Raw genomic sequence first — 116,159 nt, 5'->3', positions numbered from 1 at the left:
GGGAGGACATGCTGGGAGTAGTCGTTCCCAGTCATCTCGGCAGATCAGTCCATTACTTATCAGTGACAGCTCTGGTGGCATTCGGCCTCTATTCTTTCCCAGGCCTCCACTGGCTTCTGCTTGTCTCCTTTCTCTGGCAGCCCATCTTCTCCCTCTATAGTGTCAGATACCCCCAAAGATCTTGTCGGGATCCCTCAGATTACTCTTTCATCTGAAGGACCGATGTTCTTGGGTGTGAAGCATCATATGTCTCTAATTAAATCAGCTCCGTGGAGAAGAACTACACAGACACCAGCTGTATGGTACAACTCAGGATGCCTCCAAGACGCCTCTGGCTTATCAGTTAGGCTTCCGTCTTTTATAGTAAAGAATTTAAACATTTTACAGACATGCGCAGTACAAATGATTTTACAACTTGTTTTAGACAAAGAAAGTCATTTAGGCGAAAAAGCAGAGGTATTTGACCTTGGTTCACAAGGGAGATGTCTGAGACATCTCCTCGAAGAAAAGATAAGGTTTTAAACAAGAGAATGCAACATAGACAGAACTCAATTTAACTCCTTCAGTTCCTATCATTCCCCCCTTTGACATCTTCATTTTTCATCAATCTGGAACACTGGGTCCTGCAACGACAGCTGATAGTGCCCTATTCACCAGGTACTATGCCAGGCCGACGGGTTGCCCGAGGGAGGCAGGCATCTTCTTTTACCTTCTCCATCCCCTGGTTACTAAGGCCACGTCTGTCATCACAAGAGTACGCTCCTTCATGCCAGAAATGAGATGTCAACCTGAAACCTAAAGAAAACAGTTATCAATTTTGGCATATGTTCTGTCATTAATTTATCTATTTCATCTATACCTGTACTTTTTCTTACATACAGAAAAACACCAAAAAACAAGTTTAAAAAATACATATATTACGAAGATACAAACAACAATACGTAATAGACTTAGTATAATCCCAGCTATCCAGCCTCCAATACCCTTAAACCAATTAGCTGGATTAAGAAAAGAGAATGTATCTGACCACCAACTATCCTTAGTACGATCATTGTCTTTATCGTACTGATCTCTAAGTCTTTGAACATCCTCTATTTTTGATCTTAACTTTAAACTACTGTTGGGATCTATATAATGACAGCAAGCGGGTCCGATGACTTGACACATACCTCCTTGCGCTGCAGTTAAATAATCTAATACTATGGTATGCTGATTAGTGACTATGATGAGCTGATTTTGGACAGCAACGGTGGTGTTCAATATATCCATTATATCCCATATTTGGTCGTCTAAGTAATCTGTAGCCCTGACTAATTTATCCCACATTTGAGTGATCATAGGATAAATAAAAATAGAGCTGACAATTTTATTAGCCACACTCATCTGCACTATATGTGGTCTCCCAGAGAGGCGAGGTGTATTGTCAGCAGCTCTTTTGTATAATGTATGTTTGGGTATTGCCTTCATATCTAATTGTTGGTTTGGAACGATAAAGGTAGCCGGAGTCAAACGTCCCAGAGTACAAGTACCTCTTACCCCTACTGGCAACCATTTATATGCATTGTCTCCACATATCCAGTACATGTCACTAGGTAGGTCCCATAGGGCTGAATGTTGTAGTACCAGTTTATGGACTAAATCTATGAACGCAGATACATTCTGAAGCATACACCAATTTGGAAGTTGTCCTAAAGGGCTACAATACCCTACATCGGGATTTCCACAGGTGGGAGTTCCTTTCTCATATCCAGATAACTCGTTACAAGGTATATTACCTGAAATATTAATACAAGTTTCGTTAGTGCCCTGGGGAAATAAATTGGAATACTCCCAGGACGTATTATGCAACCTTCTTTCTAGCAGTATTGGCTTAAAGGCGTCAGTAGAGTGAGAAGTTACACTAAAACTAACTTGTAGGCTATACATTGGAATTTGCCCCAGGTAGGTTAATCGAGTTCTATACCCAAGCTCCCCCTTTATATGCCAGATATTGAAGGTGTGTATTACTTCCTGAAAGGTTACCCTGCCACCAAGGGTATCCTACCCATCCCACAATAGGTATACCGACAGTTGTGTTCCATAACTTCACATTATTTGTGGCATTATTAGCAAGTGTATCAGAACAACTGGTCCAGGCAAATAATTCCTCGGGTGGCACAGGAATAACAAGGAACGGAATACTAGTGGCTGATACTGGTGAATGTGTGCAGATCCAGCAATCTGCTGGAGACTGAGTGTCTTTTGACCAATCATTTAGTATTTTTTCATGATGTTGTATAAACTTATTATTCAAGGACATTGGAGAATTTAAACTATCCCACGCAGCTACCATTATTACAGAAAATGCAACAAAACCAAACCAAAACATTATGCACTCTTATGCTTTGTTAATTCCTGTGGCTAGTTTGCAATGTGATGCGTGGATCCAGTTTGGTCGTCCCTCCAACTTAACAGAAGTAGGCGTTGTTAGGAGTACTTGGTAAGGTCCTTGATATCGGGGTTCAAGGGTCTTTCTGGAGTGTTTCTTGACATATACGTAATCACCAGGTTGTAGACAATGAGTTCCTTCCACACTATCTGGATCTGGAATGGAAGAGAAAACTAGAGAATGCATTTGAGTTAAATGCTTTTGCAACTGGATTACATAACTTGTCAAATTATCCACATTAAGTGTTAAGACCTGTGGGTAGTACAACCCTGTGTTTGGTGGTCTTCCAAACAGTATCTCGAAGGGTGACAGTTTAGTTTTCCCCATGGGTGTGTACCTTACTGAGAATAATGCTAATGGGAGACACTCTGGCCATGGTCTATGGGTCTGTTCCATGGTTTTCTGTATTTTCAATTTCAGTGTCCCGTGGGTGGTAGGGTGTATGAAATGCTTGTTCTACACCTATCATTTGCATTACATTTTGCATTACCTCAGCAGTGAAATGTGTACCTCTGTCTGATTCAATTGTCTCAGGGACACCGAATCGTGGTACTAGTTCCATCACCAGTTTCTTTGCAGTAGCTCGAGCTGTAGCCGTTTTCACCGGGTAGGCCTCTGGCCATCCAGAGAACATGTCAACACACACCAGAACATATTCATATGGTCCACTTCTGGGGAGTTGAATGTAGTCTCTGGAAGGGATATAACGGCCTAGGACTGTGTTTCAGTGGAGTTTTCACCACCTGTCCGGGATTGTGTGCTAGGCATATGGGACAGGAGGTACAGTGTAGCTGCGCCACCTTCCCAAACCCAGGAGCAATCCAAACCTTCGTGACTAGGCGCGTCATTCCATTGGCGGACATGTGAGTTGGAAGGTGAACTGCTTCTGCCATCCTTGGGTACAAAACCCTAGGCAAACAGTACTTCTGATCTTTCTTCCACATTCCGCTCGTCTTCTTAGCTCCCATCTTTTCCCAAGTTTCCTTGTCCGTCTGAGCGGAGTCTTCTTGGAACTTTTGTAAGTCTGTAAACAATTCTGATGCATCCTTGTGCACTATGTTTACTTTTTCTGGAGTCCCCAAGGCAGCTTGCTTCGCCGCCTGGTCTGCTTTCTCGTTGCCTTTTGCTTCCATGTTGTCTTTTCTGGTGTGTGCTGGCACCCTCATAACGGCCACCCCCTGTGTCTGGGCCACATTCTCGAGGATTTCTCTGATCAGTGTGGCATGTTTTATGGGTGTTCCTGCTGCTGTCATGAAACCCCTTGTGCGCCACAAAACCCCAAAATCATGTACTATCCCAAAGGCATATCTTGAGTCAGTGTAGATATTTGCTGTTTTTCCTTTGGAAAGTTTTAATGCCTCATTCAGAGCTGTCAGCTCAGCCTCTTGTGCGGACATGTGGGGTGGAAGTGCCTTTGCTACAATAGTCTCATGTGGTGACACTACCGCATATCCTGTGTGGAATTTTCCACTTTCATCGGCATATCTGCTGCCATCCACAAAAAATATAAAGTCTGGATTTGACAATGGTGTGTCTGTGACATTGGGCAAGCCAACAACTTCTTGCTGCATCAGTTCTATGCAATCATGTTCAACCTCGTGTGGGGGCTCAAAAGAAAGCGATAATGTGTTCTCATCTATATCCCCCCCTTCAGAATCTGCAATTGGCAACAATGTAGCCAGATTCAGATTCTGAGTTTTGGTAAACGTAACATTAGGAGGCATAAGCAAGGCACATTGCAATCTGAGTTGTCTTGCCATAGAAATATGTTTAGCAGAAACCTGATTCAGGATACCGTATATATCATGTGTGGTACAGACAGTTAGTGGGTTATCCAGTACAATATCAGAAACTTTGTCAAGCAGCAATGCGATTGCAGAGACTGCTCTAACACAGGATGGTGTTCCCTGTGCCACAGAGTCTAATTTGGCAGAATAGTATGCAAGGGGTCTATTCTTTTTGTCATGTTTCTGTGTCAAAATGCCAGTAGCATGCCCTCTAATTTCAGCGGCCATCAGTTGAAAGGGTATATCATAGTTAGGTATACCTAATGCTGGGGCTGACACTATGGCCTTCTTCAGATACTGAAATGAGTCTCGTGCAATGTCAGTCAGTTGGAAAGGTATTGTGTTGATGCAATCATACAGTGGCTGCATGTGTTCACTAGCATGTATGACCCATTGGCGGCAAGACGAAACTAAACCCAAAAATGCTCTCAACTGCTTATGGGTTGTCGGTTCCTTCATTTGTTGTACAATTGTGATTCTGTCATTGGTTAAGTGTCGGGTACCATGTGATAGACAATGTCCTAAGAATATGACTTTTGGTTGGCAAAACTGTAATTTTTCTCTGTTGACCTTACATCCATTGTCTGATAAAAACATCAGTAGTGAAAGTGTATGGATTCTACAGTTAGCCTCATCAGGTGCACAAAGCAACAGGTCATCCACATATTGTAAGAGCACAATATCAGGTGGGTGTGGCCAGCCGGCCAACACAGACTGTAATGCTTGCGTGTACAGTGTGGGTGAATGCTGCATGCCCTGTGGCAGTCTGGTCCAGGCATATTGTTTGCCCTTAAATGTAAAAGCGAACAGATGCCAACAGCTTTTGTGGAGGGGCACTGAGAAAAATGCGTTTGACAAATCAATCACTGAAAAACATTTCGATTGACTAGGGATTTTCGCCAATAGCGTGTGTGGGTTAGGTACTACTGGTGTCAAAGGAACAAGAACCTTATTTATCTCTCTCAGATCATGTACCATGCGATATTTCGGGGCATCACCTGGTCCTCCTTTCTTTTTGACAGGAAACAATGGCGTATTAGCTTGTGATTTAATTGACACCAATGCTCCATTGTTTACAAGATCAGTGACTTGTGCCTCAATAGCAGCCTCTTGTTGGGCACTGATAGGGTACTGCCGCAGCTGTGGCAATCTTGTGTCTGCGGGCACCTCCACCACAACTGGGGACACGGGAAGTAAACCAATATCCGCATTCCCTTTTGCCCATAAGGTATCAGGTAATTTGTCTAGGGCTGGGTCCCATGGTTGTGATGTGGTGTCATCAGGATTTTGTGACTCGAGAGCTTGAATTATCATGCAAGCCTCAAGAGCGTCCTCATCCTCATCTGGGATAGTAAGATGTACTGTACCATCTTCAGCAAATTTGATATCTGCCTGTAATTTCTTTAGTACATCCACTCCCAATAGGCAAATTGGTGCTCTTTTGACAAACAAAAATTTATTCAGGAACATTTTAGGTCCTATCTTAACTGGTAAAGGTTTGCTAAAAGGAATTAGGCTAGATTGTCCACTGAATCCTGAGACAAAAGTCGAATACTCTGAAAGGAGGTCTGGAGTTATTACTTTGTCATTGACCACCGAAGAGGTTGCTCCGGTATCTAATAGAAAGGGTACCTTTTTACCATTTACCTGAATTTTAACTACTGGTTCCCTAGAGTCGAGTTTCATTCTAATTGCATTTAGTCAGTCAGTAGGTTCTTCCCTTCTAGGCTGAGCTTCTCTATCCGCTTTCCTCTTACGGCAATCTCTTTGGAAATGACCTGGCTTCTTACAATAGTGACATGTAAAAGTTCTCCTCCTAGCCCCACTTATTGGATTTCCCTGATTATCAAACTGAGTCACCGCTACTCTTATTTTTGCTGGCGGTGCATTCTTCCTTTCCTGTACATCTAGCTCAATTCCCATAGCTTTTTGTCTTAATCCATGGGCATCAGGTACTGATCTCCAATCGGGGGTGCTTATTTTCAGGGGATCTCGTATTTCTTTGAGTAACCCTTCCATGAAGGCTTTTGCCAATAGTCTCGATACTCCCTCATTATTGGTGTCAAGACCCTCATCTTGGAAAGCTGTTTCCAATATCCAGAAGAAATCGGTGACAGATTGTCCCGGTTTCTGTGGTATGGCTGTCATGTTACCTCTCTGTCTCTGTTTTGTCTGCATAAAATTATCAAGGGCGGTTAAGAAAGGCTCTCTTGAAGCCTGAGTTCGAAGGTTACCCTCTTGGTCATCGTCAGGCGGTCTGTTTGGTCCGATAATGTGTGAGAACTCCCCTTGGGTAGTTAATGGTAATTTCAGTCTACATAGGTCTTCCCCATCCAACCAAGTCCCTCTGTGTACAGTCAGTACCTGTCTTATATATCGGGCAAACGCCATAGGAAAGGTAGTTGGATCTGGAGCATTGGACAATAATGCCATACATTCTGGGGCAGACCATGGAGTGTAATGAAGGGTCTGAATATGTCTGGTGCGGGTAACACCTTGGTCATCCACTTCTCTAAAAGGGGTATTTTGAGTCCTAACAGGGGCTAACCTGCTAGGGTGGTGGTAACGGGGTGCTCCACAGGCTAGGCAAGTATTTCTCCAGTCTAGATTTTGTTGACCACAATTACTACAAATCCATCCTGGATTGCCATTATCAGGTGATGGTGATTGTACATTAGGGTACAGTCCAGTGGACGGTGGTGGGGGTGAACTGGGAATTGCGGCAGGAGCCATAGGTACTGGTGGTGGCACTGACAAAGGGGTTGGATAGGGTGGAGGCTCACGCATTTCCTCCACTGGGTCATCTGTCTTTCTGACCTTCTTTGAACGTATCCATTTCCCTGTCTTCTCATTATATGCCCACTTTTCCCTCTGAGCAACTTGTGAACATTTTAAACATGCTTCAACCTGTTCCCCCCATCCCGCATCTGCAATTTTTCCTGACTTTGTGTCTTTTATTTCTTTCCATTTATCCTCATTTAAAGCCTCTTTCCCTTTTACCTTGAATTTTTTTAATACCTTCTCTAGGTCTCTTGCTGCACGTCTTCCATATCTATCCTCAATTATATCACATAACCAATCTCCTTCTTCAGGTATCTTTCCCTGACTGTTCCCCATCTTATCTTTTATTCTTATCCTGTCTCTCTTGTTGTCTTCCTGTTAGTCCCCTGCCTTAGGTGGTGTATTGGGTAAGCTCAAGACTAGGCTCTACTATACCTCGTTACCTTCTTCCTAAGGTGCTAACAGGCTAAATGGAGTGTCTGTTCCTCGGTGTACTACGTGTTTCGTGTACTTATATGCTATGTAGCATCCGAACAGAAATACTCCCACAACACACAGGATTGTAAACAAAGTATCCATCTATCGGGGTTCTTCAGTCATATCTTGTCACAGGCTCATTTCACAGTCCTGTGCTCATTCAATCACACTCTTATCTGTCACAAGGTTTATCCGTAAAGGGTGTTGATTTAAGCTTAGGCGGTGACCTCCCCGGAAGGACGCAGTCACATGACCCAGTTAGGCAATATCACCACTCTTTGAACGAATACCTACTGTGCAGCTTATTTGTCTACTTTCCACAGTCCTTCAAATCAAGGCAGTCACTTAACAACCTCCTCTATTCCTAGTGCGGAATCGTCTATTGTGAAAAACTTGTCCGTCCGGGCTGCGCAGTATGAACTGTTCACCCAGCCTTATCTTCCGTAATGTCAGACCTCTCAGCGTGTCACTCAATGGGACATGTGTATTCAATGCTAACAATACCCACCACTGTTCTCCCTTCTTGAAGTGGTGAAACTTTTTTATGTTTGTGTCTGGGGTTGTCCCTGCAAATGTCCAATCACCATACCCGTTATGATTTGCATCAGTTCTTCTTCTAAAAATAGCTGTGCACAGGCAGAATCTGCAACAGCCTCTCATTCGGACAGGGATACAGGAATTACATATGTGTGTCACACCCGATTTCCTCAGAGTTCTTATATGGACCTGATTTTACGGCCCCCTCCTCTACTAGATTCCCCTTTATACGGACCTTAGTTATAATGATAGATTATGAAGAGCAGAGAAGAGAAAAATTGATCTCTTACCTGGCCAGGTGTTTAGGTCTGCTGTTCACAATTTCATCAGTAACAGGAGTGGTCCGTAAGCCGGGTGGTCTTGGAGAGGTGCCTATATCAGGTCCCTGTTCCGGGCGCCAGGAAACTGTCGGGATCCCTCAGATTACTCTTTCATCTGAAGGACCGATGTTCTTGGGTGTGAAGCATCATATGTCTCTAATTAAATCAGCTCCGTGGAGAAGAACTACACAGACACCAGCTGTATGGTACAACTCAGGATGCCTCCAAGACGCCTCTGGCTTATCAGTTAGGCTTCCGTCTTTTATAGTAAAGAATTTAAACATTTTACAGACATGCGCAGTACAAATGATTTTACAACTTGTTTTAGACAAAGAAAGTCATTTAGGCGAAAAAGCAGAGGTATTTGACCTTGGTTCACAAGGGAGATGTCTGAGACATCTCCTCGAAGAAAAGATAAGGTTTTAAACAAGAGAATGCAACATAGACAGAACTCAATTTAACTCCTTCAGTTCCTATCAATCTCATTGTCCCCCATTATAGTGCTACAGGTGCATTTCACAAAATGAGAATATCATCAAAAAGTGAATTTATTTCAGTTCATTACAAAAAGTGAAACTCATATAGCGTCATTACAGAGTGATCTATTTCTAGTGTTTATTTTAGTGATGGGAAGTTAGGCTCTTTTTGGTGATCCGGCTCATTCGGCTCCGCTCACCATAAAGAGTCGGCTCTTTAAACGGCTCTTTTTTTAAATAGAAATCTGTTTTGCACAGTCATCCTTCTAGATCTTTGCCTGTAAAGTGAGGGCCTTGTTCTCCACCTGTGTGACGCAGTGTAGACTGTTGTTCAGCATTGCTGTGTCCTCAGATTGTCAGCTCTTGTGATCAGGCCCCGGCTCCTCCTCGGTTGTAGTCTTAACATGTATTGTGGCATTTTTTGTTAATGTCCTTTGTGAATTAGTAAGTGCTGTGATATGTGTTGGTGCACCTGATGCATCCTGATCCTGATGCAGACGCAGCTCCGTGCATCCCTATGTTAAGTATAGGGATCTAATCTGGATCAGGATGCATCAGGATTGCTACACATCACAACGCACCGTACCAAAACACTAGTGGGCTGTATCATACCATGCTGGGGGGCTATATACCATTCTGGGCTGTATTATACCATGCTGGGGGGCTATATACCATGCTGGGCTGTATCATACCATGCTTGGCTGTATCATACCATGCTGGGGGGCTATATACCATGCTGGGCTGTATTATACCATGCTGGGGGGGCTATATACCATGCTGGCCTGTATTATACCATGCTGGGGGGGGCTATATACCATCCAGGGGGGCTATATACCATGCTGGGCTGTATTATACCATGCTGGGGGGGCTGTATACCATGCTGGCCTGTATTATACCATGCTGGCCTGTATTATACCATGCTGGGGGGGCTATATACCATGCTGGGCTGTATCATACCATGCTTGGCTGTATCATACCATGCTGGGGGGGTTATATACCATGCTGGGCTGTATTATACCATGCTGGGGGGGCTATATACCATGCTGACCTGTATTATACCATGCTGGGGGGGCTATATACCATGCTGGGCTGTATCATACCATGCTGGGCTGTATCATACCATGCTGGGCTGTATTATACCATGCTGGGGGGGCTATATACCATGCTGGGCTGTATTATACCATGCTGGGGGGGCTGTATACCATCCAGGGGGGCTATATACCATGCTGGGCTGTATTATACCATGCAGGGGGGGGGCTATATACCATGCTGGGCCGTAATATACCATGCTGGGGGGGCTATATACCATGCTGGACTGTATTATACCATGCTCGGCTGTATCATACCATGCTGGGGGGGGGGGCTATATACCATGCTGGGCTGTATTATACCATGCTGGGGGGCTATATACCATGCTGGGCTGTATTATACCATGCTGGGGGGGCTATATACCATGCTGGCCTGTATTATACCATGCTGGGGGGGCTATATACCATGCTGGACTGTATTATGCCATGCTGGGCTGTATCATACCATGCTGGGCTGTATTATACCATGCTGGGGGGGCTATATACCATGCTTGGCTGTATCATACCATGCTGGGGGGCTATATACCATGCTGGGCTGTATTATACCATGCTGGGGGGCTATATACCATGCTGGGCTGTATCATACCATGCTGGGCTGTATCATACCATGCTGGACTGTATCATGCCATGCTGGGCTGTATCATACCATGCTGGGCTGTATTATACCATGCTGGGGGGCTATATACCATGCTGGGCTGTATTATACCATGCTGGGGGGCTATATACCATGCTGGGCTGTATTATACCATGCTGGGGGGGCTATATACCATGCTGGGGGGGCTATATACCATGCTGGCCTGTATTATACCATGCTGGGGGGGCTATATACCATGCTGGGCTGTATCATACCATGCTTGGCTGTATCATACCATGCTGGGGGGGCTATATACCATGCTGGGCTGTATTATACCATGCTGGGGGGGCTATATACCATGCTGACCTGTATTATACCATGCTGGGGGGGCTATATACCATGCTGGGCTGTATCATACCATGCTGGGCTGTATCATACCATGCTGGGCTGTATTATACCATGCTGGGGGGCTATATACCATGCTGGGCTGTATTATACCATGCTGGGGGGGGCTGTATACCATCCAGGGGGGCTATATACCATGCTGGGCTGTATTATACCATGCAGGGGGGGGGCTATATACCATGCTGGGCCGTAATATACCATGCTGGTGGGGCTATATACCATGCTGGGGGGGCTATATACCATGCTGGACTGTATTATACCATGCTCGGCTGTATCATACCATGCTGGGGGGGGGCTATATACCATGCTGGGCTGTATTATACCATGCTGGGGGGCTATATACCATGCTGGGCTGTATTATACCATGCTGGGGGGCTATATACCATGCTAGGCTGTATTATACCATGCTGGGGGGCTATATACCATGCTGGGGGGGCTATATACCATGCTGGCCTGTATTATACCATGCTGGGGGGGGGCTATATACCATGCTGGGCTGTATCATACCATGCTGGGCTGTATCATACCATGCTTGGCTGTATCATACCATGCTGGGGGGGCTATATACCATGCTGGGCTGTATTATACCATGCTGGGGGGGCTATATACCATGCTGACCTGTATTATACCATGCTGGGGGGGCTATATACCATGCTGGGCTGTATCATACCATGCTGGGCTGTATCATACCATGCTGGGCTGTATTATACCATGCTGGGGGGGCTATATACCATGCTGGGCTGTATTATACCATGCTGGGGGGGCTGTATACCATCCAGGGGGGCTATATACCATGCTGGGCTGTATTATACCATGCAGGGGGGGGCTATATACCATGCTGGGCCGTATTATACCATGCTGGTGGGGCTATATACCATGCTGGGGGGCTATATACCATGCTGGACTGTATTATACCATGCTGGGGGGGCTATATACCATGCGTGGCTGTATCATACCATGCTGGGGGGGGGCTATATACCATGCTGGGCTGTATTATACCATGCTGGGGGGGGCTATATACCATGCTGGGCTGTATTATACAATGCTGGGGGGTTATATACCAAGCTGTGCTGTATTATACCATGCTGGGGGGGCTATATACCATGCTGGGCTGTATTATACCATGCTGGGGGGCTATATCATGCCATGCTGGGGGGGGCTATATACCATGCTGGGCTGTATTATACCATGCTGGGGGGCTATATACCATGCTGGGCTGTATTATACCATGCTGGGGGGGATATATACCATGCTGGGCTGTATTATACCATGCTGGGGGGGGCTATATACCATGCTGGGGGGGGCTATATACCATGCTGGGTTGTATTATACCATGCTGGGGGGCTATATACCGTGCTGGGCTGTATTATACCATGCTGGGGGGCTATATACCATGCTGGGCTGTATTGTACCATGCTGGGGGGGGCTATATACTATGCTGGGGGGGCTATATACCATGGTGGGCTGTATTATACCTTGCTGAGGGGGATATATACCATGCTGGGCTGTATTATACCATGCTGGGCTGTATTATACCATGCTGGGGGGCTATATACCATGCTGGGCTGTATTATACCATGCTGGGGGGCTATATACCATGCTGGGGGGCTATATACCATGCTGGCCTGTATTATACCATGCTGGGGGGGCTATATACCATGCTGGACTGTATTATGCCATGCTGGGCTGTATCATACCATGCTGGGCTGTATTATACCATGCTGGGGGGCTATATACCATGCTGGGCTGTATTATACCATGCTGGGGGGCTATATACCATGCTGGGCTGTATTATACCATGCTGGGGGGGCTATATACCATGCTGGGGGGGCTATATACCATGCTGGCCTGTATTATACCATGCTGGGGGGGCTATATACCATGCTGGGCTGTATCATACCATGCTTGGCTGTATCATACCATGTTGGGGGGGCTATATACCATGCTGGGCTGTATTATACCATGCTGGGGGGGCTATATACCATGCTGACCTGTATTATACCATGCTGTGGGGGCTATATACCATGCTGGGCTGTATCATACCATGCTGGGCTGTATCATACCATGCTGGGGGGGCTATATACCATGCTGGGCTGTATTATACCATGCTGGCGGGGGCTGTATACCATCCAGGGGGGCTATATACCATGCTGGGCTGTATTATACCATGCAGGGGGGGGCTATATACCATGCTGGGCCATATTATACCATGCTGGTGGGGCTATATACCATGCTGGGGGGGCTATATACCATGCTGGGGGGCTATATACCAAGCTGTGCTGTATTATACCATGCTGGGGGGGCTATATACCATGCTGGGCTGTATTATACCATGCTGGGGGGCTATATCATGCCATGCTGGGGGGGGCTATATACCATGCTGGGCTGTATTATACCATGCTGGGGGGCTATATACCATGCTGGGCTGTATTATACCATGCTGGGGGGGATATATACCATGCTGGGCTGTATTATACCATGCTGGGCTGTATTATACCATGCTGGGGGGCTATATACCATGCTGGGCTGTATTATACCATGCTGGGGGGGGGGCTATATACCATGCTGGGTTGTATTATACCATGCTGGGGGGCTATATACCGTGCTGGGCTGTATTATACCATGCTGGGGGGCTATATACCATGCTGGGCTGTATTGTACCATGCTGGGGGGGGCTATATACTATGCTGGGGGGGCTATATACCATGGTGGGCTGTATTATACCTTGCTGAGGGGGATATATACCATGCTGGGCTGTATTATACCATGCTGGGGGGGCTATATACCATGCTGGGGGGCTATATACCATGCTGGGCTGTATTATACCATGCTGGGGGGCTATATACCATGCTGGGCTGTATTGTACCATGCTGGGGGGGCTATATACCATGCTGGGCTGTATTATACCATGCTGGGGGGGCTATATACCATGCTGGGCTGTATTATACCATGCTGGGGGGGCTATATACCATGCTGGGCTGTATTATACCATGCTGGGGGGCTATATACCATGCTGGGCTGTATTATACCATGCTGGGGGGCTATATACCATGCTGGGCTGTATTGTACCATGCTGGGGGGGCTATATACCATGCTGGGCTGTATTGTACCATGCTGGGGGGGCTATATACCATGCTGGGCTGTATTGTACCATGCTGGGGGGGCTATATACCATGCTGGGCTGTATTGTACCATGCTGGGGGGGCTATATACCATGCTGGGCTGTATTATACCATGCTGGGGGGGCTATATACCATGCTGGGCTGTATTATACCATGCTGGGGGGCTATATCATGCCATGCTGGGGGGGCTATATACCATGCTGGGCTGTATTATACCATGCTGGGGGGCTATATACCATGCTGGGCTGTATTATACCATGCTGGGGGGATATATACCATGCTGGGCTGTATTATACCATGCTGGGCTGTATTATACCATGCTGGGGGGGGCTATATACCATGCTGGGTTGTATTATACCATGCTGGGGGGCTATATACCGTGCTGGGCTGTATTATACCATGCTTGGGGGCTATATACCATGCTGGGCTGTATTGTACCATGCTGGGGGGGGGCTATATACTATGCTGGGGGGGCTATATACCATGGTGGGCTGTATTATACCTTGCTGAGGGGGATATATACCATGCTGGGCTGTATTATACCATGCTGGGCTGTATTATACCATGCTGGGGGGGCTATATACCATGCTGGGCTGTATTATACCATGCTGGGGGGCTATATACCATGCTGGGCTGTATTATACCATGCTGGGCTGTATTGTACCATGCTGGGGGGGCTATATACCATGCTGGGCTGTATTATACCATGCTGGGGGGGGCTATATACCATGCTGGGCTGTATTATACCATGCTGGGGGGCTATATACCATGCTGGGCTGTATTATACCATGCTGGGAGGCTATATACCATGCTGGGCTGTATTGTACCATGCTGGGGGGGCTATATACCATGCTGGGCTGTATTATACCATGCTGGGGGGGCTATATACCATGCTGGGCTGTATTGTACCATGCTGGGGGGGCTATATACCATGCTGGGCTGTATTATACCATGCTGGGGGGGCTATATACCATGCTGGGCTGTATTATACCATGCTGGGTTGTATTATACCATTCTGGGGGGGCCATATACCATGTTGGGCTGTATTATACCATGGTGGGCTATATACTATGCTGGGCTGTATTATACTATGCTGGGCTGTATTATACCATGCTGAGGGGCTATATACAAAGCTGTGCTGTATTATACCATGTTGGGGGGGATATATACCATGCTGGGCTGTATTATACCATGCTGGGGGGCTATATACCATGCTGGGCTGTATCATACCATGCTGGGGAGGCTATATAACATGCTGGGCTGTATTATACCATGCTGGGGGGGCTATATACTATGCTGGGGGGGCTATATACCATGGTGGGCTGTATTATACCTTGCTGAGGGGGATATATACCATGCTGGGCTGTATTATACCATGCTGGGGGGGCTATATACCATGCTGGGCTGTATTATACCATGCTGGGGGGCTATATACCATGCTGGGGGGGCTATATACCATGCTGGCCTGTATTATACCATGCTGGGGGGGCTATATACCATGCTGGGCTGTATCATACCATGCTTGGCTGTATCATACCATGCTGGGGGGGCTATATACCATGCTGGGCTGTATTATACCATGCTGGGGGGGCTATATACCATGCTGACCTGTATTATACCATGCTGGGGGGGCTATATACCATGCTGGGCTGTATCATACCATGCTGGGCTGTATCATACCATGCTGGGCTGTATCATACCATGCTGGGGGGGCTATATACCATGCTGGGCTGTATTATACCATGCTGGCGGGGGCTGTATACCATCCAGGGGGGCTATATACCATGCTGGGCTGTATTATACCATGCAGGGGGGGCTATATACCATGCTGGGCCGTATTATACCATGCTGGTGGGGCTATATACCATGCTGGGGGGGCTATATACCATGCTGGGCTGTATTGTACCATGCTGGGGGGGCTATATACCATGCTGGGCTGTATTATACCATGCTGGGGGGGCTATATACCATGCTGGGCTGTATTATACCATGCTGGGGGGGCTATATACCATGCTGGGCTGTATTATACCATGCTGGGGGGCTATATACCATGCTGGGGGGGCTATATACCATGCTGGGGGGCTATATACCAAGCTGTGCTGTATTATACCATGCTGGGGGGGCTATATACCATGCTGGGCTGTATTATACCATGCTGGGGGGCTATATCATGCCATGCTGGGGGGGGCTATATACCATGCTGGGCTGTATTATACCATGCTGGGGGGCTATATACCATGCTGGGCTGTATTATACCATGCTGGGGGGGATATATACCATGCTGGGCTGTATTATACCATGCTGGGCTGTATTATACCATGCTGGGGGGGGCTATATACCATGCTGGGTTGTATTATACCATGCTGGGGGGCTATATACCGTGCTGGGCTGTATTATACCATGCTGGGGGGCTATATACCATGCTGGGCTGTATTGTACCATGCTGGGGGGGGCTATATACTATGCTGGGGGGGCTATATACCATGGTGGGCTGTATTATACCTTGCTGAGGGGGATATATACCATGCTGGGCTGTATTATACCATGCTGGGGGGGCTATATACCATGCTGGGCTGTATTATACCATGCTGGGGGGCTATATACCATGCTGGGCTGTATTGTACCATGCTGGGGGGGCTATATACCATGCTGGGCTGTATTATACCATGCTGGGGGGGCTATATACCATGCTGGGCTGTATTATACCATGCTGGGGGGCTATATACCATGCTGGGCTGTATTATACCATGCTGGGGGGCTATATATCATGCTGGGCTGTATTGTACCATGCTGGGGGGGGGCTATATACCATGCTGGGCTGTATTATACCATGCTGGGGGGGCTATATAGCATGCTGGGCTGTATTATACCATGCTGGGGGGGGCTATATACCATGCTGGGCTGTATTATACCATGCTGGGGGGCTATATACCATGCTGGGCTGTATTATACCATGCTGGGGGGGATATATACCATGCTGGGCTGTATTATACCATGCTGGGCTGTATTATACCATGCTGGGGGGGGCTATATACCATGCTGGGTTGTATTATACCATGCTGGGGGGCTATATACCGTGCTGGGCTGTATTATACCATGCTTGGGGGCTATATACCATGCTGGGCTGTATTGTACCATGCTGGGGGGGGCTATATACTATGCTGGGGGGTCTATATACCATGGTGGGCTGTATTATACCTTGCTGAGGGGGATATATACCATGCTGGGCTGTATTATACCATGCTGGGCTGTATTATACCATGCTGGGGGGGCTATATACCATGCTGGGCTGTATTATACCATGCTGGGGGGCTATATACCATGCTGGGCTGTATTATACCATGCTGGGCTGTATTGTACCATGCTGGGGGGGCTATATACCATGCTGGGCTGTATTATACCATGCTGGGGGGGCTATATACCATGCTGGGCTGTATTATACCATGCTGGGGGGCTATATACCATGCTGGGCTGTATTATACCATGCTGGGGGGCTATATACCATGCTGGGCTGTATTGTACCATGCTGGGGGGGCTATATACCATGCTGGGCTGTATTATACCATGCTGGGGGGGCTATATACCATGCTGGGCTGTATTGTATCATGCTGGGGGGGCTATATACCATGCTGGGCTGTATTATACCATGCTGGGGGGGCTATATACCATGCTGGGCTGTATTATACCATGCTGGGTTGTATTATACCATTCTGGGGGGGCCATATACCATGTTGGGCTGTATTATACCATGGTGGGCTATATACTATGCTGGGCTGTATTATACTATGCTGGGCTGTATTATACCATGCTGGGGGGCTATATACAAAGCTGTGCTGTATTATACCATGTTGGGGGGGATATATACCATGCTGGACTGTATTATACCATGCTGGGGGGCTATATACCATGCTGGGCTGTATCATACCATGCTGGGGAGGCTATATAACATGCTGGGCTGTATTATACCATGCTGGGGGGGCTATATACTATGCTGGGGGGGCTATATACCATGGTGGGCTGTATTATACCTTGCTGAGGGGGATATATACCATGCTGGGCTGTATTATACCATGCTGGGGGGCTATATACCATGCTGGGCTGTATTATACCATGCTGGGGGGCTATATACCATGCTGGGCTGTATTATACCATGCTGGGGGGCTATATACCATGCTGGGCTGTATTGTACCATGCTGGGGGGGCTATATACCATGCTGGGCTGTATTATACCATGCTGGGGGGCTATATACCATGCTGGGCTGTATTGTACCATGCTGGGGGGGCTATATACCATGCTGGGCTGTATTATACCATGCTGGGGGGCTATATACCATGCTGGGCTGTATTATACCATGCTGGGTTGTATTATACCATTCTGGGGGGCCATATACCATGTTGGGCTGTATTATACCATGGTGGGCTATATACCATGGTGGGTTGTATACCATGTGTTGCTGGGCTATACACTATGCGGCTGTGTTATATACCATGGGGGTACATTTTACATTATATTCTATAAGGGGAGGCTGTGTTATATAATATGGGGGGCTACATTATATTCTATGGGGAGGTGGGCTGTGCTATATTCTATTTGGGGCTACATTATATTCTATAGGGGGCTGTATTATATTTATTATATTCTATGGAGGGGCTACATTATACTATATAAGGGGCTGCATTATATCCTATGAGGGGGTTGCCATATATTCTATGGAGGGGCTGCATTATACTATATGGGGGGGACTGCATTGTATTCTATGGGGGGGTTACATTATATTCTATACAGATATTATATCCAGCCCTGCATAGTCTCAATATTAGATATCAAATAACTTTGTTGCCCTATGAAGGGGGGCCGAAAACATTTTTGCACAGGGGCCCACTACAGTCTATGTCCGCCCGTGCACTAGTGTGAATGCAGCCCCTAACCAGGAGCCCCCATACAGGCTCCCAATACAGTTTATTATCATTACCACAGCATAGCACAGGGCACAAGCCCTTCTAGTGAGGCGTGAAAGATCACTGTATGACAGAGCAGCATGCGGGCATAGTCTATATTATGTCTGCAGACTGGTCCCATACAGCACATCCCTCGCTTCCGAGCATGCTCAGTGCCACAAAACGGATCCCTGCACACGGAAGCACATGGATCCGTGTTGTCCTGTATCCGTGCTCCATAGAGCTCCATGTTAATTACAGACGTGTAGCTGCGGATCTGTGCGTCTCCCTGTGCCTGCGTGTTTTTCAGATGACACAATACTGCAACAAGTTGCTTTTTTGTGCATCTGATAAAATATGCAGACATGCGGATCTGTGGGAAAACGGTGACAACTGGATGCACACGCAAGTCCCATCCGTCACCACTGAAAGTCAATGGAGACGAAAACGGATCCGTGTGCAGCCAAAATGTGCAAGTGTGAAACCAGCTTAACCCTATATAATGATTGGGGCTGGACCGAGATCTTTCCACAGGTTTTACCTAAAATCACTTTATATTACTTCCCCTACCCTTAGGGCTCATATTCGCTAACGAGAGACTCGGACGATTCTTGTGCGAGTCTCATGCATGAAAACCTGGCACTGCCGCTGGCACTGGGACTGGAGCATGTGGCTGCATAGAAGTACATGTAGCCACACGCTCCGGTCCGAGTGCTGGTGGCAGTGCCAGGTTTTCATGCATGAGACTTGCATGAGAATCACGTGCGTCTCTCACAAGTGAGTGTAAGCCGTTAGCAGCAACAACTGACGTCGTCTACCCTCCTCCCTGTAGTGTTGTCCTGAATCCTCCTGGCCCTGCGTTCAACGGGATCGTTACATAGCGGCACTAACGCTGTAACGGATGAGTTAACGCACCCTTTGGCCGCAATGCTACTAACGCATCCAAAATCGGCCTGATGCGTTACTTCATGACGCACCCACAAATGCTGCAGACCGCGTTACAGGGTGCGTCATGAAGTAACACATCATGCTGATTTTGGATGCGTTAGTATCATTGCGGCCAATGGGTGCGTTAACTCATCCGTTACAGCGTTAGTGCCGCTATGTAACAGATCCCGTTGAACGCAGGGCCATAAACGCAATGTGAACCTGGCCTAATACTATGAGAAGATGATATACCAAACAATGTGCGGAGCCTCTCCTCCTACACATACTATATACTGTATGTATACGCCAGGGAGGAGGGGCCAGGAAAGTGTAGCTTTATTTGGGACTAAAGGTAACGCACAGGTCATTGCAGATGATGATGATGACAAACAATGTGCTGCGTCCCTCCTCTTACACATGGTCACACACTATATATGCCATGGAGGAACTGGCAGAATATATTTGGGACTGAAGGGTTAACTCACCTGCATTGATTCACATCTCCTCCCCCCAGATGAGTCACAGTCAGGATTCACTGCTTCCAGGCGCCAGAAAAAAAAACAAAAACGGCTCATTCACCCTGCAGAGCCGGCTCATTTCGTTCACAGCAGGGAGCCGGCTCTTTGTGTCGGATCGTTCACGAACGACACATCACTAGTTTATTTCTGTTGGGCCGGGGTCACACTAACCGACAAAAAATACGGTCCGTAGTTTACAGGCGTAATACGGATGAATGACCCCTAAATAGTGCTCCGTATGTCATCCGTAAGCAAGGTGTGGTTGCGTATTTTGCGCATGTCTGCATCCGTATGTAATCCGTATGCAATCTGTATGGCGAGATTTTCTCGCCGCCTTGCAAAATGGACATATAATGGAGCCCTATGACAGGGTTTATAACAGAAATGAAATAATAGATATAGACACATAGAATGCCTATATATATATATATATATATATATATATATACACACACAAGTCATTGAGACAAACATATATATATATATTTATATTTCACAGAGTTCTTCATAGCAGAATAGCCGCTAATTAAATTGCCGGCTTCTATTTCTATCAAATCATTCCCCAACCCGACATGAAATGACACATGGTTTACATTCAGTAAAGCATTTCATTTCATGTTTTTTAATATGTCCCTGACTAATAATTAGATGAGCGTTTGTGTGCAAAATTTGGGAGTTGTAGTTGTTATTTTAAGGGGTTAATTAGGTGTTAAAAAAATGTGTGGGCTTCCCATTGTCCTGTAGTGGTAGCGAATGGGTTAATCTAACAAAGGGTTAATGTCACCTTACAATCGAATGGTGACATTAACCCTTTGTTAGATTAACCCACTCGCCACCAATATAGGGCAATGGGAAGCCCACGCATTGTTTAACAACGAATTAACCCCTTAAAATAACAACTACAACTCCAAAATTTTGCACACAAACCCTCATCTAATTATTAGTCAAGGACATATCAAAAAGCTTGAAATTAAAAGGTTTACTGAATGTAAACCATGTGTTATTTTATGTCGGGTTGGGGAATGATTTGAGAGAAGCCGGCAATTTAATTAGCGACTATTCTGCTATGAAGAACTCTGTGAAATATATATATGTTTGTCACAATGACGTTTGTGTGTGTGTGTGTATATATATATATATGTGTATATGTATTCTATGTGTCTATATCTATTCTTTCTTTCTTTATTAAACCTGTCAGTGTGAGTTTACTGTATAGCGCACTGAATTGCCGGCTTTTCTAAAAGACACCGGGTGCGTATTTCTCGCAAGTCACATCTGTGGTCCGTGTGAAATGCGTATTTTTAGCGCACCCATAGACTTGCATTGGCGTATTACGGGCGTAGTACGCTGACAATCGCAGCATGCTGCGATTGGCACGGACCGTAGAATACGCCCGAGAAATATACGGCTGTTGGGAGCAAACCCATAGAGAATAATTTGTCCGTGTGTAATGCGCGCTTTTAACGCCTCTCACTCGTCCGTATTCCTCGCCAGTGTGACCCCGGCCTTATGGGAAAAATGGGGTGACAGATTCCCTTTATCAGCTGCCGGCACCGCCATCAAGGGCTTAGGAATGCTGTAGATAAGCCCCCAATGAAACCTGAAAGATAAGAAAAAAGAGATTATGCTCACCCCAGCTTTCGGTCCGGTCCAGCGCCTCCCATCTTCATACAATGATGCCCTCCTACTTGCTTCGCCCTCGACTCCTGCGCAGGCGTACTTTATCTGCCCCCCAACAGCTACACTCAGAAACCCCTCTAATCTTATTAATATTCCCTGCATGCCATCTGTCTCTCTTAATTGTGCCCTTTGGAATTCTCGCTCAGTGTGTAACAAACTCTCCTTCATTCATCACTTTTTTCTTTTCTAATTCTCTTAACTTCCTGGCTCTTACTGAAACCTGGATCCAGCAGTCAGACACTACCGCTGCTGCTGCTCTTTCATATGGTGGACTACACTTCTCTCATACCCCAAGATTAGACAATAGAGCAGGTGGAGGCGTTGGTCTGCTGCTATCACCGAAATGTACCTTTCAGGTTATCCCTCAAGTACCCTCACTTGTCTTCCCTTCTTTTGAGGTCCATGCCGTCAGACTCTACACCCCCTTCTCCATGCGAGTGGTGGTGGTGTATCGTCCTCCCAGCCCCTCCCATCAGTTTCTGGATCATTTTGCCACTTGGCTTACACATTTTTTCTCCTGTGACATCCCTACCCTCATCATGGGCGATTTCAACATCCCCATTGCTCTTCCCATCTCCCCATCTGCTACTCACCATTTATCTCTAACCTCCTCGTTTGGCCTTTTGCAGCTTACTAATTCTCCAACGCATGAAGACGGAAACTCCCTCGACTCGGTCTTCTCTCGGCTTTGTGCAGTGGATGATTTTGCAAACTCCCCTCTCCCGCTCTCTGACCACAACCTTCTTTCATTCTCTATCAAGAACTGCCAGGCTGCTCAGGTCACCCCCACTGTCCATATTTATTGAAACATACAGGCCATTAACACCCAGAAACTTATGAAGAACTTGCAGTCTTCATTGGCCCCTATCTCCTCCCTCTCATGTCCAGATTCTGCATTGAAGCATTACAATGAAACACTTCAAAGCGCCCTGGATGAATTTGCACCTCCTATACATAGAACACCACAACACAGACGGCGACAACCCTGCAAACACGTTTCCTGCAGCGGTGCTCCAGGTGCGCCGAACGTCTGTGGAGAAAATCCAACCTACCCGAAGATTTCATCCATTATAAGTTTATGCTTCGAACATACAACACTGCCCTTCACCTCTCAAAACAAACCTATCTCAGCACCCTCATCACCTCACTGTCCAATAACCGTAAACATCTCTTTGACACTTTTCATTATGTACTCAACCCAAGAGTACAGGCCCCAACCACGGAGCTTCGAGCTGACGATCTGGCCAATTGACCAGATCTGACAGGAAATTATCTCCTAATCACCTCATATCATGCACTGTCCTCCCTCCCCCCACTGCATCTAGCTCACTCTCTGATTTTGAACCAGTCACAGAAGAAGTAAGCAGGCTCCTTGCATCTTCTCGCCCAACCACTTGCACCAGTGACCCATTTCCGTCACATCTACTCCAGGCCCTTTCCCCTGCTGTCACCCCTCACCTAACTAAAATATTTAACCTCTCTCTCTCTTCTGGTATCTTTCCCTACTCATTTAAGCATGCCGTCATACATCCACTACTTAAAAAACCATCCCTCGACCAAAACTGTGCCGCTAACTATAGACCTGTCTCTAATCTTCCCTTCATCTCTAAACTCCTGGAACGCCTGGTCCACTCCCGTCTTATCCGCTATTTCTTTGATAACTCTCTTCTCGACCCTCTCCAATCTGGTTTCTGCTCTTTACACTCTACTGAAACTGCCCTCACTAAAGTCTCTAATGATCTACTAACAGCTAAATCAAATGGTCATTACTCCATGCTAATTCTCTTGGATCTCTCTGCAGCATTCGAGACTGTGGATCATCAGCTCTTCCTCACAATGCTCCATTCCATTGGCCTCAAGGACACCGTTCTCTCCTCGTTCTCCTCCTATCTCTCTGACTGCTCCTTTACTGTATCTTTTGCTGGCTCCTTCTCCTCTCATCTTCCCCTTACTGTTGGGGTTCCTCAAGGATCAGTCCTAGGACCCCTCCTCTTCTCTTTGTATACTGCCCCTATTGCTCAAACAATCAGATTTGGTTTCCAGTACCATCTCTATGCTGACGACACCCAATTATACGCTTCTCCTGGCATCATGCCAGCCTTTCTAGAAAACACCGGCGATTGTCTAAATGCTGTGTCTAACATCATGTCCTCATTATATCTGAAACTGAACCTGTCAAAGACTGAACTCCTTGTGTTTCCTCCCGCTACTAATGTACCTATACCCGACATTGCCATTTCCGTGTGTGGTTCCACTATTACTCCCCAGCAACATGCCCGCTGTCTTGGGGTCATACTTGACTCCCAGCTTTCCTTTGTCCCCCACATACGATCACTGGCTCGCTCTTGTTATCTGCACCTCAAAAACATTTCTAGAATTCGACCTTTTCTTACTTTTGACTCCGCAAAAACTCATACTGTTTCTCTTATTCATTCTCGACTCGACTATTGTAACTCTCTTCTAATCGGTCTCCCTCTTACCAAACTCTCCCCCCCTCCAATCTGTCTTGAATGCTGCTGCCAGGATCATATTCCTCGCCAATCGTTACACCGATGCCTCTACCTTGTGCCAGTCATTACACTGGCTACCCATCCACTCCAGAATCCAGTACAAACTTATTACCCTCACCCACAAAGCTCTTCATGGCTCAGCACCACCCTACATCTCCTCCCTTGTTTCAGTAATATACCATCCTACCCGCACCCTCCGTTCTGCTGATGACCTGAGGTTAGCGTCCTAAATAATCAGAACCTCCCACTCCCGTCTCCAAGACTATACACGTGCTGCGCCAGTTCTTTGGAATGCACTTTCCAGGTCAATACGATTAGTCCCCAATCTACAGCATTACAGAATGCTGAATAGCAAAAAAGGCGACAGAATAAGCTATGCCTTAATATCATCATTATGATACGGTGTGGGACACACTGAAAACATATAAATATAGCGGAAGACCAGTGTACAAATGTCCAAGTATATATTAAAATATAAATTTTTATTCAAGACCAAAGGTAAAATTGGCAATAAATGCATGCAACAGTGACACCAAAAGAAAAATGGCAGCGTGTAGGAGCACAGTGCACCAATACAAGATGGTATATAACAATCAGGATGTGCAGAGTAATGAATAGAGAGTATGCAAAAAGAAGACCCAGAAGAACAGGGATTAAATATATTGAATCAGTGAATAGCCAGCAGAAAAAGTAAGGGAAAAATCCCAGCTGGCTAACACAAAGACTATATCTGAGTAAATATATAACAGTCCATAGAGCCTCGTAGGTAATAGTAACCCAAGCACATACCAGAACAGGTTAACACAGGGCTATCACACGCTGCCAGACCCCAACGCGCGTTTCGGATATAGTTCCCTGATGAAGAGTAGTGAGGAGAAGTCGTGAGCCCCACTCCCTTTTTGGCCTCTTACATCGCAATACACAGCAACTTCCCGTAGGAGCATGAATTGAGACTACATTCACAGATCATTGTGAAATGTCTGTATGCTGTCCCATAGAGTTTCATGGATCTGAACACATAGCCATGTAAAAAATGAATCCATGTGTGAGATTTGTGAAACTCAGAGCCAGTCCTATTCTGATTGGTGTCAGTCATACAAGAAAATGGGGGTCCAGGCAACACGGATACAAATTCCAATTTGCTTCCATGTCTTCATGGATCCATTGTTTCGTAGTCAATTTGAATAAAAAAATTTAAAAAAAAAAACTTTTAGGGTCTTTTTATTTGGCTTCAGAGCAAACATCTTGAGTGAAAAAAACATAGTAGTAAAAATAACCATTTGTATTTAGCTTTTCTCACATTGGACTCAAAGCACTTTAACAGATGCCACACAGATCCAACTAGGGTGATTCCTTTTACAAAAAAAAAGAAAAAGGCTTGGCACTGCTTGTGTGCTCGAACCCTGTCGCTGTATGGTGTTTAATAAAAGTGCACCGGGGGGGAGTGGCTATGTTGCAGCGTGAGAGGACGCATCTGAAGGGAGCTCCTGCCATCGTTGATCATATCTGGCCAGCGGACCCTTACCTCAGCGGCGCAGTCGCTGCTTTTTTGGACCCCCTGGACTCTGTGGCGCTCCTGGCCCCCCGCGGGAGAGCAGGGGCTGGAATCCGGAGTGCGGTGAGGCTGTGGAGAGCGGGGCGGCTGGAGGGGCCTGCACGGGACGGCACCCATCTTGGAGGCGCACGCTCTGCCTGTGAGAGCTGCGGCACCGGGTTTCCATCCCTGTTGCGCTGGAGGACGGTGAGCAGACATCCTGAATATTTGTGAGGGGCAAGCAGTGAATGCCCTGAAAGATTGGGCCCCGCTCCCCCTCTTTGTTTCGTCACCTGGCCTGCCAGCGTCATTACTGTAGGGACTTGGATCCCTCCCTTTCAGGCTGCTGTCCCTGTGGGGTGCTGGGGATCTTTCCCTGGGCTATAAGGGCCCTTGTCTGCCGCTTGGTGCTGGACATTGCCTCCCTGTGTGACATTGTGGGTCTGTGCTGCTCCTGAAACCCTGCAGCCACCATCTGATAATCTTATTCCATTTATAACCTCGACCCATGGGACTCCGGAGTGTGTTGTCCCTGATATCCGGCTGTGCCCCACTGCTATTAAAATGAGTCGTTCCAAGGGGTCTGGAACAGTGGCTGAAAGGCTGACGGAATATGCCGGAGTGGACCATGCTGAAGGTTCAAAATCTCTTAAAAATAATCCTTCACAGTCTCAGCGTAAGAACCGCCCCCCTGAGGGTGGGGAGGACAGCGAGCAAGAAGAATTAACCCTTAAGCAGGCATCTGAACAGCTCATGCAGGCCATCTCCTTAACCAGGACGTCTCTGGGAAGATAGAGGACGTACACATCGAGGTGGGACGCCTCCGACAAGACATGCAAGCCATGAAGGGCCGCATTACGGAGGTGGAAGCGCGGGTGTCCCAGGTAGAAGACACCATTACACCCATGGAAGCCAAACGAAGGTGGCAGGCTCTATGAACGCGTGGAGGCAAAAAGCAGATGACCTGGAGAATAGGATGCGCCAGAATAACATTCAAATTGTTGGTCTACCGGAGCGCGCGGAAGGACAACATCCGGAGCAATTTCTAGAAGATTGGCTTAAAACCACTTTGGGAGATGAATTCTCCCCAATCTTTTTGGTGGAAAGGGCTCACAGGGTCCCTACTAGTCCTCTACCTCCTGGATCCCCACCTAGACCTTTTCTGGCGCGTCTCCTCAACTGCAGGGATAGAGATGTGGCTCTGCATCTGGCGAGACAAAAGAGTCCTATCAAGTTCAACAATGCCACGATTTCGATTTTCCCACACTTCTCTATGGAACTCAAGAGACAACGGGCACAGTTTACGGAGGTCAAAAGACATCTACGGGAGAGGAATGTTATGTACTTGATGATTTACCCGGCCCAGCTCCGGGTGGTCCACGAGGGTTCTACTTTATTTTTTACGGAGGTGGCGGAGTGGCTGCGGTCTCACAAAGGGTCTGCTGCAAAGGAATCCTAACGTATCTATGGCCAGTTGGTATTTTTACTATTAATCGGCTGATTGGAGCTCTATTTGAAAGCGTCCAAGATACCAACAATACCGGACACTGAGTTCAGTGATGGCATCCCCTAGTTTGCTTTGTGATGGGAGTACAGGACTCTGCTCCCGAGTTGTTAGTTGTTTTTTTACTTTGTTTTTTTTCCGCTGAGTTTTTTTGTATTTTTTAGGTAGTCATCGCAGTCGACAACAATTTCAGTTTCTAGGTGATGTCTCTAAATTTTGCCCGGGTAATATTATGCATTATATTCAGCAGAGTAAAACAATGGGTCGGAGTTGATATGTATGACATGGAATGTGAGGGGTATAAAAACCCCTAAAAAAAATCAAGGTTTTCTCACAGACCAGACATTATCGCCCTCACATTGTGGCCTTGGTGGAGACACACCTGACTAGGGATACAGCGCGGTGCGTACAGAAGCCTTGGGTATAATGGTCTGTCTATACATTCCACACCAGCTACTCAAGAGGGGTCTCACTGTTGGTACATAAAGATGTTAGATGGGAAGCTAGGGAGATTCGGAGGGACCCTGAGGGTCATTTTATTTTTGTCCATGCAATGATAAATACCAGGAAATATGTGGTCTTATGTATTTATAATCCCCCGGCCCGCATATCCATTCTGCAGAAGGCAATGAGTTTTGCCCTTAATTACCCAGACGCTGATGTTATTTGTATGGGAGACTTTAACATAGTTATGAACAATTGTCTCGATAAATTAAGGTTGGATGATGGAGCGACTGGGGGGTCCTCTCCACCGACTACAACTCCGTTGTCATTATTCATGAGGGGTTGGATTTGTGGAGGGTGCGTCACCCTGAGTTAAGGGAATATACCTGCCACTCATCCACTAAACGCTCTCTATCACGCATAGACTACATATTTTGTTCTAGCGGTCTGGCAATGTGGGTGACTGATATAGAACATGGAAGCAGGGGGATCTCAGACCATAGTCCGGTTACCCTTAAACTCAAATATGGGCATGTAAACCAAGGGATAGCTTGGAAGTTGAATCCTTTCTGGTTAAAATTGATGGGACCCGCCTTCGCAGATGACCTTTTATTACTTTTATCTAACCTGATAACTGCAGTTCCTAGGGTCCTAGAACTCTTCTCCCTATTCGGAGAACGCTCAAATTTTAAAATAAATTTAGATAAATCTGAGGCTCTGAATATCATGGCAACGGAGAGGGATGTTCAGATTCTGAAAAGCTTGGCCCCTTTTACATGGCAACGCAATACACTCAAGTACCTTGGGATCTATATCTCGAACGACCCCTGCGCTATTCCAGAATAACTCCCCCCCCCCCCCCCGTTAGAACACGTTGAAACTCTTTTAAAGACATACGACGTTCCCCTCTTGTCCTGGTTGGGTAGGGTAAATGTGATGAAGTCATACTTGTTCCCTAAAATATTCTATGTGATGAGTATGATCCCAATCGAACTCCCTGAGTCATTCTTACGCGCTTTAGATCGCCTGATTGCGAAATTTGTTTGGAGACACAAAAGGGCTAGGTTGCCCTTGCGACTCCTATCGCGCCCAAAGCGAAGAGGAGGAGTTGGCCTACCTAATCTCACGGCTTATCATCAGGCGATCATAATGGCAAACTGGTTGAAATTAATAAAATTGGCAGAAAAGGGACAGGATGTACATGTAGAGATGCAGCTCATGGGTAGGAATGCGCTAAAATTCTTGTGGACAGATTGCCCACTACCTAAAACTGGTCTGGGAGATATCCTTCTGGCCACCCTACACACCAGATGCACATTGATACCGATAAGAGCACCCCACTGCAACTTTCTAGATAAAATTCCAATTGGGCTCATACCTTACATATTAATACCAGATTTCACAGACCCGTATGGACTCTGGTCCTCATTACCAAACAAACCTATTTCTCACCTATTACCAGGGAAAATTCCATGTGCAAACGTCTGGCCAGTGACTGCGGGGAGACGTCCCCTAAACCATTTACAACTCTCACACGTAACTATGAGTCAAATCAAAACACTTCCTCAGCTGCCCACTAAATGGCTCTGGTTGTAAATATTGACGAAGGTTAACCATTATGTCCCGAAAGTGGTATCAAAATTTTATTCCAATCTCATAGATGAGGAAAACTCCTCCCAGCCACCTTTCCTACATTCGTGGGAAGTGGAACTAAATATTTCTTTATCCCCACTGGACAAACAAAAGATCTGTGCTGCTTCTCATGGCTTCTCCCGTTGCGTTCTATTTCAAGAGTCGGCTTATTAGTTACTATCGCGTTGGTACTACACACCAGAAAAACTGTATCATTTGGGACTGATCAGTTCCCCTCTGTGTTGGAGGTGTAGGGAGTCGAGGGGTAACGTGTCTCACATTTTCTGGTTCTGTCCTACTCTCGCCCAATTCTGGTCAGATGTCATGGGGTTTATGAGGAACCTTAACATACTTAAGGCAGACCTGACTGCGGCGGAGGCACTCTTGTCCTTACCCTCAGAGAATTTCCAACCTAAGAAGCATGAGCTAGCGCCATTAATGCTGGGAGCGGCAAAACAATTGATCGCCCTTAGGTGGAAACAGCAAACCCCCCCGACTCTGACAGAGTGGAAACGCAAAATAAGAGATTTGTTTAGACTCGAGGAACTCACGAGTTGGGACTCGTCATAGAATCATAGAATCATAGAATCGTAGAGTTGGAAGGGACCTCCTGGGCCATCTGGTCCAACCCCCTGCTCAAAGCAGGATTCGCTAAATCATCCCAGTCAGATGTCTGTCCAGCCTCTGTTTGAAGACTTCCATTGAAGGAGAACTCACCACTTCTCGTGGCAGCCTGTTCCACTCATTGATCACTCTAACTGTCAAAAAGTTTTTTCTAATATCTAATCTGTGTCTCTTCCCATTCAGTTTCATCCCATTGCTTCTAGTCTTTCCTTGTGCAAATGAGAATAAAGTTGATCCTTCTACAATGTGACAGCCCTTTAGATATTTGTAGACAGCTATTAAGTCTCCTCTCAGTCTTCTCTTTTGCAAACTAAACATTCCCAAATCCTGCAACCTTTCCTCATAAGACAGGGTTTGCAGACCGGTCACCATTCTGGTCGCTCTTTTCTGAACTTGCTCCAGTTTGTTGATGTCTTTTTTAAAATGTGGTGCCCAAAACTGGACACAATATTCCAGATGAGGTCTGACCAAAGAGGAGTAGAGGGAAATAATGACTTCACGTGATCTAGACTGTATGCTTCTGTTAATACATCCTAGAATTGCATTTGCCTTTTTTGCTGCTGCATCACACTGTTGACTCATATTCAGTCTGTGATCTATTAGTATACCCAAGTCTTTTTCACATGTGCTGTCACTTAGCCCTATTCCTCCCATTCTATATATGCTTTTTTCATTTTTATTGCCCAGATGTAGTACTTTGCATTTCTCCCTGTTAAAAACCATTCTGTTAGTTGCTGCCCACTTATCCAGTTTATTTAAATCTTTTTGAATCCTCTCTCTCTCTTCTCTAGTATTAGCTATCCCTCCTAGCTTTGTGTCATCAGCAAATTTAATCAGTTTACCCTCAATTCCTTCATCTAAATCGTTGATAAAGATGTTGAACAATACAGGGCCCAGGACAGAGCCCTGTGGTACCCCACTTGAGACATTCTTCCAACTGGATGTGCTGCCATTTACGACCACTCTTTGGGTCCGATCACTAAGCCAGTTATGAATCCACCTAACAGTTGCCTTGTCCATTCCATACTTAGTCATTTTTTCAATAAGGATTGTATGAGAGACTTTGTCAAATGCTTTGCTGAAGTCAAGATATACTATATCTACAGCATTTCCTTGATCCACCCAATCAGAGATACCGTCATAGAAGGAAATTAAGTTAGTCTGACATGACTTATTAGTTAGAAACCCATGCTGACTCTGTTTAATCACTTCATTCTTATCCAGGTATTGACATACATGTTGTTTAATAATTTGTTCAAAGATCTTTCCAGGTATAGAAGTCAGACTCACCGGCCTATAGTTGCCTGGGTCCACCTTCTTCCCCTTTTTGAAGATAGGAACAACATTTGCTCTTCTCCAGTCTTCTGGCACTTCTCCTGTTCTCCAAGAATTTTCAAAGATTATGGAGAGGGGTTCAAAAATTTCTTCTGCTATCTCCTTCAGTACTCTGGGGTGTAATTCATCTGGACCTGGAGACTTGAATTCATTTAGGTTAGCTAAGTGTTTCCTCACTATCTTTCTGTTTATAGATATCCTGGATTCTTCTATTCCCTTAATAGGACAGTGAATAACAGTTGATGTTGCATTTCCTTTCTGAGAGAAAACAGATGCAAAATAGGAATTTAAAAGTTCAGCCTTCTCAACATCCTGTCTTACCATTTCATCATTTTCATCCTGTAAAAATCCTATAGCATCTTTGACTTTTCTTTTACTTTTGACATATCCCCAAAATCCTTTATTATTGCTTTTGACATCTCTTGCAAGCCTCAGTTCATTTTCAGCTTTAGCTAATCTGATTTGTGCCCTGCAGGTTCTGCAGACAGCACTGGGAATATGCAAATGATCTCCTCAAGACTCTTCCCCTGGTTTTCCAATTTCCTCTTTTCAGCTGCAACGGCCAAAACCCAGTGATCGTTGAGCTCGCGGAGACTCTTCACTTATCCCAGAAGGCACTGGGAATATGCAAATGATCTCCTCAAGACTCTTCCCCTGGTTTTCCAATTTCCTCTTTTCAGCTGCAACGGCCAAAACCCAGTGATCGTTGAGCTCGCGGAGACTCTTCACTTATCCCAGAAGGCACTGGGAATATGCAAATGATCTCCTCAAGACTCTTCCCCTGGTTTTCCAATTTCCTCTTTTCAGCTGCAACGGCCAAAACCCAGTGATCGTTGAGCTCGCGGAGACTCTTCACTTATCCCAGAAGGCACTGGGAATATGCAAATGATCTCCTCAAGACTCTTCCCCTGGTTTTCCAATTTCCTCTTTTCAGCTGCAACGGCCAAAACCCAGTGATCGTTGAGCTCGCGGAGACTCTTCACTTATCCCAGAAGGCACTGGGAATATGCAAATGATCTCCTCAAGACTCTTCCCCTCGTCATCTCATGAGAAATTTAAGAAAACCTGGGCACCTTGGATACATTTCCAGGGCACTACGGGGACTCTGGGCCCGGAGCCGGCTGGAGGGTGCCACGGCGGCCGAGTAAGTGGCGAGGAGTGTTTGAGCCCTGGGGGCCGCTGAGCCAATTTCTTCAAACTAAGGTCATAATTACAACAGACGTTCATGAGAGAGCGTTGAATCGGCTAAAGCGACATTCTGGTGGGGGTGGTTCACCAGGCCTCTTCGCTAATATTTTTATCGGAGAACCTCAAGAGCTTGTTTTTCTTTGTAAGTATGCCCTAAAGCATCAAGGAATCAAGGATACCTGCCTGTGTAATGGGTTAGTTTTAGTTAGGTTATTTACCTTGCTAAGTGTTATATTGATTAAAAAGAGTAAAACTTTATAATTAATGCTCTGTAATTCTACATACAGACTTGTACCTCAAAAATTTGAACAAGTTTTGCTTCTGTATTGCTGTAATCTCTCTTTATTAATAAAATAAAGAATTACAAAAAAAAAAAAAAAATTGATGGGACCCCCAGACAGAACGATTGGTCAGTTGCATTGTTTCATCGCGTCCCACCTGGAACCTCAAGATATTAATTTATTTTGGGATGCCCTTAAGGCATATCTGAGGTGCTGTTTGTCCTCCACGATCTCTTATATTAAGCGGGTAACTTCGGAGAGGGATGATGAGATGGAGCAACGACTGAAAGATTCAGAGGCTACATATATATCTAACCAAACCAGTGGGTGGTTGGCTGCCCAGAGGTTATAGACTCAGCATGTGGACACTAAATCTAAACGTAAACTATTCTTTACCCGTCAATCCTATTTTGAATTGGGGAACCAGACTGGCAAATTTTTGGCTTATCTGGTGCGCCAACATAACACTTCCAACATGATATTACAGATTCGTAGGGCGGATGGTATATTGGTGTCTTTGACCGAGGAGATTCTTGGCTGTTTTCAGGAATACTACAGGTCATTATATGAATCTAAAAGTGACTCTGACACTTTGGGATGCCTAGACAATTTAATCAGATGTATCATTACCCACATTAGATCCTGAGCAGCGGGCCCTTAAGGACGCTGTGTTCACTGCAGAGGAGATAGAAAAGGCCATGACAGACATGGCTTCTGGGATGGCCCCTGGACCGGAAGGGTTCCCTATTGAATTATATCGGAAGTACCGGGATATATTGACGCCACTTTTGGTGAAGGTATTTTAGGGGAATTTTGGAAGGGAATTCTATGCCTGAGTCCTTTTATGAGGCTAAGGCCGGGGTCACACTAACCGACGCAAAATACGGTCCGTAGTTTACATGCGTAATACGGATGAACGACCCCTAAATAGTGCTCCGTATGTCATCCGTAAGCAAGGTGTGGTCGCGTATTTTGTGCATGTCAGCATCCGTATGTAATCTGTATGGCATCCGTATGCAGTCCGTATGGGGAGATTTTCTCGCAGCCTTGCAAAATGGACATTTAACGGTTTTGAGGCCTGCTAACTATTTCAATCATTAGCCTGCACCCTTTTTATTGCCTCAGGAACAGGTGGCTGCCTCTATTCTGTCCATTTGTGACCTTGCCTTTACTAGGTGTGTTGGTGTTGTATGTGCAACATGGCAAACAGTCTGCGTTTCAACACAACTGAGCATGTTCTCTTCAACTGGCTTTTGTCACGCCGCTTTGGCCAACCATACCCAGTGATAGTGGATCTGCGGAGGAGGAGACTCATGTGGGTCCCTCCACTTTTGAGGCAATGACTCACAAGAGGTTATTTTCACCGCCTCTATTCTATGCGGGAGCATCCTGTAAAATTCTACCAATACTTCGCATGAGCCTTGCAACATTTGATCGACTCTTGGAGACAGTGCGCCCTGGGATAACCTTTCAGGACACAAGGATGTGCAAAGCTATATCTGCAGAGGAGCGACTTATAGTCACAATACGGTATGTACTACACAGCCACATTCTCGATGTTCATAATGTGTTGGCCAAAGTATGTATTTTTGGCTTATTGGACTAAGTTTAATGTCCTCATCTTAGTCCACATATGTTTCAACTTACAGACCAGAATGTTATGTGTAATATGTACTGAATATCACTTAGTAATTGTGCAGCCAAATATGTGTGTGTTAGTCGCTCTGAATTCCTAACAAGTTTGGTATGTATGTACCTGTTTTTTTTTTGTAATTTGTGCATTCTATTATCTTCCTTTTCTGTTGTTCTTCAGCTTCCTGTCCACTGGCCTGTCTTATGCCGCCCTCCACCATGAGTTTCTCATTGGAAGATCTACCATTTCTGGCATAGTCAGGTCGACATGTATTGAAATCTGGACAAGACTACATCAAGTCGTCATGCCCGAGCCCAGGATGGAAGACTGGTTGAGGATATCAAGGGAATTTGAGGAGGAATGCCAGTTTCCTAATTGTATTGGGGCCCTTGATGGCAAACATATCCGGGTGCGTAAGCCGCCGAACTCTAGCTCGCAATTCTTCAATTATAAACAATACTTTTCTGTTGTATTGTTGGCTCTGGCCGACCCTCAATACAAGTTTATAATTGTTGAAATTGAGGCCTATGGAAGGATGGGAGACTCTCGAGTCTTCAATACTTCTATTATGGCTCGGCGGCTACGCACCAACCAGTTGGATCTACCACCACCAAGCCAGCTACCAGGCTCCACTCAAGTATCTGTCCCTTATGTCCTTGTGGCAGATGAGGCGTTTCAGTTAACACGCAATGTCATGAGGCCATATCCCCGACGCAACCTTGACCACAGGCGCAGAATTTTTAACTTGCGCCTATCACGTGCTCGGCGACTGGTGGAGTGTTCCTTTGGCATTCTTTGTGCCAAATGGTGGGTACTCCAGTCTGCCATTCAGCTGAGTGAACAAAATGTTAATGAAGTAGTTAAAGCCTGTGTGGTTCTTCATAACTTCACCAGGATACATGATTGTTCCTCCTCTGCTGGTGTTGTGTGTAGGCCGGACAATGTGCGTAGGGTGAGACCACCTATCAACCCTCAACGTAGACCGCTCTCTGGGCTCAAAGTGCGTGATATTTTCACTAATTACTTTATGTCACCTGATGGGGAAACTTCTTGGCAAGAGCATGCCAAGTATCTATGTTATAATTTTTGGTTTTATGTGTGTCTAAATATATATATTTCTACCCCTTCTGATTCTATGACTGTTTAGTTGCATTGGTAATTGTATGTTAGTATGCTGACACGGTTTTTGAGAATTGAGACAGAGACGTAAACTTTAGTAGACAAATTTTTACTTTTGCCTTTTTTTTGTTTTTTTTTAAAGGAAAACATATTATTGCCATATGATAACTGGGGCAATGGGCAAATTGGCCTTTTTGCAGATGTGAACATTTTAGAAAAATACAATTTTCATACATATCCAAAAAAAACAGAATGCAAGAACAAAATTGCTACATTAGACATTTTGAATCCAAAGGAAAAAAAAGGTGGTCTCCATCAGCAAAATTATATAAAAAAGATAAAACTCACATTTATTAGGAAGGTTTTCAAATCATATTAATAAGCCACCATGACAGGCAAGGCTACCTTACGCGTTTCTGACACATATTACATGTCTGTAAAAAAGACTATATTTCACCAAGCTATACTGGGAAAGTCAAAGGATCAAAATAGACTACTCACTTGATAATGCATAGAAAAGGCGTGCTGTCCTTATTCAATTAGTCACTTTTTGGCAGCTAACTATATTCCCAAATCAAGGCGAACAGCCTCAAGAACATCACGCTCTCTCTATGTATTATCAAGTGAGTAGTCTATTTTGATCCGTTGACTTTCCCAGTATAGTGCGGTGAAATATTGTCTTTTTTACAGACATGTAATATGTGTCAGAAACGCGTAAGGTAGCCTTGCCTGTCATGGTGGCTTATTAATATGATTTGAAAACCTTCCTAATAAATGTGAGTTTTATCTTTTTTATATAATTTTGCTGATGGAGACCACCTCTTTTTTTCCTTTGGACTGGGATTTAGAGCACCAGTTGAACCACACTGGACATCTCCTGGCATCATACCGCTTATGGACACTGATGTACGGTATGCGTAAAGAATTTGCATGTTTTTATGCTCTTATAAATTGTGGTAAGTTGGGGAAGGAGAAGGCAGAAGAGCAGCCTGTGGTTGCTGCTGGCTACTTTGCCCAACATCGCCCTGTGTGGGGCCATACTGTTGCCCATGATGTGGGTAGTGTCCTTCCTCCTGGGATTGTTGGGGGTACTGGCCAGAGTAATAATGAAGAGGGGCATCTTGTTGGCTCGGGTAGGCCCGTGTCTCATACCCACCAATATAGCCATGTCGTCCCCAACCAGGTTGGGACCAGCCTCCAACACTGGGTGGGAAAAAGTGGCCCTATTGGTGGGGTTGGCTAGAGGCAGACATATGTTGCTGGTGTTGTAAAGGTTGGGTAGGGGGAGGAAGGGGGTGAGGTGTAGGCCCACATATTTGAGGATCCTCAGAGCCTGCTTGAGCAAGCATCTGTGTGGGTGGTCTCATGCACATTATATTTCTGGGGGAAAGCTGCCACCTCTCCAGATATTCAAACAGCTCATATGGGGTATTGGGGGGTGTGCTTGCGTCAAGTAGGATCTGAAAACATCCTCGAATACGGAGCCTCACCTCAAGGGTAAGGGAGCGTAGATAATGGGCCAGGCTACGTGAGTATGCCTCCTCTCCATCATCTGTATTCACTCTAGCCAGATAGTTGAGGACCCCTGTGTCCACATTAATCCGGGTATCTTGGGCAGGGATCTGGCGCCTTCTTCGTCCTCGCCGGGATGTTCCAGCAGGCTGTGGGGAGCCCCGGATCTGGGCAGTTGGGCTGCTGCTCATGTTGCCCTGCTTCTCCAGTATGGCTGATGGTGCAGCAGCAGACGGTCCTGGTGGTGGGGTTTGTGGCGCAGGCAATGGGTTCTCCTGAGAGGATTCTTCACCCATGCTTCTTGTAGGGGGAAAAGATGGGCCAGCCACCTCATCCCCTACAGGATCAATGATGGGCTCTGTATCTGAGCCCGTTCCTCTATCCAAAAGGTTGGACTGAGTTCTGTTATGAAATAGAACAGAGCCAAAAATACATCAATATTTTTGGCCCTGTAAAGTATCGGTGTAATGTGGTGTGAGGTATCTACTTACGGTCTCAGATCCAGAATAGAGGCGAGGAAGGAGAGGCGGTCATAATAGGTGTATTTTCGCTTTACGTGGCCCGCATCACCGCTGCTGACGTTCCCGCCTGTACTGATCGTGGATGCTGCGCCAGAGTCTCATCACATCTTCCACTACAATGTGACAGGAAATATTCTCAAATTAACATAATCGATCGGTCAAATTTGCTACCAGTAGTCTAGGCATGTGGCCTTCTGGGGTGTGCTTTCTACCCAGGGTGGCATATCTAATTGGGGCATCCAGGCCAGATACACAGGGTCACAATAGTTCATGTATCAAGTAACTACACTTAATAACTTGGTTGGCTAAGAGGATGAGGAGATTGTGGCCTGGGCCAAATTATGGCAGTGTCAAACCATGTGTCACATCAAAATCTACCCGCCTCATAAGGTAAAAAGTACAAGCACAGGCAGGGGGGGGGGGCTGATTCTATATGCATTTTTTGATGTGAGGTAATTTTAATCATGGTTTGGGTTGTACTTACTCAGTTTCTGCTGCTCCTCACGTGGCCGATCACCAAAATCATGGAACATCTGGCGACATATGCGCCTTCATGACGCCTCCTTTCTTGCCCGGTTGGCATAATGGGTATCACGTTGGTCCCAGAGTTCTGGCCGCTCCTGCACCAGTACAATGAGCATCTCCACATTGAGGAAATATGGCGCCATGACGCTGCTGTACTCCGTGGAGGCGTACTTCCTGGATGTCTGTAGCGCTTTTTGAGCTCATTTGCATGTCTAGGCTTCCTGATGATGGATTGGCTCATTTCCTGTCACCAGCCAAAAGATCTGCGTATTTCTCGCAAGTCACACGTGTGGTCCGTGTGTAATCCGTATTTTTTGCGCACCCATAGACTTGCATTGGCGTACTACGGGCGTAGTATGCTGACAATCGCAGCATGCTGCGATTGGCACGGACCGTAGAATACGGATGAGAAATATACGGCTGTTGGGACTGGGAGCAAACCCATAGAGAATCATTGGTCCGTGTGTAATGCGTGCTTTTAACGCCTCTCACTCGTCCGTATTCCTCTCTAGTGTGACCCCGGCCTTACATCATAGTGCTGAGGAAGGAGGGGAGGGACCCTTTGGAATGTGGATCCTATCGTCCCATTTCGCTAGTGAATGTGGACTATAAAATTTTCACCAAGATTCTAGCTACTAGACTGAATTCAATTATATTGAATCTTATACATCCTGATCAAACGGGCTTTATGCCTGGTAAAAGTACTTCCATTAACATCAGAAGAGTCCAGTCAATAGTTCAATATAGCTCCCTAATGCCAGATAACAAATGGGCATTGGCATCGTTGGATGCTGCCAAGGCTTTTGACACTCTTGAATGGCCTTTCCTCGCCGCATGTTTGCAAAGGTATGGCTTTGGCAATAAATTTATAACATGGATCAAAGTACTATATATGAAACTCAAGGCCCGTATTATAATAAATAATTCTATATCTGAGTCGCATTGCATGGGGGGACCCGTCAGGGTTGCCCTCTTTCCCCGGCCCTCTTCGCCCTCGCGATAGAGGCACTAGCAATACGTATTAGGTCCTCCCCTAACATCCGAGGTATAGATATAGCAGGTCGGGTGGATACCATAGGCCTTTATGCCGATGATATGGTGATATTCTTGAATGATGTGGAAGAAACTTTGCCACAGGTGATATCCCTTATAGATAGATTCAGTAAATATTCAGGTCTACATATAAATTGGGAGAAGTCTGCCCTGTTACCCCTTTCCCATTCCCCGATGCTCCAGTTGGTTGCTCTCTCCTCGCTACCTACTGTATCTAGTTTTAAATATTTGGGCATCCATATATCTAACAATAGTACGCTTGATCTACAACTTATGTCCACCCGTTGCTGGAACTAGTTAAAGTTGCATCCTGGAGTAGGCTCCCATTATCTGTGGCTGGACGCATTAACCTGATTAAAATATTACTCCCTAAATTTAGCTACTTGCTTCAACACAGCGCAGTAGCAGTGCCCAAGTCCTTTTTTGTTAAGGCCCCGTCTCACTAAGCGATCTCGGTAGCGAGATCGCTGCTGAGTCACAACTTTTGTGACGTAACAGCGATCTCACCAGCGAGATCGCTGTGTGTGACAGCGATCAGCCCCCCTGCCGGTATTGCTGAAAGAAACCTCTAGACATTTTTTTGGTCGCTGGTCTCCCGCTGGCCAGCACGCATCGCGTGTGACAGGCGGGAGACCAGCGATCAGCTGTAAAAAAAAAAAAAATATTGTTATTCTCACCTTCCGACGTCCCGTTCAGCCATCCTGCCTCTCTCCACGCTCCGGTCCCAGTAAGCCTTTGCACGAATGGCCGCGAGACTTTGCTATCCCTCGAGACCGTGACATCTCGCGGTCATTCGTGCAAAGGATCACTGGGACCGGAGCGTGGAGAGAGGCAGGATGGCTGAACGGGATGTCGAAAGGTGAGAATAACTATATTTTTTATTTTGATTCTATTTTTTACAGCGATAGCAAGCGATGCCGGGCGCTCGGCATCGCTGTGCTGATCGCTGGTGAAGCTGTCTGTGTGACAGCTCACCAGCGATCACATAGCGACTTACTAGCGATCCTGACACCTTGATAGCGGTGTCGGGATCGCTGGTAAGTCGCTTAGTGTGACGGGGCCTTTAATCTCAATTCCCTGGTTACGTCCTTTATATGGGGGAAAACTAGGCCCAAACTTAAACTGTCCACTTTACAAAGACCAAAGAAGGGAGGTGGGGTGGCATTGCCAGATTTTTTCCTAGATTACTTAGCTGGGCAGGCTAAAGCTTTAAGTAAATGGATGCCGGGTAATTGTCTCCCCAATTCTGAAAGTCACTTGCTCCACGCTGCACAAGCGGATTGCCCATTAGGTTTCCTGGAGTTGGAGAAAACTAATGTCCCACGTCTGCTGCCCCTGCTGGCACAATTAATATGGAGATAAATCAAGAACGTAATTGAGTTTAAAGATTTTATAGCTGAAATGCCCCTGTGGAATAATTATTTTCTGGGGTTGTTGGATCATCCGTCCACCATTTTTTGGACTCAGTATGGCGTCTCTTCAATGGGAGACCTGTATGACCAAGGGATCTTAAAATCTTTTGAACAATTACAGGCCACACATGATATTCTGAGATCTCAATTTTTTCGTTATTTGCAGTTGAGATCGGCTCTTCAATCACATATCAGGGATAGGGGTGTGGACCGTACTATTTCATCTTTACCTCTGATAGGAATCCTTAATTCGCAGGGTCTCATATCCTCTCTGTATACGTACATGCTATCAGTAGGGGCAGAATCGGCCATAGGCTCTGTTGAGAGAAAGTGGGAACGACTCATCCCTAATACGCAAAGAAAGGAGTGGGAGGAGATTCTAGAGTCTCCGACTGGAGTATCACCATCTATTAATAACAGAATGATACAATTATGTATAATAAATCAATCATATTTGACTCCGTTGCGACTTTTTAGGATGGGTCGGCTTCAATCATCAGAATGTATGCGATGTCACTCGCCAGATGCTGATTTTATTCATATGATGTGGCAGTGTCCCATTATCCTACATTAATGGAAAGAGGTGACTACACTACTGACATCCCTGGTACAAACCCCTGTCCCTCTAGAGCCATTGGGATCGCTATACTGGGGTCTTCCTGCGTGAGACGCTGTTTATGGCACGGAAGGCGCTGGCATTGCGGTGGATGGGCGGCTCATGTCCTTCCCTTAGATTCTGGATCAAGTTGGTAAATTCAATTGTTCCATATGAGCGCACGTTATACCAAAACAGGGGATGCCCGGGTAAATTTGAAAAGATTTGGGAGAGGTGGCATTCCTCTCACCTCACTTTACAAGGCTGAGACATCACACGTGACATAATATGATATAGGAGACCAGGCTGCGAAAATAGTAGATACCAGTTGATGCAGTGGTATTTGTAGTTTATGAATTTTAGTTAGATTTTATTTGAGTGATATGACGCGGTTTGTGAAATTGGATTGATATACATGCTGGAAAATGTATAAGCAATTATCCTTCATGTGTGCTTGGAAAGATGCACATATCACCTTGTTTATAAGAGTGTGCAATTTCTCTGTATTATATTTTACATTGGACGGGAACATGTGTGCTATGTATAATGCTTGTTATCATAAGCCATTGTGTATGTTGTACATTCTTTGTGTCCTGAGGTTCAATAAACGAATTAAAAAAAAAAAAAAAAAAAGTGCACCAGTAATAAGTCATCCAATAGGCATTCTGTCCATTTAGAAATGTGTATTGTGTAAAAATTAAAAAAAAGTACACCATATAAGACTGTAGTTGTCAGTTTTCCTTTTGATGCAATCTTACCAGCATGCTGGCATTATTTCAGACTCGTTTGACCCCAACTAATCAATGACTGAAGAGAAGCTGTACAGTTTCTTGAAATTAAAAGTTGATGTCAGAAGACATTCTGAACCCACGCCCCCAGGGGAGACTGCGACCTGAATGCAGTGCCTTCGTGTCTGTGCACACGTTGCGGACCGCAGCTGATTTGGCCCTGCGGATCCACAGCAGATTCTGCTGCGTTGTACAGTACCATTAAAGTCTATGAGAAATGAAGAACGCTGTGCACATGCTGCGGATTTAAATCCGCAGCATGTCAATTCTTTTGTGCGGATCCGCAGCGTTTTGACACCTGCTCCATTATAGGAATCCGCAGGTGTCAAAACGCAGGAGAAATCCGCAGGTAAAACGCAGGTCATTTTACCTGCGGATTTAGCCAAATCCACAACTTGTGCACATACTCTAAGACCGCTCAGCCATCCTGACTTCTGGTTATTTCAGACCCCAGAGTAGCCATAATATATTTATGCCCAGCTTTATAAAGAGAGCTGCAGTCATTCCTAGCCTTCCCTCTTTCTTGGCCAGTTAATAATTTTACTTGGGATAAAGCGAGTTACAGACACAGATCATAGGGTCTCAACATCCATATAGGTAGGGGTAATAATTATCAGAAATGTATGACATCTCCTACAGTTGCACCATAACGGTCATTGGTTGGAATATAAGCATATCCTTGGAGACAGACTGTATAAAGGTGTTACAGATGTAAAGTAGATCTTTTACTTTTCTGTTCAGGTTGCTCCTTTACGTTTGTTCATGCTTTTCACTTTTTAAGAGTAGCTGGTGTATAAGAGTACAAGCTTATTACAGATTTACCAGAAAGTCATTACATTCTAGAAAAGGATAAATTCCAAGATATTTAATATACTGTGGAAGACCTGACATCCCTGCACCAATAGATAGACCTGCTATTAACAGCAGCATATAGTTTGACAGGTGCAACGAAAATGGCTTCTCTGACGCACAAGATAGGTGGGCACAGTCATTAAGCGATTTCACCTTAGATAAATCACTTTACATTTACTAGCAAAGTGTAATTGAATACGATCAAGGAGAATATACCAAAGTTTCATACATGTTTATTGTCATTAAACCAATAGATTACTACAAGCAAGAATTCTGCGGTGCACGGGCTGCAACAGCTGGCCCAAGACCTTCACAGTTTACAAGCACAAAAAGCAGCAAAACAAGCAGGTCACCTAGAAGGATAGGTCACTCCGACAACATACTGTGCCCAATATGAACACCTCCACTGCCATGTACATGTAGGATTTTAAAGTTGCAGTACAGCTGAGAAAGGGAACGCACATTTGTCATATACAATTATAAAGAATAAAACTCTCATAAAACAGGGAAAGACAATATGATCCATAGTCTTGAATGGGCAAAGGCTATGTCATCAACATTTGAGGTGCTGGTGAAATAAATCTATTCTTGTCCATTTTCCACCGCATGTTGCAGTTAGTCCAGCATAACATCTGCACAATGATCCCATATACCCCAGGAACCTGGGACAGGAGTTATATGATGGAGATCTCACATACTGATAGAGGAAATATTGTCATCACCATCCTTTCCAAACTAATAAAATAGAAACTCTCCAAGGTAACGAGGTAAACCTCTACTTTTAGAGTATGCTCTAAATTATCTATTAACTCGAAATAGCTCTTCATATCCCAGGATACTGGACCCGTCTGTCTGTGACTTGCAGTCATACCGGAGTCTTTGTGTTTAGACTTCATGGACATTCTGATATTCTATAAATATTTTTATATTGAAAACCTAATAAAAGATTGGGAAAGCAATCAAGTCTTCAATAGAAGTTCTCTCTTAGGTCAGAAATCAATGTTTTGGGGTTTTTTTTTGCATTTCAGGATACCATGTCTGGTATTACAGGTAAGAGTGCACTAATAAACCATGGAAAAGAGTTATACTGTACTGACTAAAAACTGAAAGTCATACAATCTCTTGAACAATGGTTTACACGCTTGCTAAACAAACATTTTGCCTTTTTATTCATGTCTTAATAATGGTCATCTCATTTTACGAAAATTAAAAATGTATATACTTGAGAAAGAAACACAATTCACATATACCTGAGGGAACCTGCCAGAAACTCCCCAATATCACCCTGATATATAGGACTGTCTAGCCCTCTGAAACTGCATTGAGGCATGATGAATCTTCCAGCTCTTCAGCCTCATGCACGCAGAGTGATTTCTACTACTGAAACAGCACTTTGGTGCCATAAAAAAATTGATCGGCTTATCTTTTAAAGGGCTAAATAGTCACATAAATGGTTTTTGGAGGGGAATGGGAAGAGATTACTGGTTCTTTTTAATAAAAGAAACAGATCTTGTATCATTTCACCGACATACAATTTCAAGGCAACACAATTCCCTTCTTAATTACAAACTAAAAGTAATGATTAGTGAAATTTGATGGGCATCTCTTAGGCTTTCTACATTTACTACTAGATATTCCCAATTGCCCATGATCCAATCAGAGCAGTGTGAGAGACACTAAATATTGTTTGACATGAAGGAATGTCTTGACATTTTTTTCCATATAATCACCTAAAACAGATTTAAGATTTAACCCATCTTTTTTATTACAATTAATCGTTACAATTTTAGTTAAGGGTTCTGTTGCCTTGACAAGTATCTACTTGCTAGGAGTCTTTGTGCAAGGGCTCCCAACAATCAGATGTTCTTGCCAAGGGAAAGAGCCACTGCCCAAGCATGTTTAACTCATTGGGCACCCTTGCAAATCATGGACAATGGTCCTCCAGAGTGAGAGCATCCCCTACTAACTCCATAGGCCCTAATATATGAAATGCATTATCTAATGCAGACAATTCATTTAACACTGAGGCATCCTTCCCACATTAGTACTGGTTAAAAGACTTGATATAAATATAAAGCGATCCTAAGACAAGGATAAGTTACAAAGATTTTACAATGTTAGTTGAGAGCATCAATTTACCAGCATCATGGATATGAAAGAAGCTGGAAGGCAGACCAAAGGTGAAGCTAGGCAGACAGTGAAGATGGCAGTTACATACATGTAGTGTTTTACTGCAGCAGTACTGGTAAAGTATGCATGCTACAAACTTTGTTAGGAATTGACAGCAAAGACAGGTTAAGTAAATGAATAGCATGTCTTCTGGAATCAATCGAAGGAAATTAACTGGGCCTCGCTTCCACCTGGCACCTGCTGACCATGTGTTGCCTGCGAGTGTGGAGGTTGCTGCTGGCCAGCACCAACTGGCATCTACAAAGAGAAACATAATTCAGCACTATTGAAACATGCAAGTATACACCATAACATGATATATAAAAAGTATAAGAAAAATGTGTATTTCTTTGGAATAAGACTTCGTATCAATATCATTTTACTCATCTTTCTATGACCTGCGTGCCCATATAGACAGCACAGGAAGGTTGATATTACTGACAGATTCCCTTTATGGCAGTTTTCAGCTAATTTATATGCCATTTAAAGCATATACAGCATGTTGCTTAAAGAGGATCTTCCACCCCTTTGAGCATGTTAAACTGGCCATATCAAGGAATAGTGACTGCAGCGATGAGTAACATGTAGTTTTTATTTTTTTTAAATTTACCACCTCTGGTGCAGAGATATTAGCTGGTCAAGTTTAGGTTAAGATTTAGGTTATAGTTCAAATGGACGTTAAGAGATTTGTCTCTGAGGGCGTGTACTTCTTCCCCTGTATGAGGTTGACCAATCAAAAGCTGTCAGCAACACACAGGAGAAAAAAAAACTAAACATGCCAGCCCTGATCTGTGCAACTATTGTGTAGAGATACAGTACATAAGAGTTATTTATCATTATAAACACTTCCAGCTCTCAACTAACTGCAGTTAGTGTGGGGGAAAAGTGAGAGCTGGCAGTTCTGTCAAATGAGATCTGGAAGGGTTTCTAATGATTACTGATGAGCGAGTATACTCACTGCTCAGGTTTTCCCGAGCATACTCTGGTGATCTCCGAGTATTTTAGTGTGCTCGGAGATTTAGCGTTTGTCGACATAGCTGCATGATTTGCGGCTGCTAGGCAGCCTGAATACATGTGTAGAATTCCTAACAGGCAATCCCCACATGTATTCAGCCTGTCTAGCAGCCTTAAAACATGCAGCTACAGGGACAGAAACTAAATATCTGAGCACATCCAAATACTCGGAGATCACCCGAGCAACGAGTATACTCGCTCATCACTAGTAAAGATCCATTACTAAGCTGCAGAGATCAGTGAGGAAGGCATGCTCTTTTCTCTCCTGTACGACACCGCCTGCATGCAGGGAAAGAAGTACACACCCCAAGACACAAGTTCTCTGGTATTATCCAGTAGATTGGCAACATTTGGGGACAAATTTTTTTTACTTAAATACATGTATTTTGGGCCAAGAAAAACATTTTTGCAATTTGATTTCATTAAGAATTTTGCACAGTTTTACTTTCAAAAGGTTCTTGAATGTGCAGAGAAATAAGTTTACTGTAGTCTACAGCCATAAATCAGCTAAGCGTAGCTCAAAAAATAGGTATTAGACCTACCGGTAATGATGTTTCCAGGAGTCCATCCTGACAGCACCATGGAGGACGTCCTCCTCCTCCTTACAGGGACAGGAAAGCACACGAGAGGTTAAAAGGCCATGTCCCACCCCCTTTCCTTCAGTGATTTGACAAGTACCACAAGGTGGATGATACTAGAAACGGTTTAATGAAACGATCATATTACAGCATATGACATAATACATAGTATAACACAACCGGGAGGGAACTACCCGTGCTGTCAGGATGGACTCCTGGAAACATCATTACCGGTAGGTCTAATACCTATTTTCCAGGACGTCCACCTGACAGCACCATGGAGAGTACCAAAGCACCTCCTCAGGGTGGGATTACCGCCTGGAGAACTTTCCTCCCAAATGCGGTTTGTTGACCAGCTAACACATCTAGTTTGTAGTGTTTGCAGAATGTATTAAGACTAGCCCAGGTTGCCGCTCGACAGATCTGATCAACTGACGCCCCCGCCCGCTCGGCCCATGAGGCCGATACCGCCCTCGTAGAGTGGGCTTTTATGGAATCTGGCGGGCTGGCGCCTTCAGCTTGGTAGGCATCCGATATTACTGAGGTAATCCAACGCGCGATGGACGCCTTAGAGGCCTTCTTCCCTTTATTCCTACCCCCAAAAAGGACGAACAGGTTCGGGTCGACGCGCCAGCTATTGGTGGCCTCTAGGTATTCTATAACTGCGCGCCTCACGTCTAGCGAGTGGAGCCGCTGCTCCTTTTCATTTCGGGGATTATCGCAGAAAAAGGGTAACACTACCTCCTGGTTCAGATTTCTTGTAGAGGCTACCTTCGGGGTAAATGCCGGGTCTAACCTTAGGATTATACGGTCCTCTCTTATCTGGAGGTATGGGTCCTTAATGGATAGGGCCTGGATCTCCCCTATTCTTTTGGCCGTGGTAATGGCTACTAGGAAGGCCGTTTTACGAGTGAGAGCAGGGATGGTTATCTTCTCACTAAGGGCGAAAGTGTCCGAGCAGAGGAACCGAAGTACCAGGCCCAGGTCCCATGGCGGGGTGAGCTGCCTAATCGTGGGGCGCAGGCGCTGTGTGGCTTTTATAAACCTTATCACCCAGGGATGTGCAACTAACTGGTAATCGAAGAAGGCGCTCAAGGCTGAAACCTGGACTTTTAGAGTGCTGGGCCTGAGGCCTTTATTAAAACCTGCCTGCAGGAACCCTAGTATGTTAGGGAGATCAGGGGTGCCTGCCACGAGCTCGGACCTGCCACCCTCCAGACAGAATCTTTTCCATATCTTCCGATAAATTGCCGACGTCACCGGCTTCCTACTGGCCTGTAGGGTGGCTATGACCTGCTCCGACAATCCTTTTGCCTTCAGGATGTCCCTCTCAGGATCCAAGCCGATAGATGGAGTCTTGCTGGGTCTGGGTGGTGGATCGGGCCCTGGTGGATGATGTTCTCCCACAGGGGCAGTTCGACTGGATCTTCTACTGCCATGGCTCCTAGAAGGGGAAACCAGCTTCTCCTCGGCCAGTATGGCACTATCAATATCACTCTTGCGTGGTCCTCGCGTATCTTCCTGAGCACTGCCGGTATGAGGGCCAGTGGTGGGAACGCATAAGAGAGGGATTCTCCCCAAGTTTGACTCAGGGCGTCTACGCCTTCCGGGTGGTCCATCGGATTTAGGGAGTAGAATCTGGGAACCTTCGAGTTCTTCCGGCTTGCGAAGAGATCTATACTGGGGGTCCCCCAGCGCTGACAAAGCTGGTCGAAGATTTCTACATTCAATTCCCACTCTGTCGGGTGGATCTGTTGTCTGCTCAGGTAGTCTGCCACTTCGTTTTGGGAACCCTCTAGATGTACCGCGGTCACGGATCGGACTGTTCATTCTGCCCACGTGAATATCTTTTCCGCCAGTGCTTGTAGTGGTTGATATCTGGTTCCTCCCTGTTGTTTCAGGAATGCCACTGTCGTTATATTGTCGGATAATATGCGGACATGACGACTCTTTAGTGCCGACCGGTTTCTCCGCAACGCTTCCCAGACCGCGAAGAGTTCCCTGAAATTGGAGGATCTGGTCTTGATGCTTGCTGGCCACTTCCCCTGGAAGATCTTCCCTTCTATGTGGGCTCCCCATCCCCACGCACTTGCGTCTGTGGTGACTACCACGTATGGAGAGGTTGTCCATTGCACGCCCACCTGAAGGTTCCTGGACTGTGACCACCAGCGAAGGGACTCCTTTACTCGTCCTGAGAGCCTTAGGGGTTTGTCTAGCGACGCCTGACTTCTGTCCCATCTTGCGAGGATTTCTCCTTGTAACAATCGCGAGTGGAATTGGGCCCATCGGACGCACTGGATGCAGGCCATCATGAGGCCCAGGACCTCCATTGCTTCTCTTATGGAGCATTGACGCTTCAACAGGGCTCTGGTTCTAGCCTGAATGGTCTTCTGCTTCTGCTCGGGTAGCCAGGATATCCTGTCGGCTGAGTCTAGGAGGACTCCCAGGAATACTTTTCTGGTGTCTGGTGTGAGGTCCGACTTCTCCCAGTTGATCACCCAGCCCAGGAACTCCATTACGGTAGTTGTTCGGATCCTGTCTCGGATGAGCGCTTCTTTGGATCTTGCCACCAGTAAGAAGTCGTCCAGGTATGGAACAATCACGATACCCTGATCTCTCAGGTAGGCCACCACCTCTACCACCAGTTTCGTAAAGATTCTGGGAGCTGAGGCCAACCCGAATGGCAGACCCTGGAACTGGAAATGGCAGGTCCGGGCTGGTAAGCTGATCGCGAACCTTAGTAGGCTTTGGGATGAGGGATGAATAGGAACCTGGTAGTATGCCTTTTTTAGGTCTAGGGTGCACATAACTGCGTCCCTGTCTATTAGGGGAATTGCGGATCGGATTGATTCCATCCGGAACCTCCTGTATCTGACCCAAGTATTCAGTGGCTTCAGGTTTATGATGGTGCGGGCCTCGCCGGATTTCTATGGGATTGCAAACAGGGAAGAGTAGTGCCCTCACCCTCTTTCTGACGGTGAAACTGGTATTATGACCCCTGAATTTAACATGTCCTGAAGATCCGACCACATTGCGGAGTCCTCCCGGACGACGGTGGGGGCAATATATCTGTCGGGGGGAGGAGAATAGAGCTCTATTCTGTAGCCTTCCCTGATGGTTTTGAGGACCCACTGATTGTTGGTGACTCGGGACCAGTTTGCTGCAAAGTGGCGAAGTCTCCCCCCAATGCCTATGGCGTCATTGTCTCCTCGATCTAGATGTTGATGCAAATGGGGGACCTCTGTTCCTCCCACTTTGGCTGAAGGAGCCTTTGTAGGAGCTTCTATTAGACCTCGCCTGACCCCTAAACTCCGTCTGTCCTCTGAAGGAGCCTCTCCGAAAGGACTGGGGCCGCCTGGGTTTTCCCTCCGAAAATCCCTTATTCTTATCGGACACCAGCTCAAGGATATTATCAAGGGCTGGACCAAACACCCTCAGGCCCGAGAAAGGGATGGCACATAGCTTTGTTTTAGAAGGGTTATCCCCCGACCAGGTTCTAAGCCAGACTGCTCTCTGGGCCGTATTAGAGAGGGAGCTGTTTCTGGCCGCAAACCTTACTGATTCCGCCGACGTATCCGACAGGAACGCCGTGGCTGATTTCAAGAGAGGAAGAGATGCTAGTATCTCTGACCTCGGGGTCTTGTTGGTTAGGTGTTCCTCCAACTGCCCCAACCACAAGAACATAGACCTGGCCACCGAGGTGGCTGCTATGTTGGCTCTAATCAGGGCCGCCGACGTCTCCCATGCTCTTTTTAACAAGACGTCCGCCTTTCTATCCATCGGGTCTCGAAGACCTGATGAGTCCTCGGATGGGATAGCAGTCTTTTTAGTAACCTTGGCGACTGGGACATCTATTTTAGGGACTTCTTCCCACGCCCGAGTTTCCTCGGGATCGAAGGGCAGTCTATTTTTAAAGTCTCGGGAGAGTGTCAACCGACGCTCTGCTTCCTTCCACTCCTCCTGGATCATTGCTTTGATGTATTCGCTTACAGGGAACACCACCTGTTTGCGGGACACCAGTCCTCCAAACATTAAGTCCTGTCTGGACTGTGGCTTAGGGACTTCTTCCATCTGCATGGTATTTCTGACTGCGTGCACCAGCTCGTCCGTATCCTCCAGTCTGAATAGGTACTTCCTGCTCTGATCCTGTCTATCCCCCAGGATCTCGCCTTCTTCCTCCTGGTCTGAGTCCCGGAAGTCGGATTCCTCGCTAGGGCTCGCTTCTGATACTGGGTCTGGTTCCCACCTTGGACGCTTGCGACTTGGCCCAGGGCTGGGGGATTGACGCCGGGCTGTAGAGGCCTGAATCTCTTCCCTTATCAACGACCTCATTTCGGAAAGGAGAGATGGCTGTTCCTCGCCTATGACCCTGGAGGTACAGGGTCCGCATAGGGTCTTGCTATAGGTGTCTGGCAGCTTTGCTCTGCACACTGGACATCTGACCGATTTGGAGGTGGCTTTTGCCGGGTCCTTCCCCGAGGGGGACTCGGCCGGGATTCCCTTTTCCTACAACATAAGGGGCACCTATTCAGATCTGGCTGTGGGGATGGGTGGGGAGGGTGGTCTGCGCTATGCGCACTTACCCCTCCACCAGCTGCAGCATTGCCTTCCATCCTCCAGGCTCAAGCTCTAATCACCGACAAATGCAGTCACACAGCCTAGAACGACATGTGGCGACTCTGGAGAGCGCTGTGGTCCAGGAGCGCGCGCCCTGGATTTGAAATCGGCGTCTGACGTCACCGGATGTGACGCTGGTAAGCCGCGCCTCCATTTCCTGCCGGGCTTCTGCGCGCGACCGCACTCGGTTCCCCGGTGCCGCCGCCTGCAGGGAACCGCCTCCCCGCCTGCTATGGCGTTCCGCTGGAGGTCTCCCAGTGCTGACCTCGCCAGCCGTCGGCGCCGTCCTGCGGGTACTCGGCCCGCCTGGCAGCCCCGATTGCGCCCTCTTCTGTCGGTGCCCGCTCGGCCAGCCGCCTGCGGGGAGCCAACCCGTCCTGGAGCCGAGAGCCTCCCACCGGGAGGAACGGCTCCCTCCAGGAGCGTCATCCTGCTCCTGGCCTTTGGAGCAGAGGGACTCCCCATCAGGGAGTTTTGGCCCCGGGACCTCTTGACATGGGAAGGATTGGACTGGCCGCACGATCCCCTGAGCCCCTCTGGTAAGCTCTCGTGTGTCCCTCCATGCAGGGACAGGAAAAACACTGAGGGAAAGGGGGTGGGACATGGCCTTTTAACCTCTCGTGTGCTTTTCTGTCCCTGTAAGGAGGAGGATGACGTCCTCCATGGTGCTGTCAGGTGGACGTCCTGGAAAAGATAGTAAACGAAAAAAATAAAGCGATAAAAACCTTCCTGTTAAAACTGCCAGAACAAACTCACCGACTGATTCCTAGTTAGTGATAACCTGCCAACAGGTTTTTACCATCATCTGCCTCTAACAGCTGGGAATGGAGCGCTGTTCCACCCACAGCTGTTAACTTGTTAAATGCAGTCAATCTTAGACAACAGCATCTACAGTGCTCTGCCCGTTGCCCACCACCCATCCGTGATGTGCTGAAGAGTTCCCATGACAGCCAGAGGACTGCAGAAGACCCTTGTGCTTGTCAAGATGGTGCTCCTATGGAAGTCAGCATTCGTATGACAACTCTTTTGAAATACTTGTTTGTCATGCTGTCTTATATCATAGTATATACTGTACGTAATGTCAATAGTTGGCACTTACAGGTTGGTACATAGGTTGCTGTCCAGGGAGGAAAGGCTGCTGGGAGGACAAGTTGCTCATTGCTGGATCTTGGAGAGTAGTCATAAGGTTCTATAAAGAAAAGAAACTTAGAACTGTCTGCAATGAACAAGTCATTGAACATGTCTGCTTCATAGTTATCCACCCAGTAACTTAAATAGATGATATCATTTGGACTAACCTGCATATTGTAAGGCTGATAACCCAAGGGTACAGACTGTGCACCCATGTACGTCATCCCAGTGGCTGGAGGATTCTGGGAAATGGAAGGGAGGCTCTGGGAGGCCACACTCTTTAAAAGCAAGAAAAAACAATAATCAGAAAATTGTTAATGATATAATATACACTATAAAGGCACATCCTCCTGATGTAGATCAGTGATATTTTCCAGGGTCGCCTCAATGCTGGTTCAATTCCTCAGTTTTACATGACATAACTCCAAAAAATATACACTGAAACCGCTTTTTTTTTTCCATTTAACGTCTATCTGAAGTATGTGCACATGACCATAAACATACTGTATACAGATTTGTACACTGCATATCAGTCACAGTATCCACAGTGGAGCTAGGTGACAGACTATTATGCTAGAAATGTTGTGTCCAGATCTTTTCCATCAGTCTAGAAAGATGAGCCTTAACATGAAATGGATGACATTTTGTTTAAACTGGATTTTGGTGAAACTTTATAAACTGAGTAATTATAATAAACCTTATCAAATACGCAACATTTTCTTTGTATTCCAAGAAAAGAAAATGGCTGGGAAAAGTGAAGGAATAAAGGGCAACTACTTACTTGGTAGGGCTGTGTAGGGGTGGGCTGGTAAGAGGTGTACGCAGGGTTGGTAGTTGGCACAGGCTGACCTTGCTGAGCTGCTGGAGCAGATCCTGCTGGATACATGTATGCATTTACCATGTTGGGATCTGTAGTAAAACAATACAGACATGTCCATTACTGGTGTAGAAGAACAAGCGACTATATAAATGCATAGCCACCATGGCTTTAGTAATTTTACTTACCGTTACCAGGCACTGGCATGGTAGGATAAGGTGCAGATGTCGGCTGTCCAGGTTGGTTCATGTAAACTCCATGCATAGGCGATCCCTCCACTGACCCAGAAGGACTAAATGTGCCAGTATAAGTGTTAGGCCCTGAGGGTGGGTACATGACACCACCAGATGATGGCAGTGACTGTAACTGCAGAACAAGAAAATAAGAGTTAAGACATAAAGGCAATTACCACTCATACAAACCTCCAACAGGAAGGATGACAAACCTGTGCATAGGGGAGCTGAAATGCTGGCATCTGGGCTCTCATCTGGATTGTCTGCTTCTGCTGCTCCAACCTCATTTGTCTCTCCTTTTCTTGTTCTTGCAGGCGCTGGATGGCAAGTTGACGCTGCATCTCCAAATATTCCTACAAGCAATGGTTCCTCATTTGTTATCACTCACTATGATTATGACCAATTCAAATAGAAGTGTCTTTTTTTCTTATTAATGTAGTCTAGGTACTGCTACTGCTTAAAGAGCACCTGACAGCTGATACATGCTGTACAATCCACAAGCAGCATGCCTCATCCACTGCTTGTACAATCACAGTCATGTATGTTAGTTTTGGAAAATGCTGTGGCATTTCAAAGAAAGACACACTTTTAATAGCTGCCACGGACCAAGCACCTAGCCATAGGCAGTCAACGGGCTGGGACCTACCTGTACGACTAGTCACCCACACGGCTCGGTCCCTGGAAGCTTTTAAAAGTGTTTTTCACTGCAGTGTTTCAGAAACAAACCTATATGGCTGTAATCATACAGCCAGTGCCTAATACATGCTGCTCCTGGTTTGGGCAGCATCTATCACCTGACAAGTTCTCTTTAGAAGGTTTGTCCGGGTTTGGCATGAAAGTCTGAAGTCAATGTGACTGCAAACTTGCGAATTCTCACATTGCGCATGCTGTCAGGATTCTCCCAGGTCTGGAGATATTTCCATAAGTCCTCTGCTGACCATCTAATAACCACAAGCAAGACTCCTGTATGCCATAGGGGCCAATGCAATATACATCTCTAAGCAGCTGATGATCGTATGCTTATGCCAGAGAAATGTGTAGTCCTGAGCATGCTGTGTACAGTACACATACAAAACGCATATCGCATATGGCGTCTGCCACAAAAGGTGTTTGTCTTATGATTTCACAGGACTACAGAGGAGAACAGACTGACTACTGAGTATCCAAACCATCTGGTAATTTTCATGTTAGGAATTTTACTTTTCATAAAACTGCTAATATACAGTGGGTACGGAAAGTATTCCGACCCCTTTAAATTTTTCACTCTTTCATTGCAGCCATTTGGTAAATTCAAAAAAAGTTCATGTTTATTTTCTCATTAATGTACACTCTGAATCCCATCTTGACTGAAAAACAAAAAACAAAAAACAAAATGTAGAATTTTTTTGCAGATTTATTAAAAAAGAAAAACTGAAATATCACATGGTCATAAGTATTCAGACCCTTTGCTCAGATACTCATATTTAAGTCACATGCTGTTCATTTCCTTGTGATCCTCCTTGAGATGGTTCTACTCCTTCATTGGAGTCCAGCAGTGATTAAACTGATAGGACTTGATTTGTAAAGGCACACACCTGTCTATATAAGACCTCACAGCTCACAGCGCATGTCAGACCAAATGAGAATCATGAGGTCAAAGGAACTGGCCAAGGAGCTCAGAGACAGAATTGTGGCAAGGCACAGATCTGGCCAAGGTTATAAAAGAATGTCTGCTGTATTCAAGGTTCCTAAGAGCACAGTGGCCTCCATAATCTTTAAATGGAAGAAGTTTGGGACCACCAGAAGTCTTCCTAGACCTGGCCGTCCAGCCAAACTGAGCAATCGTGGGAGAAGAGCCTTGGTGAGAGGGGTAAAGAAGAACCCCAATATCACTTTGGCTGAGCTCCACAGATGCAGTAGGGAGATGGGAGAAAGTTCCACAAAGTCAACTATCACTGTAGCCCTCCACCAGTCGGGCGTTTATGGCAGAGTGGCCCGATGGAAGCCTCTCCTCAGTGCAAGACATATGAAAGCCTGCAAAGAGTTTGCCAAAAATAGATTTTTGTGTACTCACCTTAAAATCCTTTACTCCAAGCCAATCATTGGGGGACACAGACCGTGGGTGTTATGCTGCTGCCACTAGGAGACTGATACTAAGTTGAGACAAAAAGAGTTAGCTCCTCCCCTGCAGTATACACTCTCATGCTGGCTCCAAGTGAACCAGTTCAGTGCAAAAGCAGTAGGATATCATTAACATCATATCAGAGTACAACACATCAAAAGAAGGAAAAGCAGAACAAACCAAAAGGCCAACAGGAAAGGGTGTTGTGTACCCCAGTGATTGGCTCGGAGAAAAGGATTTTACGGTGAGTACACAAAAATCCCTATTTCTCCTTCACCTCATTGGGGGACAGACCGTGGGACGTCCCAAAGCAATCCCTGGGTGGGGAACATCATAACAGATCGAACCCCATGTACTAATTAACCCCTTCCCGACATTAGACGTACTATCCCGTCCACGGTACCCGGGCACCTATGACCGGGGACGGGCTAGTACGTCAAAGCGATCAGAGGCGCCCCCCCTGATTATCACAGCTGACACCCGGCACTGTGTGTCAGAGGCGGTCACGGACCACCCCGGCATGTTAATCTCTGGCACACTGCGATCAAACACGATCGCAGTGTACCGGGGGTTTAGGGAAGCATCGGAAGGGAGGGGCTCCCTCCGTGCTTCCCCGAGACCCCCACAGCAGCGCAATGTGCAGCGCTGCTGCGGGGGCCTCTTCCCTGCAGGTCCCCGGATCCAATATGGCGACGGGGACCTTCGGGGGCCTGCAGGGAGCTGGCTTCCTCACTGCCTGCAAAGCGCAGGTATGAGGAAGTCTGCTTCAACGCCTGTGATGTGACAGATCAGCGATCTGTCACATGACAGTGATGTCCCCCCTGGGACAGTGTAATAAAGTTATTAAAAAAAAAAAAGTGTAAAAATTAAAAAGCGCTAAAATTCATGTTTTTTATTATTATTATGCATTTATATAGCGCCATTTATTCCATGGTGCTTTACAAGTGAAAAGGGGAAATATAGACAAGTATAATAAACATGTGTAAGACAAGGGACACACAAGTACATAAGGAGATGGGAGATATTTTTTGAAAATATACAAAAAAAAAACAAAAAAACAATAAAAGTACACATATTTGGTATCGTCGCGTCCATAACGACCCGCCCTATAAAACTGTCCCATTAGTTAACCCCTTTAGAAAACCCCTTAAAAAATGTAAATAAAAAACAAAGCAAAAAATAATGCTTTATCATCATACCGCCAAACAAAAAGTGCAATAACGCGCGATCAAAATGACGGATATAAATAACCATGATGCCGCAGAAAACGTCATCTTGTCCTGCAAAAAACGAGCCACCATACAGCGTCATCAGCGAAAAAATAAAAAAAGTTATAGCTCGCAGAATAAAGTGATGCAAAAATAATTATTTTTTATATAAAATTATTTTCATTGCATAAAAGCGCCAAAACATAAAAAAAACACATAAATGAGGCATCGCTGTAACCGTACAGACCCGAAGAATAAAACCGCCTTATCAATTTTAACGCACCCGCACGCGGAACAGTGTAAACGCACCCCCCCAAAAGAAATTCAGGAAATGCTGGTTTTTGTTCATTCTACGTCCCAAAAATCGGAATAAAAAGCAATCAAAAAATGTCACGTGCCCGAAAATGGTACCAATAAAAATGTCAACTCGTCCCGCAAAAAATAAGACCTCACATGACTCGGTGGGTCAAAATATGGAAAAATTATAGCTCTCAAAATGTGGTGATGCAAAAATTATTTTTTACAATAAAAAGCGTCTTTTAGCGTGCGACAGCTGCCAAACATAAAAACTGACATAAATAGTAAATCAAACCCCCGTTATCACCCCCTTAGTTAGGGAAAAAAATTTCCATTTTCACATTAGGGTTAGGGGCGTGTTGGGGTTAGGGTTGGAGTTAGAATTGGGGGGGGTTTCCACTGTTTGGGCACATCAAGTGCTCTCCAAACGCAACATGGCGTCTGATCTCAATTCCAGCCAATTCTGCATTGAAAAAGTCAAATGGTGCTCCTTCCCTTCCAAGCTCTGCCATGCGCCCAAACAGTGTTTTACCCCCACATATGGGGTATCAGCCTACTCAGGACAACTTTTGGGGTCCAATTTCTCCTGTTACCCTTAGGAAAATAAAAAAATTGGGGACTAAAAGCTCATTTTTTTGGAAAAAATATGATTTTTTTATTTTCACGCCCGGGCGTTATAAACTTCTGAGAAGCACTGGGGGGTTCAAAGTGCTCACCACACATCTAGATAAGTTCCTTAGGGGGGTCTAGTTTCCAAAATGGGGTCACTTGTGGGGGGTTTCCACTGTTTAGGTACATCAGGGGATTTCCAAATGCAACATGACACCCGCAGACCAGTCAATCAAAGTATGCATTCCAAAACGTCACTACTTCCCTTCCGAGCCCCGACGTGTGCCCATACAGTAGTTTTCTCCCACATATGGGGTATCAGCATAATCAGGACAAATTGGACAACTTTTGGGGTCCAATTTCTCCTATTACCCTTAGGAAAATAAAAAAAATTGGGGACTAAAAGCTCATGTTTGTGGAAAAAATATGATTTTTTTTTTTTTTTTTTTTTTTAATTTTTACGCCCGGGCGTTATGAACTTCTGTGAAGCCCTTGGGGGTTCAAAGTGCTGACCACACATCTAGATAAGTTCCTTCGGGGGTCTAGTTTCCAAAATGGTGTCATTTGTGGGGGGTTTCCACTGTTTTGGCACATCAGGGGCTTTCCAAACGCGGTATGGCGTCCAATCCCAATTTCAGCCAAAAAAGTAAAATGGCGCTGCTTCCCTTCCAAGCTCTGCCATGCGCCCAAATAGTCGTTTACACCCACATATGGGGTATCAGCGTACTCAGGACAAATTGCACAAAACTTTTAGGGTCCTGTTACCCTTGGGAAAATAAAAATTGGGGGTGAAAAGATCATTTTTGTGGAAAAAATATGATTTTTTAATTGTACGGCTGTACGTTATAATCTTCTGTGAAGCCCTTATGGGTTCAAAGTGCTCACCACATATCTAGATAAGTTCCTTGGGGGGGTCTAGTTTCCAAAATGGCGTCACTTGTGGGGGGTTTCCACTGTTTAGGTACATCAGGGGCTCTCCAAACGTGACATCGCGTCCGATCTGAATTCCAGCCAATTTTGCACTGAAAAAGTCAAACGGCGCTCCTTTCCTTCTGAGCTCTGCCATGCGCCGAAACAGTGGTTCCCCCCCACATATCAGGTATCAGCGTACTCAGGACAAATTACACAATAACTTTTGCAGTCCAATTTCTCCTGTTACCCTTGGTAAAATAAAAAAAAAAAATTGGACCTGAAGTAATTTTTATGTGAAAAAACAGGATTTTTGGGTTGCTTACCGTAAAATCTGTTTCTCGGAGCCTTCATTGGGGAACACAGAGACCTTGGGTGTATGCTGCTGCCACTAGGAGGCTGACACTATGCACAAAAAAAGGTTAGCTCCTCCTCCGCAGTGTACACCCCACCGACCGGCAGAGAATTCCTCAGTTAGTGAGAAAGCAGTAGGAGAAGTAACGGAATAGGTTGACAACATAGACAACTCAACTGTAACCATTCAACCAAAGTAAGAACAGGAGCTGTAAAACATGGGAGGGTGCTGTGTCCCCCAATGAAGGCTCCGAGAAACAGATTTTACGGTAAGCAACCCAAAAATCCTGTTTTCTCATTCGCCTTATTGGGGGACACAGAGACCTTGGGACGTCCCAAAGCAGTCCCTGGGGTGGGAAACAAACTTCCATCAGGCCAGCGGACTCACCACCGCGGCCTGCAGAATCCGTCTACCTAGGCTGGCGTCCGCCGAAGTGTAGGTGTGGACTCTGTAGAATTTCACAAACGTGTGAACCGATGACCATGTTGCAGCTTTGCAAAGCTGCAGTGCGGAAGCTCTGTGGCGCACCGCCCAGGAGGCACCCACTGCCCGAGTAGAGTGGGCCCTGATACCCGGAGGGGCTCCGCGACGCTTAACACGGTAGGCTTCCAGGATAGCCGATCTGATCCAGCGAGCAATGGTGGCCTTTGACGCTGGGTGACCTTTCCGCGCTCCATCAGGGATAATGAAAAGAGACTCTGTCTTTCGCAAGGAAGTCGTCCTAGACAGATAGACTCTTACCGCCCTAACCAGGTCCAGCTTGTTCAAGGACCGCTCTCGGGGATGAGTTGGATTCGGACAAAAGGACGGTAGCACGATATCCTCGTTGAGGTGAAACGAGGACACCACCTTCGGAAGGAACGAGGGCGGAGGCCGCAGAACTACCTTATCCTGGTGGAGAACCAGAAAGGGAGAGCGGCACGAAAGAGCTGCCAATTCCGACACGCGCCGGACGGAGGTGATGGCCACCAGAAAGGCTACCTTCCAAGAAAGGAGAGAAAGGGAAATATCCCTGAGGGGTTCAAAGGGCGGACCTTGCAGAACCTCAAGAACCAGATTAAGATCCCATGGATCCACGGGCGCCCGGTACGGCGGGACTGTGTGAGCCACGCCCTGAAGAAAGGTCTTAACCTGAGGATGGGAAGCCAACGTTTTCTGAAACAGAATGGACAGCGCCGAAACTTGACCCTTCAGGGAACTGAGGGCAAGCCCCGCATCCAATCCTGCCTGAAGAAACGATAGGACTGAAGGGAGCGAAAAGGACATGGGAGCGACGTCAAAGGTCTCACACCAAGTGAAATAGGCCTTCCAAGTACGGTAGTAAATCTTGGAAGATGATGGCTTTCTGGCTCGGATCATGGTCTGAATTACGTGGTCGGAAAATCCTGCTCGTTTCAGAACCTCGGTCTCAACAGCCATGCCGTTAAATTGAGCGGCCGAGAATTGGGGTGGCAAATCGGACCGAGACAGCAGATCTGTTCTGTCTGGAAGCTTCCAGGGGGCGTCCGCGAGAAGGTTGACAATGTCCGCGAACCAAGACCTTCTGGGCCAATTCGGGGCGATGAGAATGACCGGAAGTCCTTCTGCCTTGATCTTCTTCAACAGCTTGGGAAGAAGAGGCAGAGGAGGGAACAGGTAGGGAAGTTCGAACTGGGACCAAGGAACGGCCAGGGCGTCGGCGCCCACTGCCAGAGGGTCCCGAGACCTGGACACGAATTGTGGGACTTTCCTGTTGAGGCGAGACGCCATGAGGTCTACATCCGGGGTTCCCCACCGAAGGCAGAGCAGATGAAACACTTCCGGATGTAGGGACCATTCTCCTGCCGCGAGACCCTCGCGGCTGAGAAAATCGGCGGCCCAGTTGTCTACGCCGGGAATGTGAACCGCGGAAATTGTCGGAACGGAAATCTCCGCTCAACGAAGAATCTTGGACACCTCCGCCAGGGCTGAGACACTCCGTGTTCCCCCTTGGCGGTTGACATATGCCACCGCTGTGGCGCTGTCTGTCTGAATCCGTACCGGCAGTCCCTTGAGGAGCCTTTCCCAGTGGACCAGAGCAAGATGGATCACTCGAATCTCCAGAACGTTGATCGGCAGCGCTGATTCCCGATCCGACCATCGACCCTGAACAGTGTGGTTGCGGAACACAGCACCCCAATCGAGGAAACTGGCATCTGTGGTTACTATCTGCCAGTGAATGGGAAGGAAGGATCGACCCGATAGAATGAGAGGTGATGACAACCACCAGTTGAGAGACCGCCTGATCCGGTAAGAAAGATGGACAGGGCGATCCAGGGACCGAGGCGACCTGTTCCACTTCGACAGAATGGCCTGCTGGAGAGGCCTGGCGTGAAATTGGGCAAAGGGAACTGCCTCTATCGCCGCCACCATCTTTCCCAGGACCCTCATGGCTGTACGGAGGGATGGGAATCGCGAGGTCTGCAGCGATCGTACTTCCTGCTGCAGAGAGAGAATCTTTTCTTGTGGGAGAAAGACCCTTGACCGACGAGTGTCGAACAGAAGACCTAGAAAGACCAGGCGTTGGGTAGGAACCAGACAGGACTTTTTCCTGTTGACGATCCACCCGAAATTGGAAAGAGTGTCCAGGACGATTGACAAACTTTGGTGAGCCTGTTGGAATGAGGGAGCCTTGATCAGAATATCGTCTAGGTACGGGAAAAGAACGAGGCCTCTGACTCTCAACAAAGCCATCAACGCAGCAATGATCTTCGTGAAGACTCTGGGAGCGGTGGCAAGACCGAAGGGCAGTGCGACAAACTGGTAGTGGTGCTGTCGAATCACAAAGCGCAGGAACTTCTGATGTCCGGAGAAAATTGGAACAGGTAAATAGGCATCTTGGATGTCTATTGAGCACATGAATTCCTGCTCCTCCATGGAGGCGATGACCGAGCGAAGCGACTCCATGCGGAAGTGGCGAAGGCGGACCCTCTTGTTGAGCAGCTTGAGATCCAAGATGGGTCGAACTGCGCCGTCTTTTTTCGGCACTACAAACAGGTTCGAGTAGAACCCCGTGAAGCGCTCCGGTTCGGGAACGGGCACAATCACCCCGGAACTGAGGAGAGCGGCGATAGCCGTAGAGAACCTCGGGATCAAGGCTGGATCCTTTGGAGGCCGGGATTCGAAGAAACGATCCCGTGGGAGAGAGACGAACTCTATCTTGTATCCTGAGGATACGACCTCCCTGACCCATCCACGATCCGTTACCTGTCTGAAGAAGTCTTTGCGTCTCATCCAACCGACAGGCTCTGGTAGGCGAGTGGGAGGGAGACTGGCGACAAGGACCCCTGGAGTCGCTGGCACGTCTTGGTGTCGGCGTCCGTCTGGCTGGTCCTGCCGCGGAGAACTGCAAGGATACGGGGTGGCAGTACACGCCGTACTTGCAGACTCCATGTGGGAGTACAGATGTGACTTTTCACTCTGTATCCCTCCGTAGAACCTGAAAAGGAACGATGCACGACGAGGTAGATATGGGTCTAATAAAAGACCCGTGTCCACCTCCTACTGACACTAAGCTAAACTGAGGAATTCTCTGCCGGTCGGTGGGGTGTACACTGCGGAGGAGGAGCTAACCTTTTTTTGTGCATAGTGTCAGCCTCCTAGTGGCAGCAGCATACACCCAAGGTCTCTGTGTCCCCCAATAAGGCGAACGAGAAAAGTTAAATGTTCATTTTAATAAACTTCTTGAATGTGGTTTTGAGCACCTTGAGGGGTGCAGCTTTTAGAATGGTGTCACTTTTGGGTATTTTCTATCATATAGACCCCTCAAAGTGACTTCAAATGTGATGTGGTCCGTAAAAATAAAATGGTGTCGTAAAAATGAGAAATCGCTGGTCAACTTTTACCCCTTATAACTTCCTAAAAAAAAAAAAAAATTGTGGTTCCAAAATTGTGCTGATGTAAAGTAAACATATGTGAAATGTTACTTTAAGTTTTTTGTGTGTCATATCTCTGTGATTTAAGGGCATAAAAATTCAAAGTTGGAAAATTTCAAAATTTTCGCCAAGTTTTTTTTTTTTTTTTTTTTTTTACAAATAAAGACAAGTTATTTGAATGAAATTTTACCACTAACATGAAGTACAATATGTCACGAGTAAACAATGTCAGAATCAGTGGGATCTATGGAAGCGTTTCACAGTTATTACCTCATAAAGGGACAGTGGTCAGAATTGTAAAAATTGGCCCGGTCATTAATGTGCAAACCACCCTTGGGGGTAAAGGGGTTAAAGAAGAGCCACCACCGCTTGCAGAACATGTCTGCCAAGGAACACATGGGCAGGAGTCCGAGTGTGAATATTGTAGTGATTTGAGAATGTATGCAGACTGGACCAAGTCGCAGCCTTGCAGACCTTTTCTGCTGACGCCTGATGCCAAAGGCTCAACAAGCGCCTACTGATCGAGTAGAGTGTGCCTTAATCCCCGCTGAGATAGGCTTACCTCAGATGTGGTAGGCCTCCTGAATAGCCCAGTAAATCCCTCTGGCTATTGTGGCCGTGAAGATACTTACGGAAGGGCACTATCCTCGAGACGTACTGAGAGCCCTCACCACAAGCAGGGTGTGAAGAGTTGTTTCCACGCATGTGCTGGACCAGACGAGGGAAGGACAATGTTTTCAATAAGGTGGAAAGACGAGATCATGTTTGGATCCATCGCCCCTCTGCAATCTGTTGATTCTTCATCTGAAAACACGCTCTGCTGACAGAGTTCACATGATCCTTGGTGGGATCTGAACCCAGGATCCCAGCGCTGCCTGCAATGATGTAGTGCTAACCACTCCAATGTGCTGCGTTAAATATGGAGGAGTCATCCGAGGCAGGCTGGCGAAGACCCAGAACGATAGAGGAGGGATCATGAAAGGACTGTATCGCTGTGACCCGGGAGCGCACTGCAGCCACACACAGTCAGAGGAGAGAGCACAGCAGCGGGTGAATGGAGCTCTGGGAAGGAATCCCGCAGACATTTGTGTGTCATGTTTGCGCTGGGAACTGTTCCTGGAGTGCGCACCACATGTAGGGCTCATGACAACCTATGCACATAAATCTGGCCAGACACCAATGGTGCCGACGTCATCCAGTGGGCGGAGCCTCGAGAATGCTCCGTGACTAAGCCTAAGCCGGGACCTAAATTTTGCAGCCGACCGGAGCGTTACCTCAGGCAGGTGGGGCCGCAGGGAAGCCATGGCTGAGGCTCCCTGTCAGCATGGGGATAGTGCTGAATATCCCGCTGCAGAGACACACCGCCGACTGGATTCACTCACCATCGGTGCGCGTCCCGGAATGGAGCCGCAGCAGATGACTGGGTTTCAGCGCGCACACTCTACTGTTCTGCTGCAGGTCAGCATGGATGGTGCAGGGGAAAAAACCTCCACCCACCATTCCTTTGTTAGGGAGGTGGAGAGGAACCGTCTGCCTACTTCCATCATCCGCTTTAACAGTGGTGATGCAGTGGGGGCTGCAAGGATGCCAAAAGGGGGTGCCTCTGTACATCCACGGAGTTCAAGACCCCGGGTGGACAGGGCCAGATGTCTGGCATTAGGCCCGGCTGCAGAAGGGGATACATGGAGGTGACACTCCATGTGCTCGTCTGTTGATGGTGCGGAGGGATGGGTGCCCTTTAAAGGACCCGTCGCCCCTAAAATCAGCCCAGGCAATGGCATCCCACGTCGCAGGAGAGGCTACACTCCACCTGCTCGACTGTTGATGGTTCAGTGAAATCGGGGCCTTTAAAGGTTCCGTCGCCCCTTCATGCGAAGAAAAAGTAAATAAGAAAAAAAATTAAAAAATAAGAAAGTATGGTCTGAATAGCAGACCCCAGTGTGCCTCCTACGGACACCAAGCATGAACTGGTTCACTTGGAGCCAGCATGAGGAGCTATCTTTTTGTCTCAACTTAGTGTCAGCCTCCTAGTGGCAGCAGCATAACACCCACAGTCTGTAACCCCCAATGAGGTGAAGGAAAAAACACATGAAGGACTCCCAGACTATGAGAAATAAGATTCTCTGGTCTGATGAGACGAAGATAGAACTTTTTGGTGATAATTCTAAGCAGTAAGTGTGGAGAAAACCAGGCACTGCTCATCACCTGCCCAATACAATCCCAACAGTGCAACATGGTGGTGGCAGCATCATGCTATGGGGGTGTTTTTCAGGTGCAGGGACAGGATGACTGGTTGAAATTGAAGGAAACATGAATGCGGCCAAGTACAGAGATATCCTGGATGAAAACCTCTTCCAGAGTGCTCTGGACCTCAGACTTGGCCGAAGGTTCACCTTCCAATAAGACAATGACCCTAAGCCCACAGCTAAAATAACAAAGGAGTGGCTTCAGAACAACTCTATGACCATTCTTGACTGGCCCAGCCAGAGCCCTGACCTAAACCCAATTGAGTATCTCTGGAGAGACCTGAAAATGGCTGTCCACCAACGTTCGCCATCCAACCTGACGGAACTGGAGAGGATCTGCAAGGAAGAATGGCAGAGGATCCCCAAATCCAGATGTGAAAAACTTGTTGCCTCATTCCCAAGAAAACTAATGGCTGTACTAGCTCAAAAGGTGCTTCTACTCAATACTGTACAAAGGGTCTGAATACTTATGACCATGTGATATTTCAGTTTTCCTTAATAAATTTGCCAACATTTCTACATTTCTGTTTTTTTTCAGTCAAGATGGGGCGCAAAGTGTACATTAATGACAAAAAAAAAAAATGAACTTTTTTAGAATTTACCAAATGGCTGCAATGAAACAAAGAGTGAGAGATTTAAAGGGGTCTGAATACTTTCGGTACCCACTGTAACTTAAGACATTGTGGTGAGCCCCCTTCCCTCTTAGAATAGGTGGGGCTCCAGAAGGCCAGAACCTCATCGAACATGAAGCGATTGAAGATCCTAGTGATAATCTGTCACTTTACCCTTTTGATACGTCACCACATATCTAAGCCATTGACACACCTGTTTCTTTTGCCTCATAATCTCTAGCTTCTGTGCCAGCTGAATCTGTCGCTGCCGCTCTGCTTCCTCTGCTGCTCGTCGCAATTTTTCTCTGTGCTCCTCCCTCAGTGCATTCAATGCTCCACGGGCATCTCGGATTTGGGCCAGCTTGTCTTGCAGACCTTCATAGTACACTGTGAAGAAGTTTCATCATGCATTACTCTATATTCACATTAAAACCTCAAGCAGGTCTTTGTATCTTTCTTGCAGCACATTGCACACACACAAACGTCCCCTGTAATTCTTACATCTCCTCTCATCCAACTGGTTGAGCAGTTCAAGAAGTTGTGGGTGCATGTTGTTGATAGACTGAAAGAGCGAGAGAACTGCAGAATCATTGGTGATACTCCTGCCACGCATATGGTTGCTCTTCATGCGGTTAACAAAAGTGGTGACTGCGTTCTGCAGAGCCTTCAAGAACTGGTCATGATTCTCTTCTGACTCGCCATTCTGGTATTGCTGCTGGAAGAAAGTAGTAGTTCAGTCCAGAACTGGCTTATATACCTAATGGTTAATAGGCTCTGGTACGAGCCCTAATCCCCTTTTTTGACCAGAACCCATTTACCCAAACAATTTTTATAGCAGGAATATCTATCCTTTTTGTATGTCTTGGGACGGATCAGTAAATAGCCATTCACATGGAAGCAAAGTCTGTGAAAACTCACTGGTCATCACCATAAGGCCGGGATCACACTTACGGAGTGTGATGCGAGAAACTCGCACATCAATACAGACACTGCCGCCGGCACTCGGACCAGAGCGTTCAGCTGCAAAGAAACACATGCAGCCGCACACTCCGGTTCCGAGTGCTGGCGGCAATGCCGGTTATTGATGTGCGAGTTTCTCGCATAGAACTCAAGTGTGCCTAAACAAGAGTCTCCACTGGATCCTGCTGGGCCATTTTAGTGCATTTTCAGCTACCAGAAGAAATAAAAAAAATCCAAATAGTGAAGGGACAGTTTAATATACAGGCACAAAGGATATTTTGAGAGATTGGATACCAAAGTAGAAAGACTTATTTTCAAAACAGTTGATTTATAAGTAATCCATAGTAATACGTTCATAAAAGTATGCATACCATGTATAGTTATATTGTATAGCAACACAACAAAAATGCAGATGGTATCTCTCTAGGCCTCTCGCAGCTTTCAACCTCTGAGACACACAGACGGTAACACCCTTGATCTCGTCTTTGTCCGGCTCTGTTCAATCACCCACCAAAATAACTCACCGCCTCCACTCTCTGACCACAATATTCTCTCCTTCATGCTCACAAATACTCGCCCACCCCAGCTCACTCCTACCTACCACACATTCAGAAATCTACAAGCCATTAACACTCATACACTTTCAGACTCCCTACACTCATCACTGTCCCCAATCTCCTCTTTTTCCTGTCCTGTTCATCACTACAACGATACTCTTAGAAGCACCCTTGACCTAGTAGCTCCGATCACCCTCAGAACCTCCAAGCACACAGTAAAACAGCCCTGGCTCACACCGCAAACTTAACTTCTCCAGCGATGATCTAGGAGTGCTGAACGCCTATGGAGAAAAACCCGCACACCATAAGACTTCATCCACTTCAAATTTATTTTAAGAACCTATAACGCTGCCCTTCACCTCGCCAAACAGACCTTCATCACCCTGATCTCCTCACTAAACTGTGTTCCAAATTATTATGCAAAAACAGGATTTTTGGGTTGCTTACCGTAAAATCTGTTTCTCGGAGCCTTCATTGGGGGACACAGAGACATTGGGGGTGTATGCTGCTGCCACTAGGAGGCTGACACTATGCACAAAAAAAGTTAGCTCCTCCTCCGCAGTGTACACCCCACCGACCGGCAGAGAATTCCTCAGTTAGTGAGAAAGCAGTAGGAGAAGTAACAGAATAGGTTGACAACATAAACAACTCAACTGTAACCATTCAACCAAAGTAAGAACAGGAGCTGTAAAACATGGGAGGGTGCTGTGTCCCCCAATGAAGGCTCCGAGAAACAGATTTTACGGTAAGCAACCCAAAAATCCTGTTTTCTCGTTCGCCTTATTGGGGGACACAGAGACCTTGGGACGTCCCAAAGCAGTCCCTGGGGTGGGAAACAAACTTCCATCAGGCCAGCGGACTCACCACCACTGCCTGCAGAATCCGTCTACCTAGGCTGGCGTCCGCCGAAGCGTAGGTGTGGACTCTGTAGAATTTCACAAACGTGTGAACCGATGACCATGTTGCAGCTTTGCAAAGCTGCAGTGCGGAAGCTCTGTGGCGCACCGCCCAGGAGGCACCCACTGCTCGAGTAGAGTGGGCCCTGATACTCAGAGGGGCTCCACGACGCTTAACACGGTAGGCTTCCAGGATAGCCGATCTGATCCAGCGAGCAATGGTGGCTTTTGACGCCGGGTGACCTTTCCGCGCTCCATCAGGGATAATGAAAAGAGACTCTGTCTTTCGCAGGGAAGTCGTCCTAGACAGATAGACTCTTACCGCCCTAACCAGGTCCAGCTTGTTCAAGGACCGCTCTCGGGGATGAGTTGGATTCGGACAAAGGGACGGTAGCACGATATCCTCGTTGAGGTGAAACGAGGACACCACCTTCGGAAGAAACGAGGGCGGAGGCCGCAGAACTACCTTATCCTGGTGGAGAACCAGAAAGGGAGAGCGGCACGAAAGAGCTGCCAATTCCGACACGCGCCGGACGGAGGTGATGGCCACCAGAAAGGCTACCTTCCAAGAAAGGAGAGAAAGGAAAATATCCCTGAGGGGTTCAAAGGGCGGACCTTGCAGAACCTCAAGAACCAGATTAAGATCCCATGGATCCACGGGCGCCCGGTACGGCGGGACCGTGTGAGCCACGCCCTGAAGAAAGGTCTTAACCTGAGGACGGGAAGCCAACGTTTTCTGAAACAGAATGGACAGCGCCGAAACTTGACCCTTCAGGGAACTGAGGGCAAGCCCCGCATCCAATCCTGCCTGAAGAAACGCTAGGACTGAAGGGAGCGAAAAGGACATGGGCGCGACGTCATTGGTCTCACACCAAGTGAAATAGGCCTTTCAAGTACGGTAGTAAATCTTGGAAGATGATGGCTTTCTGGCTCGGATCATGGTCTGAATTACGTGGTCGGAAAATCCTGCTCGTTTCAGAACCTCGGTCTCAACAGCCACGCCGTTAAATTGAGCGACCGAGAATTGGGGTGGCAAATCGGACCCTGAGACAGCAGATCTGTTCTGTCTGGAAGCTTCCAGGGGGCGTCCGCGAGAAGGTTGACAATGTCCGCGAACCAAGACCTTCTGGGCCAATTCGGGGCGATGAGAATGACCGGAAGTCCTTCTGCCTTGATCTTCTTCAACAGCTTGGGAAGAAGAGGCAGAGGAGGGAACAGGTAGGGAAGTTCGAACTGGGACCAAGGAACGGCCAGGGCGTCGGCGCCCACTGCCAGAGGGTCCCGAGACCTGGACACGAATTGTGGGACTTTCCTGTTGAGGCGAGACGCCATGAGGTCTACATCCGGGGTTCCCCACCGAAGGCAGAGCAGATGAAACACTTCCGGATGTAGGGACCATTCTCCCGCCGCGAGACCCTCGCGGCTGAGAAAATCGGCGGCCCAGTTGTCTACGCCGGGAATGTGAACCGCGGAAATTGTCGGAACGGAAATCTCCGCCCAACGAAGAATCTTGGACACCTCCGCCAGGGCTGAAACACTCCGTGTTCCCCCTTGGCGGTTGACATATGCCACCGCTGTGGCGTTTTCTGTCTGAATCCGTACCGGCAGTCCCTTGAGGAGCCTTTCCCAGTGGACCAGAGCAAGATGGATCGCTCGAATCTCCAGAACGTTGATTGGTAGCGCTGATTCCCGATCCGACCATCAACCCTGAACAGTGTGGTTGCGGAACACAGCACCCCAACCGAGGAGACTGGCATCTGTGGTTACTATCTGCCAGTGAATGGGAAGGAAGGATCGACCCGATAGAATGAGAGGTGACGACAACCACCAGTTGAGAGACCGCTTGATCCGGTAAGAAAGATGGACAGGGCGATCCAGGGACCGAGGCGACCTGTTCCACTTCGACAGAATGGCCTGCTGGAGAGGCCTGGCGTGAAATTGGGCAAAGGGAACTGCCTCTATCGCCGCGACCATCTTTCCCAGGACCCTCATGGCTGTACGGAGGGATGGGAATCGCGAGGTCTGCAGCGATCGTACTTCCTGCTGCAGAGAGAGAATCTTTTCTTGTGGGAGAAAGACCCTTGACCGACGAGTGTCGAACAGAAGACCTAGAAAGACCAGGCGTTGGGTAGGAACCAGACAGGACTTTTTCCTGTTGACGATCCACCCGAAATTGGAAAGAGTGTCCAGGACGATTGACAAACTTTGGTGAGCCTGTTGGAATGAGGGAGCCTTGATCAGAATATCGTCTAGGTACGGGAAAAGAACGAGGCCTCTGACTCTCAACAAAGCCATCAACGCAGCCATGATCTTCGTGAAGACTCTGGGAGCGGTGGCAAGACCGAAGGGCAGTGCGACAAACTGGTAGTGGTGCTGTCGAATCGCAAAGCGCAGGAACTTTTGATGTCCGGAGAAAATTGGAACATGTAAATAGGCATCTTGGATGTCTATTGAGCACATGAACTCCTGCTCCTCCATGGAGGCGATGACCGAGCGAAGCGACTCCATGCGGAAGTGGCGAAGGCGGACCCTCTTGTTGAGCAGCTTGAGATCCAAGATGGGTCGAACTGCGCCGTCTTTTTTCGGCACTACAAACAGGTTGGAGTAGAACCCCGTGAAGCGCTCCGATTCGGGAACGGGCACAATCACCCCGGAACTGAGGAGAGCAGCGATAGCTGTAGAGAACCCCGGGATCAAGGCTGGATCCTTTGGAGGCCGGGATTCGAAGAAACGATCCCGTGGGAGAGAGACGAAGTCTATCTTGTATCCTGAGGATACGACCTCCCTGACCCAGGCGTCCTCCACAGCGGCCAGCCAAACGTCCCTGAAGGAAAGAAGTCGACCTCCCAATTGGAAAGGCCCCTCGCGTGCCCGATGATAGTCATGCTGAAGTAGACCGTCCAGATCTAGATCTGAACGGTCTGCCCTGGGAGGAGTGGGGTCGCCAGGAAGGAGTGGGTCTGAAGGAAACTTTCTTTCTCTCCTGGCGAGCCTGCGGTCTCTGTTGGCTGGAGGAGTTGTCCGCCGTATTGAAACGGCGGAAAGTCCGAAAGGGTCGAAACTGACGCCTTAGTGGGGGTCTGCGAGGCTTGGACTGAGGGAGGAGTGAACTCGTGCCTCCGGTGGCGTCCTTAATAATCTGGTCCAATTGGGACCCAAAGAGGCGCACCCCCTGAAAGGGCAGGTTAGTGAGGGACTTTTTTGAAGACAAGTCCGCTTGCCATGCCTTTAGCCAAATTGTACGTCGAATTGCAATAACGTTGCTTGACGCCTGAACTGCACAGGATGCAGCATCCAAGGAAGCGGAGAGAAGATAGTCCCCAGCATGGGAGATCTGATTGGCGAGATTGGCCAAATACTCCGGTTGCGCCTTATCTAAGATGCCCTGCCGAAGGTCGTCTGCCCACGTGGCTATGGTCTTTGCTGTCCAGGATGAAGCAAAGATTGGACACACCGCCGCTGAAGCCGCTTCAAAGGCAGACTTCGCCAGGGATTCTACAATCCTGTCATTAGAATCCTTTAGGGACGCCACGCCTGAAAGCGGGAGAACCGTGTTATTGGATAGCCTGGACACGGGCGGATCGACCGAGGGAGAGGCCGACCAGTTGTCCGTGAGCTCTTTAGCAAATGGGTAGAGTATGCCGAGACGTTTTCCTCTTTGAAAGCGTCTGGTCGGATCCTCTCTTTCCTTGGTAAAAATTTTCCCAAACTGGGAATGGAAAGGAAAAACCCTGGAGGGAGTTTCTGCCCGTTCTGAACGAAACCTCCTGATCTGAGGATTTCGCAGGGGAGTCAGCAATATCGAAGGTATGATGGATCGCAGCAATGAGGTCCTGCACTGTGACCTTCATGCTTGCATCCTGGTCTGAATCCAGCTCTAAAATCCCCTCAGATGACCTGTCCGAAAGCGCTTCCCCTGACTCGGGAGAGGAGGCCCGAGAGGGAGGCTGGTGAGAAGGGCTATGCGGTGAGATGGGACTAGGAGAGGATTCCGGCTGGGAATCTTGCCTGGGTCTTTTGCGACTACCGCTGGCTGATTCAGATGGAACAATTTGGGACCTGCTTGGCCCTGCTGAAGAGTCCAGGGGCAACTTATCAAGAACGGCCACCAGGGACTGAGACACCCTGGTGAGGTCTGCCACTGATTGAGATAGCGAGGAGGTCCAGCCAGGCATGGGGGGCTCACTCTCACCTGGGGCCGAAGATGGCTCCTGGACGGCGTCAGGCTGAATTGGATTGCTACAATCCAGGCAGAGGGGAGTGGACTGGCCTGAGGGAAGTTTGCGATTGCATGAAGAACATGCAAAGTACTTGACTAAAGTGCAGGGGGGGGGCGGTAGAGCGGGTACGATCAGACTTAGACATAGTGAAAAGCTGAGGTAATGCCGGAAGGTTGGGGGACAGAGGGCGGAGAAGGGTCAGTCTGCAGTGCAGAGCTACTCACGGTCCGGTGTCCCCAGAAGCGATGCTCTGCGACCTGTCAGTGGATGCAGGTCAGAGCGAAATCCGGCCGACAGCCCTCCTGACAAAAAACCAGCTGGAGAAGATGATGTCCAGTGAGGAGTTGGTGCCCGGCTAACAGGCTGGGAAAATGGCGCCGTCCTGAGAAAAAGCGCGCCTTAGGAGAGGAGGAAGGGCGGAGCACCACGCAGGGTTAATGATTCACCGCCCTCTAGCCAATGACAGGCTGGGCAGGTGAAGGACAGGCGGTGGGAGGGCCTGGGAAGAGCGGGAGAGAAGCCTGCTTAGAAGAAAGGGGCGGGGGGCGTGGCCGCGACGCAGCGGTAGGCCCGAACTGAAGCCGGGGCCTAAATTAGTTGCGGCGGCCGCCTGTCAGCAGGGGGTCGGCGCGGAGGTCCGAAAAAGAGGGACGCCGCAGACGCAAGTCGCTCCCAATAGGGAAAAAAACCCTGTGCTCCCTGTCCCCAGAAAGGGGGGGGGGGATGCCCGGCAACATTGAGCTGCCTATAGCCTTGTGGCGACTGCGAGCGACCGCAGCGCCTACAACCGGGGTCCCCTGTGCCATTGAAGAGGTGACCGTCGGGAATGGGCAGCCAGGAAAATAAATATGAAGCCGGGGTCTAATACTCACCCATCCACGATCCGTTACCTGTCTGAAGAAGTCTTTGCGTCTCATCCAACCGACAGGCTCTGGTAGGCGAGTGGGAGGGAGACTGGCGACAAGGACCCCTGGAGTCGCTGGCACGTCTTGGTGTCGGCGTCCGTCTGGCTGGTCCTGCCACGGAGAACTGCAAGGATACGGGGTGGCAGTACACGCCGTACTTGCAGACTCCATGTGGGAGTACAGATGTGACTTTTCACTCTGTATCCCTCCGTAGAACCTGAAAAGGAACGACGCACGACGAGGTAGATATGGGTCTAATAAAAGACCCGTGTCCACCTCCTACTGACACTAAGCTAAACTGGGGAATTCTCTGCCGGTCGGTGGGGTGTACACTGCGGAGGAGGAGCTAACTTTTTTTGTGCATAGTGTCAGCTTCCTAGTGGCAGCAGCATACACCCCCAAGGTCTCTGTGTCCCCCAATAAGGCGAACGAGAAAAGAGTTTAGGAGTGATAAGGTTAGAATTTTTTTTGTTTGTCATTTAAACTCATTGATGGTGATGTGTGTCAGGGCTCTTTTATATCACTGAAAGCAATTGCAGATACCTGTGCAAATTAGTTTGGCAGGTGTGTCCAAATAAAGGCAAGACTACTTAAGAAGGCTGTTCCACATTATTAAGCAGCCTACATTTTTGCCAAAATGGGAAAGAAAAAGGATGTGTCGGCTGCTGAGCAACAAACTGTGGAGTATTTAGGTCAAGGCATGACTACAATCAACATTGCCAAGACACTTCATCGTGATCATCGCACAATCAAGAAGTATGTAGCTGATTCCCAGCACACACGTGTGCGTGCTGATAAGGAAAAATTGAGGACTCTTTCCAACAGGCAATTGCGTCAGGTTAAAAGAGCAGCTGCAAAAATGCCTTGTCATAGCAGCAGACAAGTTTTTGAAGCTGCTGGTGCCTCCAACGTCCCCCGAACAACAAGATGCAGGGTCCTTCAGAGGTTTACAGCTGTGCGTAAGCAATCCTGTCGACCACCTCTATCCACTGCACACAAGCCGAAACGGCTCCAGTGGGCCAAACGATACACGAAGACTGACTTCCAAACTGTTTTGTTCACCGATGAGTGCCGTGCAAAGCTCGATGGTCCAGATGGATGGAGTGGAGGATGGCTGGCTGATGGACACCCCATGAAAACACGGCTAAAGCGCCAACAAGGTGGAGGTGGAGTAATGTTTTGGGCTGGAATCAAGGGGAGAGAGATTGTCGGCCCCTTTAGGATCCCTGAAGGGGTAAATCTATGTGGAGTTTCTAAAACAGCACTTCCTGCCATGGTTCAAGAGGAAGAACCGTGCTTTCCGCAGCAAGATCATTTTCATGCATGATAATGCACCGTCTCATGCTGCAAATAACACATCTACATCTCTGGCTGCTATGGGCATAAAAGAGGACAAACTTATGGTGTGGCCACCATCTTCCCCTGACCTCAACCCCATTGAACACCTCTGGAGCATCATCAAAAGGAGTGTCTATGATAGCGGGAGGCAGTTCACATCTAAGCAACAGCTTTGGGAGGGCATTCTGTCCACATGCAAAACAATTGAAGCACAAACCATCCAAAAACTGATAAATTCAATGGACGAGAGAGTTCAGAAGCTTCTTTCCAACAAGGGGTCCTATGTGCAAATGTAACATCACCTAGAATAAAGTTTTGACTTGAAAACTGTTTGATTTCATTTTGTAATAAGCTGATAATGCTTATAATTTCACAATTGACCATTTTTTGTTCAAAATAAAAATAAAAATAAAAAGGTTGAAAACTCTGCTGTGCATAATAATTTGGAACATGCATTTTGAGTGTTTCTTATTTTTAAAAATATACTGTTTTCATAGGCAATTTGTTCAAAAACATTGCAATTATACTAGAATATTAGATGACTGGAAAATAACAATGACTGCAATTCATATAGGTAATTTAGAGGAAATATTTTTTGCATGATAATTTGGAACACAGTGTAAACAACCCTAAGAAACTTTTTGACACTTTTCACTCCCTCCTCAGGCCAAAAGCACAAACCCCTATCACAGACATTTGTGCTGATGACCTGGCCTCCCACTTCTCAGAAAAAATAGATAATATCCGTCAGGAAATCTGCTCCCAACCACCAATTGCTGTGACTCCATCCCTTCCTGCATCTCCCCTGGCTCACTTTCCACATTTGATCCCATCACAGAAGAAGTAGTCTCCAGACTCCTCTCCTTCTCGTTCGACCACATGCACTACTGACCCCATTCCCTCACAGCTCACCTAACTGCAATCTTTAATCTCTCCCTCTCCTTGGGCATTTTCCCATCCTCCTTCAAACACGCCATCGTTACTCCATTACTAAAGAAACCCACTCTCGACCCATCCTGCACAAACAACTACAGACCAGTCTCCAATCTCCCCTTCATCTCAACTTTTGGAGCGCCTAGTTTACTCCCGCCTTACCAGTTACCTCTCCACTCACTCCCTTCTAGACCCTTTAAAGTCCAGCTTCCGCCCTCTACATTCGACTGAAACTGCACTCAAAGTGACCAATGACCTTCTGACAGCAGAACGTAACGGTGACCACTCTCTGCAGCTTTCGACACTGTTGACCACCATCTCCTACTCTCTAGGCTCCAGTCACTAGGCATTAAGGACACTGCTCTCTCCTGGTTCTCTTCCTATCCTTCAGTGTTTTGATCTCTGGCTCCACGTCATCTCCTCTTCCTCTCGCTGTCGGGGTACCTCAGGGCTCAGTCCTTGGCCCCCTTCTCTTCTCTCTCTCTACACGGCCCCAATTGGACAGACCATCAGCAGATTTGGCTTTCAGTACCATCTTTATGCTGATGACACACAACTATACACGTCATTCCCCGACCTTACCCCCGCTGTACTACAGAACGCCAGTGACTGTCTGTCCGCAGTAGAGTGACCGGATCTCTAATGGGGGGAAAAAAATGTCGGAATCTTGCTCGTCTGGACCCCACAAAACGATTACCCTTTCCAGATATTGAGATAGCCAAAATTTGAACTCGATCAAACGACGTTAACCCGTGCCGCTCGTCGCTCAAAGTTTGAAAAAAATCCAAATTTTGGGCCTTTTTTCAAACTTTGAGCGACGAGCGGCACGGGTTAACGTCGTTTGAGCGAGTTCAAATTTTGGCTCTCTCAATATCTGGAAAGGGTAATCGTTTTGTGGGGTCCAGACGAACAAGATTCCGACATTTTTTTCCCCCCATTAGAGATCCGGTCACTCTAGTCCGCAGTCTCCAACATCATGTCCGCTTTCTATCTGAAACTCAAACTCTCCAAAACTGACCAACTTCTGCTCCCACCGTCTACTAAACTCCCTAAATCTGACATTTCCCTCTCCGTGGGTGGCATTATAATAACACCCCGGCAGCAGGCGCGCTGTCTGGGTGTTATATTTGACACCAATCTCTCCTTCACATCCCAAATACAATCTCTTGCCCACTCTTGCCACTTACACCTAAAGAACATCTCTAGAATCCGCCCTTTTCTCACCATGGAAACAAAAACCCTCACTGTCGCATTGATCCACTCCCGCCTGGATTACTGCAACGCTCTATTAATTGGCCTCCCCGTTACTTGACTATCCCCTCTCCAGTCCATACTTAATGCAGCAGCCAGGGTCATCTATCTGGCTAATCGATACTCTGACGCGTCCGCTCTTCGCCAGTCCTTACACTGGCTGCCCATTCATTATAGGATCCAATTCAAAGTACTTGTTCTCACCCACAAAGCTCTCCACAGTGCAGCACCCCCCTACATCTCCTCCCTCATTTCTGTCTATCGGCCTAACCGACCGCTGCGCTCTGCAAACAATTTTCGAAGAACCTCTGCACTAATCCGTACCTCCCACTCCCTACTCAAAGACTTCTCCTGCGCTGCGCCAATCCTCTGGAATGCTCTACCCCAAGAAATTAGGACTATCCACAATTTGCATAGTTTTAGGCTCTCCCTCAAAACACATTTGTTCAGAGTGGCCTATCACGTTCACTGATCAAAGTCATTCTATGTGTAAGTGTGCGTGTGTAGCCCATTCACCATCTCGATCCATCCCTCGCTCCCTCAAGATGGCTGGACCATTATTGTAAATACACCATTGTAAATACACACCTATACTCTGTATCTCCCCCACCTCATTGTAGATTGTAAGCTCTCACGAGCAGGGTCATCTTATTTTGCTTTAATTATTGTATTGTTGACGTTGTTACTTATGACTTGTGTTTTGAAACTGTTAAATTGTAAAGCGCTGCGGAATATGTTGGCGCTATATAAATAAAGATTATTATTATTATAGCTGGCTTGTAAAAAGATTAGCCTAAAAAAGGAACAAAAAAAAAACCAACACATTGTTCCCTTTATATGTGATTATTATGAAAAAAAAGGGTCAAGACAAACACTTCTCACACCCATGCTTCAGAAACAACTAGGTGGCAGCATGCCTCACAATGTGGCTCCATCTTAATCGCTACTGGAGCTAGTACATTCAAGGCCATGCTATTGTCACTGTATCCATACCTAGCTTAAAGAAACAATACACAATGTATATATTTCAGATGCCCCTCCTGTATATATCCATGGAAATTAAACACAACATGAATAAGATATAGACAAGAACTAGTTTTACCTCCATGACATTCACCATGCTCACAGGAGGCACCTCGGCAACTTGCACAGTGTCACTCATTGGTACGGGAGCAGAAGGAGTTGGACTCTTCCGGACTTCCTCCTGTTTCTTCTCCCAGTAATTTCGATTCAGATACCGGGCCAGCTGCAGAGAAAAAGATGGAGCTGGGTGCTGAACATTCAGCCTAAAATGATCACATCAACTCATTTTCTCTCAAACTTACCTCAGGATCTATTTCTTCAGCAAGAGGAGCAGATGAATTCTAGTAATAAAGAAGGAAACATTTACTGGCACTGGCTTTGTGTTGAGAAACCTCTCAAATATTCAGAGTCTATAAAATGATATTGTAACGCACCACAGCAGAGGAGTACAAAGTATTGACGGGGGGAGCTGAGGAGGTGACAGGGGTGGGCTCGGTTTTTGGATAGATGCCATAGGTATTCTTATGCCTCTGAAGATAGAAAAAAAAAATAAATGATAGAAATTTACAATTGTTAACGTTTTGCTATATATTCTTGATACATCAAGTGCAGGTATTTTTTCAAAAAAAGTATTTTGAAATCTGATAAATAGACCATAAATTTCTGTGTAACGTCACTCCTCGAGGGAGAAGTGAAGGTTTAGAAAATGAAAAGAAAAAAAAAAAAAAAAGAAAAAAAAAGAAGGACATGGCAAAAGATGAAAAGTGGTCTATTCTTGCTGCTTCCCTTAATATTTTTCTTCTGTTTATACAGTTACAGAGATATGGGCCTTGCTATTTAGTGCTAATTGTTGGCTCATATGATTCTTTGGGGGCTTTTCTTTAGGCTGCTCTATATAATTATCCTGTGAGCACTAACCCCTTGGTAAAGAACAACAATTAGCAGAAATATGAGCCTTTTATTTAATAACTCCATATGGCAGACTTAGAGAAACTAAATGGAATGGAGCAGTGGAAATAAAATGAGAGCAAAAACGGACAACTTTTTACCAGGTGATAGGTCCCATTTGAGCAGTGGATTAGGTGGCGCAGCAACAGGGGTGACCACATGGATATACAAGCCCATGCCTTACTTACCTTCCTTTCCTTCTCTTCAGCCTCAGATTGTGACAAGGCTATGGCAAGCTGCAGCTCCTCTTCTTCTTGCAATGCAGTTTCATCTCTCTTCGGAGGCATCTAACAGAATTCACAAGTCAGTACATAGATTAGGGGAGATAACAAGTGGATTTTTCTTTCTTTTTAATGCTGGCTTTAGAATTATCACCCACATATGTATACAAAGGACATGAGAAAGGATCTTTAGGGAGGCTGTGTGGAAAATCCAAACACAGACAGCAATCAAAACTAACATGCTTCTTGCTCGGGTGGTCTCCGAGTATTTTGGCATGCTCGGAGATTTAGTTTCTGTCGATGCAGCTGCATGAGTTGTGACTGCTGGACAGCCTGAATACACGTGAGGAATGCCTGTTTGTTAGGAAATTCCCACGTGTATTCTCGCTGACCAGCAGTCACAAATCATGCAGCTGAGGCGATGAAAACTAAATCTCCGTGCACGCCAATATACTCGGAGATCACCCGAGCATGCTCGGGGAAACCCGGGCAACAAGCATACTCGCTCATCACTAGTCACTATGCTTTTGCCAGACACCATTGCCTCTTATTTTAAGAGTTTGCTAAACATTAACCTCACCTGTGATTGCTGAGATAAAGGGCTGGTCAAATACTCGGGAGGCAGTTCACCTGTAGTGGCAGATTTTCCTTCACCTTTTCTGAAAGAAAAAAAAAAAGAAGAATTCTGTAAGAAACATAAGGAATGAAACCTACAGTGAGAGCCGATAACCCTTGTAGGCCCATGTGGACAGTCTTACTTGTTCAGCTGTTCATAGCAGGGCTCACAAACACGCACTTCCTTTTCAATGCCAAATTTGGGGATGGTGGAATATTTAGATGAACATTTTCCACAGAAAATTTGTCCACAGGCTCTGCAGTGATGCTGGAAATTAGAGGATTCACGTGTAAACATGGAGGACATTACATCCTAGCCCCTTTTGCAATAAGCACTGCAGAAATTTGTTTGTTTTTGGCACAGCTACATTTAGACCATAAATATTGTTTGTTAACTAAGCACTATAAGGATTTGTTTTTATTTTTCAAGATGGCTGTGGAAAAAAAAGGCACAGTTTCAATGTACAAATAAATTATGCAACTGATCAGCATCTGATTGTTTTGTACTTATGGAGTTGAGGAGGGAGCACCTTCCCTCTGTTTACCATCTATAGTAGATACTGCAGCTGTTACCTAAAACCCTAACTATTGCTTGCATATTACAGTCACCTCTCGCAGCTGATAAGACGGGCACACATTCTGTGCCCATGTCATCCATTGGACAAAACTGTACTTCCTTTTCCACAAGACAATCACTATTTAGATGTAGAATCATGTCCATTTGTGGGAAGTAGTTGAAGGAAATCTACCTAGTGCTATGTCTTTCTGGGAAGTTCTGATAAGAAATAGTCTATATAGCATAAAAACAAGGATGGTAAATGGAAACAAATTAAAGAAGGCAGTAAGTAGTAGTGGATTATAGGCAGCCACTAACCTTGCGTGTAACAACACCAAACTGAACACGGCAACGATGACACTCCTCAGCATCCACCCAGTCAGGGGCCTATGAAATCACCAAGGTAACACTTCTCAATCTTCTTTAAAATGGTTGTCTGGTGAAAATAAATGATCACCTAACCAAAGAATAGGTGCTAACTTATTGATCAGTGGGGGTAGGATTGCTAGGTTCTTTTATCACTGAGAATTGAGCAGAAAGGCACGTGCTCGATCGCCGCTCTATACATTCCCTTAGGGACTGCTGAGCTTTGCACTCTGCTTTTTCAGGCAGCTCCATAGAGAATGAGTGGTTGGGTATGTGACTTCCAGTTCCATTTTGTAATGGGGATAAAAGTGTCCGCATTGGCGATAAAAATATTCCCCGTTCTGCTAATCAGTACAGGTCTCAGCAGTCAAATCCCCACCAATAATTAAGAACTCACCTAGCTTTCACTGGACAACTTTAACTTTTGATCCCCATTAGAAAATTAACCATACTTACACGTTCTGCTGCAAACATGGCATCACTTTCCTTAAACTCAGGGAAATTATGTCCTTAAACAAAAAGACACAAAAATAAGTCTGAAAATCTTAGATATAAATTTTTGCAGCATCTGAGGCTGCATATTAATATTGCTGTGAAAAGAAAGTCTGGTTAAGCAATCAATAACTTATGTCATACAACAAGCTTGGGAGTGCCATTAATGACAGCCCAAATGAGAGTGCAATTACCATAATAAGTAGAACATATTGAGCTTCTCACAGAGGTAAAGAATTGGTTTGTGCATAGCACTTACAACGTTGGGCTATTAGACATCCTTTATTCATGGAGTATGAGAAAATATAATCAAAGTAAAGGGTTAAATACAATGCCAATTCAAACTCTATAGTAGAATGCTGAATACCATCTAAAACCTTGGTATCCCATCACTGGAAAAAGCAGGACTATGTTGAAGAACATAATATTGTTTTTTTTCTACAGCAGATGTCAATAGCTGCAAGAAAAGCACTTTTTTGTCATCTTGGGGGGGGAAAAAATGGCACCTTTAAGGGTATGTGCTCAAGATGCTCTTTTCAGGCAGATTCAGCATGGAACCAGACTTAAAAAAAAATAGGCGTCACAAAGAATGAACATTGCAATGCAAAAACCATTTACTATGCCCATGTTATGTATTTCGTCACTTCTTTTAACCACTCCAGCTTCGAAAACTGAACTGGCTAAAAAGTGACCAGTTGCCTGTGGCAGAGCTGCCACAAAAGACCCAAAAATACTTCAGGGAAGAATATCACTCGCGTTTCCCTGAACAGTCTTCTGCTGCAGGAACAGCACTGTCTAAAAGATGCCGTGTGAACATACCCTTAGCATAGTGCAAAAATGGGGTGTAGACAGTCTGAGAACTGGACACAGTACAACACATCAGGACACATCAGAGACAATAAAATACTTCTCGGCCCCAAAACACAACAAGCTCAGTCTTCTCCAGCATATTAAAAAAAAATCCCCTAAAGAAGATTATCTGTTACACATAGGACTTAAAATACTAGCTATTGCTTAGATAAAGCCTTACCTTCCACTTTCATGATTTGGTAGGTGTCCTGTACAACTTTATACTTGGGTTCGTTACGGAACGCATGGGCCCAGGCCTGAATCAGATACAGAATCTTGTTCCGCACATTTGGTTCCACCTGACGCTAGATACAAAGGTCCGTTAGCAATAGCACCTATGGGCCTGGAATCTAATGAACATCCAGGCCAATATTAGTGAGGTCACATACAAGCAGTTCTAGCTCTGTGCGGCACGAGCCATGAATATAAGAATGAGTCAGGAGCTCAATGACACAGCTCACCTGATGGAGCAGGAAGTTGTGACACCCATCACATGACTCTGGGGCTTCCCATACAGGACTGAGGAAATAGCCTGCAGTGTGCACAGAGCAGAGTCCAGTGTAGATGCTACAGAGCCTCTGCTGACACTAGCCTGATCCTTCACCCTTTCATGTCCTGCATATGCCCCACAAATTGTATTTTTTTTAAATGCTAAAATGCCTAACGAATTACATTTATGCAATCAGTCTGAAGTACAGTGCACATAGCAGAGAACATGACAGCACGTTTGCCCATATCTATCTGGTACTCCTATTCAAAGGCTAAGCTGCACTACAGGATACAGACCATAGAGATGGGGCCGTGTGACCTGGGCCATAAAGGCATGCCCTCAATCTAATCTCATACGCCATTGTAAAGCATCCAGTACTTAGCCGATAGCACCTTTTGCAGTTCTTTCAGCTCCTCCATTGTTTGCTTATTTGCAACTTCATCGTGTACAGTCGAACCACAGTTTTTCACTACAGACTCCAACACCTGCAGGAAATACAGAGTCCTGTGAGAACATTCACCCAAAGGTGTAGGCACAATGGCAATAGCTACACATACAGAAAAGCATCACTAAGTGACAGAATATCCGATCTCCTCAAAGTCCACAAGCGTCGGGAAGGTGGGTGTATTTATTTTTTCCAAAAAATTAAATGCTGCAGATTTAAAATCCACAGCGTAGATCACAATTCTAATATGCAACATGTCCGCCCCATGTGACTATACCCCAAGCTGCAGTATCAGACATGGTCCTCTAAAAAGAATGAGCCTTATATGTGAGGGGTAAAAAACCCATCCTTCTACAACATTCTTAACTTTTTAAATCATTTTACAATCACAACTTCTAATGACAAAGTCTGAAGTTACAAATTGGTAAATGGAGTAAAAAAGATTGTAACAGAGTCACTGCTTACAAAGTGGATGATAACCTGACTAATAATGTGTAAAGCAGCACATCCATAAGACTGACATTTGCTCAACATGCCTGACAAGCAAGACCTCCATCAATAATCCACTAGAGAGATACTGTATGCAACAATGTTTTACATCTGAATAGGCAGCAAGTAATGCTGCAGGGGAAACAGGATCTCAGACTCTGGATCTGTCTCCAGCGGGTCTGCATTTAGACTTGGAGGATTAGGTGGCAAAACATCAATATGCTCTTATTTTTCAAATGTCATTTGTATAGTATATAATGGCATGAGGAAGAATTTATAAGAGCTGTCATCTGGCCAGGAGTATCCGTATCAGTAACATAAAAAGTCCAAGATACTGGGAGGAAGCCTGCTAAAAATCATAGAACATTGCACTAAATGTCAGCTATAAAAGGTAATGCAAACAAGTTAATGTACCATCCTCTATGACTAGTGTGTTAGGACAATACAGAGAGCACTAATAAAAGCAATGTCAACATGTGCATACTAATCCAATAGAGATGCTCTGCTGTTAACAGCAGGTCTGATCCAGTGTTAGCTGGCTGATGGGATTTGGAAAATGTGTTCTGGGAAGTACTCAACTGTGCCACTACAAGTGTTTTTTCGGGCTTGAGATAAATGTCTGCAATCACCATTGAAGACTGGGAGAGCCAGCGGTCACATAACTGCCAGTATGTGATCTGTAGACCATGACTGCCCACTTGATTTTGTAGATAGATGTTGGGCTCACATGAATTGGCCAATGTATGCGCTAGGTATATTCATTTTTTCCTATTATCTAGAGCTGTAATGCAACTCCAATTTCATATAGTCCATGTTTACAAGTTATAGCACTACAGAGTGCAACTTTTTTAATCAGTTAGAAAATACAGTGCACATAGCTAATAATATGGTGCAACATTTGTGAATGACTGGTACTCCATCAGCCCCATTCAATTAAATGGAAAGAAAATCCCATTCACGAACTGCAGCACATAATGTACACCAGAGTAAATTCAATAGATTAAAATCTTCAATCCTCAAAATATTGTCATTTTTCATATCTAATGGTGGTGCTGCTGTTGCTCTACCTGGACGTGAATGTCTCAGTGGTCCCTGCAACTCACCTCCAGAGCAAAGAGGGCGACATGTGGGTTTTTGTCATTGACTTTCTTCTTGATGGCCCCCACTGCATACTTGGCTCTGAAAGTGAAAAATAACCATGTAATCTGTCACATTAAAAGTAAATGTCCCTCATTACATCTTTTGTGCCCCCTAGTATTGCTCTGTATTGGTGGCTCATATTTCTCTTGACTATATTCCCTTTTCTATCTAATAAAGCTTTTGTGCTAAATAAAACCCCACCTGTTAGTGCTTTATGTTAATGGTTCATAGATTTCGATAAATGTTATGTAATGCTTCAATTGGCAACAATACAAAATATAATGACACGTCACTCCTCAAATTTTGGTGGTGCCCGGATAAGGGTAACCAATCCTTAATCAATATAAAAAATAATAATCCGGCACTCAAAAGATCAAATGCTGATAATGAATATTTTTATTTTATTTCAGAGGGCATAATCCAAAAAAAACGTGACGTTTCGGTCTATTCATTGACCTTCATCAGACTAGGATAAATAAAATATAATATTGCAAATCAATACAAAGTGTATGTCATTGTCTTTAAGAGAAATCAGAAAAATCAGGAAATTATAACTAACATAGTTATAATATATGTACATTCAGTCATAAAGAGATATGTGATACAGAATGAATACAAATATAGGGTAATCTTTCTGATTTCTCTTAAAGACAATGACATACACTTTGTATTGATTTGCAATATTATATTTTATTTATCCTAGTCTGATGAAGGTCAATGAATAGACCGAAACGTCACTTTTTTTGGGATTATGCCCTCTGAAATAAAATAAAAATATTCATTATCAGAATTTGATCTTTTGAGTGCCGGATTATTATTTTTTCAATTGGCAACAATGTTAGGGGTCCAAGCAGTGGCATCAGTTCATTTCAAGGCAGAGCAACTATAGGAAAGGTTTAGGCTAGGAACACATGGCAACTATGGTTGTGAGAAGGTCACCTGGCCAAAGATCGCAATGTGCTGCTGCAACATAATATAAGTTACAAAGTACCATGACAAGCAAGTTGCAAAAAATCAAACGGCTAATTTTTGCAACTTGCTTAGATCATATTGCCCCAGGGGATCACAATGTGACCCTTCACTTGTATTGCACAACGATGTACCAGTGGTTCATAGAGATCTGGGCTGCGCAACCTGCTAAAGCCACAGTGTAGCCCCAGCCTTACTCTCAAATGAGTGACACACCAGTGTCACACTACAGAATAGGTGTGATAGGTGATACCCCAATCTAAACTCAAGTGGTAGCACTTTGACAGCCACTAAACAGACACACTGACAAACAGGTTACACCAACCCACCCTAAGTGAACAACATCAAAGAATAAGATTTGATAATGACAAGTTTACTACAACACCAAACGTACTGAGTGTCTCCTTGGCGGATCATGTCACAGATCTGCATAATGGATTCCCAGTCTGTCTCCAGTAGCAGCTGGCTGGTGGCTTTATCTAGAAAGAAAGAATCATTCAGAGAAGGAACGGAGAAAACACAAAGTTTCCAGATGTTCCCACAGCTACAGCACAATGTATATCTTATTAGGTGAATAAAAAGGAGACTGGAAAAGTTCATATAAAAAAAAAAAAAAAAAAAAAAAAAACATATCCATATAGGTCCAAGGTAGTCCAAAGGAATGACATTTATTGTGGCCTGGTACGTGGCCAGAAACCTATTATTACTTTAGAGGAAAGTGTAAAATCAGTTGTGCAAATCAATACAAAGCGATTCAGTATTAAAAAGCATACTTTTCTTCCCTGCAGTGGGAGTCAGTGTACGATGTACACCGCTGACAGCACAAGTATGTGGACTTGAGCCGTATCTGCTTCAGTTCTGCCTTCATTTTAGGATGTATTCCATCAAGAAACAGCTATGAACAATTTTTTCTATTATGACTTTCAATACTCTAGACAGCTGTTTCCACACCACTATGCTTTAGACTGCTGCCCTCTGATCAGAACAGCAGTTTTGTCTACCTGTGATTTTCAGTAGAGGAGATAGAGTACAGAGCGTGTCCATCTAAGTCAGTGCCAGAAACAATGAATGGAGTGCTGTGAGCACAGACAGCCTTCATTTTGTTCACCAAGACTCCAGATCCCTGTACTGAGGACCAGCAGATGTCTCATGGGTGGTACTCTCAGATCAGCAAGTTATCACCTATCCTGTGGTACAAAAGTAATTTTTTAAAGGGAACCCGACAGCTGGATCAACACCTATATATTAATTACATGGCTGCATCTGTCTTAAAAGACAGATTAAAGGCAACCCCATTGTGTATGGAAAGTTTACAGTATATAGTGATACTCACCTTTTCAAATTTATTTTGCTGCATAGTCTAAGGCTATGTGCACATGTTGCGGATTGGGCTGCGGATTTGGCAAAATCTGCAGGTAAATCCGCAGGTCAAAAGACCTGCGGTTTATCTGCAGATTAGCCTGCGGTTTAGCCCTGCGGTTTCACTCCTCTACAATGTTGAAGGTGTGAAACCGCTGCGGATTCCGCACAAACAATTGACATGCTGCGGATTGTAATCCGCGCGGAAAAATCCGCAGCATGTGCACAGCGTTTTTTGATTTTCATAGAATATAATGGTACTGTACAACGCAGCTAATTCTGCTGTAGATCTGCAGCAGAATCTGCAGCGTGTGCACATACCCTAAAGGGTTTGACTAATCGAAAAGGCGTGAAGTATGGGCGGATCAGCCCTACCCAGTCTCCCCACAGCAAGCCCATTTAAGTGTCTAGCCTCAATCTCTGCTCTCCGAACTTTTCCTCCGCACGCATGGGGGGGGGGGGGGCTGCTGCTTGAGAACGCTGAGACTTTCAACATGTGCAGTATGACCTAAAGTGCCTGGCATGTAGGTAATGATCTACTGCACACGCCAGTACTTGTGCATTTACATGGAGTCAAAGTTGTGGGGGGACGAGGATGGGGCTAGAACAGGGAGGGATTTGAGTCATGCCTCTGTTGACATGTTATCGGCAGACCTGATATGCCCATAGTGCACGCCTTTCTGACTAGACAAGTTCCTTTGGATATGCAGCCAAAAAGTTTGAAAAGTAAAGTACCACAAACTTTACCCAAACAAATGGGGTTGCTTATAATCAGCCTTGAAGACAGATGCAGCCATATAATTAGTTTATAGGTGTTGATCCAGCTGTCTGGTTCCTTTAAAGAGGTTTAGCGGGCAAAGTACAGAACTTGAGGGGAAGCATTGAGTGAAATGAATGAGAAAGCTGCCAGAATGGGACTGGAAGTAAGCAAATCGTATATGACCAGTCAGGTGACGCCTGTGGGAACCGTGAGAGTAAGAACTCTAAGAGGGTATAGTATGTACTTGAATTTCCCCACACACACTTTGTATCTCACATGAAAAACCCCTTTAAGAGATGAAACAATGATTACAAGTATTTAAAAAAAAAACCGCGCTGGAGCCACAGGTATTAGAGCAGATGAGCACACACAATTCTATTATTCCTTCATGCATTTTTAAGTGAAAAAAAAATTGCATTTCACTTTGTATTAATCCTGAGCCTCCTGATACATGAGACACCCCGTGTGTTCAGAGGCCACACTACAAGCACCCTCCATTACTGCATGTCTCTGACACACTGCCACATGACAGCCCACACATGCTAGTGACTCCTCTGACAAGACCCGGGGCAATGCCTGTCACGACCTGGTGACTGTCAGTGCAGCTGACACAATGGTCAATGGCGGCCTTCCCAGGGAGGACACTGCACTTTCCCGGGGGAGGAGGACACAGCTTCCTCTTTACACCCCCTTCTAAGTTTTCCTCACCCAAAAGCCTCTCAAATGTGCCTCCTCCTTTTCCCATCGTGACACCGGAGAGAACGAGAGTCTGACACCGAAAAAGCCAACACTTCCGCTTCCGGAAACGACACAGCGGAACCTGAAGTCACGGAGCGGATGTGACGTCACGGGGAGGCGGGCTAGTGATGCCTGCTAGTTGCTGAGGCAGGCGGGCGGGCGGCTCTCAGCTGATGGATCATGTGTTTGGTTCTCGGGCCCTCCGGCGTCGGGAAGACTCTGCTCATGAAGAGACTGCAGAATATCCTTCCAGTAGTTATGGGGGACACGTGACTGGGATCCCTAGTGCCCCCTCCAGAGCAGCAGATCTGTGGTTTCACCATGGCTGGACACGTGATATGTGGCTCACAGTACAGGGTGCATTATTATTAGCATTTTTAGGTCACTTTTGTTTTGTGGGAAGCGATACTGCTTTTTTGCTCCAAATTTTTCAACGATTCTCCACAAATTTTTGTCTTAAACCCGTTCTGCAACTTTTTAATGCATAAAGTCGCATGTCCCACTAAAATAGGGCCGCAATTTCCTCAAGATTCCAGGCGTATATAACGGGACTCCTGACGGGAGCGGGATGGGAGCACATTTGCGCCAAGTTCTGCGACTTTTCAAAAAGTTGCAAATCGGGTAAAAACATCTGAAAAATCCGAACAATAGAAAGAGATGAACACATGCAAAAGTGACTAAAAAAAGGCAAATGGAAAGATAAAAATGGCGCAAAACACTAAAGACGCAACAAAAACAGGTGGAAATGTCCCAGATGGTGGAGGTGCTGGGTGTCGGACCCCCAAAGATCTGATAATGATGACATATCCTAAGCATAGGTCAGGACCACTCCAGTCATTGGTTTCCATCAGGATTTGTAGGGCAACATGCACACATCCGTGTGACATTCGTTGTTTTTCTTTGATCCATTAGTAAGGGGCGATGCAGGCTTGGGGTGCAGTTCGGCAGTTACGTAGTGACTGCAGATTAGTGGATCCTCAGAGCTCACACTGCATGCTCTATCAGGATTCCCGGGGCGTGCCTGATCACAAGTATGTGAGTTGTATACTTCTGGTCACATTACGACTAGACGTGTCCTGCTTCCCTCCATATACTTGCATTGAGCGAGGCAGGACACGTCTTGTCAGAATGTGACGTTTGTATGCAGATCACATACTTGTGGTCACTCACTCCTGGAGAATCCTGCTCGGGCGCATACTACACTATCAGGATTCTCCTGGAGTTCCTGACCACAAGTATGTCATTTCACACACTGACTAGATAATACAAATGTATTGAGCGAGACCAGACACATCTAGTCCTAATGTGACTGGAAGTAGGCAAATCATATACTAGTGACTGTATGACCACCCTGCATCAGAGTGTAAAGTGACTGCAGACTTGGACAACCGAGTCAATAGATGAAAAACTTAAGTCCGCTTGCTTCGGTGAAAAAAATATACGGACGCAATGATGACACCTGAGAAAACAAATCAGTCCCTTTCCCAGAGATAGTTACACTCATACAGATGTGGGAATCGAGCCTTAGTCATAATCAGGAGTGGGACCAAAACAAACTCCTGGTGTTGACTTGCATACACTGAGGCTGGGGTCCCACAGTGTCTGTTCTGCATCCTAGGTGCCACCACTAAGAAGCTGCTTCATAAATGTTGCAGTGGATTTCTGCTGTATTATTGAGAAATTAATTGCAAAAACCCCTTAACGACCAGGGGTATTTTTGGTTTTGCATTTTCATTTTCCCCTCCCCTTCTTTCCAGAGCCATAACTTTTTTATTTTTCCGTCTATATGGCCATGTGAGGGCTTATTTTTTGCGGGACGAGTTGTACTTTTAAATGACACCATTGGTTTTACCATGTCGTGTACTCGAAAATGGGAAAAAAATTCCAAGTGCGGTGAAATTGCAAAAAAAGTGCAATCCCACACTTGTTTTTTGCTTGGCTTTTTTGCTAGGTTCACTAGATGCTAAATATGACCTGCCATTATGATTCTCCAGGTCATTACGAGTTCATAGACACCAAACATGTCTATGTCCTCTTTTATCTAAGTGGTGAAAAAAAATTCCAAAGTTTGCTAAAAAAAAAAAAAAAAAATTCGCAATTTTCCGAGACTCGTAGCGTCTCCATTTTTCATGATCTGGGGTCGGGTGAGGGCTTATTTTTTCCGCGCCAGGCTGACATTTTTAATGATACCACTTTTCTGTAGATACGTTCTTTTGATCGCCCATTATTGCATTTTAATGCAATGTCTTGGCGACCAAAAAAATGTAATTCTGGCCTTTTGAATTTTTTTCTCACTACGCCGTTTAGCGATCGGGTTAATGCTTTTTTTTATTGATAGATCGGGCGATTCTGAACGCGGCAATACCTAATATGTGTATGTGAGATTTTGTTTTTACTGTTTTATTTTGATTGGGGTGAAAGGGGGGTGATTTGAACTTTTAGGTTTTTTTTAATTTTTTTTATTTTTAAACTTTTTTTTTTTTTTTTTTTACTTTTGGCATGCTTCAATAGCCTCCATAGGCTATTGAAGAAGTGTTACTCAGGATGCCAGAAGTGTTACTCAGGATGCCAGCCCCATACAAACTGCTGATGTGAATAAGGCCTGTATCCACCATGGGGGTCACTGAAGTAATACAGGGGAGAGAAAATAGCAAGTTGTGATGAGTAAAGGGCATCATAACATAAATGTCAAGATCTCGCCTCTGTTCCTGTCTGATCTTACTTTGTGTATTGGTTCTGCTGGGTCTCTGCATCTGTGTTCACTTTTCTTGATTAGTCTTCTACTTAACCAGGCTAGCTCCTGCACCCAGTGTCAATCGTACACTTGCTGTTGCCTGTGTAACATTGATCCCTCTGTGCCTGACCCAGCTTGTCTTGATTCTCTTCCCGGACTCAGACCCTTTGCTTGTGACCTGACTTCTCTTGTGCCTGCTCCCTGTAAACTGTTTTGTCTCTCTGACTTTCCTGTCCTCGTCTCGTGAATTGGATTTCGTCTCTGACTTCCACTTGTTATACTGCGTAATTTCCTGGACCTGACCTCAGATTGTTTGACCTCACTTTACTTATTCAGTAAGTAGTATATATTTTTATCTGTCATTGTAGTCTTTTTCTCCACTTCTGGGACTAATATTTACTATAGTGACTCGCATCACATGGTGATTGACCATTAAAATTTTTTCATTTTCCCATCTATGGATCCATTATGTACTCTGTGTGATCAGGTGGCGAATGTGACTCAGTTAGTTCAAGATCTGGCCTTGGAACAACACAAACTAGCATCCTCACAGGCTCAGTAACAAGATTCCATCCGGGCGATTGTGAAAAAAATTCAGGTATTTTATTCTGCCATAATGCAACATTTCAACCCCTCAGGGTCTTTGAGCCCACGCCAGTTTTTCCGTGAATTACGGTAATCCTTTAGCACTTACAGCTCCAAAATTTAACACACATACATTACCAACATTATTAGTGAGGGACATATATAAATCTAACGGATATGCAATGGTTTACTGTATGTAAACCATGTCTCATACCCTGTCGGGTTCAGTAATGATTTTACAGAAGCTGACAATTGAATTATTGGCTATTCTGCTTTCTAGCTCTGTATGAGTCTCTGACCCAGGCTATTCTCCCTCTGGGAGGACTATTTAAGTCAGGAGCCATACTCGTCCAAGGGATGGTCAGGTCTCTGAAAAAGCGGACACATGGCGCGTTCCCTAGTCACGTTCGCGCTTCAGCATCAGCGACTCCTGTCTCTTGCTCGCCTCTCCTGAGGTTCACAGCGAGCATGCCTCTGAATTCGTATCTGACGTGTCAGCCCCTCAGAATCCCCCAACTGATCAAGAGTCGCTTGATTCTTTTATAGAATCAGTCAACAGGATTCTGTAGTTGGACGAGGAAATTATTCCCGCTCCAACACTCCGTCTCATTTATGGAACAAGCGTGTGTGCTGTTATTTACCAGCGTCCAGTAACATAGGGATTGGCCACATAAGTGGCTAACTGGGCAAAAGTATACTCTGGCTAAATACTCCAGACCAATTGAAGGTTTGATTACAGTTCCCTCCGGTGAAGCTTCCTGTTCCGCGTCTTGCTTCTACAACGCTCCTATCTGTTTTCTGAGGGTGCCTCAGTCAGAAACCCCTCCGATCGTCAAAATTGACTACCTGCCGTTCAATATTTGGAAGCTTCAGGAGCGGCTTTTTCTCCATCCTTCGTGGCAGTTTAGGTCACCAAGGCAATGGCCGCTTGGGCAGAAGTCCTGATTATTTCATTCCAGGGCACCAATCTTCTCCGCGGGCAACCACTGTCGCCAGCCAGATGATTCACGCAGCGGTTTTTGTAGTAGACGCTTCTTTTGATATCACCAATTGCGCGGCTCAATCTGCCGCTAATGCGATCTCCATTAGAAGAGCCCCAGGGCTCCGCGGCTGGTGGGCGCATGCCACATCGAAAAGATCGTTGACTTCTCCCCCCTCTTTCAAGAGGGTCATCCTTTGAAGAGAGACAAGACCAGCTCATTTCTGATTTTACCAGGGGGGAGAAAGTAAATTCCTTCCTCAGTAAAAGGGCTGTTTCGCAACCAACAGCCGACACGTTTTCGATCTTCTCGCATCATACGGACCTAACCGTTCTTGGAAACCCAGGCCTAGGGATTCTGGATCTGGGGGAGCCAGATCTCATAGATCTACCCAATGTCGGCAATTGGGTCAGGAGGCTGGTGTTTTTCGGATACAATATAGAATTTCTTCTCCCCCTTCAACCCGGGGGATTTACTTTCCTTTTCCCCCAAGAGAAAGACAAGAGTCTTCCTTCGGGCTGTTCAGGCTCTGCTAAAGGACAGAGTCATCATTCCAGTCCCCCTTCACGAAAGGTTTAGTATTTTTTATTCAGACCTTTTTTGTGGTTCCAAAAGAGAACGGGACGATGCGACCCATTCTGGATCTCAAATTGTTAGATCAGTTTCTCAAGGTACGGTGATTCCGAATGGAAGCTCTCCCATCAGTTGTCGCTTCTATGGGAAAGGGGAGAGTTCCTAGCATCCACCGACATCAAGGACGCTTACCTTCACGTTCCGATCTGCCCGTCCCTTCAGGAGTTCCTGCGATTTGCAACTCACGCAAAACATCCAGTTCGTAGCTTGTCCTTCGGACTCGCCACCGCTCCCAGGGATTTACCAAGGTCATGGCGGCTGTCATGGCCATTCTTCACTCTCCAAGAGTGGTAGTGTTACCGTATCTGGATGACCTGCTCATCAAGGGTCAGTCCCTTCCAGCCCGTGAGGAATCTGTGGATAACAGTAGATACACTTTCTCGCCTAAGGTGGAAGATAGACTGTGAAAGGTCTTTCCCAGGAGCGGCTCGCACTTCCCATGAGTTCACCACCCTCCCTCAGGAGAGACCCAAGCCTTACAACAAGCAGCGTGGTCTCTTTTTCGACCAGTTTCTCACTCCATCCGTTTCACCATGGGAGTTCTCGGAAGGATGGTGACAGAGAAGGAAGCAGTTCCGTTTTCCACCGTTCCGCCTCCGTCCTTTACAACATGCGTTGCTGTTAGCTTGGAACGAGAACCCGTTCTCCCCGGATCGTCGGATTCCTCTGTACCTGCGGGACAGGCAAGCCTTCAGGTGGTGGACACTGAGGTCCTCCCTGAATCAAGGGAGGTCTTTACCCCCATTAAGATGGTTGGTAGTAACCACCGACGCAAATCTCCTCAGCTGGGGTGCGGTCTCTCGTCGCCACACGGCACAGGGTCATTGGACAACCCGAGAGTCACGTCTCCCCATTAACATTTGATGACACGAACAATCACATTAGCTCTATGGAGTTTCCACCTCACCTCATCGGGTCTCAATCCGACAACGCCACGGTTGTAGCATATATCAACCACCAGGGAGGAACCCGGGACAAGATGGCCATGCACGAATTGAGTTACATCTATGGGGCCGAGACCAACCATTCGCCCATCTCAGCAAGCCACATCCCGGGCTTGGAAAATTGGGAGGCAGATTTTCTCAGTCACCAAGGCATTGCCTCGGGGAAGTGATCTCTTCTTCTGGAAATCTTTCAGCAGATTTGTCTTCGTTGAGGGACCCCGGATGTGGATCTCATAGCCTCAAGACTGAACAACAAGGTTCCTCGGTTCGTTTCCTGATCGCGCGATCCATGCGCCATCGGAGCGGACGATCTAGTTCTGCCATGGCACTTTTTCCGGCTCCTGTACATCTTCCCCCTTCTTCCCTTGCTTCCGAGGGTCATCAAGAAGATCAGAGCGGAGGCAGTACCAGTGATCCTAGTCGCGCCAAATTGGCCGCGCCGAGCATGGTGTGCAGAACTAATACAACTGGTCGCCGACATCCCCTGGCAACTTTCAGATTGTATGGACCTACTCTCGCAGGGCCCGATTTACCACCAGAGCTCCGAGGCCCGGTCTTTGACGGCGTGGCCGTTGAATCCTGGTTTTAACTCAGGCTGGGTTCTCGCACGTCGTGATCTCCACCATGATTTGTGCTAGGAAGCCGGTGGACATGCGCATATATCACCGCACCTGGACAACCTTCTTTTTCGTGGGCAAGGTTCATGGTCAGTCACCTCTGGTGTTTTCCATTCTGGCCATATTGGAATCCCTTCAATCTGTATTTATTTCAGGCCTCGTGCTTTTCTCGCTCAAGGGCAAAATTTCGGCCTTGTCAGTGCTTTCCCAATTTGCCACCAGGCTTCAATTCAAGACGTTCATTCAAAGAGTTTTCCATGTGGCGTCTCCTTATAGAAGGCCACTCATGGGGCCTTACTTTTCGGACTGCTGCAGGACGTACCACTGACCATCCTCTCTTGGAAGGTGATCTTTCTAGTGGCAACTACGTCAATCAGACGCGTTTCGAAATTGTCAGTCCTGTCCTGCCGTTCTCCTTTTCTGCATTTTCATCAGGAAAAGTTAGTTTTCAGGATGTCCCTGTCCTTCCTGCCCAAGGTCCTCTCCTCTTTCCATCTCAATGAGGAATTTGTTTTGCCTTCCTTTTGTTCCGACGCCAGTCCATCGCATCGAGAAGGCCCTCCACACTCTCTGGATGTGGTTAGGGCGCTAAGACGGTACACCTCGTGGATGGTTCCCTTTCACAAGTCAGATGCCCTGTTCATGCTCCCAGAGGGGCATAGGAAAGGTCTAGTCGCGTCATAAGCAACGGTAACGAGGTAGGTTCGCTTGGCGATTCAGGAATCCTACCGTGTCAGGAACGCACCTGTCCCAGCTGGGATTAAGGCACACTCTACCCGGCCAGTGGGCGCCTCTTCGCCCATTCGGCACCAGGCCTCGGCAGACCAGGTCTGCAAGGCTGCGACTTTGTCCAGTCTGCATACTTTTTACAAGAAATTCCGAAATTCATTCTCAGGCCTCTCCGCGAGGCTGCGACTTGGTCCAGCTTGCCTACCTTTACAAACATTGCCTAATTCATTCTCGGGCTTCTGTGGATGCAGCTCTCGGCAGACGCAGCCTTCAATTGGCAGTACCACGGTGTTAACTCAGTGGTACATGGGGTATTAGCGGAAGTATGCTCCCCACCCAGGGACTGCTTTAGGACGTCCCACGTTCTCTGTGTCCCACAATGGGGCGTAGGAGAAATAGGGATTTTTGTGTACTCACCGTAAAATCCTTTTCTCCGAGCCAATCATTGGGGGACACAGCACCCACCCTGTTTGGCCTATTGGCTCACTGTAGCATTTTTAAGTTTTGATAGTTATGATTGTCATTCGTTTAATACTCCTACTGCTTTTTTTCACTGAACTGGGGAATTCCCAGCCAGCGAGAGGGTGTATACTGCAGGGGAGGAGTTAACTTTTTTCTGTGTTTACTTAGTGTCCTCCTAGTGGCAAGCAGCATAACACCCACGGTCTCTGTGTCCCCCAATGCTTGGCTCGGAGAAAAAGATTTTACGGTGAGTACACAAAAATCCCTATTTCACTTCACAGGTGTGCTCTGTCAGATTTAATAAGTGGGATTTCTTGCCTTCTAAATGGGGTTGGGACCATCAGTTGTGTTGTGGAGAAGTCTGGTGGATGCACAGCTGATAGTCCTACTGAATAGACTGTTAGCTGCTTTTTTCTTGCCATAATACAAATTCTAAGTAAAGAAAAACGAGTGGCCATCCGAAAAATTGGGAAAACTTTGAAAGTGTCCCCAAGTGCAGTGGCAAAAACATCAAGCGCTACAAAGAAACTGGCTCACATGAGAACCGCCCCAGGAAAGGAAGACCAAGAGTCACCTCTGCTGCGGAGGATAAGTTCATCTGAGTCACCAGCCTCAGAAATCGCAGGGTAACAGCAGCTCAGATTAGAGACCAGGTCAATGCCACACAGAGATCTAGCAGCAGACACATCTCTGCAACAACTGTTAAGAGGAGACTTTGTGCAGCAGGCCTTCATGATAAAATAGCTGCTAGGAAACCACTGCTAAGGACAGGCAACAAGCAGAAGAGACTTGTTTGGGCTAAAGAACAAAAGGAATAAACATTAGACCAGTGGAAATCTGTGCTTTGGTCTGATGAGTCCTAATTTGAGATCTTTGGTTCCAACCACCGTGTCTTTTTGCGACGCAGAAAAGGTGAATGGATGGACTCTACATGCCTGGTTCCCACCGTGAAGAATGGAGGAGGAGGTGTGATGGTGTGGGGGTGCTTTGCTAGTGACACTGTTGGGGATTTATTCAAAATTGAAGGCATACTGAACCAGCATGGCTACCACAGCATCTTGCAGCTGCATGCTATTCCATCTGGTTTGCGTTTAGTTGGACCATCATTTATTTTTCAACAGGACAATGACCCCAAACACACCTCCAGGCTGTGTAAGGGCTATTTGACCAAGAAGGAGAGTGATGGGGTGCTACGCCAGATGACCTGGCCTCCACAGTCACCTGACGTGAACACAATCGAGATGGTTTGGGGTGAGCTGGACCGAAGAGTGAAGGCAAAAGGGCCAACAAGTGCTAAGCATCTCTGGGAACTCCTTCAAAACTGTTGGAAGACCATTTCCGGTGACTACCTCTTGAAGCTCATCAAGAGAATGCCAAGAGTGTGCAAAGCAGTAATCAAAGCAAAAGGTGGCTACTTTGAAGAACCTTGAATATAAGACATATTTTAAGTTGGTTCACACTTTTTTGTTAATTATATAATTCCACATATGTTAATTCATAGTTTTGATGCCTTCAGAGTGAATTTACAATTTTCATAGTCATGAAAATAAAGAAAACTCTTTGTTCAAACTTTTGGTCTGTACTGTGTGTATGTATGTGTATATAAATATTAGCTGAAGAGTCCGGCGTTGCCTTGGCATAGTACGCAACTGTGGGTCCCGCTCTCTCCCTTAACAGGCCCGCTCTGCACCCGCCATCACGCTGTCTCCTTCCGCAGCCCCGCTCTCCACCCGCCGTCCCATTCTATTTCTCCGCAGCCGCGCTGTACATCTGTGTCCCGCTGTCCCTTCACAGCCCCGCTCTCTCCCTCCACAGCCCCACTCTCTTCGTCCACAGCCCACCCCTAATATCCCACATCATCATTCTTGGGTTTCATTATGTCAGACTCCGGGTTTAAGATGGATCCTGGGAAAAGTTCAGGTCATCATTGATTGGGTTCAACCCAGCAATCTTAAGGCTCTGCAGCACTTTTTAGGGTTCGCAAATTATTATAGAAAATTTATTAGAGGATTTTCTCAGTTCGTCAAGCCTCTTACGGACCTCACTCATAAAGGGGTGGAGCTAATTTGAACAAATATTTTATGTCTGGTCTTGTATCCTGTTCTTGTGCAACCAGACCTCCAGAGGACGTTTATTGTGGAGATAGATGCTTCTGAGGTTAGGGTGGTGGCTGTATTGTCTCAAGGTCCAGGGACTTTAACTAACTTAACTAACCGATGACCATGTGGCTTAGGTTAAAAAAAATAAAAAATTAGGTTTTAAAAAATTAAAAATTCTCCTGCAGAAAGAAACTATGAGGTGGGTAATTGGGAGTTGCTTTCTGTCAAGTTGTCTTTTGAAGAGTGGAGGCATTTTTTTATAGGAAACCGTTCATCCAGTCACCGTGGTGACAGATCACAAAAATCTAGCTTATATTGAATCTGCCAAGCGGTTGACACTTAGACAGGCCCGATGGGCTTTAGTTTTTTTCACAATTTAATTTTTCTATTACGTTCAGACCAGGGTCTAAGAACGTGAGGGCGGATCCCCTGCCTTGTAGTCTTGATTCTGTGTCTCCTCCAGAACCTCCTTCCTCCATTCTTCCTCAGGGTATTGATGTGGCCATGGTATCCTCTGAGCTGGAAGCTGAAATCCGTACCACTCAGTCCTTGCCTCCTTCCAATACCCCTGAATGCAAGCTGTTTGTCCCTGTGTATCTCAGATTACACCTTTTGCAAGAATTCCATGATTGTGTTGAGTGGTCATCCAGGAGTCACTGCGACCCAGAAGGCAGTTGCTAGACTGTTTTGGTGGTCTGCTATGCATAAGAATATTAGAGATTTTGTGTCTGCTTGTGAAATTTGTGCATGCGCCAAAGTACAGCATTGCCGGCCGGGGAATTGGATCCTTTGCCAATTCCGGAAAGACCATGGACTCATTTGTCCATGCATTTCATTTCAGATTTACCGCTGTCTGGGGGGGATAACTTCAATTTTTGTGATAGTCGATTGCTTCAGCAAACAGGCTCACTTCATCCCCATTATCTGGGTTTACCCAATGCCGACACTCTCCAAACTGTTAATTCATGTGGTACGATTGCATGGGATTCCTCTAAATATATCAGCTAGGGGTGTACGATTCATCTCTAGATTTTGGAGGGCTTTCTGCAGAAAGTTGGGGATTGATTTGTCCTTTTCCTCTGCTTATCATCCTGAGATTAACGGTCAGACAGAGAGGACAAATCAGTCTTTGGAGCAAATTTTAAGATGTTTTGTCGCCGATCAGCAGGAGAATTGATCGTCATTTCTTCCTCTGGCTGAGTTTGCCTTTAACAGTCTGGTTAATCAGTCCACGGGGACCTCTTCGTTTTTTTGTCATTACGGGTTTCATCCTCATTTTGGTGAGTTCTCCAGGATAAGTTCTAGGTGTCCTGGGGTGGACGTCACCATTCAAGAGCTGGAGGAAGGTTTAAAAAGAACATTGGGGTGGCTCAGCATCGGCAGAAGCGGAAGGCCGATAGGAGGCGCTCATCAGGGCTTACCTTCAAAGTGGGAGATAAGGTATGGCTATCCTCTAAGAATATTAGATTGAAGATGCTCTCACTGAAGTTGGGTCCTCGATTCATTGGTCCGTATGAAATTCTGGAGGTGGTCAATCCAGTTGCCTTCCGATTAAAGCTCCCTCGGTCTTTCCGTATTTCTAACGTGTTCCACAAGTCGTAGTTGAAGGAGTTTATTCCCCTGTTCTGTCTTCCTCGCCCCCGCCTCCTCCAGTTTCTAATGAGGGAAGCTTGGCATTTGAGATACAAAGGATCATTGATTCCCAAATGGTCCAGAATTCCCTTCAATATCTGGTACATTGGAAGGGGTACTGACCTGAGGAACGGTCCTGGGTGCCAGCTCATTCTGTAAGGGCTGATCGGTTGGTCCAAGCCTTTCATCTGAGGTTTCCTGGGAAACCTGGGCATCCGGTGGCCCCCCCACTTAAAGAGGGGGTACTGTCACGATCTCCCCTCTGTTCCTGTCTGATATGTTACTTTTTGTAGGGGTTGTGCTGGGTCTGTGCATCTTTGTTCACTTTTCTTGATTAGTCTTCTACTTAAGCATGTTAGCTCCTCCACCCAGTGTCAATTGTACACCTGTGTAACATTAAACCCTCTGTGCCTGACTCAGCTTGACTTGATTCTCTTCCCGGACTCGGACCCTTTGCTTGTGACCTAACTTCTCTTGTGCCTGCTCCCTGTAAACTGTTTTGTCTTTCTGACTTTCCTGTCCTCGTCTCGTGAATTGGATTTAGTCTCTGACTTCCCCTAGTTATACTGCGTCATTTCCTGGATCTGACCTTGGATTGTTTGACCTCAGTTTACTTATTCAGTAAGTAGTATATATTTTTATCTGTCATTGTAGTCTTTTTCTCCACTTCTGGGACTAATACTTACTATAGTGACTTGCGTCACAATGAAGAAAAGTTTGTGCCATCTTCCTGGATCCTTTAACTGTCGGGGGCTAAGGTGGTAACAGGCTGTGATTAGTAAGAGGGCATTATAACTTGAAGAAAGTTCTCTTGCCCCTACTTACACAGAACCAGGAGGTGGCATTGCTCACTACTGCTGAGAAAATAGGAGGAATTGCCTATGATCACGATTACCAAGCATAAGCCATGTTGGCACCCCCAACATTATCCACAACTGATTACATTTCCTTAAAGGCTGTGCTGTCATTTCAAAATAATTGTGCAGACCAAGTACAGAGGCTCGGTGCATCCTTTGTATGGCCAAGCTGTCCAGTGCACCTTCCCACCTACTGTATATATCAGAGGTCTCAAACTGCATTCCACAAGGGCCGCAAACAGGTCATGTTTTCAGGATTTCCTTGCATTGCACAGGTGATAATTTAATCATCTGCACAAATAATGATTCCAGCACCTTGTGCAATGCTAGGAAATCCTGAAAACATGACCTGTTTGCAGCCCTTGAGGAATGCAGTTTGAGACCTCTGGTATATATCTTGCTGTACTGCAAGAGCTGTCAATCAAGATTCTGGGGGGGGGGGGAGAAAAAAAAAAGTGGAAAGTTGTGCCTAACTCTAACTGGCCATGCCCAGGGTGCACTAAGCTCCTCGTTCACATATGTGAGTAAAGTGGTTTTACACATAGCGATATCGCTAGCGATATCGCTAAAACGTCACTGGTTTTGTGACGTTATAGCGATATTGCTAGCGATATCGCTATGTGGAATACTTACCTCCGACCGGCTCCCCCGCTGTCCATCGCTGATCGCGCGGCTCCATTTCTCGTCGTCTGCTTCCTGCTAGGGCTTCCTGCTGTGACGACGAGCGACGCTGGAGGCGGGCGGGAGGACGTCAGGATCGCTGTGTGTGAAAGGTGAGTATCGTGCGTTGCGTCGCTGCTGCATCGCTGTGAGATCTTTCTGTGTGAAAGCTCACTAGCGATCATTTAGCGATGCACCAGCGATCCTGACCGCGTCGGATCGCTGGTTGGATCACTGGTGCATCGCTAAATGTAAAAGGGCCTTAAGGCACAATCCCCATCAAACACAGAGATGGATTTTTGTGCTTTTCTTAGTAATATATCCCTTACTATGTGTTGTGCTTGGTTCAAACTGCCATCTTTTACTGCCAGACTCCCTTTAAATGGTGTGTTCGCTATTCAGACAATCCTTTTTGAATCATTAGGGTATGTTTGCATGGGGCGTAATCCCTGTGCTTTGGACGCAGCGGATACCCTCCTCCGCCCAATGCGCCGCCCCCTGTTGTACGCGCGGTGATTCCGGATGTGTTCATTGGACACATGCGGAAACATCGCATCACATTCATAGACTGGGTTATTTATTTTGCGGAGACAGAGTGTCTCTGCAAGATAAATAGACATGTTGCGGTCTTGAAAGATGCGCCGCATGTCCGGTTATGCAGGGCCGCCGGATGCAGCCCTGCACACATAGTGGAGACAGGTTTTCATAAAATCCCCTCCACTATGCTGGAACTTCTGGACGCTGCGAATTGGACTCTGCGGCTGTACGCAGCGTCCAATCCGCAGCAAATACTGAAGTATTCCAGCCCGTGGAATCATACCCTTATGTTTCACCCGCAATAAAATAGTAACACATACTCTTTGTGCCTATCCAGGGGGGTTGACACCAGCAGCTTTATTTTCTGCTTTGGACAAATGAAGACACAAGGAGGAAGTAAGAGAGCAGTCGCAACTCGCTTCCTCCAGATGTCATTTACGTCCGTAGGAGAGGATAGTGAAGCCAGCAATGATTGGCCACAGGGATTGTGTGACATAATGTCACGCAATCGCAGGGAGAGCCAGTGCCGACACTGCTAGAACATACAAACAGTTATTGTTATCTCAGCCATGAAAGGCAGAAATGGAAATGACCCTTTAACATTAAAGTTAGTGATACAGTGATACATTAAAATGTTTTTGGCATTCTTTAACCTTTTTCTGTAAAGCTGTGTGGTAAAGAGTCAACCGATTTAGGAGATGTGCCTCCCACCCAGCCCACTGTAAGTTACCGAGATCATCTGTCATACAGATTCATCATGGGGGACATGTACTTAAAAACCTGCTCCATAAGTGTTCTCACTCTGTATGAAAAATATTCAGGATTGAGAGTCCTCAGTGGTTGATACCTTTTAATGGCTAACTGAAAAGATGGTAACACATTGCAAGCTTTCCAGACTACTCAGGTCTCTTCATCAGGCATAGATGATGCATAGCTTGCAATGTGTTACCATCTTTTCAGTTCGCCATTAAAAGGTATCAACCACTGAGGACTCTCAATTCTGAAGATTTTTCTATCTACTGGCTAGCACGGTACAAAGATATACATCTTTCCTCACTCTGTATGGTACATTCCATCATTAGCACAGGTGTTGAGGCTCTTCTTCTTCTCGTCCTCCCCTCCCCCTTCCTCTTCTCCCTCCTGAAGCTTGTTGCAGGTATTATGTATGTTTTCATAGTTTTTGGAATTTCCCTGGGTAAATTTATACACAGGATTGTTAATGACTGCCAGTAAACTTCCGGTTATCTGAATGAGGTTGTTTATGACACATGAAATACAGCAAATCTCATTCAGATGGATACGACATGGAGAGATTTCTGCTACATACCTTAGGGTAGGTTCATAACACCTCTTTCTGTCCATCTGAGAAAAACCTTCCAATTATTACGATCAGAGATTGATCAGTTTGATCAGTAATACTGTAGTAGTAAAACTTGGCACTCGAAAGGATGTGTTGAAAATTAGGTGACTTTATTTACAATGTAAATCAGTCTATAGATTAACAGCTAGTAGACAACGTTTCGGTCCACGTGGACCTTCGTCAGATACATTCTGTACAAGACAATTGTATAACAAAGTCAGTAAACCTACAATCTGAAGAAACGTTACCCACTAGCTGTCGCTCTACGGACTGATTCATTGTAAATAAATTCACCTTGTTTTTCAACATATCCTTTTGAGTGCCATGTTTTACTACTACTACTTGTATGGATTGGAACCCTACTCGTGCACCTCATCCATCCCCTCTGGAGTGCCGGTTATGATCTTCCTACAGAGTTTGATCAGTGGCATCAGTTTTTCTCGGATGTGGAGAGAAAAAATAAATTTCTCCATTCTGTCAATCCGTGAAAATTTCTACGATCCACGGTCCCAGGAAAAACATCGGACTTGTGCACAGCCCCATTGAATATCATGGGTACAAGTGTTAGCCATGAAAACCACAAATATCACTGTTCCAAGAAAATTGGTCATGTGCACAAGACCTTTGATAGATCACCACTGCTGCTGATGCAGACAGTTCAATTAAATAGTATAGAACTGTGCAACCGATCTGTTGTCCTCTGTTATCAGCCATTTCAGGTTTTGATGTGTGATCACTACAGTACAATGAAAAGTGTGGTTACACTTTAAGTATTTTTTAAGCATTTTGTGTTATATCATTTTTATATAGTGGTTTGCTTTTAACAAAAAACAATGTTTTATCTACGGAAGGTTGGCACAAACTTGACTGATCTGACCATACAGAGAACACGCGTGACCGTCCGAGAAGTGGGTGGTTCCATGGTGCCCATCTGGCCGAGTTACTACAAGGATTGTCAGACTGTACTGGTAAGACATAGTTTATGTAGTTCCTCATTACCAGCCTCTTGATCTCGCACTGAAGAGGATCATTGACATTTGCTGGTGCTTTCTGAAGAGTCTTTTGGTAAACCCTTATCTAGTGTGGGCTAGCTATGGTCAGATTCTGAAAAGACTGGAAAGATCTGCTGAAAAGAAGCTGAGAGTATTTAGGCTGTGTGCACACGTAAGCGTTTTTTCTCGTTTTTTAAGCGTTTTTACCGGAAAAAACACAAGAAGCATCCCATTCAATTTAATGAATTCCGCACTTTTTGTGCATATTGATGCGTTTTTTTCTGCAAAAAAAACGCAGCATGCTCATTAATTTCGTGGAGACTGGGGATGCTCCGGAAAAAAAAACGCGCTGAAAAAAACTCGCATTTCCTGGGAAAGAGTCCGGTTTTTAGTCAGGAATTTTCTGCATACGTGGGTACATAGCCTTACAGTTTATTCTGACCCCACTAAGTATATTTAGGACCTGATTCATCAAAGTTTTTTTCTACAAAATTCTGGCATAAAAGCTGTGGAAAGTCAAGAAAATTAGGCACAACTCAGAGTTAGATTTCTGGCGTTCCACATGGAGGTGCACACAACTTGTCATATACATCTGCAAAGAGTTTGAATGTTCTCCTGTGTTTGCGTGGTTTTCCTCTGGGTTTCTCCCACACTCCAAAGACATAGTGATAGGGAATCTAGATTGTGAGCCCTAATGAGGAAAATGATGTCTGTCTGTAATTAACGCAGAATATGAAAACTCTAGTGCCACCTATAGGAGGAAGCAATCCTAAAAGTCAATATCGACTCTGCAATGAGCATTGTCACATGAATTAGGATAAAAGCCAAAACCTGAATCTCAGTTTGCAGACATTGTGTTTCGGGGTACTGCCCCTCATCAGTTCAAAGTGTGAGATCTGGTTTGTCTGGGTAACACTTTTAGAATTGCTACTTCCTATAGATTGCACTAGAGTTCTAGTCCTCTTCCTCTCTGAAGAGACAATTTGCATACTTCCCAAAGGAGCATTGCTGCTTAAGGTCTCCTCACCTCAGCTGTCAGGCTGTCTCTGCAAGTAGAGACGTTACCCCTTGGATCCCGGTCAGACGTCTCATCCAGCCAAATCAGATCTCACACTTTGCACTGACAAGGGGCAGTACCCCGAAACAGTATCTTGTTGGAGAGTCAATATTGAATTTTAGGATTGCTTCTTCCTATAGGTGGCGCTAGAGTTCAAGTCCTCTTACTCTCTGAATAGACAATTTGCATATTTCTCAGAGGAACATTGCGGCTTAAAAGTCTCTTTACTTCGGCATGTCAGGCTTATAATGTCACTCTCCGCAAGAAGAAAGGTTACCTTGCAGTATATAAAGGCGCTATACAAGCAAAGCATAATGATTAAAAAAAAGTTTTTTTACCCCTGGATAATCTTGATATGCATACTAACTCCAATATCTTGTCTCATTATATAACAGCGGACTGGTATTTTACAGTAATGTGTGTTACAATTATTTTGACTTCTAGTTTGTTGTGGATTCCGCTAACCCGAATCAGGTCTCTGCGTCCTGCGTCCAGCTCCTGTCCGTGCTCTCTGCTCCTGCTCTCTCCGCAGTGTCAGTCCTTGTTGTGTTCAATAAAGCGTAAGTTATACCCTGGACATTCAGCTTTCCCATAGGTACCGGCATAATTTAGTTAGGAATACTCTCCCCCTACATGAATGGTATAAATGTGCTTCCGATACATTTATCTCAGAGGATTGCCTATACTGGGTCTCGCAACGCTGAGAATGTTTTCATTATATATTGCCCTACATTTGAAAAGAGAGCTGGAGGGCTCCACTGCTAGGGATCACCCGTTACATGCTAAAGTGATACGTAAACAAACAACAAGAAAAGTAGCATGCAGATAACAAGGATCACCAATTAGATAATATCAAAAAATCTTTATTGAGAAGACAACACAACAACACTACAAAGTTAAAAGCATTTAAAATTGCATAATGCAAAGAAAACTGTACAATGACCCGTAATAGGGTCGTGCCCCTGCCCAACCCCCAGATAATCAATATCCTCCTTGCTACATCAAGAGCATAGCATTAATGCTAATCCAAGTCACTCACAAGCAGCATATATAAATGGTGAAGGTAAATAGCCTGCTGTCCAAATAATACAGCTACATGGTTAAAGGAGAGCTGCCTAGAAGACAAGAGAAATGGGTAGAAAACAGAGACCAAAAACAGTCCACTATCAAACAAAGTGGTGTAGCAAAAACCTCTCTCAAAGGCCAGGGTGAGCTTCTGCCAAATAATACAATAATCCCCAAATGAGGTGGCTAGAAAGTCTCATACAACCTGAGCCTGGTAACGGTATCGCCCACGTGGAACAGTTCCTGCATAAATGCCGATGATGCTGTGGGTAGGAGGAGTGGAGGAGGCAAGGGCACAGTGGTACCCAACGCGTGTCGCCAGGGAACCTCATTTGGGGATTATTGCCCTACATTTATTACCTATCCATTGTGCTGTTTTTATAACCACCATTCAGTTTATTTGCAAAAGCAGCACGCATGCCAGGATACCAATACATACTAATTTATTTTCATCCTTTCATGTAAGTAGAGGGAATGGGAGATACTGGTTCAAGTAGGCAATTGCTCGCTCCAGTAATCCAGCATTTATCTCCTACTTAGTGATTAGATGGAATACAGTGTATGGATCTGGAACAGCACCGGTTTGGATTCTGCAGTAACTATTATCAGTTCTTATTGAAGAGAATACTAGCTGAGCTGCAGTGCCAGAGAACAACCACTGCAGGGCGTACAGAGCTGTGCTGTTCAGCTCCATAGATCTGTTTACATCTGGCCAGAGCTAATAACTGCTGATCGATGGTAGTGCTTGGTTTTGGAACCCTAACAAGTTAATATTGATGATATTATCCTATGGATAGATCATTGATATCTAATTGGTAAACAATCTCTCTAATTGAAATCGCCATTAATTAGTCATGTCAGTCTGAGCCATTATTATTTTGCAATGATGCAACTACGTTTTTAAGGAAAATGCATAGAAACCAATGTTCATCCTACATCCTGAATATTAATGTGTATCGTCTGTTCACTTGTAGGGATCTGCCGTGCTGTATGTCATTAGTAGAGATGAAATCACTATTCCGATTGGATGACATTATAGCCTGTGCTAAACAGCCAATCACTGTCCTGGAAACTAGCGCCTTGGAGGGTATCGGACTGCAAGAGGTGTTGCAGTGGCTGCATTCATCCGTCAGTCACTAAGTATCGTATAAATTCTGTAATATTGTAATGGAGTAAATAAAGTAGATTCTCTCCAAAGGACCTCTTCCATTAACGAGGTCAGTTTTCCTGTGACAGATTTTCAGGTCCACCATATATATTTCAGACTGGCCATCTTCTTTGAGAAGACAACCTCAACTTTTGGCTTGCTTTAAAAAAAAAACTTTGTTCTCTACAACACATTGTCCTTTGTACACAGAAAAAGTGATATTGAGACCAATGACAGTGTATGCACATCGTTTACCAATCATTCTGTGCGCATAAGGGCAGTTGGCCTGTCTAAACAGGCTAGTAAACAACCTGCAATTAGCAAACATGTAGAAGATCAGCACTTGTGTGATCGTATAATGTAAACCCACATTAAGCTGCTGTTACAACTTTCTTAAGGACCAGAAAATTATTGCACGTTTTGTTTTAACAAGTTTATTTAATTTGTGTGTATTGTGTAACCTCAAAAATGGGCCGGACAAAATTGTTGTCACCTTCAACTTAATATTTGGTTGTACACCCCTTGTAATAAATAAATGCAATCAATCGCTTCCTATAACCATCAACAAGCTTCTTGCACCTCTCAACTGGATTTTTGGACCACTCTACTTTTACAAACTGCTCCAGGTCTCTCATATTTGAAGGGCGCCTTCTCCCATCAGCAATTTTAAGATCTCTCCACAGGTGGTCAATGGGATTCAGATCTGAACTCATTGCTGGTCACTTCGGAACTCTCCAGCGCTTGATTTCAAACCATTTCTAGGTGTTTCTTGAAGTATGTTTGGTGTCATTGTCCTGTTGGAAGACCCATGACCTAGGACGCAAATCCAGTTTTTTGACATTGGGCATTACATTGCCACCCAAAGTCCTTTGGTAATCTTCAGATTTCATAATGCCTTGCACACAATCAAGGCACCCAGTGCCAGAGGCAGCAAAACAACCCCAAAACATCTCTGAACTTTCACCATATTTGACTGTAGGTACTGAGTTCTTTTCTTTGTAGGTCTCATTCCGTTTTCCGTGAACAGTAGAACGATGTACTTTACCAAAAAGCTCTATCTTGGTCTCATCTGTTCACAAGACTTTGAGGGTTGTTTTTCCTTGCTGCTGACGTCCAAAGAGATTAGCTGACGAGCTACGATGCCAAGGGTTGTAAAACTCTTTGATATGTTGCAATTTTGGGGAAAAGAACCTCAAGATCTCTGGATATGGATTTGTAGGAACATCTTGATGTCGGGCTGTTTTCAGCATACTACATTGTCAAACATAATTGAAGGAGGCATAAATGTACAGAGACATTCTTGATAAAAATCTGCTGCCATCTACCAGGATGGTGGAGATGAAATGAGGGTGGACATTTCAGCAAGACAATGATCCCAAACTCACAGCCAAGAAAACTCTCAATTGGTTTCAGAGAAATAAAATAAAGCTGCAAGAATGGGCCAACCAATCAACTGACCTGAATTCAATAGAAAATTTATGAAAGTAACTAAAGCTCAGATTCATAGACAGAGCCAATGCAACCTTCAGGATTTAAAGAGTGTTTGTGTGGAAGAATGGGCCAAAATCACACCTGAGCAATGCATGCGACTAGTTTCTCCATACAGGAGATGTCTTGAAGCTGTCATCACCAACAAAGGCTTTTATGCGAAGTAGTAAATACATTTCAGTGAGCTTCTTCAATACTTTTTCCCTGTCATTTCTTATGATGACATATAACTTAATTTATGGACATCTATAGTTTGACTTATTTGCCTGTGTGGCTTGGATGGGTGGTTACAGACATCTGATGAAAATTTCATGTCACTAGCACCTTTAGAAATATATTTACATGGAAAAATTTGAATACATCACCAATTTTCTATGTAAAATTTGGGGTTAAAATACATTTTTTGTGATAAAAATGTAGTTATTTTTTCTTCACTGCCCAATGGTATAAAATTCTGTGATGCACCTGTGGCATCAATATGATCACTGCACCTGTGAGGAGACTGCAGGCACGTAGGATGCAGTAACGGACCGTACACAGACCAAAGGTGATAGAGTAGAATATGAAAAGTACCAGCACCAAATCAAAACACAATTCACGTATATAAACTCAAAAGTACATAGCAAAGGAACGGAGAAAAACGAGTTTACCATATACCATGAAAAGTACGTATTCATTAGTACAAAAAAATCCTCAATTACATAAATACTAAAATGTATAAAAATGTTGTATATATCACAATCAATATGTATGGATAAAAATGATCCACAAGATAAGTGGCCACAGACTACAAGCAACACACACTAGCAGGACAGAGCATAGATTAGTCATTTCAAGGTAGTGGTGTCAAAAGAGTTAATTCAAAGTAAACATCAAACAGCTGACCATTTGAATATAAATGGCTTACATAACCGACACTATAATGATAAGCTGAATGAATGTCCCCCAGTAGTAAGCACCATCAAGACATCAATAGTAAACACGCAAAGTCCGCTATATAAATAAAGAAAATAAAGGAGCTAATTACCCATAAATGTTTGTGGCAGCTGCCCGTGCTGGGACCACGTTCCCCGACGCGCTTTTCGCGTGCTATATCGCCGCTTCCTCAGGGGGCGTGGCCTGAGTGGCAGAGATCAACTATAAATACAGGACCTTCCAGGCCACATGACCATAGAAGGGCCAATAACATGTTTGTTTTCGCGCATGCGCCCTGGAGAGCCAGAAAGGTCCTACAACAAGCGATCTCTCTTCCTTTCACCTACATGGCCACGGAGGGGCGGGTGGTGCCAAACCGCATCACCGAGAGCCACGATGTGAAGTACTAAGATCCCAGGAGGACGTGGAGGCACTGAAGAGGCGCATCACAAAATGAGAAAATAGATATTAAAATGACAAATGAATACTTGGTGATAAAGTGCATGTGAAAATGTGTGTAGAAAGAAAAAGAAATATTAGGATATCATAAGAATTACAATAGAGAGAAAAAATATATGTGTGTGATGAGATAATAAAATTAATTATACATAATATATATATATATATATACACAATTAAATAACAAAAGTTATATATACTGTGCAAGTGAACATTGCGTAATAATATACACAATTAAATAGCAAAAGTTATATATACAAAATTGCACATGACATTATAAAGTACATATGTGCATAATATACATATAAAAATGTCCATATGAATATAGAAATCCAAAAACATAGTCATTCATATTTTCTTATTAGAACTCATGTAAACAATCTTCATAGACACAAATCCCACAGGTGGCCATCATTCACCATCCTATATACATGTTGAGTGGCATAGAACAACATCTAAAAAATAATTCAACAAAACTTAATAAAAAATACCAAAATAAAAACAGAGACCAACTGAAAAGGAGGTGTAATATCTGGAGAGAGGATCAACACCCGAAGGCACGTGTTACAAAAAAGAGGAAAACCCATTGGTTTTATTTAAACCATTAGGCATCATAGTGCCCAGGGTAAAGATCCATTTGCACTCTTTTTGAGCGAGGAGACGTCTCACATCACCTCCCCCTATTCCACAATGTACATGTTCAATACCACGAACTGTCAATACACTAGGGTTACATTTATGGAACTTATGAAAGTGCCGGGGTAGTGTTTTTAATTCTGACACATCAGTTTCCGTTTTTGCTGCCATGATGTCACGGACATGTTCCCGTGTCCGTGTACCCAATTGTCTAGAGGTTTGTCCAATATATATTTTAGGACAAGAGCACATGGCATAATAGACAACTTGGGTTGTGTTGCATGTTATATGTTCTTTAATAGAGAATTTCTTTTTACCATCAACTGACTCAAAAGTAGATATCCGAAGAATATTTTTGCATGCAACACAATGACCACAAGAAAAACATCCCTTAATCGGTCAACTAGAACCGAAGGGATTTTTCATCCTATCACTGGGACATAATGACTTTTTGTTAAATGATCTCTCAAATTTTCACTGCGTCTTGAGGTCATAAGGGGTTGGTCCGTCAGGTCAGATATTAAAATTTGAGAGAGCCTAGTTCTGCCATGGCACCGGTTCCAGCTCCCGTACATCTTTCCCCCTCTTCCCTTGCTTCCGAGGGTCATCAAGAAGAACAGAGCGGAGGGTGTACCAGTGATCCTAGTCGTGCCAGATTGGCCGCGCCGAGCTTGGTATGCAGAATTAAAACAACTAGTCACTGACATCCCCTGGCGACTCCCAGATCGCACGGATCTGCTTTCTCAGGGCCTGATTTACCACCAAAACTCCGGGACCCTGTCTTTGATGGCGTGGCCGTTGAATCCTTGGTTGTAGCACAGGCTGGGTTCTCTCACGACGTGATTTCCACCATGATTAGTGCTAGAAAGCCTGTGTCCAGGCGTATCTATCACCGCACCTGGAAAATCTTTTCATGGTGCAAGGATCATGGTCGAACCCTCTGGTGTTCTCCATTCTGGCCATATTGGAGTACATTCAATCCGGATTAAACTCAGGCCTCGCGCTTACCTCGCTCAAGGGCCAAATTTTGGCATTGTCAGTGCTTTTCCAACGCAAAATTGCCACCAAACCTCAGGTCAAGACGTTCATTCAAGGAGTCTCCCATGTGGCGCCTCCTTATAGAAGGCCATTGGAATCATGGGACCTTAACCTGGTTCTCGGGGGCCTTACAGGAGGTCCCTTTCGCTGCAGGACGTGTCATTGACCGTCCTCTCTTGGAAGGTGGTCTTTCTAGTGGCAATTGCGTCAATCAGACGAGTTTCGGAATTGGCAGCCATGTCCTGCTGCTCTCCGTTCCTGAATTTTCATCAGGACAAGGTAGTTCTCAGGACGTCCCCGTCCTTCCTGCCCAAAGTCGTCTCCTCTTTCCATCTCAACAAGGAAATTGTTTTGCCTTCCTTTTGTCCGGCGCCAGTCCATTGCATTGAGATGGCCCTCCACACCCTGGATGTGGTTAGGGCGCTGAGACGGTACATCTCGCGGACGGCTCCCTACCGCAGGTCAGATGCCCTGTTCATACTTCCACAGGGGCATAGGAATGGTCTAGCCGCTTCAAAGCCAACGCTAGCCAGGTGGATTCAGTCAGCAATTCAGGAATCCTACCGTGTCAGGAATGCGCCTGTCCCAGCTGGGATTAAGGCGCATTCTACCTGATAAGTGGGCGCCTCTTGGGCCATTCGGCACCAGGCCTCAGCAGAACAGGTCTGCAAGGCTGCGACTTGGTCCAGTCTACATACTTTTACAGAACATTACCAAATTCATTCTCGGGCTTCTGCGGATGCAGCTCTAAGCAGACGCATCCTGCAATCGGCAGTACCTCAGTGTTGACTCAGTGGTACATGGGGTATTAGCAGATGTATGCTCCCCACCCAGGGACTGCTTTAGGACATCCCATTGTCTCTGTGTCCCCCAATGAGGCATAGGAGAAATAGAGATTTTTGTCTACTCACCGTAAAATCCTTTTCTCCGAGCCATTCATTGGGGGACACAGCACCCGCCCTGTTTAGCCTACTGGCTCATTTGTAGCATTCTTAGGTTTTGACATAGTTATAGTTATTGTTGACTGTTTAAGCTCCTACTGCTTTTTTCACTGAATCTCCAGCGAGAGGGTGTATACTGCAGGGGAGGAGTTAACTTTTTTCTGGTTTACTTAGTGTCCTCCTAGCGGCAAGCAGCATAACACCCACTCTCTGTGTCTCCCAATGAATGGCTCAGAGAAAAGGATTTTACGGTGAGTACACAAAAATCCCTATTTTTGTTTTGTTGAATTATTTTTTAGATGTTGTTCTATGCCACTCAACATGTATATAGGATGGTGAATGATGGCCACCTGTGGGATTTGTGACTTGGAAAATAAGAAGACTATGAAGATTGTTTACATGAGTTGTAATAAGAAAATATGAATGATTATGTTTTTGGATTTCTATATTCATATGGACATATTTTTATATGTATATTATGCCATATGTACTTTATAATGTCATGTGCTATTTTGCACATTAATTATTATATAATAATGTATATTATTGCGCACTGTTCACTTGCACAGTATATATAACTTTTGTTATTTGTGTATATTTTTATTATGTATAATTAATTTTATTATCTCATCACACACTACATCTCTCTATGGTAATTATTATGATATCCTAATATTTCTTTTTCTTTCTACACACATTTTCACATGCACTTTATCACCAAGTATTCATTTGTCATTTTAATATCTATTTTCTCATTTTGTGCCTCCACTTCCTCCTGCGATCTTAGTACTTCGCATCGCGGCTCTCGGTGATGCAGTTTGGCTCCACCCGCCCCCCCCCGTGGCCATGTAGGTGAAAGGAAGAGAGATCGCTTGTTGTAGGACCTTTCTGGCGCTCTGGGGCGCATGTGCGAAAACAAAACATGTTATTGGCCCTTCTATGGTCATGTGACCTGGAAGGTCCTGTATTTATAGTCGATCTCTGCCACTCTGAGGCAACGCCCCCTTACGAAGCGACGATATAGCACGCGAAACGCGCGTCGGGGAACGTGGTCACAGCCCGGGCAGCTACCACAAACATTTATGGGTAATTAGCTCCTTTATTTTCTTTATATAGCGGACTTTGCGTGTTTACTATTGATGTCTTGATGGTGCTTACTACTGAGGGACATTCATTCAGCTTATCCATTATAGTGTCGGTTATGTGAGCCATTTATATTCAAGTGGTCAGCTATTTGATGTTTACTTCGAATTAACTCTTTTGACACCACTACCTTGAAATGACTAATCTATTCTCTGTCCTGCTAGTGTGTGTTGCTTGTAGTCTGTGGCCACTTATCTTGTGGATCATTTTTATCCATACATATTGATTGTGATATATGCAACATTTTTATACAAAGGTGATAGAGGTTTATTTAACAACAGAAAACTCCATGCATGGAGAAAACGGAGGGATATTATTCTCTCTTACAGCTAATGACTATTGGGTATAACTTAAGGCACAAGAATAAGTAAGGCAGACAGTGCAATTAAATACTACTTATCCCTCAGGTGTCAGTCACGGTTAACTCCTGACCGTGACTGGAGCCACTTACAATGCGTCACAGTGGAGGTCTGACACAGTCCTGAGGAAGCTGGTATAATTCTGTATACCCTGACGATGGCGGTGTCCTCTCGTGGTCCTGACGATGGCGGTGACTCCTCGGGATCCTGATGCAGGTCTTGGGTCCAGAAGATGAAGCGATGAAGAAGGAAACATCTTTTACCTCAGCGGTGAGTGTCCCAACACTATGGATCCTTGCTGCACTGCCCAACACACAGTTTACAATGGGCAGCCCAGTTCGCTGTGTCGACTCGACACACACCTAAGTCCAGTTCACAGACCTTGTCTCTCACGGTGAGTGCTGTCGGTGGGGGCGGCTGTGGCAGAATTGTCAGCTGTGTCAGCGGTCTTAGGGCAGAGATGTCAGCGGTGTCTCAGTGGTACTCAGTCGGCAGTCTCCTGTCAAAGCGCTCTGCCGTCCCAGGCTCTGCTTTACTCTGCCCAGATGCCTCTCAGCTGATTTTACCTCACAGGTCTCTCACGCGCTCGAAGTTCCAGCGCAAACTGTCTGGTCACTCGCACGCTGCAGCTCTGTCCGCTTAGCCATGCCCCCTTTTCTCAAACACAGAGTTTGGTCTGGAGTCTCAATCTTTCCAGCCCGCAATATAGGTGACAACCCCAACGGTTCCGGACTCCTTGTGGAGGAGACATGCCTAGTTAGTTCCTTCCCCTTACATTCCCCCTCTCTTTGTGCTCGCCATTCCACGGGCCAGAGTTCTTGAAGTATGCGTTGAAATTCTTCAATGTTTCAAACAACTTGTTGCCAAACAAAACTATCCTGATCAAATCGATGAGGGGGTTTCCTGCTGTCGAACGTTCAGAACGCCGTAAACCGGGAATATCAGTTGGTTCTACTTGAGTAATAGAATCAGGCTGAATGGACAAAGGTGGGGCATGCTCAGCCATGGATGAACAGCCCTTGTAGGAATTTCAGGAGTCCCAAGGGTCTCAGGTTTTTGTTCTTGTTCTGTCCGTGGTGGTTCAGGGCATTCTTCATCTTCACTAGTGAATGATAGAAGATTCTCAGGAGCATCGTGCTTTTCTTTCTCTATTCGCGTAGGGTCTGTAGACACGCAGGGGTGTAACATGTTTGTGCACAATACGAGTTGTAGCATCATTGGCCCCCTCGGGCTGAATTTCATAGATAGGCCCTTCAGAACTGACTCGCCGCCTTACACAATGCAGTGTATTCTCCCATCAATGATCTAACTTGTCTCAAGGATGTTTTTCTTTAACTAGTACCTGGTCTCCGGCCTGTAGAGCTGTCCCCCATGGAGGAGCCGTATCTGGGTGTTCCAACTCTCGAAACCGGGTCTGCACAAGACGATGTAGAGTCTGCAATCGATGATGGTGTTCTCTCACCCAGGTGGACACCCCTGTCCGTGGGTAGTCCTCCTCCGGGTCCAGCTCCAGTTCGGTGATCTCTTTTCCTGGCCTGCCAAAAAGTATAGAGCGTGTATCCTGTGGTGCGATGAAGCCGATTGTTGTACACCCACACTAGTTCTGCTACAAATTCCGGCCAATGGGCCTTTCGATCTTCTAAGGTTCTCAACATTTGAATA

General features: G+C 45.8%; 2 protein-coding genes across 3 annotated transcripts; one reads left to right on the top strand and one right to left on the bottom strand.

The window, feature by feature from the left end:
- Positions 1-43,336: 43,336 nt before the first annotated feature.
- On the bottom strand, positions 43,337-88,577 carry HGS (hepatocyte growth factor-regulated tyrosine kinase substrate). Of its 2 annotated transcripts, none has more exons than XM_073588189.1 (21): positions 88,399-88,577; positions 85,966-86,050; positions 84,566-84,641; positions 82,921-83,013; positions 82,220-82,343; positions 81,154-81,206; positions 80,650-80,718; positions 79,919-80,043; positions 79,741-79,819; positions 79,128-79,226; positions 78,426-78,521; positions 78,294-78,332; positions 78,071-78,214; positions 66,410-66,623; positions 66,123-66,295; positions 53,892-54,032; positions 53,635-53,812; positions 53,411-53,538; positions 52,797-52,907; positions 52,598-52,687; positions 43,337-45,547 (listed from the first exon to the last, which is right to left on the bottom strand). In XM_073588189.1, the coding sequence occupies exons 1-21, from the start codon at positions 88,433-88,435 to the stop codon at positions 45,446-45,448; spliced, it is 2,256 nt and encodes a 751-aa protein (XP_073444290.1). In that variant the 5' UTR covers positions 88,436-88,577; the 3' UTR covers positions 43,337-45,445. The 2 variants fall into 2 exon arrangements, with proteins under 2 accessions (XP_073444290.1, XP_073444291.1); XM_073588190.1 differs by having other exon boundaries at positions 66,410-66,620.
- Positions 88,529-108,076, top strand: ARL16 (ARF like GTPase 16). Its single transcript, XM_073588191.1, has 5 exons — positions 88,529-88,670; positions 102,564-102,618; positions 104,109-104,225; positions 105,751-105,866; positions 107,346-108,076. Exons 1-5 carry the CDS (start codon positions 88,609-88,611, stop codon positions 107,509-107,511), a joined length of 516 nt encoding a protein of 171 aa, XP_073444292.1. The 5' UTR covers positions 88,529-88,608; the 3' UTR covers positions 107,512-108,076.
- Positions 108,077-116,159: the final 8,083 nt, after the last annotated feature.

Source organism: Dendrobates tinctorius, unplaced genomic scaffold, assembly GCF_039654945.1.
Source record: "Dendrobates tinctorius isolate UK_male_01 unplaced genomic scaffold, ASM3965494v1 ptg000103l, whole genome shotgun sequence".
Lineage (NCBI taxonomy): Eukaryota > Metazoa > Chordata > Amphibia > Anura > Dendrobatidae > Dendrobates > Dendrobates tinctorius.
This window is presented reverse-complemented; position numbering and strand designations above follow the sequence as displayed.

Excerpts from the sequence above, each read along its gene's own strand:
- HGS (XM_073588189.1), bottom strand. The coding sequence starts at position 88,435 with ATGGGAAAAGGAGGAGGCACATTTGAGAGGCTTTTGG. Across the intron at positions 82,344-82,920 it reads AGCTGAAAGAACTGCAAAAG|CGTCAGGTGGAACCAAATGT; the intron begins GTGCTATCGGCT and ends CTTTGTATCTAG. Across the intron at positions 78,333-78,425 it reads CTTTGTACTCCTCTGCTGTG|AATTCATCTGCTCCTCTTGC; the intron begins GTGCGTTACAAT and ends CTTTATTACTAG.
- ARL16 (XM_073588191.1), top strand. The coding sequence starts at position 88,609 with ATGTGTTTGGTTCTCGGGCCCTCCGGCGTCGGGAAGACTCTGCTCATG. Across the intron at positions 88,671-102,563 it reads CTCATGAAGAGACTGCAGAA|GCTGTGTGGTAAAGAGTCAA; the intron begins TATCCTTCCAGT and ends TTTTTCTGTAAA. Across the intron at positions 102,619-104,108 it reads TGCCTCCCACCCAGCCCACT|GTTGGCACAAACTTGACTGA; the intron begins GTAAGTTACCGA and ends TATCTACGGAAG.